This window comes from Rhamphochromis sp. 'chilingali' (assembly GCF_963969265.1).
Source record: "Rhamphochromis sp. 'chilingali' genome assembly, chromosome: 8".
NCBI classification, from domain to species: domain Eukaryota; kingdom Metazoa; phylum Chordata; class Actinopteri; order Cichliformes; family Cichlidae; genus Rhamphochromis; species Rhamphochromis sp. 'chilingali'.
In genome coordinates this window covers 33399566-33543744 of record NC_137935.1, presented here as the reverse complement: position 1 = coordinate 33543744, position 144179 = coordinate 33399566, and the positions used below count along the sequence as shown (strand labels likewise).

The following is a 144179-nucleotide window of genomic DNA, read 5'->3' as shown; positions in this document are numbered from 1 at the left end:
CACCGGGCAGAACATGTTCCCTCTAAGCCTGAAGGAAAAAAGAAGGAACACACACATGTAAAGGAAGCACTCAAAATGTGCGGCTATCCTAAATGGGCGTTCTTAAAGTCAGCAAAGAGGCACAGAAAAGAAGATCAGACACCAGCGAGGGAGGATAAGAAAGACAGATGCAACAACATTGTCATCCCCTATGTAGCCGGTGTATCAGAAAAACTCAGGAGAGTTTTCTCCAAGCACGACATCCCGGTGTATTTCAGACCCAGCAACACGCTCAGACAAAAACTGGTTCACCCGAAAGACAAAACTCCAAAACACAGACTTAACAATGTGGTGTATGCTGTACAGTGCAGCGAGGAATGCCCAGACCTCTACATTGGAGAGACCAAACAGCCACTTCACAAGCGCATGGCACAACACAGAAGAGCCACCTCCACAGGACAAGACTCAGCAGTCCATCTGCATCTTAAGGATAAAGGACACTCTTTCGAGGATGCGAATGTTCACATTTTGGACAGAGAGGACAGATGGTTTGAAAGAAGAGTGAAAGAAGCCATCTATGTCCACTGTGAGCGAACATCTTTGAACAGAGGCGGTGGTTTACGACACCAACTCTCTGCCATCTATAATCCAGTTTTGAGATCCCTTCCCAGACGCCTTAGCGCCCACTCACATCCTGGGCCATCTGATCTCAGGAATTCGCATGATAAGGTGGGGCCAGGTTTCACAATGAACACACCCGAAACTCTGGCTGATTGGGACCCACACCCAGTTTCACACCTTGGCTCAGGCGATTAGAGGATCATCAGGGGGTCCTTTGTCCCTCTGTGGGGGGATACTCCCACTAGGTTTATATCTGGGACTCTCCACCATTTGACCTTAGAACTGAAGAAGCTTCTCGGATGAGAGGTGAAACGTCTTCAAGTAACTTAAAGAAGTCCAGACGCTTTTCTTTGCAAGCTCCTTTGACTGTGTGTAGGTTTGTGTGTGTGCATGTGTGCTGGTGTATCTGGTAGGCCGGTTTACAGGCACCATCAGGCCTGGTGAGTGTACCCTGCCAGGTGGCTGACCACACCCAAGGACAATGATACACACCTGCAGCTGATCAGCCTCGTCGGGGGAGCTACTTAGCAGTGTGGCTGAGCTCTCCTCGATGCTGGATCGTTGCGTGAGACTTCCAGTCAGTTTCCCAGCTAGAAGTCAGTGAGCGTGAGTTTGTAGTGTGAGGTACTAACAGCTGCCTCTGTGTTTTCCCTGCAGGAGTGTGGAGACGAGAGGGCAGCGAGCATGGGTACACGGACACTTGGAAGTGGAGTTACGGAGCACGGACACTGGGAAGAAGACACGGCACGGGAGTCAGGGGGATTTATTGTTGTGGATTACTCTGTAAATAAACGCACTGCTTTCATCGTGAAAGTCCAGCATTTGAGTTTGCGATGGCAAAACATGACACCAAAGTCTGATTTAATAATGACAAACCAGCAGTAGAAGCATCATAACATCGAGAAAACTGGACAGTTAAACATTTTTTCTTTATAACATTAAAAACAATAATTGTTTGATGATCTGAAACATTTAAGTGTGACAAACATACAAAAAATGGAAATCAAAAAGGGGGCAAATGCTTTTTGACATTAGGAGGCTGAAGGGTAGCACTGTATTTATGAAGAATTACAAACAACAATTAGTTGATGCTTAAAGCTGGTTTATTTAATTAATATCCAATTTATTTCCAATTTGTGTCGAATTTATCTGTGTTAACATGTTGTTTTAGGTCTGATTCAAGGGCTAATGTGATGGTAAGGTGTCCGCGGCTCCATTTTGAAAAATAGTAATAACTTGACGCAGATTACTTGATGGATTTTAAGCAAAATTGTGCCCAAGTTCAAGACCATATTCATTGGTTGTTTTTGTTGTTGTTACTTTTTTGGGGGGGGGGGTTCACAAGAATTGCTACTTCCACGAGAATTTTGGCCACAATTAGACAATTCCCTATGAACAAGCATTTAGCAACCCCCCATCTAGGGAGTTTGTTCTTGATGTGATGACCTCTGGTTGATTTATAATGTAATTTCTACCTCTTTTGCAGACTATTACTAGATTCCTGCCCTTGAAATACTTCAGAGGCACTGCGGTTCCAGAACTCCCTCTATCCCTGCATAGTTTATGGTTCATGATGATGATGTCTTTTGAAAACATTATCTCAGTCACCTAAATTTTGTGAGCCATTCTTCATCAAAAAAGAGTTTGTCATTTGGCAGTTTTTGGGTTGGTTTTTTTTGTTTGTTTTTTGCCTTTCCAACATTAAATTAAAAGTTTGGGACTGTAGTGGCATGGGGCAGCCTGAAGGATCTGCTCTTTTGAGAAGTTAATCTCAATTAAGTCTTTACTGTTGACTGAACTGTTGATTATCAATGAAAGCAGAAGGACTGAGTTTGTGATATATGTGCAGTAAAATATATTTTTAGTGACATGGTTCTATTCTGGGAGCTCTCCAGTCATGCATGCATGGAGAGACTAAGGTGGCAGGAGCAGCATATAAACCACAGCACAGAACATATGACCAGAAAATTATGCTTAAGTTCCTGGAGGTGGGTTACAAAGTGGCTTGCAGGTTGCTGCACCTGTGGACTGACTAAACCGGCATTAATGCCTTTCCCAATGTAATAGTTGCCATTTGGATGAGTATCAGCTTGCACAGGCAATGAGGTTAGCTCACTGTCAATGATTGTGGCTGAGCCTGCCCGAACCAATGTTATGACTGATGGTCAGTAAAAGCTTCTTTTTAGTAGAGCAGATTTCTTTGCAGGAATGTTCCAAACTATTGAACAGTACAAAATAATCTGTTTTCCCACAATTTGTTTGAATGATTTGTTTGAATCTTTTTTTCCCCTCTGTGCACACAAACACATGCACTGCTACTACCATACCTATTCCCTCTGCTCTCCTGGTTATTAAAATTCATTTGACTCACAGCTGTCATAAAAGCATGTTGTCACACTATGGCTATGTAGCTGGTTATATAAAAATGACTTACATCCTTCATTCTGTTCATTGACGCCATAGTGGACCAGCTTTTATATAGTATGTAGTATATACCTTATTTTTTATTTATTAATTTCTGGGTTTGTTCGATTTTGTTTTTTTCCCTACATTAGATAACATCAAAATAGCATTGTGAAAAATAACAATGTTGCCATTTTTGTTATTTGCGTGTTGTAATCTTTATGAAAAAACTATAAAAACACATTTTAATCTTTCCAGTTTGTGATTGCGTAGAATTTTCAAATCAATATTATGGTTGCATCTACTGAAATTCTCTGTTAGGTTTAAATATCAGTGACCTTGACTATAAAGTCAGAGGTCAACTTTTCTGAAAATCAGAGGAGTTCCACATTTATAACATAGGTATGTCTACTAGGAGGCTGAAGGGTAGCACTGTATTTGTAAAGAATAACAAACAACAATTATTATTCAATTTATTTATTGATTGGTTTCCAATTTCAAATTTATCTACGTTAACATGGTGTTTTAGGTGTGATTGAAGGACTAATGTGATGGTAAGGTGTCCGCTGCTCCGATTTGAATATTGGTAAGAACTTGACACAGGTTTTAAGCAAAATGTGCCAAAGTTCAAGATCATATTCTTTTGTTGTTTTGGTTATTGTGGTTTTTAAGGCTTTTTAAAAAAATTTTTCACAAGAATTGCTAGTTCCGCTAGAGTTTTGGCCATCCCATCAATCAGACAAGCAAGCATTTAGCGACAGTGGGAAGGAAAAACTCCCTTTTAAAAGGAAAGAACCTTCAACAGAACCAGGCTCAGGAGGGGAAGCCATCTGCCGCGACTGGTTGGGGTGGGGGGAGTGAAAATAAAAACAAAAGCCAAAGTGATCATTATTGGAGCAGCTTAATTAGTTTTTGCAGTGTAATTTGCTGTTAATATCGTTTTCCAACCTCAGTTTGTGTTTTTGTCACTTTTGCCCGGGGTCAAAGAAGCAATGCTGGAGATTGCTTCTGTGTTCTCTTTTAGTGTCAATACACGGGAGCCTCTTAGAGAGGCCAGGGTTAAAAAAGGGATGCCGGAGAAGCTCCGAGGGTGTTATCCGCTGGTTTGCATCCAAGGCCAACATCTGTTTAATAAGGGTGACAAATAAATGTTGGCCATTTTCAGGTCCTCTTCCAACCTTCATTATCTGTTCGAGGTCATCAAGACGCTTGAGTTTAATACATCAAGTCTCCGGGGATTGATATTCTGTCTCGTATTTAAATTGTCTTTCGGTGTTAAATGTCCAGCGCTGTTGGTTGTAGCTGTCTTCAATGAAATAGTCATCAGTGTAGATACTAAAGTCAAGAACAGAATCTGGGAGCTGAACCTGAGTTTGCATGATGAATTTCAATAAATCATAATCACTATTTCCAGGGTAAAGTGGGACCCCTGTAGCAAGCTCCACAGCTACCAGCCCCAGAGACCACATATCAATTGCTTCATTATATGGAAGGCCAAGCACAACCTCAGGTGCATTACAACCAGCAGTACCCACACAATCACTAGGATTCACCTCAGACGCAGGACATGCGAGGCCAAAGTCAATAAGTTTAACTTTCACTCATAGCGGTTCACAACCATGATTTTTCCAGGTTTGAGTCAGCGTGCACTATTCCCAGAGAACCCAGGTGGGACAGAGCATTTGTGAGTTTACGTAATATTGGCCTGAATTCTCTTTTGGGGAGACCCTGGTTATTCTGGCCATGTATGTAGTCCCACGGGCATTGATCAAGGAGTCCAAAATTTAAGCAAACCCGCTCTCCGTCTTGGAAAAAGCCGTTCCATTTAACAATGTTGGGGGCATCTGGATCCAACCTTCGCACCTGCTCCAGGATGAAAATCTCCAGTTCTATTCCATTCTATAATCAGCAGACCTGTGAAAAGTACACATATGATTGTGGAATTTGAATAAAATATTTTGATATGTGAGTGAGATATTTAACTTTCTGTATTCAAAGTTTCATCAAGATCAGTCTTCTCATCTAGGATTAAATAAGGAACACACATACATAAAATCCTTGTAGTATGACGATTACTCTTAGAAAAATGGTCCAAAGGCATAACACTGCATGATGATATTTCAGTTTAAACATGGATAAAAAAAGACATTAATCTCATGCAGATTTGGGTCTTGAACTAGAGCAATGATGCTGGAGAAGACTAGCTGTTGGCCTGCTCATTAAGAATTATTGTGGAAATTAAAAATCATAGTGATTTAATGGTCATGAAAATGTGATTGGAATGTGACTGGAATTTATAAATCTATATATAATATTTTAATTTCACAGATCATGAAAACCAAATAAATTGATCAAACATGGAACATATTTTTGTAATTCCAATCTAATGAAAAGGTGTCAGAATATATTTTAATATAATGTTTCCTGTTTTGTATCCATGAGGGCATCATTTGATGGATTGACTGCAATGGCATTCATCTATTCTATGAGAAACATTTCCATGCCATTCCAATGATTTATCCCAATGTCACATCTCACATTCAGCTTGTCAGCCTCTAATTGAGTCTCTGTGATAAGAAGCGCAGAGTGCAGACAGAGGAGGAGCAATTGATCTCTCCTCTGTGGTCACAAGTGTAAATGTTTAGATGTATAGCCATGTTACTTCCCATGTTAACTTGCACATCCATTAGAAGGAGCCAGCAGGTCTATAGACTCCCTCTGACCTGTTGGGCTTTTATCAGTGGGAGACTCTGCACCTGGACTCACATGTTTGTGTGCGTAGGTGTGATGAGTATGGATCAGTTCACAAGTGAGGGGAAAATTGTGCATTTTCTCTATTACAGAGTGAAAACTTTGATTTGTTTTACAGAATTATGGGTGTATATCCAAGTGTGACTTCCTTTGTGATTGTTTTTATGTCACAGGTCAGAACTGGGAGACACTAGAAGGTCGATGGGATCGTGACATAACCACCACAACCGTCTCCCAACACACACATGCGTACACACACACACTCCTCTCTCCCATAAGGAATGCCATTTTTCAGTCTGATGCTGACTTTCCTGTTTGAATTAGAAGTGCAAACATCAGTCTACTGTGATAAATTGTGTTTATCCAGGGCCAAAGGATCAAGGCGACTGTAATATAGTGTAAATTGATGAAGAAACAAAGAGAGGCACAACAAATGAGAGTGGAAAAAAATCCCAATGAAGTCAACATTGTATTTTGGCTGCTACAGAGAAAGGACAAAGAAGCTGAATGTGAAGCAGAAACAAAGGGATGGATGGATTTTAGCTTGAGTCAAAGAAGAGCAAGGCATGGGGGCATTAAGAGTGTCTGGAGGCCACACTTACCTCTTTCAGTGAGAGGAATGTGTACACTCACAGAGAGAAAATTAAGGTGTGCATTTAAGGAGAAGCACGAACAAATCAATGAGCAGTTTAGCACCACTGGTCAAAGGGGTGCAGGATACTTTTGGGGTAAGACACCGGCTCTCGACTGTTTTCAAGTGTCACTTTTTGTACATGTGCATGTGGGGGTATGCACTATGTACTCTAGCTGCAGGGGGGAAATTAGGTGTGAACATACACCCACACACATGCTCAATCATCATCCCCCATCCTTCAACCACTAGAACACCCCACCTCAGCAGGTCTGCCTGCCCAACTGCCTGGAACCTATTTTATTGGGGAGAAAAGAGCATGTAGGGGGTGTTTAATGACTGAGTGGCAGGGTGTCCTTAAGCCACACGTGGGTGTACGTGAAAGATCACCATCCCCCTGAATGAGGATTTGTCTTTGTTTCAGGGAGAAGAGGTGAAGGATTCTGGTCTTTAAATAGTAAACCGCCTTCAAACAATCCATACAGTTCGCAGCATTTTACACAAAAAAAGAATGAATAAAAATATGAATAAAAAATAATATGAATATATATATATATAAAGAAATAACAAACCATCAAATCATCCTGTTACCTCTCAAAACCACCAGCCAATTTAAACTTAACGTTTCCTCTCAAACCATGAACCTTTCTTGCTATCTTATATTCAGACTGCACTTCTACTTTTTTTTTTTTTTTTAATAAAGCTGTTTTGTTAAAGAAGAAGAGAACTTTTAGTAACTCTGCCTACTTGGATTGAATTGTACTGTGAGCTTTGTTAAGGGGTCCACTGCAGCACTACAGGATTAGAGTCAAGCTAAATGCTTCCTTCACTAATGTAATAATTTCTCTTACTTCTGTTTTCAGTTTGAGCATTTATTACAATATAATTAGGCATAAATAACCTATTGCAATCATAGACAGTGAGACAAAAATGCTTTTGTCTTCCACCATGTCAAATCACTGGCGTACCTTTTTGGAGTGTAAACAAAGTGTATGCATTGGTGTTCTTGGCTATGCCATAAAAGCAGGTCTTTAATGGGGCGATCGTGGCTCAAGAGTTGGTAGTTCGCCTTGTAATCGGAAGGTTGCCGGTTCGAGCCCCGGCTTGGATAGTCTCTGTCGTTGTGTCCTTGGGCAAGACACTTCACCCGTTGCCTACTGGTGGTGGTCAGAGGGCCCGGTAGCGCCAGTGTCCGGCAGCCTCGCCTCTGTCAGTGCGCCCCAGGGTGGCTGTGGCTACAATGTAGCTTGCCATCACCAGTGTGTGAATGGGTGGATGACAGGTTGTGTAAAGCGCTTTGGGTCCTTAGGGACTAGAAAAGCGCTATACAAACACAGGCCATTTAATGTTCTTATAAAATTCCCTTCACATTACCACATTTATTGTTGTATTTTGAGTTGTAAGGTTATGATTTGATTTTGGACCTCTCAAGTCTTTATTAAACATTATCATGAACATAGATCACTCATTTTCTTAGCTATGACATTATGCTATCTATATTTATTTGTTGTTTTATACATATACATATACATATACACAATATATATAAAAAAATTTCCCCACACGCCCCTGTGGGCAGTCAATCCTTCAAGCTCGGGTCCTCTACCAGAGGCCTGGGAGCTTGAGGGTCCTGCGCAGTATCTTAGCTGTTCCTAGGACTGCGCTCTTCTGGACAGAGATCTCCGCTGTTGTTCCCAGGATCTGCTGGAGCCACTCGCCTAGCTTGGGAGTCACTAATGCTCTGATTACCACTGGGACTACCATCACCGTCACCATCCACATCTTCTCGAGCTCTTCTCTGAGCCCTTGGTATTTCTCGAGCTTCTTAACATCCTTCTTCCTGATGTTGCTGTCATTCGGAACCGCTACATCGATCACTACAGCCGTCTTCTCATGTTTGTCTACCACCACTATGTCCGGTTGGTTAGCCACCACCATTTTGTCCGTCTGTATCTGGAAGTCCCACAGGATCTTAGCTCGGTCATTCTCCACCACCCTTGGGGGCATCTCCCATTTTGACCCCGGGACTTCCAGGTTATACTCGGCACAGATGTTCCTGTACACTATGCCGGCCACTTGGTTATGGCGTTCCATGTATGCCTTGCCTGCTAGCATCTTGCACCCTGCTGTTATGTGCTGGATTGTCTCTGGGGCATCTTTACACAGCCTGCACCTGGGGTCTTACCTGGTGTGATAGACCCCAGCCTCAATGGATCTTGTGCTCAGAGCTTGTTCTTGTGCTGCCATGATTAGTGCCTCTGTGCTGTCTTTCAGTCCAGCTTTGTCCAGCCACTGGTAGGATTTCTGGATATCAGCCACCTTCTCTATCTGCCGGTGGTACATACCGTGCAGTGGCCTGTCCTTCCATGATGGTTCCTCGCCTTCCTCCACTTTCTTGGGTTTCTGCTGCCTGAGGTAATCACTGAGCACGCTGTCAGTTGGGGACATCTTCGTGATGTATTAGTGGATGTTCCTTGTCTCATCCTGGACTGTGGTGCTGACACTCACCAGTCCCCGGCCCCCTTCCTTCCGCTTAGCGTACAGCCTCAGGGTGCTGGACTTGGGGTGAAATCCTCCATGCATGGTAAGGAGCTTTCTTGTCTTGATGTCAGTGGCTTCTATCTCCTCCTTTGGCCAGCCTATTACCCCAGCAGGGTACCTGATCATGGGCAGGGCGTAGGTGTTGATAGCCGGATCTTGTTCTTACCGTTCAGCTGACTCCTCAGGACTAGCCTGACCCTCTGCAGGTACTTGGTGGTTGCAGCTTTACTAGCGGCCTCTTCATGGTTCCCATTCGCCTGCGGGATTCCCAGGTACTTGTAACTGTCCTCTATGTCTGCAATGTTGCCTGCTGGTAGTTTGATCCCCTCCGTTCTGACTACCTTCCCTCTCTTTGTTACCATCCGACTACACTTCTCCAGCCCGAACAACATTCCGATGTCATTGCTGTATATCCTGGTAGTGTGGATCAGTGAATCGATGTCTCGTTCACTCTTGGCATACAGCTTGATGTCATCCATGTACAGGAGGTGGCTGACAACTGCTCCATTCCGTAGTCGGTATCCGTAGCCAGTCTTGTCAATTATCTCACTGAGGGGGTTAAGGCCTATGCAGAACAGCAGTGGGGACAGAGCATCTCCTTGGTAGATCCCGCACTTGATGGTGACTTGTGCTATGGGCTTGAGGTTGGCCTCCAGTGTTGTCCGCCACATCCCCATTGAGTTCCTGATGAAGGCTCTCAGGGTCCTGTTGATCTTATATAGTTCTAGGCATTCCAGTATTCAGCTGTGGGGCATTGAGTCATAGGCCTTCTTGTAATCAATCCAGGCAGTGCACAGGTTGGTCAGTCTGGTCCTGCAGTCTCGGCTGACTGCTTGGTCTGCCAGTAGCTGGTGTTTTGCGCCTCTGGTATTCTTGCCCATCCCTTTCTGTGCCCCGCTCATGTGTTGACCCATGTGCCTGTTCATCTTAGCCGCTATGATGCCTGACAGGAGCTTCCACGTGGTGCTGAGGCAGGTTAATGGTCGGTAGTTGGAGGGGACCGGTCCCTTCTGGGGGTCCTTGAGGATCAGGACTGTCCGGCCTTCGGTTAGCCATTCCGGGTGTCTCTCGTCAACTAGCAGCTGGTTCATTTGTGCTGCCAGGCGCTCGTGGAGTGCAGTCAGCTTCTTCAGCCAGTAGCGGTGAACCATGTCAGGGCCTGGTGCTGTCCAACTCTTCATACTAGAGACCCTTTCTTGGATATCTGCCACTGTGATGGTTACTGGACCCTGTTCAGGGAGGTCGCTGTGGTCTGCCCTCAGATCCACTAGCCACTGAGCATTGCCGCTATGGGTTGCGTCCTTCTCCCATATGCTCTTCCAGTATTGCTCCGTCTCCAGCCTTGGTGGTGCTGTTCTCTTATTGTTCCCTTGCCACTGAGAGTACACCTTTGCTGGTTCTGTGGAGAACAGCTGGTTTATTCTCCTGCCTTCTATCTCACTGGTGTATCTCTTCAAGCGGCTGGCCAAGGCTGTGAGTCTTTGCTTGGCAGTTTCCAAGGCCTCAGGTATGGACAGTTTCCTGTACTTCTTAGGCACCTTCCTCATCGCGCCTTTCTGCATCTCCGATAGTTGGCTAACCTCCCTCTGTGCTACCTTGATCTTAGCCTCTAGCCTCCTTCTCCATGGAGGGTACTTCAACTTGTAGCCAAGCATCTCACTGATCACTGCTGCCGTATTGTAGATCAGCTTGTTAGTGTCGGTAATCGTGGCTGTAGGTATTGTCTGTAGTGCTGCATTAACATCATCTAGCAGACCTTCTGAGGGTACTTCACGTAATCTTGGTAACCGGCTACGGGGGGTCCAGGTTTCAAGCTTGGCAGCTGGATAGCGTAGTGGTTAGACTACACGCCTATTGTCCTTCAGACCAACTGAAGGACAAAATAGCAAAGATATCTTTTCTATTACTTCTTGGTCTTGACTGAATTGCAGTATTTTCAACTGCTCTAAAAAGCAGTTTAACTTACAGTGTTAACTTAGCATTTCAACATTTTCATATTTCTGTATATTGCATTATTTTCAAATGCCATTTTGTTCATGTTAAACTCTTATTCCTTTTTTCTTAGCTGTAGAAATGAAGCTTCCCTATTGAGAATAATTAATGTTTTAGTTTACAGCATCTAAGAGGCCAGATTTCAAAGTCAATATATTTCTTGAACGTCACATTCTTTTATTCATTGAAAAGCAGTTTTGTGGTTTTACAAACGGCTCAGTTTGAAAATGACATTTATTGGAATTAGGTCAGGAGAAGTCAGAGCACGGGGGTAAGAAGTGCAGCAGAGCGTCTCATTTCTTAGATCTGGCTTGTTTAACTCTGACATTTGAACAGAACATATTTCAGATCAGTGTTTTGTTTTTTTTTACGTGCAGCTGAAATTATAATATGGAGGAAATTAGTTGATAAATTGTAAAAGAGACACTTTCTTCCCTCTTTCTTTGTTTCTTTTTCCCCTCTCTAACACTCATACGTACTCCCACCCACACACAGATACACACACGCGTACACAGCCTGGCTGACCCTGGTGTTTAATCATCATCCATTAGTAATTAGGAGCTGTTTCCTGAGTGTGTATCCAGAGGCTTGCTGAATAAAGGCTTTAGAGGAAATAATAATAAATAATAATCAGACCGAGCCAATTAAGACTGATTACCTTCCCCATGATGTTGGGTGCTACACACAGCTCTGCTCTTACACACACACAGAGCCTGTTTATAGGGTTGTGCTGATATGTGAATATTTATGTACAGCCTTCAGTACCGTACACACACACACATATATGTCGGATATTCACATCTCGTGGGGAAATCTAATTGAAATAATGCTTTCGCTAGCCCCTTTCCCTAACCTTAACCATAAAAAATGAATCCCTAACACTTACCCTAAACCTAACTATAACCCAACTGCAACCCTGTCACTAAAACCACATTTTGAGTCTCAAAAATGCCTTAAAACTTGTGGGGACCACAATTTTGTTCACCATAAGTACAGTAAACTTCCAATTTTTGGTCCCCACAAAGATACGAATACACGCTCACACACACACACACAGCTGGGTTTTGTCCTAAAAAAGCCAATTCTGTGCTCCAGTAAATAGTGGCGCAGTAATTGGGAAAATGTTCCTCCTCACAGAGGCTCAGTCTGACTCCAAGAGATGAGGCCTCCGCCTCTCAGGATGACTCTAAGCCCCTTTAAGTCTCAGTCTTAGCTGAAGACAAAAGCTAGGTGGCTTGGGGAGGATTAGTAATACGGGTGGAGAGGGTCGACATCCCAAAACGTGATTAAGTGTTTGGTAAGTGACTGAGAAGGACTCCTGAGATTTAAAGGTACGCACCGAAGACGTGGGGGCCTTTCTAATGTTAAATAAGGCTGGGAGATGCAGAGCAAGAGGGAGGGGAGGGGGTGACAAGTAAGAAGGAAGACGCGGAAGTTGTCAATAAGGAATGCTACGCTTCTGATGACAAAGATGCGTCCGCTTTTGTTTCTCTGATAGCCTAAGGCTGGACCACAGGGAGGTATCAATACACAGATGCACCGAGGAACTATTTTTTAAATATATGAAATATATATAAGTTCTTGATGCTTATGAAAAAAATTACAGAGACACACTCTTTTTCATGTATTTACTCAATTTGAATCCACTTTCATACTTTTGTAGCAAACAGAATGCACAAATTTGTCCATAGTTTTCCCCTGAAAATTAAAGAATCATTCTGTTGTTGCCTCTGTCTCTTTCTTTCTGTTTCTATCAATGGATTTTTAATGGCGTGTAATCGTCATCTGTCAGTGGCCTGTGGGCCCTGTCCCCAACGGCTGGTTGGAATCCGACACCCACGGCAAGTCTCTAAGAAGTGCCATATGGCCACAGTTAACACTGATATATAGGACTGTAACACAGCCTCATGGGAAGTCAGTGACAGTTCTTGTGGAAACGGTGTAATGTGTCTGTTGTGTGTGTGAAAGCGAGTGAGCGCAAACACACAGTAACAGATTGGCTTTAAGAGATATCACTATCTCCGTTAGATTAGATGATTAGAAGAGTGGCTCTGATTTGTGGAGATGAAGCCCTTGTAGATTAGAACAAGGCCAGCGTGGATTTAAAATATTCTGATAAAGCATTTCAAATTACTCTGGAGTGTGATTGGACATAGCTGATGAGAGCAGACAGGAGCAGGAAAATCAAAGCATCATTGCTTAAAAGAAAAAAAGAATCCACAATAGGCATGGCATATTACAAATAGTTGTAATTATTCTCTGATACCAGGACTCAAAACGCTAATGATATCATACTCCCTTTTCCAATAATTATAGCACATTGATGAAACCTGAATTTAGTAAATTATTTAAAATGGCTACTGTCAAATATGTCTAATAAAAAAAACAACTTTTTTAGAACAGCCTAAATTTTTATGTTTTAAGATATGTTAACAATAAAATTCTACCTTCAGTAGTATGTAGTTTAAAAAACTAGATAGAGCCACATATCTAATTTGGCACAGATGTTTACACCACACAACCTTTCATTTATGCAGGCTTTAGATCAGCAGGGGTTATCCACTACCCCGTGACTGGTTTAGCATCGCGTTTCCTACCAATTGTGAACCAGGAATTATTCCCTAGACTATAGAAACACATCATGCTTTAGTTAACTTTCAGCTTTGTCCTGTAGACACAACATGAATGTCTTTGAAATATTCAGTGCATTTTGATAGTTTAGGCGTTAGCATGTTTGTCTGACACATCAAATTTGCAACTAGCATGATGCACAGATCCAATCTTGTGTGGGGCAGTCACAAGTTAGTGTAGAGGTTTGTGAGGAAAGGTGTTTGATGTAAAAATCTGTGTTAAACTAAGAAAAGTAGAAACTGATAGGAACATGGCAACTGATTAAATAACAGCATTCAAACTTCCAAAATTCTTCTCCCAATGTGAAAATCTTAGCAAAGTTAACAACAGAGGTCAAATGATGAGGAAATTCAGACAGCTATTGTATGGAAGCTTGTTCTCATCATTGACAAAAAAGAGCCATCCATAATTTGGCACTTCAAGTAAATAAGTCTAAATCCTGAGAAAATAACTAGAACCTTTGAGATGGCTCTGCCAGTTAGTAAGCTCTCTGAAGCTGTTCAACAGTTTGACATGAACACGTTGCATACCTTTTATACAGTTATCATTCGCTAGAATGCAGTCAAAGAACCTGAAGAACCTGCGAGAAGTTTGCTCACGTTTGCTATACATTGGCAACTCACTGTTGCTATCGCTACCCATTTTTGAGTGCACATGCGTATGTGCCATCTACCTCCAGGTAACAAGGAAATGCTGTCGTTTATGGGACTTCTGATTGGCTGAGCTAACATGAAATTTCAACTTGCTAATTTTGAAAACTTCTCTCTAGAAAATAACTCAAAATTTTGACTTATTTGCTGAAAATTTCTGCTTATTAACTCGAAATTTTGAGATACCTATCTTGAAATTTTGTCTGAAGCACATTCAGTTTGAGAAAGTATTCAGTCTTACTACTCTTGGGAAACCATAGACTGAAGCTACAGGCAAGTTAGCCAGCTTCTGATGCATCACACATTGCATTTAGTTTAAGGCTCTCAGTGCCAGTACTGTGATAGCTCACTGCCATGTGTATATGACACATGAACTGAAGCAGAGCTTTTCTTATTTTCTTATTTTCTTATTTCTTATATTTTTATTTGTCTCGTTTAGAATTATCCCACCCACTCTTACCTGAACAATACACCATAAAATACACTGCATGCATTGATTTAACAAAATAAAGTCATTTTATGTGACTCTAGGAAACAAAGCAAATAAAACTGTAACATTAACAAATAAAAATGAATCAAAAGTCTGGGATACATTACAACACTCCCAAGATAAGAGAGCAAGATAAAAAAAACAGTAGGGTTAATATTGATGTCTGTAATTTTAACAGTTACACAAATGAAAAAAAAAATTTTTTTTAGAGTGGGATGATACATTTTTCAGATGTGTAAGCAGCACACTGACATACTTCTGGACCAGGTTGTTATTTCAACAGCAAAATTAGCTTTTAACAGGAGCAATTTACTGCAACAGCTCTGATGAAAAAAAAAAAACTCTATTAAAAAAGCAGCACACACTGTGAGCCATTTCCTGTCTTACATGTTACAAGCACTATTCCTGCACTGATTATTTACTGAAAAACTGTGCTCGTACTGTATGTTCTGGCCTGAGTCATTTACTATTGGCTTCGTGTGATAAATATGACCTGTCTCTGCTACTCTGGGTTATGTGCCATTGAGGGATGGAGGCTGTGTTTTGTTACTGGGGAATGAGGCAGGAGAACTGGCCTAGTAAATGACTTTAACCCTGGGAGAGAGTTAGGTTATCATTAACAGAGGCGCAACACCGTCGCGCTGCTGTCAGAGCTCTAACCCGTGACATAGACGTGACAAGGACACGAGACGCTTCTCTACAGTTTTGACCTTGTGTTACTTTAGAGAGGTTGGCAGCTCAGCTGTTTGGCTGGCTGGTTTCCTTATTTTTGTGCTGCTTAGCTTTATGCACCAGGTACGTCCATGATTTTCAGGATGTCAAGGAGTGCAAGTCCGAGAAAACATGCTGAAACACATGCACACAAATTCACACACTTTCTCAAAGGCTCTTTGTCAGTTTGAGTTGACTTGGGTTGTATTCCACCCCTATTTTTAGATAGCTATCCTTTTCCAAAAAGAACGGATGTCAGATAAACAATGAACTGATTGTATAACATTCATCAAACTATACACTTTGTCTCATGCCATAAAAATCCTTTGGAAAATGGTTCCTTGTAGCTCAGATTGTAGCTACTATATTATTAATCCCTATAATTCCCTCCTGGGTCATCACATATATTATTTTTAAGCTGCTGTATTCATAGTGACATGAACAAGGTGTCCTTTGGTTCTGGTGCCTTGACACACCAGCTGCAGCAATGTTGCACTGCAGGAGACTGCAATTTGTATCCTGTCCTGAAAGCTCTATGTTTTGCACTTTACTTTTTCTTTTCTCCTTTTTTCACTCACTAGGTTTTGGTACCAAAAATATTTGGTTTGGTTAATGAAAAGTTGATGACAAGAAAAAATGTAATTAAGCCTGAACACTAATAAATGTCAAAATGTAAATCGTGCATTCAAAAGAAACATTGAATGTTCCTGACCAAGTATCCTTATGTTATGTATTGGGAGTAAAGCACATGTGATTATTGTCTTGACCCATGCATTAAGGCACTTACACCAAAGTTAGATACTTATAATACCTAACAAAAGTATTTGATGACCTGAGAACAAGCATGGGTTCAAATATGTCAGCTTTGGATTGGACATGCTGCATGGATAAACTGCACTAACTATATAAGATCTCCCAACTTTTGATGTTGTACAAGAGGTTCAGATCTGTCTAAGAGGGAGATGTCTCAACAGCTGTTGGTCAAACTGATGGACAATGTATTCAGATCCAGCTTTAAAGCAACTCTAATATTGTTAGAGGTTCTGATCTTTACTTATTCCTGATGTGGTAATGATAGTCTTGCTTTACTTTTGTCATATAGACTAATATGATCAAATTTAGTGCAGTTAGCTAACACTCTAAATTAAAATCAATATTATTTCCTGTAAACATTTGTATTTTAGCTTCAGAAAAGCAGCTTTAACAGGTCTAAACAGAGCTCGCTGTAGACTTTCATTTTCCACTAAGGCCAGCCTAGTTAAAAATAATACATTTCTTTCCACTGTTGCATTGTTAGAGAACCCCTGTCTTCATCAAAGAAGCACTAAAAAGCCTTCCTTTGTCTTTGTCTAGCCCACCTGTCTTTATTCCACACAAACCTCTGTCATCCCAGCTGTCTTCCTTTTCCTCCCATGCCCATGTCTCTGTCCTGTTGCCTAATCAGTTTGTCAGTCCATCACTTTCTAAATAGGCTAAGCCAGTGCAGCATTGTTGTTGATTTCATACATGTCATACGACACAATTGCGTTAATGGCTCCATGAATAGATTTCATGGAGAGTTGGTCGGATTTGTTTGGGAGGCAGTTTAGAGACACAAAGACGCTGTCATCTCTGTTTGGCCATCAGCTCCAAAGCTCTCATTAGCAGATGATAGATTTGACAGTCTTGCTGCAAATGAAGTGATGATTTCTTTATGATGAACACATTAGAGAATTGTCGAAGATGAGTTCACTTTCTTTCTTTCTTGCTTTTGTTTTACATGCTGGTGAATGGAATATTGAACTTGAAAATTTTTATGCTGGATTTGTGTTTAGTTTGCTTTATAGCGTACGTAATGTAGATGGTTTGGGTCAGCAGTCACACCAGCTGGGCTATTAGAAGGGGAAAATTTAAACTTTCTTTGGGGAACTGAGTCAGAGAAGAATGCAATTCAGTCCAGTCACCTTAACACTCGCCTTTGCTGCTCCTCACTTTTAACACTTTAAATCACTTTCCACCTGAAGGCTCAGATTGTTGTCCTTCGAGGTGTCCTTTGAAGTTTTATCAGTACAGGCTTATACAAAGTTATGAAACCAGCTTTTGTGCACACTGTTTTGATTGCTTATATTTGAAAGCATAAAATTTCCCCAGCTTGGGAGTAATGGGGTTATGACTGTCTGAGATGTCAGGCTCAGTGAAAAAGGCTCAAGTTCCTGCATGACACAGTGCAGTACTGGTTTGTAAACTGGTTCATGAGTCTAAGAAGCACCAAAAAGGTGAGCCAAAATTTCATGGCAAGCCTGTATTCATATCTTTGCAAAATGGCCTTTGTGCCATTTGTCTTGCCTGGCTAATGGATGTCATTTTTAATAATAACTTTATTGTTTTTTCAGGTGCTATATAAATAAACAGTTTAAAAATAACAAAATGATAATATGACATCAAAACAAGTTCACAAAAATCTGGGTTTAGACGTGAGTGCAGGAAATCACTGAGCCTTATCTCCTCGGCCAGGTTGAGCTTGATGGCAGAAGCACGGCCTCCTTTAGATTTAAGCTTTGACTCTGGAACAGCTAAGAGCTGTTTACTAGCACATGTGGGGTTAAGATTTCTGCTGTTTAGGCAGAGACCACACACAGCTGTTTTAAAAGTGGTGAGTAAAATATTAAAAATCAATTCTATAAGAAGATTTTGAAAGCTGAATTGCAAAATCTGGAACTATGTGCACAATGTCTGCACATTAGGGAGTGTTGCTACTCCCTTGGCATATACCTTGAGTTCACTGCTTTATCAGATACTTTAACATAATCTTGGTTGACATCTGGTTTGAATCCAGTACTCTTCTCTTCACAGAAGAAATGTTTGGTTTCCAAGTGCCTCTTTAGATTGCTTGACACCTTGGTTGTCTGATTGTTGGGGTTTTCTCTGTATTATTGTAGGGTTTTCCCCTTACATTATAAAGCCCCTCAGGGTTACTGTTGTTGTGATTTGGTGCTAAATATATAAAAAAGAATTGAATTGAGTATATAGCAGTAACAATATATCATAATTACAAAATGCAGCACTGGGAATAGCAGTACTCTGTGTGCAGGTATTATAAAATACCATATTTAATAAAGGTTATACAAAATACGTCCTTATTTAAGGTTAAGTTTGGGAGGATTTGTAGTGGTGATGTTCTGATACAGTTATTCACATGAGCATAAAAGTAATAAAATGTAAATTACATGTAAAGATTGAGAGCCCATTCTAAGTCTGGAATACATACACAAGGTGTCCCTAGGCATATCAGAGCAATCTTCAGTCTTCAGACAGTCTTCACTCATGGGGATAGTTACAAAGCATTCTTCGTTATGAATTAGCATACATGTTTTTTATTGAACATTTGAAGAACCAGCAAAAAACAGAAACTCTTGTAGAGGACATAAAGTCAGAGATAGAAGTGACAAGGAGCAGGTGCATCTAGTACAGGTAGAGCTGCTGCAAAAACCCACAGAGCTCAGCAGCCAGTGCAACAAATTCTGGATCCTTGGCTTTTAGTTAGCAGTTAGCAGCACGTGCTGTGTCCGATGTGAAAGGACCTTTATGCTGCGCACTGTGACTCACAGCAATGGTCCCGGGTCAGCCCTGACTTTGTGTTGAACTAATCCTAAAGTAATAATGGTATTTCTAACCACTGATATACCACAACGTTATCCTTTCAACAGCTACTGAAAGTTAGGGGACCGGGGACCTAGCTGCTATCGGATATTTATATAGAGATCCTACAGTTTCAAACTGTATTACCCTTCAAGGACCTGCAGTTCAAAAAAGCGCCCCTCCGACAGCCAAACAAATCTGTTCTCTGATTGGATAGTTACATTTGTGATTGACATGACATTGGCCAATCAGATGAAAGGCCAATCAGATGAAAGGAAGAAAAATAGGGTCAAAATTTGTACTTGTAACTTGAAACTTGAGTGCAGAGTTTCACACGTATTTTTACAAATCTTTTTTAAGCAGCACATGTGTGCGTAAATCTTTTTACACACATATAAATTCTTTTTAAACATACAAATCTTTTTTTACACACACACAAATTCTTTTTACACATACCGGTACAAATCCTGATTTACAAGTACAGTACAAAACTGATTTACATGTACAAAATATTTATGACCACAATTTGAGCCCATACAATAGTGTAACAAGTCCAAGTCCAAATTTGTCACATATTGTCTACATCCTTTGTTTTACCTCTGACCTCACTGTCTTCAGCAGTCTTGAGAGTCCTTTTTGAGCATGTAGTGCAAATGACTGGAATGCTATTAACTCACCATAATCTTAACCAGTACAGTTTGGTGTAACTTTTGAATGGTACTATTAAGCTACTGCGTATTCTGTCTATTTGATTTTTTTTTTTTTAATCTGAGTAAGGCTAGATGGACAGATGTGAAAATGTGAAAAGGCATGGCTGTTTCTGTAAAATGCAAAGGAGTGCAGCAATATAGGCATATGAAATAAACAGATGCAATAAACAATGCTCATAGTTAGTGTAATAACCATGTAATCTTTCTAATCTGACAAAGCCAGCATGCCAGGTAATTTAATAAGTTGCGCTGTAGCATAACACAGATCTAAGCAGAAAAGGCTCCTTCCTGCTAGCTTAAAAAATTCCTTTTGACAGAACAGTTTTGCCAATGATATTGTACATCTTTACTTGTAAATGTATCTACCACACAGCTTAAAGAGTAAACCGTTCTGCTGCTCTTTGAACATCTGAAAACAAAGAGAGGACTTAAAATTAAAACTAACACAAAAGCCCTGGATCTGAAGAAACTTCAGCACAAACTGCTGCGGCAAAACTTACCAAGTAGCATTAAGCGGCTAACATAACCACTGAGTAATAGCCTGTATATGTCAGAGACCACTGATTTTGACAGAACGAATCAAAACTCTGAGAAAGAAAATAGAGTGAGATTAGACAAGGCTTCTACATTTACACTTTATAAAAGGGAGTTTGAATATAAATCTGTCATCCCGTGGCTCAGAAAAGTCTTGCTTTCCCTTCTCCACCTGAAGGCACTTCTGCTGTTTTCAACCACCTAACAGAGCTAAGAACTACATTTTCATCAACCAGCCATCAAAAAGAAGCCAGCAATCACAGAATATATCCCCACTTTGTGTTATCAGAGCTAACTGACACAGACTAAGACACAAGCAGGGCCTCAGTGCGCTCCTACCTGGCTAGCTGCCACCGCAGCAGCCCTGTTAGCCGGGACGTTGCAGACAGGGAGCCTGGGCCTTTTGTGCATTCACTGCCCACCATGCCAACCAAAACTGAGTCATTGTGCTGCAGGGAGTTTCACAGTGGACTGTTTTTCTTGGATACTGTTACCGACGCTAGTGCAGAGAAACCTGTGTGCGCCGCAGCACTGGAATTGAAGCTGTTTTGTTCACAGATAAAGGAACAACCGCCGCCAGCAGGAAGAGGGCTGCTGAGTTATGTAACCTAATGCTATTGCTTCACCTCAGATTGCTCTTTCATTCATTCATTCAATTTCCTAAAATGATAAGCACTTCACAAATTATCAGGAGCAGAAAGTTATGAATCGTTTTCTTTTTAGTGTTAGTCAGCCCTGGGCCTGATATCAGGCAGTCACAGCGGAAGTGGAACACAGGAGTTCAAAAGAAAACACACACACACACAGAAAATAAAAGAACCTGCAGTGTATGATATTGTTTCTGTTTAAATAATATGATTAAGTACTCCAGGCTGGGGAATTTTCTATCAGTAGTGACACAGCTACTGAAGTGATTACAGCTATTATACAGACAATCCATGAAGACATTTACCTAGTTAGTTACAAAAGTAGCTTATGGCTCCGAGCCTGAGGTTATATGTGGAAGTTCTTTCTTTTCTCTTCTGTCTTTGCTTCTTTTGATCATAGAAAGTATTCGTGTCATATTTCTGCAATAAAACAAGCTTCCTTTATTATTTTATCATCAATATCTTACTTCAAAACAATTATAATACTTATGAATCATTGTCTCCTTTTTGATATGTCCCTTGTAGCTTAGAGGACTTCCCTATGTGTTTAACCTTACCAGACATGAAAACTAATGCTGGCTCTACTGCAGGTGACAGGGTGTAGGGTCCCTTTTAATTACTCTGTTGTCTCAAAGGCCAAATGCCGAAATAGCCTTTCACCTCTCAGTATAACTCTCATGGAATACGCTGAGATGGAGAGGACAGCGCTAAATTATTGCGACTGCATGTGTGTGAACACTAAGCTGCACAGTAATCAGGGATATAAAGACTGTGCTCTCAGTCTTCAGTGAAATATCTAGTGCTGCCAAGGCAAATACCCATTTTTATACCAAATACTAACACCTCTGCCATATTGTAAAAGACAGCTACACTTATATAGTACTTTTCTAGTCTCGCTGGCAACTCAAAGTGCTTTAGACTATAAATAACATTTCATCCATTCAGACAGCACTTCAATCTGTACATTCCAAGCACCCCACATGCCATCCATCCATCCATCCATCCATCCATCCATCCATCCATCCATCCATTCGCTTCCGCTTGTCCTTTTCAGGGTCGCGGGGGGCGCTGGAGCCTATCCCAGCTGTCATAGGGCGAGAGGCGGGGTACACCCTGGACAGGTCGCCAGTCTGTCGCAGGGCTAACACACAGGGACAGACAACCATTCGCACTCACATTCATTCGCACATTCACACCTAGTGACAATTTGGATTATCCAATTAACCTATCCCCACAAGCACAACTTATAATCACCAATGAACCTAACATGCACTGAACAGTGGAGGAAGCCAGAACACTTGGAGAAAAGCCATGCAGGTACAGGGAAAACATGCAAGCTCCACATTGGATTCAAACCAGGAACCTTTTTGTTTTGTTCTAATCAATCCACCACTAACACTAAGTTACATTAGAAATCCTTGGTGACTGGTACATTTTGCAGAAAGTCAAGCAGAGTCCATGACATACCCATAATCCCTTGACCACTAAACAATCTTAATGAGTAATTCCACTGTTTAACTCCTCAATGAGACAAACTAAACCAGATTAAAGCATACTGCTGCTGCCTGTCTCCAGGCAGAGCTTCTGCAAGTATTCACCTATATTTGACCTATAATGTACTTTATAGAAGAAAGCTAACTTTACAAAATACATCTATAGAGATCATCAAAGTATTTATCATTAACTGACAGTGTCCAGGAGTAATACCACACTATGAAAACATTTAACTTCATGTAAAACTGTAATAAAATGGCTGTAATATGAAGCCTTAAACCTCTGTTAGGTACTTTAATCTAATCTACTAAATCATATGTATGTAGTGTGGCTGTGCTATAAATAACACATATCTTTTTTTCTCATGTTCAAATATATTACTGTAATAACAAAAAATCAGAGCATCCAGTAAATCAAAGCCAGAAACGTTCAGAATCTACAGGAGACTTGAAGACATTAAAGAATAATAACTGTGTTTAACCTCCTAAGACCCGAACTCTTCCATATCATGCATTTTTAATTTCTCTTTGATATTTGGGCATGTTGGGAACTGACGAATGTAAAAACAAAGAATTGCGATTTTTTTTTTAACCTGATTTTTGTTCCTGACAAAAAAGAGATTCACATATGAGGACACTGGTCTTAAATTTCGATAGAACGGTTGCAGTATAATGTCCTCGTGAGTGGATATCAGGCCCTTGTAGAGCAAAATTGAGTATTTTGGTCTAGACAACCCAAAATGTGATGTCCACATATGTGGACGCCAGGTCCTAGGAGGTTAAATTAGCATTCGTGGTTTAACTTAACAAGTGAGTTCTCATATGTGGAGTGAAGCCCTGCACTGTAAAATGTGCCCATTTTCTAAAAAGCCTACTTGGCGTAAAAGCTCACAGATGATGTTGACTCAAGTCAGTGTGACTAAGGTCTAATTTCTAAAGTTGATCAGCTAATTGTTTTAGGTTTGACTGTGCCCAAACTGTGCCAAATAAGGAGGATGAATGAACTTATGATCATCAGGTGAACAGAAACATAACATTAAATGGGTGCTGCACCACACCAATTGGCTGTATAAATACATAAAAGGCTGTTTAGTTTAGCCTAGCAAACAAACTGAAAAGGTGACATTGTCATCTTTAAAGTATATTTAGATGATGATGCATAAGAATAACTGTAATAAATTACTTCTAGAAAACCGTAAAAATGTAACTTTTACTCTTAATATTCCTTTCCTCATCAGAGGTCCCATGCATGACAAACCAAAAGGCTTTATGTCACATGGACAGCCCATGACAAATGTTTTATAACCTATGACAAATGTAAAAATAATGAAAGGAAATTATGATTTATTTGGCAATTTCTGCACATGTAAAAATAATATCTTATATAAAAACATGCGAGAATGAGCACTATAACTACTTTTTTAATAATATAATTAGGGGTGTTCGGTTAATGGGGCCACAAATTAGCCACAAAGAGTAATTCATAGTCAGCAAACTCACTATATGGTTAATATAAAGTATTTTAAATGGGTGAATAGTTTCTATTTTTTATGCATTTTAATTAAAGTTCATTAGCAAATGAACCGCTAAATTAGTTTATTTAGTGTTTTCTTTCCTAATGGATGCCCTCTAGTCATTCCATACAGACTTTTTCCAACTCCATATGGTGAAAAATCACTAGCCATCACTGGAAATGACTTCACTAAGGTAAGTGATGAGAAAAGTAAGCACGCTTTTCTTCATAATAAACCCATTCAAGTATACGTTAAATAGAGAGATAGGGTAAACGAGTAGGGAAGAAAATGACAAATGAATTAAGTTGGCTCATGGTTTGAGTAGAGACTGAACAGGCACAGTATGTGTGTGTGTGTGTGTGTGTGTGTGTGTGTGTGTGTGTGTGTGTGTGTGTGTATACGCGCACGTGCGTGTGTGTGTACACGTGTGTGTGTGTGTGTGTGTGTGTGTGTGTGTGTGTGTGCATGTGCGTGTGGATGTGCATGCATGCTGTACTGGTCAAAGGTGGCATTAGATAAAATACTTGCCTCTCTGGTGACCCCACTCCCATCCGTCATGGTAGGTAAACAGCCCTCTGACACCCGCTGACACTCCACCAGGACCCCGATCGTCCCAATGTGCCAAGTCACGGGTGGGCTTCTGTGGATAGTTAAATGAAGGACACACACACAGATTCACACAAAACCTCTTATACGCTACGTTTGAATAACACAGGAATAACCAAAATTTTCTTTCTTTCTGGGTACGTTTCTTAACCAAAGAAAATAAGGTTCCCTGACTTCAACACATGCACAGAGGAAAAGATAACACACACATTTCCTCCTCACTGAGGGGTCAGTGTGGGGTGTGAGGTTGCTGGCAGTTTGTTGTCACATTCATGACAACAGTGATGGGGGTCTTCCGCCACCTGGTTTAGACTAGCACCTTATGCCAGATGTGTCTTTTCTGCAGCACATAATAAGTGAGTAGGAGTGCTGCAGAGCGGTGGCAACAGAGAGGCTGAGCTCTGCAGCCGCAGAGCGACCGCCTCGTGACATGCATGATTGAATGAGCGGCGCATCTGCTCTCCTTCCCGGCCTCTTGCAATAACAAAGCCTGATTTGAAAATCCTCCGCCTAGGGCTCTGGTTCATGCTTCATATGTAGCTATACGGGCCGGAGCCCTGTACTCTGTAACTGCTTCCAGTGCTTGTTGGAAATTTTAGCACGTCAGTGACGAATGTGGGGGAATTAAACTTTCTAGACACTACATTGAGAAAATAATCCTAGCTCCAGCTCTTTTTTTTTTTTTTGGTGTGTGTTTATGTAAAAGATTTGTGTAACAGGTCATTGTAGAAAAAATGCAAAACTCCTTTTTCGAGTCGGTTGACAAAACAAACTCACTTCAAGGTCCATTTGATATGATACTCTGGAGCTTTCGGTCACCCAACTGCGGAGTTTGCTTGGCTTTTACAGAATTGTAAGTGCTCAAAATTCTACTTTTTGGAAGACTTTTTTCACGCACTTTAAAGATTTCATGTCTGTGTGCTGTTGAAGATGATCTCAAATGATTAAAATGACCACAATAGCTACTAAATGTCCCTTGAGGTGCTGACATTTAATCAGTTGTTGTTTTTAAGGTAACAGATGAACTTTCAAACTCTGATTTCTTAGTGTACAGCAGTTCAAATCAATCCTGAAAAATCAGTTTCTTGGTACTTTAATGCAGTAATTATTACTAAGAGAAGATAAAGAGAAGAGAGTGGCAATCATTACCTTTCCACATCTCTACAAACATACTGTGAAAATAATTTTAATCACGTACTTTAAGATATTATATTCCAAGCAGCATCTTCTGAGTATTTCAGTAAGAAAAGAGTGTACAATAATTGGCTAGATCCTTGTTTTGTCTTTATTTTGCAACAGATTTCTGCATATTTAAAGCAGCATGTCATGCACAGATGCAGACCAAACAAAGGGAGCTCATGTTTCATGCATATCTTCAGCATTTGCATCTGCTGATTCACTGAGGCCACCGAGTCAAATCATGATGGCAAGAGGCAGAGCTTTATAAGCATCTATGTGCTTTGTTCCTTGTCTGAAATCCACCCTGTCCTTAAACCTGGTAGCCTTTCCACGTGTGTTGAATTGATACCAAGTGAGGACACTATTTTAAAATGCTCGTCTATGACCTGACAAACACACCAAACCCAACAAATTGAACAAACTTTAAAAAACATACACTTTATTTAAACCCACAGTGAGGAAATTCACTTGTTACAGCAGCACAAGGGACAGAAGGAAAAGACGAATTAAAGATATATTAGAAAAATACAAATAGAAAAGAGTAAATAAATACGAGAAATAGTGTATAAAAAAGCCAAAATCCTATAATATGTGCAAAGGGTTACTATATACACTAAAATACACCAGGATTTATTTATTTTTTGTATGTACATAAATTGCAGGGGGAGTGATGATAGCTGTGGATATATTTACAGTCTTTGGCACTGGAACCACACCGGAGGTCCACAGTGCAAGGACCTTCTCGAAACTGAGGTTTATACAGACAATCTGCAGAACCGAATAATTCCTCTAACTCTTGGTGAAAGTCCCTTTTTGTGTGAGTCCCCACTGAAGAGACTAGCTTCATAGAACAATTTTGGGATGTTTCTTGGCTCCTACTTAGATAGTAGATAGTCTCCACTAGTAGATAGTGGTTGTAACAGTTGTACAGTCATTCTTGAGTGAGCTCCCAGTGGTCATTTACCTTTAGGAAGTCTCTAGAACTCTTCAGCTCAAATGTGACTATTACCACTGCATTATTTTATATATAAAAACAAGTATCTGCATCTTTTTCCCTGAAAGTACTTTTCTTAAACTCCAAAACATGTAGGTTCAAGGTTAGGCGTACAGTTAGATTTGTACATTTTGGGACAATGACATAATTTGTGTACTTTTACTTCTGTACAAATACCCGGTGGATTTTAAATGAAACAATCAATATGTAATTAAAGTCCAGACTTTCCTGGCTTTAATTAAAGCAGTTTAATAAAAGTATTGTGAATTATTTTTAGATATAGTGCCCCAATTTCAGAAGCTCAAAAGTAATTCAGTGGTTGACTGACAAGCAGCTCCATAACCAGGTGAGACCTATTCCTTTAGTATCTCATAGGTTTAAGCAAATAAAAAGATCTGCAGTTGACTCCCAGTGTAGAACGTGATAGCTGTTCACTGGACCTCTAAATATGAGGTCAGAAGAAATGTTGATGCAAGTGCCATCATTGACTGCAAGGATTTTCATCCAAGTAATAAAACAATCCTCATATTCAGAATTATGTTAGTTTGCCCATTTACTTCTGACTCTCTGAAAATGGGGCATTATAAAAACAGATGTAATTCCTAAACAGTTAATCCAATAGTTTTGTTTAACCTCTAAAGTCTGCACTTCAATCACATATTGATTGTTTTATTTAAAGTCCACTGTGGTGGAGAGCAAAATCACAAAACACTGTGTCTTTGTCCAGGTACTTATTAACTTAACCCTAATCCTGAGAGGAGTTAGATCTCAGAGGGTTAAATCCATTTTTAATGTAGTGCTCAAGTAGAATTTAAAAGTCAAGCTGTCATGCTGCTTCATGTATTTGCTCAATTTGTCTGTACTCATTCCAGGGGACAGACAAATGGCTATGATGTCATGCTGCCTAATATTTGCAGAGTGGAAAGTGAAACACAAATGACCAACATACGTCTCCTCTAACAGTCAGCTGGATCCGCTTAACTCTGAAGGAAAATGGCTCCCCTACACTAGCCTCTACAGAAAAGATGTAATTTCGTGGATCTTCTTTGAAAATTAATGAGCAATATATTATGCTTTTAAAGCAACTTTCGGAACAGTTAAGATAACATAAAACTTTAATGATACCTCTGGGTAAACTGGGTCATTTCAGAAGAAAGAGAAGGTTATATTGTGTGAGAAAAGAGAACAAATAAATGCTTGCTACAACACTTTGGTTGGATTTAACAGTCATTAAGTGAAATTCTAAGATGAGTACATATTGTGTTTCCACAGAAGTGCTGATTCTGTTCTTACTATTGTCTGGTGGACTGCCTTGGGGTAAATGGTACGAGGCCAACTTTACTCCAGAAACAGGCTGTCATCAGCTGGGTCCTAAATGACTTAGCGCTCCCTACCACTGCTTTTACCCCAGCTCCAGTCCTTGACTTGTTATCAAGTCGTTAGTCATCGCTAATCTTCAGGAACTTCTGTCTAAACCTACCCCCGACTCCATCCACCCTCCAATAAACATTTTCTGGTGGCTACTTGCAGTTGGATCCAGCATCAACACAGCAATACTTTAACTTCTTTTAAGGTTGTTTTCGCTTTTGGTTGCCTGCTGCTGGCCATCAGAAAGAATTAAGGTTGAGCATTAATTTTCACAATTTTGGGACCCAGAAGCTACAGCTACCTTCTATACAATGCAGGATATGGGAGGGAAAAGTTATATGGTAGGGAAAAGTTTAGAGGTGAAATCGCATTTGAGTTAATTTACAAAGCTGTGACGACAATGTTTACAGAGCTCACCATTTGCACATTTCCATTTGCTATTTACATGTTTATGGGTTTAAATGTTTACAAAAGCCTCTTTTCCACTAGCACCTATTCGATTATGCTCAACACTGTTTTGGTCATTTTCCATTACAACTGAGTAGCGGCTCAATGTGGATGGGGTCTCTGGATTTTAGTTTGACTCCAGTCAAGTCAAGTAGGCACTGGTGGAAAAGAGGGTATGTGCACCTTTCAAAACAGCTATAGAAATGTGCTGACCTCTGTGGTTTTTAGTGGTGCTACAATGCAAATGTACCATATGTCTACTATGCACTATAGAGCCACTATGTAGATTAGCTAATTGTTAGCATAATAATAATGACTCATAATAGCAATAATAATATGCTAATGTTTATGCAGTACTATATTATCCAAGCATCTCAGCTGGCATATGCAAACAAACTCTTACACAAAGTTGGGTTTACAGCTAATGTGAACATGATCACAGGATAAATGCAAATGTTGGCATGTTAGTGGTGGGTAAAGCATCAGCAGACGATATCTGGTATAGATATTTTGATTAGCCTGAGAATAATCTCAATATATGCACCAAATTGCATTTAGTTGGTCACATCTGGTCAGAAATGCCAACTTCACAGTGACACAAGAGTCTCTATCAGAGAGTCATGCAAGTCCTTTAAAACACAGTGTCTGTGAACCGTGAAGATCTGAGTTGACAGGTAAATGTGGAGACACTTTACAGTAAGTGTGAGCCGAGTGGTAGTGCAACAGAAATATTCAGGGTATCAACAAATTCAGGAAGAATATGTTCAAATTTTCAAGGAAATCAAGTGAATCCTTCCATGATGCTACCAGAATTACTCAAAGCCAGTAAAGAAGACTTAGAATTAGCTGGAAAATGGATGAATCACTCAGTGTTTTGGCAAAGGTGAGAAGGGAGAGCTGCTCTCAGGTCAGTTTAATAACCTGATTCAACTGAAAGCACCCATCAATTAGTTCAGGCCTTGAAGATGCTAATGGGAGTCCATGTGTAGCACAAGGAGACAAGGAAACGGGCCAACAGGCTCACTCTCACCTACATACCACCCGACGAATATACTGCCCTTGCTGTCGTTATCTTCAAATGAAGAGTGGATGGGTGGTCTGGGAAAGGGAGGAGAGGGTGATAAAGCACTGAAGTCTTGTTGACAGGTAGTTGCTCGATGGGCCAGACTGTGTCTGACAGGCCTGCCAGAGAAGTAGTGTTGACGTGTCTTGTTCTTTGAAGAGACAGCTGGGTGTCTCTCTGTCCTGGTCATTGTTATAGGAAGCAAATGAGCATCTCTTCCGCTGCCACAGTGTGTTACAGGAAGCTCTTGACATGTTGTGATATATCACATTGTCTTCTTTTAGACTGATTCAGCAATACTGGGCTCAGAGTTGGGAAAATAGCATGTCATGTAATTTCCCAATTGTCAAAAGTGGACAGAACTGGGATAAATATCAAAGGAAAATGTTTCCATATGGAAGTCAAACTCTGATCTCCGACACCAGCTTTAAGCATATACTGTACGAGGTTTCATGTTGTAATAACTCGAGTTAGTGAAGTGAAAAGATTTATATTATAATTAGCGTAGGTGCAAAAAACCTCAAGTGCCTGTTTCTAAAATGCACTTCAATAAGATTATTTCTTCAAGAGTTGTGCCACTTTGCAGAAACACTGCTCTATCATTTAGCCTTTTCTGCAATGCTGCACACAATCTCACATTTTTATAAATGAGCCCGCTCGTTTTATTCGCCGTGTCTCAGCGCAGAGTGACCTTGAATTTACGGTTGGTTGGTTTCGGCAGCAAGCGATGATGGTTGGAGGAGCTCAATGGGCTGCGGTGCTGAAACCCAATAGGGGCTCCATATTAGGAGGCACTGAGTGAAACAGTCAACAGCAGTGTTTCAGGGAAGCAGTGGAGCTTTAACACCTACTGTAACGCCCTGTACTGCTTCCTGCTCTGGATTACATCTAGGCTTAGGACACGCACACATAGATGCTGAGACTGTCTCTGTGTTGGCCTCTCTTTACCCTGATTTTTTTCACCTTTCCCACCTACTCACATTCATGCAGGGGTTACCAAAACTGCGGGACTGCACCTACTCAAGCTCACATAAGCGCACGCACAAGCTATGACATCTAAGCTATTTCCCATCCCACTTAATACCTACTTGTTATAATCTGTTTGCAAGTGTTGTTAATGGACAACCAGCAAAACACCCAAAGTACTGAGCATTAGCAACATAAAACACACCATTCAGAACAGCCATGATAGGTTTTCACATACATGCATACACACACACTCACACGCATGGCACATGCACCCTGATGGAAAGCCCCTTCTGTAAGTGCTGGCCTCATTTTAGTAATTACCGTGTGGAAGGTGTAATGGAAGCCTAACCCCTTAAGCAACACACGAATGCAGACAAGCACACACATTCAAACACTTATCAGCATATAGAGCTACATATAAGTGTCTTCTCTACTTTCCCCCTGTTAATTCTCACTGTTACACACACTCACAGCATGAATTGTTCCTCTAGTCAGTCTGCCTATCAAAAATACACACATACACATACATACAAACATATGTGCCATCTGTCAAATGGCCAGTCGTATCTGTTATCAGCATGTCTTGGCCTGTCATACCTGCCTGTCGTCTGCAGCCTGTGTCCCAGAATGCTGACAAGATAAGCCTGTGCTTGTGTGTGCGTGCATGTGCGTGTGTGCTAGCGTCAGCGAACATTTCACGCATCCCACACTCACCCACTTTTAAGAGTTTCCCACGTTCTCAGGGTTAATCTTAGTCCCACTAGGCCCAACTGAAATGGCCAATTTACAGAGACAGCACATTTTTTTAACCCACATAGACATCCACACTACTCTAAGGACATGGATACAACAACACGCTTATGAATACAAGTGAAAGGACACACTGTATGATGTCACGCTGTAGAAACTGTTGTAGCAGAAATACACAGCGCTCACGAAACCATAACATCAGTTTAGCGCTGCGTTTAATGGCATAACTGAGCATAAAATAAAGCCTGGCAATTTAAACTGATACTTGTTATAAGGGTGAAGTTAGAGAAAACAAGTCATACACTGATACTGACTTGGAACATGGCCTTTCTCAAACACACAAGCTCTTAGGAGCTCAAGAGGCCACAACTCCAGAGCTTCACTCATTGAAAAAAGAAGATAAAAAGTGGAAGAGCTGTCTCTAGAGTTTTTTTTAAGTGTGACTTAAAACCGCGTAAGAGCAGATAACGTTCTGTTTTAGTTATGTGTCTTCTTCTCTATGTTGGCCACTCTTTTTCATCTTACTCTTGTTTGGCTAGTTAGGGTGGCTGTAGCTCAGGAGGTAGAGCTGGTCACCTACTGATCGGAAGGTTGGTGGTTCAATCCCTGGCTCCTCCAGTCTGCATGTTAAGTATCCTTGGGCAAGATACTAACCCCAACTTGCTCTCCAATGCATCCATCGGAGTATGAATGTGTGTGAATGTACTTAGAAAGCACTACGTAGAGATAAAGTGCTTGTGAGAATGGGTGTGATTGGGTGAATGAGGCATGTTGTATAGAGCGCTTTGAGTACTCCGGGAGAGTAGAAAAGCGCTATATAAGAATCAGTCCATTTACCATACAGTGGCCCTGAGAGGCCAAACGGACTGCAACTTAAGAAAACACCAGCAATAAGAAAAACGCTGCAAAAGCACAAAAAACACAACGGAAATAGGAAAAAAACAAAACAGAAAGAGGAAAAACAGAAATAGGAAAAAACTAATTTCCAAAAGCACAGGGGAAGTGTTTCTGGAGAGACAATAACCTGACAGACCAGTTGCAGGAACCAAAATATGCTGAAAATTGCACCGGGAGACATTTAAAAGAAGTGGAGGATCTATCGGTTTTGTAAGGAAAGAAAAGATGAAAGGTAAGTGTGTTATTAGCCTAAAAACTAAACTATTAGCCTAAAAATCCGTCATCAGTATTATATGAATCATGATAAAACACGCCTACCATGTTTTGGGTTCCTGCAACTGGTCCGTCGGGTTATTGTCTCCCCAGAAACATTTCTGTTGTGGTTTTTCCTATTTCTGTTTTCTTTTTTTCCTATTTCCATTGTGTTTTGTGTGCTTTTGCAGCGTTTTTCTTATTGCTGGTGTTTTCTTAAGTTGCAGTCCGTTTGGCCTCTCAGGGCCACCGTAAGTCCATATTAAGTGGTTACAGTTTGAAAAAAAATTGCAGCCGTTTGACTAGTGATGTCTTCAGATTGCTTACATTACCTCTGTAAGAGTTTCATTTGAGCTAATTCAATTGAATTAATTTTTATTTAAATAGAGCTAAATCATAACAAGGGTCGCCTCAAGGCACTTTATATTGTAAGGTAAAGACCCTACAATAATACAGAGAAAATCACAACAATCAAACGATCCCTATGAGCAAGCACTTGGAGACAGTGGGAAGGAAAAACTCCCTGTGAACAGGAAAAGCAGAAGAAGGCTCAGGGAGGGCCATCTGCTGTGACTGGTTTGAGAAACAGAACAAAGACACTGCAAAAGAGATCCAGAGATCAATAATAACTAATAAATTAATGCAGAGTGATGTATAAACACACACAGAGTGAAAAAGGTGAGTGAAGAAGAAACACTGTATTATGGGAAGCCCACAGCGGCCTGTTGCAGCATAACTAAGGGAGGATTCAGGGTTACCTGATCCGGCCCTAACTATAAGCTTTATCAAAGACGAAAGTTTTAAGCCTAATCTTAAAAGCAGAGAGGGTGTCTGTCTCCTGGGCCTGAAAGCTGAAGACTCCGCTTCCCATTCTACTTTTAAATATCCTGGGAACCACAAGTAAACCAGCAGACTGAGAGTAAAGTGCTCTATTAGGGTGATACGGTATTAGAGGGTCTTTACAGATAAGATGGGGCCTGATTATTCAAGGTCTTGTATGTGAGGAGAAGGATTTTTAATTTGATTCTAGATTTAACAGGGAGCCAATGATCCTAACAAGGCAAATTTTCAAAAACTAGGAATTACTATTGAGTTATGTCTCATACAATTTGGCATTAGTTTTCAGCTTCTACATTTGAATCTTTAACCTTTGAAAAGACGGTTGACGTTAACCAGTCTGAAACTCTACCCTTAACCTAAACCCTAAATCTAGCTCTAGATGGGTCATCAGTGACCTGGTGAATGTTAGAAGATCAATACTGAACAAGATGCAGCATTGTGCATATTTTATCCTTTAATAACAGCTACAAACTTGATGTGGTCCTTATATGTAACAAGCCTGTCTTTTTCACTCCCCAATAACCTGTTCTTGCACAACAGCGGTTTTCGCAAATGCACTCTGCAACCCTGATTTGTTTTTCTGTATAACTTTGTGATGCTAGAGATGAGAAAGTAAATATCAGATCCGACATTAAGTGGCATTTGACCTGTCAGCACCTTAAGTACAAAGTCCATGTGAATGGTCCAGAGCATTCACAGCAAGCCAGTGGCTATCCTATGTCCCACCTCCTACACATTATACCCAGGCAGAAATAAGAGTATTTCCATTGATGCTGACTATCTCATGCTGTTTCCTACATGCAAGGGCAGACTTTCCTCACACTGTCTGGAGGTGACATTTGAAAAACCCTTAGTTACATAACATGCTTTCAGCAAGCACAATCTCCCAAGAGCAGTTTGAGACACTCTACATCAACATCAACATCAACAACATCACAAACCACTAACCATGAATTTTTGGCTAGCAATAAGAACAAATAACTGAACAAGATCTTGGTTTCTCTAAATCTGGAACCTGCTTTAATTAGTTGGAGCGAGAGCTTCATTAAATAACATGTAATAACACTGCTGCACTTTCAAAGCTGACTACTTGCTTGCTTCTGATTATAAACTAAATCATCCTTTTCATCTCTTGAGACGATGTTAGCAGCCTGACAATATCACACCCTTGGACACTGTTACTGGTAGTAAAATATCATCCCTGCCTCTTCCAAATCCTTGACAGTGCCAGCAAATGCATGTAAACAGCTGTCCATTTGGATGATGGGTGTGGTGGTCAAAGCACGGTTTGTATTTACAACAGTGGTGTAAACATGAATTGCACATATGGGGCGGTCAGCTGCAAAAAGCTGACTTGCACATTCCTGCAATACATAGCCTCGATTTACTATTGTGCATCCCAATCATACGAGTGGTTAGCATCACTATGTTTTAAACAAACTATCTTTTATACAGAAACATTTAGACAAATAGTTGTTGCAATCAACGGCATGAAACACGCTGTCTTTTTATACACTTCAAGTAATGCCAATGAAAAAAAGACAAACCCAGGATTATTACATTGTATTACATTGGAGACACACACACATACGCAGGGAGACCAAACAGTGGACTGGAAGACACAGTGGTGCTTGGAGGTGGGTGGCACTCCTCAGCGACTCTCAGTAATAAAAGTCGAGCGTGATTTGAAAAGGCCCTATTGTGGCTTCATTCTGTTTTTCCACGAGGGTAGCATTCCTCCCAAATTGGACAAAAGAATTTTAATGGGGCGGCTAATGGACTGTGATTAGATAGGAGTAGAGGGAGAGAGAGAGAGAAGGACAGAGAAAGAGAGAAATAGGTGGGCCTTACTGGGAGCTGGCAGGGTGGGGGTCTAAATGCTGTGATGGGGGGGGGGGGCTTGAGTTTCATCAATCCAGAGAGAGGGGGTGATGGGGCAGCAGATTATCCCATTTACCTGCAACCTGTGAGGGGGAACTGGAGAGGAGGACAGAGAGTTTTTTTGCGGAGGTTAGGTTGCTACGGGACACAGGGGACTCCACTCCAAAGGTATATCTGTACATATAGTGGTGGGATGGATGGAAGCCTACCTGCTTTTAGTTGTAAGTGGATTCAGTGCTGTTGAAGTGGTTTAATGCAGGGCTTACTTACTGCTGCACCTTGTAGGGCTGTGCAGCAGTATATATACGAGCACAAAGATGCTACAAACAGTTTCATGTTTGGATAAACACCATGGTCACCTTTACGTGAAAGTTACCAGTAACATTTCCACTATCAACAGAGAACATGTCTGAACAGAGGCAACGGGACTGATGGATAGAAATGCACAAAATTACAACTTACAGAGGCAGGATATTTCATGTTTAATCACAGTGGCTTAAGAGGTGAGGAAATGGCAGGTTTGACTACAAAGAGTTGTTGCGGTTTTTATTTGGAGAATAACAACATAAGCAAGAACGGTTGGTGATCTGGTCTGATTCTCCTTTACGCTGGGAGCAAGAAAAACAGTCATACATGTACAGAATGAAATACACGGTGTAGTCTCATGAGTCAAGTGCCAAATACTGTGTGCCTACCTGGACACCTGGACTGGTCAGAACATACTGTACGAGTAGACATTACGGAGTAGAAGTTGCCAATTATTATTACACCCCCCCCCCCCCCTTTTTTTTTTTTTAGGAATAAATCTTTAAAGCTGAGGAAACACTTCATCTTTATAATAGGAGCCATGATGAGCTCTTCTAGAGTCCTACCATGAGAATTTGAATAGTGCGCCAATGTTCTTTACACTTTATTAACAGCTGTAGAAATAATGTACTACTACCACCACTGTTCTCTGTGTGCTGCTGCTAAATCTCATGGCCTTCTCTGTGTGTTTTCTTTTTCCACTATTCTGTTATAGATTTGCTGCAGTGCTTGGGATTATTATTATTATTATAGTCCTGTTGCATGACCCAGTTTGGACCAAGCTTTAGCTGTTGGACAGATGGCCTCTAGAATACTTTGATATACAGGGGAGTTTGTGGTCGACTCAGTGACCGGAAAGTCCCCGGGTCCTAAAGCTGTGAAACAAGCTCATATCATTACCCCTCTATCATCGCGCTTGCCAGCTCACGTGAGGTGTTTGTGCTGATATGCTGCATTTGTTTTTCTCCAAGCGTGGTGCTGTCCATCATGCCATGTTCTGTTTAGAGGAAAGAGGCTTTGTTCTGGCATTCGTTTCAACAAAATTATACTTGGTCAGTGTTTTTCCAATCTTACTGCCCTTACAATTAGAAGAAGACCTCAGACAAGCATTGAATTTGCTGGAATGTTCACTACTGAGAAGACTGGCCTTATAACCCTCCCCAGATTGATGGGCAGCAGCAGTTGCTTCTCTAAGATCATTGTTGATATCTTTCCTACTTGGCACACCTGAATGCTCCAAACCAAAGTGCCAAAACCTCTGCTTTTACTTCTGGGCCTTAGTTAATCAAGTGCATTTAATTAGCAGCACCTGGCTGCTACTTAATGTCTTAACTCCTAAGGTAGCAGTAAGTACTCCCAGACAGATTCCATAACAGTTAAAGTTGTTACAAATAAGTAACAATATCAGATTTAAAGATTTTCTGAGCAGAACTAGGGTCATTTTGATTTCTAGACTTATAGACTAGACTGATGAGGATAATGGAAGCATGTGCAGAGAGTATTCATTTTACAGTAGATCGGTTAGTCTGCCAGCAGAGACTCATGATCTGAAGAATGGAATGCTCCCCTGACAGACTAGCCATCAGAAGTGGGGTGATCTCTTCTATTTTCATATTCAGATCTAAAGATTCTTCTGTGTTCAACAGAAGAAATGGATGGCAACATGTAAAAAAGTGTATAAAAGTGTAACTATGCCATAGGATGAAGGATAACAACCAAGAATGTACCTTTTTATTCATGTTATAAATTTCATTTATTTAACTTTATAATTTAGTATTTGATCAAGTGGACTATTTTATAAATCAAAGTAAATTTAATGATGGGTACATATTTGCTGTTACTGTGGACAAATTTCTTTCTTCAGACTTGTCACAAACATTTTAGAGCTGAGACATTTGTCCCCCCTGTAATATCCCACCAGTATCACTATTCCATATTGAATTTTTGTCTGTCATTTATGGTGTTTTCTGAATTAAATTTCAACTGAAAGTGTGGCATTAGTTATGATTTTCACATACAATAATCTCTGACTTACATAATATTATAGCTACTAATTATTGGGTTAGCTGTCACCACTGTACATGCAGCTTTTCGAAGAATTATGACAATAAAATAAGCTTTAATTATACCAATCACAGCCACTATTCAGATCTCAAGAGAACTGCCTTTGTTTTAACCACAGTGAATAAACATTACATTTCCTGTAGAAATAGAGCAGCTGGTTGATGCATAAAATGTGTGTTTAGCTTTGTGGTTGTAAGAAAGGTGAGAGAGGTTGCTGGGTCAAGGCTGGTCAAAGAGGAGGTGGGTCATAACACTTTATCATCTCCCTGTCTAAGCTAAGACAAACAGGATGTCAGTGATTAACCAGCTACTGGTTACTTGTTATCATTTGACAGTAACTATGAAGATTGCTGAAAGTAAAGTGCTGTGATTGATAAAAAGGTGAAGCTGAACTCTGACAACAGGATTACACAGGCCTGAAAAACATACGCTACACTGCTAGCTTTTAAGTAAATCTAATTATTTCATGTAATTAAGGCACTTTGACCATTCAACTAGTCACACTCACGCCTTGCAAATTCATCAGATTTTATTGCCACACTTTCACAGTAAGTAATGTAATTGGCGTTAATAATAAATAATTAGAAATGTAACAAAATCATTTTACATCTTTGTGCTTGTATACTAGTGTGATTGGTTCTAACATAATTTCTATTCAGGCTTTACTTATATTGTACAAGTCTTCATACGAAATCCACATGAGATTCACAACATCTTGTGAGTGGTTATTTCTGGACAAATGAATAGGCAGTTATCTGAATGGAGATTGAACCACAACTGACATTGTTGGAAACAAAACCCGTCTTCTATGACTGAACAGGGTTTCAGGAAAGTACAGCTTCATCTATGGCTCAATCTACAACTGCACCCGAGAAAATGTCATGCTGATTCATGTTGGGGATAAAAATCATAAGTAAAATTACCAGCATCTTTACCACAGTAAACACATGCCTGTCACCTCACAATTGAAAATGTCATGAAGCTTAATTGTATACAACAATGTGATTAGCTTACATGTTTGGCAGTTATAAACAGAGGTGCCAAAAGTACACACATGTTGTACTTAAGTAAAAGTGCAGTAAAAGCTGAGTAAAAGTAAAAGTACTGACTCAACGTCTTTACTCATATAAGTGTAAAAGTACAGAAATTAAAAAGTAGCTCCTTGAAGGAAAATTCTACCATCTAATTCTATGCAATGCTAACTGAAACCTGTCCTATATTAATATCATAATAATAAAATAATAGTAGTATGTGAGAATACAAATCTAAATTCTAATTCTAATAAATGTACTCAGTTTGAATCTGCTGTGTAGGACACAAGCAGTGAAAGATCATTTAAAAAGTAAGACTTTTTGTTGCCTACATTATAGGTGGTGACTTTAGCTTCACACATAAACAGGATATGAATACAGTCAGGGATTACAGTGAGATATGCCATATAACCCCAAGATTGTAGTGTAGTGGTTCAGCATGGGAAAAAGAATCACAACTCACAATAATTTCTGTTGAGAGCTCCAGTAGGCTCTGATCAGCAGACCTGCAGTTTTTGTGGAGTTACAACACTGAATTTGAGCATTTTCATGAGCCATCTTGGCTGATTTCCATTTCCTACACTAAAAGTATAGTGTCATTATACTATACAGTATAAAACTGGTATAGAGATGGAACGAATGAATCTAAACATTGTCACCTTAAATACAAATTAGTCTGCAACACTTGATGTAACCTTACACTGACCATAAGGACCACAACCATCGACAAAATAAATAAATTGACAATAAATTTAACATAGTATGGCAAGCTAAGCTCTTTATCCCATACAAGCCCAGTATTTTCATGCCACTTTTGAATAACACAAAGTTACCATACTTAGTTTACGTTTCACAATATGATACTTACATAATACATAATTATACATAATAATCTCAGAACCACATCCTAATAATAAAAAATAATACACAAATAAAGAATTTATCAAAACAGATCCTTACAGGTGATGGCTCTTACCTTTAAATCTAACCTCGCTTCTTCCTCTCCTGGCCTGTCTTTCTTATCTTTCTCCAGTTATCTCTCACTCTTCTCTCCCTGTGAAGAACAAGTATACCTATAGCTAGTAACACACTGTGCTACAGACTGCACACAACCAGTTTGTGTGTTTGCTGTTGGTGAGTTGATAGAAACATTGAATTTGTAATTCCCTGACAGTTAAAAAAAGTTTAGACATTTAAAGTTTCAAAAGTTTAAAACTTATTTCATGATCACTGCTGTTCTGTAGCTAGCTAGTAAATGCTACAAAGTAGCAAGGCCACAGCTTCCAGACACCTGCAGTCGCTGCTGCCCACTTTAATGCCCGCTTATGAGCCTGTTTTGAAAATGTAAGCAGTAAAAAGTACAGGTATTTGTGTAAGCATGTAGGGAGTCAAAATGAAAAGTTTTCAGAAAAAAAATATTCAAGTAAAGTGCAGATACCTAAAAACTTTACTTAAGAACAGTAACGAAGTATTTGTACCTCATTATTTCCCACCTCTCTTCGTTTTAACCTCCTAGGACCTGGCGTCCACATATGTGGACATCACATTTTGGCTTATGTACACCAAAATATTCAATTTTGCTCTACAAGGGCCTGATATCCACTTACGAGGACATTATATTGCTACTGTTCTATCAAAATTTTAAAGAAATATCCTCATATTTCCTCATTTTACTTAGAAACAAAAATCAGGTTAAAAAAAAATCTGGTAATTCGTTGTTTTTACATTCATCAGGTCCCAATCAGCCCAAATATCAAAGAGAAATTAAAAATGCATGCCGTGGAAGAGTTCGGGTCTTAGGAGGTTAAGTAAAAACCTGCCCAAGGTCTAAATTTTTTTGTCTGGTTTTTGATTTCATTGGCATTAAATCATAGTTTTAGTTTATGTGATTTTGAATCTTAGTTCTCAAAGTGATTTCCGAATTTTGGTTTTTCTTTGTTATTCTAGCCTCCCCAGCGTTTGCTTGTGTTTCTTCTGTCTCTTTTGCATTACACGTATGTTATCATGCTTAGGGTAGGCTCCAGATACAGTTATCTGTTGTTTATTCTCTGCTTTAAATCTCTGTGCCCTGCATTCTACTTAGTCCACAGCTCTACCCTCTACACACCCACTGTGGCAAAAAGCCATGTCGATAAGATACCCAAGTACTTTTTGACCAAAGTGCAGAATAAACAAGTTGATGCAAACATTTGATAAATTCAAACATTTCTACAAAATGATTTGGGATTTTGAAACTGATTGTGAAACCTTTTAGGCTTAAAGTATGGAATTCCTGCTTTATCTTCCTAAAATGTTGCAATCAATGGGCACAGTATTGCAAAGTATTTTTTATTATGTATCTATCTAGGCTAACGGGCCTCCAGTAAGAAAATAAAAAAGATTTTCACCTGTCTTAAAACTTACATACATTTCAATTAATAATATATTAATTAATTAAGTTATTTATAATATAGTATGTGGAACCAGCCACTTCAGTTGACTAGTCAGAACTGTTCAGACGCTTGTTAATACAAATATCTAAGCAGTAAATCACATGGCATCAACTTTTACATAACTAAATACATTTAGGTATGTAGACGTGGCCTAGATGACCTGCTGACAACACTGCTGATCTGATAGGATTTTCCCACACAAGCATCTTTAGGGCTTACCAAAAATGGTCATAAAAAACAGGCAGTTCTCTGGATGAAAATGCCTTGTTGATGTCAGAGGTCAGAGGAGAAAAGCCAGACTGCTTTCAACTGATATGAAGGCAACAGTAAAACAAATAACTACCCATGACAACCAAGGTTTGTAGAAGAGCATCTCTGAATGTGCAGAACAATGGCCTACAGAAGCAGAAGATCACACTGGGTGCTGAGAACAGGAAACTGAGGCTATGATTCACACAGACTTTCCAAAATTGAACAACAGAAAATAGAAAAATGTTGCGTGGTCTGATGAGTTTTGATTTTTGCTACAAAATTGTAGGGTCCACGTGAAAACATGGATTCATACTGCCTCGTGTCAGTGGTTCAGGCTGCTTGTAATGGTGTAATGGTGTGGGGGATATTTGGTATGCTTTAGGCCCCTTAGTAGCCCTTAGTGAAATACCACAGCCTACCTGAGTGTTGTTGATGGCCATGTTCATCCTTTTATGACCTCAGTGTGCACATCTTCAGACGGATAATACATCATGTCAAATTCATCTCAAACTGGTTTCTTGAACATGACAGAGTTTGCTGTAGTCATGGCCTCCACAGTCACCAGATCTCAACCCAGTAAAGCACCTTTGGGATGTAGTGGAACGGGAGATTCATTCATAGAGGGTAGCTGACAAATCTTCAGCTACTACGTGACGCTGTCATGTCAATATGGATCAGAATATCGGAGGATTGTTTCCAGCAATGGCGAGTTTGATTCTTGTGAAGGAGTTGCTCACCTCACTCATCCAGTGACATCCCTCCCTAGCCAATCAGTGACGTGCAGTCTGTTGATGTCACGTTTTCATTTTGACTCAGCTCACTTGGAACCCTGGGCAAGTAGGTACCAAAAAGAGTACCTGGTACCAGGCACTACCACCTAATGGAAAACCCTAAAAAGTCGAGTTGAATTGAGCCAACCAGAATAGGTACTTGTGGAAAAGAGGCTATAATGACTTGGCCAGTGAGTGAGTATATATAGTTGTTGCTGTTGCTAAAGAACCTCTGACTTGATGTCTCTTGTTTTTATCTACAAAAAGGTTTTATTTGTGGTGTTTCTTCAGTGTACCCACTGAAAGTCTGAGGATTGAAAAAAAAACATAAAGTAATGATCAGTTTGAGATTGTTTTGGTTCTTTTATGTATCTTCAAAAGAATTCTCCTTTCATTTTCTCTTTTTTAAGCTATATATTGTGATGTGATTGTGAGGATTTTTTTTGTTTCAGACTCTGTTATTTACTCAATAACAAAGCTATCACTATTCTAAATATATGGATCTCTTTTTCCAATCCCACCAGACTGCAACGACTTGAAATCTCTGTTTTCTCAACTGCGTGCAGTGAACACCCAAACACACACTTCGCTCCTACCCTCATCCCTATGCAGATAAACCATTCTGACACACACAAACACACACACATTCACACACTGTCATTCTTTTTCAAATTGGATAGAGACACAGCCATGCGATATTTACATAAGTAATAACAGCGGCTGCTCCGGGGGCCAGAGGCTCCTATCTCACAGCACAGGATGGGTAATTGCTATTTTGGCATGGAGGTGCTACCTGTGTGTGCGCTTAAGCATGACTCTGTGTGTGTGTGTGTGTGTGTGTGTGTGTGTGTGTGTGTGTGTGTGTGTGTGTGTGGGTGTAAGGAAGCAGCATCTGAATAAGAATCAAAGTAAGAGTAGTGAATTTGTAAGGGATTTGTGTGTGTGTCTGTATTTGCATGCTCGGCTTCTGACAGAATAAAGCTCTTCCTCTTCCTCTTCTTCTCTCTTTTTTTCATTTGCAGCACATGTCTAGATGACTGTTTGTGTTAGTTTGGGTCCAGTGGGAAACAGCAGGCTGCCTCTGTAGCCCACAGCTACACAGCTTCTCCGCTTGATATTTAGTGTTGGGCTGGTGCATGTGTTATCAGCACATATTGTCCCATTCTGCAAGTGTGCTGCTGTGTGTTTTAGATGGTTGGTGTGCGTGGATCTCGCTGCTGCCCTCCCTCGCTTTACTTTGTGTGTGTGTGTGTCTGAATATGCTTTTTTCAAGCAAATATGTGGGCAGCTGTCAGTTGCTCTGGACGACTGCGCTTCTGTGTGTTTTGAATGAGTTTGTTTTTGTGTTAGGATGTGGTTGCGAGATGGGACTCTGAGCCGCATGTGTCTGTTTTGCCAAGTGTGTGTGTGTCTGTGCGTGCCTATGTGTGCTCCATCCTTACGAGAACCTTTTACATTTGCCCACTAGCAGGTTTATTTTGCAGGAAAACATGCACCCTTTTTTTCTCAGAGGAAATAATTCAGTGGTAGTGCAAGATTAGTTTTAGGCTCTATTTAGAGTCTAAAGTTGTGTCGGAGGATAAATGATACCAATAGAGGGTCTTCACTGGTATGGCAAGCCAAACTGTGTTGTGTGTGTAATCCTCAGTGCTCTCGACACTTCTCCCCTCCTCTGTGCAACTCAGTATGCTGCTGTCACTGTGCAGTGGCGGGACGCCATAGCAACCAGCCCACCTTTAGGTGATTACCATGCTCAGCCCAACCTCATCCACCTCCATCAACACCCATGGTGCAAATACATCCCACCCCCGGGAGGAGAAGGAAGAGAGGAGGAGGAGGTGGTTGGGCAGGAAAGGGAAAGAATTGCTGGTCTAAACAAAATATTTCACCTCTGCATTTGTACAAAATTAGCTTTTCAAGATATTTGTTTTTTGTCATTCTCACCAGCTGTGATAATAAGATCAAAAACGGACAATAATTAGGCTACTAACAATCCTTTGCAGCGAAAGCCTAATGCAAAGATCTGTGTATTATGTAAAATAATATATATGGTTGCTCAGCAGCACACCAGATTTATCCATTTTCTTCCACTGAGTTTGGGTGGGAGGTTAAACCAGTCATCATAGGGGGTATTTTTGGATTTTATAGTTAGTCCTTTGTTTTTACTTCATGTTTTTAATTGAGTTTGGTTTCCAGAGTGGGCTTGTGCATTTTAGTTGAGTTTTTATTTGCTTCAGTGTGGGTTTTAGTTTTCTTTACTATTATTGGATGGAGGGTGTATGCCAGTGAAACTTAGTCCAACTAATACAATAAAAAAGCCTAATTGGGCAAGTTGTGGTAAGAAATTTTACTAAATGAACAGGGACTAAGACTAAGGGTATTTGCTCTATAATTTGCATATTTTAGTTATTTTTCCAACTTCACAAACTCATTTCAGTGAGTTTTGTTGTTTTTAGGAAGTCTAGATTTAATTTTTATTTTAGTTAGTTGAGTGAGTTTATTTTAGTTTAGTTATAACATTGAGAGAGACAACCATTCACACTTACATTTATAATCATGCCTAACCTGTCTTTGGACTGTGGACTTTGGACTACCTGCACATGGGGAAAATATACACAGTTCTGCAAACTTTATCAGCAAAAAAAGCACAAAATGCTTAATGGTAATGCACAAATGACTTGTTGTGTTATTCATACACTGTTCTGTGATGCCAGGCTGAAATGGTTCAAGGCATAGAACCCTTGAACTAAAGTGATAAAAACAATAAGAAGTCAGTCATTAGTTAAAGTAGACACTGTACCTTTTAGTTAAAGATTAAAGTCGGCTTATTTTAAAGGCATTACCTGAAATGCAAAATTCTTCCAAGAATTACCCCACCTAGTACGATGTGATATGACTTGACTTAAGCTTTAATTTGCTGTGCTGCAATACAGACATGGCATGAAATTCAATATCTGTAAAATGCGCCAGCCCTTTTCTTTACTGTCAAACAAGACAGGATGATGTACTTATCTTACTGCAAAACCCAAGGAGGTTTGTGTTCTCTAGTGAAACACCTCACCTATTTTTCATACTGTTACTGGTTTGCTGTAACACAAAACACTGCCGGGTACACAAGCAGCTGCAATTAAAACATTCTGAAGAAGAAGACAGAAACTTTAAGAGTTCCTCAACACAGTAGCTAATGTCGTCTCACAACACACTGTGAGATAGACATAACCTTTAAAAAAAAGCAAAAAATACCCCACTAGGGTTACAGCACATATTTTTACAGAGCATTTGTATAGTTTTTTTTAATACATAATTGATTGTAAATATGATATTTGGTCAGATGTATTGTATTAGCTTGGTTAAGGTTTGGCATTACAAACTACTGAGTTGAGTTTAGAAAATGACATGGATTGGTTTAAAATACTCTAAAGGCCTTACATTACTGGTTTCCATGGTGATGCTTTGTCTGGATAAAATATGTTCCTCTGACACAAAATATGCTTCCTATTAAAATAATTTTAATAGATTTATGTTACTCATGTGACCATTTCTGTTCATGGAAATAAATAGATCAACAGATTGGCTTATTTGTGTCAGCAAATCACAAATATACATGTTAAAAGAAGTAAAAATAAAGGTTTCAATACAGAAACAATACAGTTGGCTTCCAATGTACCTCCAGTTCTGACTGATCTGGAGAAAACATCTCCATTAAAATACACACATACCTTGTGTTTTTGAATGCTTTTCTCTCTTTTTTCTCTCCATCCCCAGCTGCCCCTCCCTGAGCCTGGTTCAGCCCAGGTTTCTTCCTGTTGAACACGAGTTCTTCCTTCCCACTGTCGCTAATTGCTTGCATATAGGGGACTGTCTGATTGTTGGGGTTTTCCCTTTAATGTTGCATTGCTTTGAATTTATAAGTGTTGAAGTCGGCATGTATTTGGTTTTCATGAGAGACCATTGTTGTTTTTGTTGTGGACATTGTGTCCCATGTTGTATATGCTGCTCTTAATGTTGCATTTTAACATTTTGTTAGTCGGTACTTCTGCAATCTTGGCTCTTCTAGAGATTTTGATTTCAGCTGGACTTCCTGTTAAAATCATGTTTATAGATAGCATTTACTGTAACTGACGAGGCCAGACTACTGCTCACATGTCCGTCATCGTAAATACGTGATTTATTTTTTATGCCATCAGCGATGCCAATCCATGTAATGAATATGCAGATTTATGAATTCAGTCAATTAAATGCAGTGAAGTATGTGTCACCATTTAACATTAGTAAATCACTTATTCATTTGCTGCCTTGTTCTGCTGGTTTTGCAGCTTGCTCGTCTTGAGGCTGAGGTGGATTTGGCAGTAAAATGTGATTGTTTTATGGCTGGAAGCAGGAAGAAGGGGCTGTCCTTACGCCACATGATGATCTGAGGCTTTGCTTGGTTAGCAAAAATCACTGTGGCTGGGGAACCACTGGAAAATACAGTGTCAATTTTTTAAACCCCTTCTTTTGTAACATCAGTAACGCCAAGAGCACACCATAAAGGCTGTCAACTCACTTGTTATGAAGGCACCACAATTCTTCACATAGCACCTTCCATTTGTCCCAATTTGTCTGAGAGTAACAGCTGAAGGGCCAAATGTTCATTGTGTGCTCGTAAACTCCCACCGCCTTCTGTGCCGCCTCTTGATTCTCACTAAGTTGGGAGATGACGCGAGATGGAACGTGAACTCCATCACCAAATCACGCCACCAGCTCCGACGGTCAGCCAAGTGTCAGTTCATTTGTTACCGCGACGATGGTGTCTGCACATGTGCATCTGCGAATTGTTAACTATGCAATTAAAACAATGCATCAGACTGAGGGAGAGAAAGTCTGTGCATGGCTTTTATGGATGCAATGTGACTGACACATGTGCGCCTGAAAAGAAATCCATGTGAAGAGCTATACGTGTGCATTTGTACAGCTTATCTTCCACATGCATAAACTCACCAATCCACCTCCTTGTCTTTGAGGCTCCAAAGCAGCTGACACCATGCCATAAAATAGCTTAGAGACACCTTAAATCATCTCCCCTTCAGTGCTTATTCCCTTTTGCGGCTGCCAAATGTATTTCGCGTGTAATCTTTCACATACAAATTCGAAAGCTGCCTAGAATCGGAGGTGATTTGTAGCTTGTGTTGACGCTTTAAGCACTGAGCGATTGCACTGCCACAGACATCTAAATGTATCTAACGGCAGCGGTTTAATCTGGCAGCCAGTTGAGTATGCGCTGGATCGTTACCCAGCCCCCTAACAACCAAAAATGATGCCTCTACAACAAAAAAGTAGCATAAGTAGGTTTTCATGGGGTTACAAAGAATAATTTGTGACTTTGATATGACTTCGCAGGCTTAACGCCTCATAAAACAAGACACAGCAACTTGTAAATCACACATTTTAGTCACAGCTTCAGAATAAAGGTATCCATAAAAGATTCTGTAAATATTGATATCTATGACTAGCTAGTTTATTGTGATGGTGCTTTGTTTTCTCTATTATTATGTTGCTCTTTGTTGTTTGCTGTCTCCTCTGTTTGTTTTTTTTTGTTTGTTTGTTTTTTTTTTTCTCCATACAGGTGACCCAGGAGTTCTTTTTTTTTTTCTCTCTCTTCCCCCCCCTTCTCACCGTCTCTTCTCTCCTTTGGTTTTCTTTCTTTCTCTCCCCCTCTTTCTCTCATTCATTCCCCCTGTCCTATTTATTAAAAAAAAAAAAAAAAAAAAAAAAAAAAATGACAAAGGATGAACTGAAGCTCTGCCATCACGTAATGTCGCATACTGCTGTTTCTGATGTCATTTAGAAAAAAAAAAAAAAAAAAAAAAAGATTCTGTTATACTTTGTATGTATTTATATCAGACTTTCCAGAAAATGCCATGCGACTTCGATATGTCTTGATCAGAGAGGTTATATCAGAGCGTGGAGAAACGCTCTGTGTGAGCACATACCACCTGCTGTTCACTCTCAAACCAGTGGCATTTCCCACAACAACAACTCAGGACTGCAACATGAAGGGTGGTAAACAACAGGGTAGACACAATAACGGCCCAGCTCTGAAAACCCCCAGGTAAATCTGAAATGACACAAAGGATCTCTAACTGGTCGCTTGCTTTTCCACAACAGCAGAGAGAGCTCGCGCCTGCTGGGCTCGACTGCCAAACCTGCCGTGATGCTTATTGATTGACACACTGCCGTCGGGGGGTAGAGAGCTGGGTGGCAGGGGCGTGAATAGGTCAGAGAACAGCCGGTCAACATTTCGTGGAGCACACGGATGGATGCTGCACGGTGAAGTGCTTGTGGAGGGAGTTAACATGGCAAGGCAGAAGTGTGGCTTTCTCTGTGAACTGTTTACCCAGTTGTGACACTAGCAGGACTTTACCAGTATGGACTACACATGTAAAACCTTAACCCTTTAACACCTAGTGTATCATAAACATACAGGTTTTTATGTAATATAGAAGGTTTTGAGTCTTCTACATTTACAATACATTTTTAAGCAATAAGTAAACAACAAATTGTTTGGTGCAATTGTGATACTAACTAATACGACTATATTCAAATTAATAGATATATTTTTTGTAAATTTGTCAGAAGGTTGAATTGACACACATGCTAATGCTACAACTGTTAGCATATCCTGCTGCCTACAGTAGTAAAGCAGTATTTTTCAAAGGCGAGGGTCTGCTGTTAACTGAGAGACTGTTTTCAGGTCGAGATTACAGGTGTCATTAGAAACATAAAATTTCATCAGTCTATTAATATTTATAGCCATATTGGGATCACGTATAATGAAAGTTTTTTTTACATGCAGAGTTACCTGGTGTAACTTTGCACAGCAAAAAGTAACTTTAATTTCTTGTAATGAGGGAGACAAATTTGAAGCTAATTCTAGCTAAACTTGACCACCGTGTCAGGGTTGTGTTTACTTTACATGTTCTCTTGTAAAAGTAAGGCAGAATGCAAAATTTTTTAAATATTATATAAAAGTAAAACACTTATAAACCAGTACAAAAATGTGAGAAAAGCTTGGCAGACAGCTAGTATCCCACTTGGTGCAGGTTACTTTTTAAGCCCCTCCTTTAAAATTTATATGAGCTGTTAAAATCATCAAAAATATTTTGCCATTTAGAACAGGTCTGCAAGTTGCTTCAGGTAACAGCATCTTCAAATGTAAGTAAAACAACTAGGAAGATGACTGTTTGAGCATCTGTTTGGAAGATAAACATGGGCATGAAGTGGGGCATACAATATGTTTTAAGAGCTTTGCTTGATGGGGATAACGAGTGTCCATTGAAAAGAAATACTGGATGATAAAAACGGTTAATGTAAGGAATGTCTTAATGTGGAGCCCAGTAAATCATAGTGACATGAGCTTAGAATTAATGGAGTTTTCAGAGTAATTGCCTTAGGACATGTGGATGATCACAGGCAAAGATGTGTTGAACTGAACCCAAAACAAATGTGCTTAGAGAGTATAGAGCTTGTAAGAGTGTATCCATGTGTTTGTGTGAGCAATGTTTCCAGTCCAGTGGATTTTATCTCATCTTTGACATTCTGGTTCAGAGCTTCTCTCCCGCTGCTTCTTTGATCTCCTCTCCCCTTTTTCTCTTCTTGTCTTCTCCGACTCCCACTCGCTCTGACCTCCGGGGACTGTCTTCCTGACTGTGGTCTCGAGGAACACGGCATGAAGCTGGGGATCCGAAGGCGGTGGGCTGCGCCTTTAGCCTGAGGGGGGGTCGCAGGCCAGCAGGAGGGACTTTAGATGGAACAATGAACCAAACTGTAGTGGGGAGAGTGGGAGAAGAGGACAAAAGGAAGGGGAAGGGGGGCCAATAAATATGTGGTAAACCTCCTGTAAAGGTGGAAGATTGGGCAAGTTTGTTGGCTCAGTGTGTGATGGGTTTGTTTGGAGACTTTCTGAAGGTTAGCTTTGGTAATTTTTATTTAACATTTTCCTGCTATAATGAACTCAAGACTAAAACATAATGTCTCTGCCATCATGCGCTGTGTTATGAAATATATGCTTCCCTAATCTGAAATTAAAGCTGAAGGTACAAGCTTCTGGACATAAAATGCTGAAGGGAGACGTTGACTTGGACTTCCAAAGTGGACTTGGTGAGAAACATCCAAACAGCAGGCAGGGAAATGAAGATTCAGTAATCTACAGCACAGTTCAGTTCACTTTTGTCTCTGGTTTTCAAGGCTTCAAAGCTGACTTCAGCATCCTCTGATATCATTTTACATTTCATAAAAACAGAAATGTCAAATGGACTGCAGTTATACAGTGATTTTACTTTTTTTTCTACCAGTCAAAACACTACAAGGCGCATTTATCCATTCACACACGCAAATACACATGTGATGCTTTGTGAGCAATACAGAGGTTTGATATCTTGCACTAAGGCAGGTAAAGCTTTAAGGCTGAAAATGAGGCTAAAAGCAAAGTGACAAAAGCTGCAGTTCCCGGAGTGGCCACTTGAGGCTGCTTCCAAACAGGAGTAAACAGTATATATGGTATAGTACAGGGGTCAGCAGCCTTTCACATCCCAAGAGCCATTTGGACCCGGTTTCCACGCAAACAACACACTGGGAGCCGCAAATACATTTTGACATGTAAAATGAAGATAACACTGTATATATTGTTTGTTTGTTTTTTACCTTTATGCTTTGTGTGAACAACTAAAGTGTGTTGCTTATGAAATCCATGAAGTGCTACAGAGAAAATTACATTTTATTTATGTAATTAACACATTTTGAACTCTTAAAGAAATATAGCAAAAGGAAAGACGCTGAACTAAAATGATCCATGTAGCAAACAAAAACTGTTGTGAGCCGCCACCCTTATATCGCCTTTGGGCTTTTGGAGCCTTGACCTGACTTTTAAAAAATAATTGGGAAAAAAAAAAGCATTATGCTGCTGAAAAATGAAAAATAGATATTTGCAAAATTCTGCCTAAATATGTATTTTACCTGGTTAATGTGTGTGGCGGGGCGTGGTCTGCAGCGTCGCTGCAGGGGAGGGGACGCACCTGAGCGGCACCCGCAATCATGCCTCACCGCCTTAACGTCTGTGCCATCTATGCTGTTGTGTTGGTGTGCGTCGGGCTGTGAGCTGAAAAGCTACAGCCGGCTGTATACGTACAGCAACCGTGTGTGAAAAGTGGTCAATAAAGACATGCTGAAAAGCCTGCTCATGCAAACATCGTCAGGTCTGCCGTGATATGTTTACAATGGAACTTCTGCTCCTGAACCTCTGCGCACAGTGTCTGCAAATCGGGGCATCTTTACGCAGGTCGTCTGTGAGGCGTGAGCGGTGTTTGTTTTTAACATAGTTCACGGTGGAGAATCGCTGCTGACATAATGTGGATCCGAAGGTCCATAATTGGCCTACCTGGGGTTGAAAGTCTCGATAAATTCACGGCGTTTCAGCGGGTACACCGGCTTCCGCGAGTGGGACGCTTATTTTGAGCGATGAAAAAATAAAAGAATATAATTGTATTTTTATATTTCAATATCACAATCATCTTCCAATTTAAACTACAAGTTAAAAAACAACTAACATAAATAAAACACACTTCAGCGGAATACTTCCCGAGCCACACTGTAACGACTAAAAAACCGCATGCGGCTCCGGAGCCACATGCGGTTGCCGACCCCTGGTATAGTATATACCACAGGCTCAGCTTGTGGAATTAAACAGCATTAAAAAGCAGGTTTACAACCTACTACAAAGACCTGGTTTGGATTAAAAACAAACAAACAAACAAAAAAACAACAACAACAAATTCCTCCATCTGGATGCTGTTGAGACTTAAAGGTAGGAGTGTGGCTGCTTGGACTTTTTGCTTCTTAATTCAGATAAAACTGAGGTTATTGTACTCGGCCCTGAAAAGCTTAGAAATATGGTATCTAACCAGATTCTTACCCTGGATGGCATTACCTTGGCCTCCAGTAACGCTGTGAGGAACCTTGGAGTCATTTTTGACCAGGACATGTCCTTCAACGCACATATTAAACAAATATGTAAGACTGCGTTCTTCCATTTGCGCAATATCTCTAAAATTAGAAATATCCTGTCTCAGAGTGACGCTGAAAAACTAGTTCATGTTTTTATTACTTCCAGGCTGGACTACTGCAATTCATTATTATCAGGGTGGTAAATGGTAAATGGCCTGCATTTGTATAGCGCTTTTCTAGTCCCTAAGGACCCCAAAGCGCTTCACACTACATTCAGTCATTCACCCATTCACACACTGGTGATGGCAAGCTACATTGTAGCCACAGCTGCCCTGGGGCGCACTGACAGAGGCGAGGCTGCCGGACACTGGCGCCACCGGGCCCTCTGACCACCACCAGGATGTCCAAAAAACTCACTGAAAAGCCTTCAGCTAATCCAAAATGCTGCAGCAAGAGTACTGACAGGGACTAGAAAGAGAGAGCATATTTCTCCTGTTTTGGCTTCCCTTCATTGGCTTCCTGTTAAATCCAGAATTGAATTCAAAATCCTGCTCCTCACATACAAGGTCTTAAATAATCAGGCCCCATCTTATCTCAATGACCTTGTAGTACCATATCACCCTATTAGAGCACTTCGCTCTCGCACTGCAGGCTTACTTGTTGTTCCTAGAGTATTTAAAAGTAGAATGGGAGGCAGCGCCTTCAGTTTTCAGGCCCCTCTTCTGTGGAACCAGCTTCCAGTTTGGTTTCGGGAAACAGACACTATCTCTACTTTTAAGATTAGGCTTAAAACTTTCCTTTTTGCTAAAGCATATAGTTAGGGCTGGACCAGGTGGCCCTGAATCCTCCCTTAGTTATGCTGCAATAGACGTAGGCTGCCGGGGGATTCCCATGATGCATTGAGTTTTTCCCTTTCCAGTCACCTTTCTCACTCACTATGTGTTAATAGACCTCTCTGCATTGAATCATATCTGTTATTAACCTCTGTCTCTCTTCCACAGCATGTCTTTTATCCTGTCTTCCTTCTCTCACCCCAACCGGTTGCAGCAGATGGCCGCCCCTCCCTGAGCCTGGTTCTGCCGGAGGTTTCTTCCTGTTAAAAGGGAGTTTTTCCTTCCCACTGTCACCAAAGTGCTTGCTCATAAGGGGTCATATGATTGTGGGGTTTTTCTCTGTATCTATGAAGCGCCTTGAGGCGACTTTTGTTGTGATTTGGCGCTATATAAATAAAATTGAATTGAATTGAATTGAATTGAATTGAATTGAATTGAATTGAATTGAATTGAATTGGACTGACAAGTGTTCTGACAGCTGTAGCTGATAGCGGTCTGCTAGGCCTCATCTCTGCTGGAATCACTGAATTGGACCTCTGAGCTGTATTTGTACTTCAGTTTTGTTCAGTGAGGTTCCAGTGTTTTATACGTCTGTTACACATCACTCATTAACACATATTTGCGTCTATTGCATTGTAGTGCAGTTTATGGATGGATGAATGTTGCTTGCTAACCAACGTTGCTAGCATTAGCTAACAGCTCAGCACTTTACCCATTAAACCAAATATGACCACTTCTGACTTCCTAAAAAGTCACACTAGTGGTGTCCATAACGCTGACTTTGAGGGTTCAAAACACAACTCATTTTACCTCCAGTCTTTCTAGTACTCACTACCCTTACACAGAGTTTGTAGGACTGTTAAAACTCTCTGTGGCCCATATGGTGGTCCTCGAGGTGACGATAGACATATCGTGTATAATGGAGAGACACACACACACAGGGATCTGACAAAACTGCGGTATGTGTCACATCAGGATGAGGTATAGATAGAGATGAGATATGATATAGCCACTATTGGAAGATAGCTTCATTGTCCTCGAGCTGTATAAGTCCTGTGGACTAAATCATGAAATATTGTCTGTCAGGATGGTTTTTAGTTACTGCATGAGGTATGATGTTCACTTAATTTAATTACTGTTGTGTGCTATGAATTCTGTACACCTTAACTTAAAAATCAAAACTTACACAATGTTAAAGCTGGACTTTGTAGCATATCAGTGTGTTTGTGTGTGTGTGCAAACTCAAGCAAAAGATTTGGAGTCGGTGTGCATGATTGGCACACAATGCAGATGTGTGGGCAGCAGATGCCATCTGGAGAAAGCGGAGTTTGCTGGTGGAGGGAAGAAAGAGGGGTGGTGGTGGTAGTGTGTGTGTGGGGGGGGGGAGTTACCCCCCCCCCCCCCCCCCCCCTTCACCACCACCACCACCCACCCTCCCTCAACTCCAGAAAAGAAAACCACCAGTCTGACAGGAGCATAAAGGAAACGATGGGAGTGTAATCAATCAAAAACACAGCCGCTCAAATAAAGGGAGACAAGAGACACCACCCGCCCACTAGCAGCCTGTCCCGACCACCACTGCTGCCCCTCGTCATTGCTTCAAACCTTTGCCACCGTTGGTCTACGAAGATCAAAAGCACCACTCCAGTCACCGGTCAGGCTCCACATCTGACTGACGAACAAGAGGTATAATGTATATTTTGGGTTGTTTGACCAATTTCAGTGGACACCAGATGCTTTGTCTGCATCATTACACTGGACAAACTAGGAAGACCATAAAGCCACAATGAGACAGAGTGTCCAGGGCCGACGAGAACAACATAAACCCACACACTCATCTCTCCATCTTTTTCTTAAATCAGCCTCATTTTTTGCAATCCAAGATCAAGACTCAAGAGCTGCCCTTTCAGAGCATGTGAGACACAAAAACACTCTATATGTCTTTCTTTTTTTTTTATTGGCATCTATGAGGGGGAAAACAAAGCCACAGTATGTCTGTTGAATCACTCAAGACAAAGGCAAGTCTATTTGCCATGAGATCGCCACTGTGAGGGAACTCCTGGATGTTTCCTTGTATGGGCACATATAAACATATCATAGCCACGGTTTGGAAGCTTCAGTTTGGTGTGACAGCTACAAAAGCAGATAAGAGCTGGTGCGCTTGGCAATATATCCACACAGACACATTCATATATGTATGAAACGAGAAAAAACTAACAACCAGAAAAAAAGGCATTCACACACCTGCTGAGAGTGAGGAAAGTTTCTAATGGCTCTCGCCCTTGCTGGCTCGCCTTTGCAACCTGGGCTGTGAATGAAGCAGTCTAAATCCAAAATGCATGCAGGTGCATTTTGGATTTTTAAAACAGCAGTTTGCACACAGCGCTGGAATACTTTTCTGATCTTCGTGAAAAATTCTGTTTTGACTTTCCAACCCCCAGAAAGAACAGGCAGCCATACAGCTGATAGGGATACAATGACAAGCCCAAGGACAATGAAGGCAGAGGGCATGCTGAATCACTGCCTTCGTAATCTGTGAAAAGGCCACATTTCACTCCAAAGGAGACACAACATTCAAAGGGTGCCGGTCGTGGTTTGCGGAAGCCTGGCTGCAGTCACCGGCCGCAGTGTGTGGTGATGCAGAAAGCCCTAATCTGCCCACACAGTGACAGTCTTCTCTGCAGATCGTTGAGAGGCCGCCTGTCAGCCACAGCAATGGGCGCATCTCACGGGAGCAGTAGAAAGACCTGTGTAGGAGGACAAAGATGAGTGAGAGCACCCTGGGCAAAATCTTAAACGTGGACACAGCTGGCTTTTCTCAGATGTGAACAATGCCGCCTTTGTTTCAAGAAAAACTGCAGGGGTAACAACCATTTGCTTTTTGCTTTTTTGCAGCAGCAGCAGGAGCTCAACAGACAACCAGGTCTGCCTCTCTCACGCTGCACTGTGCCTATAGGTTTCATCGTAAATACCCATAAAGCCGTGATAATATCAGAATAACAGCAAGTGACAATAATCCAATACAAGCTCGCCACCCATCCTGAAACGTGCATTGTCAATTTTACAAAGTGCAATTCTGTGTAATGTTAGGGGAGGTCATGCTCACACTTGCTCTTTAATCCAATTTTTCCCCCTTTCATTCTTTTGGAGAACAGGCGTCGAGTTGTCCGCTAGGTGGCGACCTTGGTCCGGTGCGGCTCGCTCACCTCGGACTCACCTGGAGCCGAACTATCAGCACAGTGAGAGTGCTGCGAGCGCGAAGGACTGAGACTGACGCAGTGCATTTCACTCCCATACTGGAGAGTTCAGGAGCGCTTTCTACAGTTAGTTAAGGTGTTGCTTTTTCTAAACCCCAAACACACACACACACCAGGCAGATTGTATCTTGTAGCTCACAGTCAGTGTGAGTTGGACAAATGTGCGCTATGATTCCCAGTCTCATGCGTCTGAACTGTAGTGACCACTGTTTGGTGTGTGCAGAGGTGTGTGCCTATTTGTGTGAGTGTGTGTGTGTTGGGGGGTAGTTAATGATTATTTCCCCCCGTCTCTTCTCTTCCCACCCCCAGTTCTTCTCGTTTCCTATATGGATTGACGGAGTCCGCGTCAGAGCGCACGGAGTGGACCCGCCTCCTGGCTGTGGAGCGCTCAGTGCGTTTCTCTTCCCCCTCTGTCCGCTTCAGACCCATATTCCACTGGGAGAGAGAGAGGAGAGAGCGAGGGAGTGAGTGAGAGTGTGTGTGTGAGAGAGTGAGAGAGAGAGACAGCAGGACCTGGGAGAAGAGCACCGAAAGAAAAAGAGGAGAGGGGAAAAAACGCAGCACCGACACAAATGGCACTCATGGCAGGGATTTTGTTCACGGCCACTTTTCTTATTTCTGGGATTTCTACATCTCTTTCTTCGTCACGGATATATCCCCCAAATGAAGGTAAGGTCGCTGGGAGGAAAATTAACTGCGGCGGGACTTCATCCCCGCTCCCCCGCGTCTGTGCGGCTTTTGCGCCGCGGAGGCTCACTTTGCCGAGCCCCAGTAGTTGCGAGTGCGTGGAGCCGCGACGAGTTGGGTCACCTTTACGCACTCAGCGGCTTCTGCGGAGCTTTTATGCGAGCGAAACTGGAGTGAGAAGTGCCTGACCGAGCGCGCATCCGTTGTTTTGGGTCGGACTTGGATCGTGCCAGCTGCGGAAAGCCTGGGAGTACTGATACTTTTGCCCCCTCTCCCCTCCAGCAATACGTGCTGTTTTCTGTAGGACAGTGAAGGAGACATCTGCTCCCCCCCCCCCCCCAAAAAAAAATAAAAAAAATAAATACAATTTAAAAAAGCACTTCGCACAAACATGTGTCGAAAAAGAGAAACCAAATGAATATACGAGTCAGTTTGGAGACTCGCAAACCACACATCCGACTGACAAAGCAGCTCTTAATCCATCATTTTCAGAAGCATCCGCAGCGATGTCTCCTGCTGTCACTTCGTCATTTAGGGGAAAAAATCCGAATAAATTCTAAAAGTTTAGCTTTCCTGCCTGGCGCATTACATTGACGCCGACACAACAAAATATTTGTCGTCGATTCATTCAAGATTTTTTGCCGATGATGTGTCAGATACACGTTTACTTAAAAAGGATCAAGTGTTAAAATGAGAACTATTTAAATGAAGTGTGGTGTATCTCATTCAAAACATGCGCTCGGAGGTCTTCGGGGCTGCAGTCGCCTGCTCGAGTCCCGGAGCGCCGCGTGTTAGGTCCGCTACAGATGAGGCTCAAACCCACTTTCTACTGTAAACACTAATAAAATCAATACTTTATTTTATTAAAGACGAGCCCATTAGTTGCACGTCTGTTCTCTGACGGACTCTTTGGTGTGCGTCTGTTCTGCTCGGCACAGCAAAGCTGTCCGACACAACAAGTCCACAGTTAGAAACCCCGAGCGCCGTTTAGTTGGGACTCAAAAGATTCAAATTTAAAATGAGTCTTCATTGTGCACGATGATGTATTTCATGTGCTTACGTGCTCGGTTTTTTATTTAATTATTTATTTATTTACAACACATGCAGCTGATTAAGCTTTTTTCCTTTCAGTGGGAATTTAAAAGAAAATTTAAAGGACCGCAAATATAAAATAAATTTGATCCCTTTTTAAATTATAAATATATTCGTGAATTTTTCTTGTGCGTGATGTTTTACTTTTTTGGAGAAAGTATTGTGTTCGGTTTTCTGTCTGTCACTGTGTTTTTTCCCCTTTTATAAAATGCTTTTTCTTTTTTTTAAATTTTTATTTTAAGTTTACGCACGAGGATTCAGTCAAACGCGTAAAGCCGACGGTGAGCAACCGATAAAATCACGATGTGAAAGGCTCCGGGGGAAACGCGTTTGTCGTTGATAGAAGATCCCTTTGCTTAACGAAAATCAATCAAACCACATCTCTTAGGCACAGCAAGGAATTACGCAGAACAAAGCCTTCACATGTACATCTTTGTAACACTTGCTGGCCCACAGTTTTTACTCCTGAACCATCATCATGAGAAGATTTCCTCAACTACATAAATCGCTTTAAAGCTTTGTGTGTGTGTGTGTGTTTGCTTTAATCATTTAAAAAAAAGGAAGCCATTTCTCCTCCTCAGAGTGTAAGGCCTAATTGGATTATATGCCAGTGCTGATGTTGTGTGGACGGTCTGAGACTGCATGCTCACTTCTCTCATTCTTGTTTTCCAGTCACGTTATTGGACTCCAGAGCTGTACAGGGGGAGCTGGGATGGGTCTCCAACCCGACAGAAGGAGGGGTAAGTGCTGCAAAGAAGTGTCCCCTTGTTAGGACGCATGGTCCCCTATTGGGAAAAAATAGAGAGATGATATCCATTGTTGGCAGGAGCTGTAGAGTGATCCGCCAAATAGATACACAGCCCCCTTTGATAAGATTCTGTCCTGGAGAGCATTTTATGGGAATATCTTTGTTGTTGTATTGCGTGTGTGTTGGTGTGTGTGTGTGTTTGTGTGCATCTGGGCTCAGGATTAGATCATTTCACAAAAAAATGAATAAATTCATTTTTTATCTTATATAGAGGCCACCTGTAACCCACCTCGAGACCCACATCGGGTTCAGGAAGCTGCTTTGAGAACCATGGGGTGTGTAAGCACCCCAGTAACCTCACAAGCCCTGTTCCTCTTTCTCTTCTGCTCCCCTCCTCTCCAACCACTCTGTAATGGTCAGATGCGGGGACCGATACTCCAGCGGGCGTCGGGTTTCCTGAATAGACCGTGGATTGAATCGGCCTTTGTGGAGAAACTTTATATCCCTTTCCACCATTGAGTCGAAGCGAAAGCGAGAGGGAGAGGGAGAGGAACTTGGCAGCTGAGAGAGGGTCCTCTGGAATGGATGAATGAGGGGGGGGAAGTGCAGTGGGGTTCAGCTCTTGCCTGCAGTATGACCAGCTACAAAGCAACGGGGAATAGGATCGACAGAATGTGTGATCTCTGGTGGTTCTAATTGGGCTACAGTGGATCTGGTACGAGAAAGAACAGGGGCCGCAGAGCGCCCCACGATGGCCACAAGTGTTAGATTTTAGTTAAACGTAAGGCACATGCAATGCCTTAACCTAGCCTAAACGTGAATGTATAGAAACAGGTAAATATGTATTCAGATGCATGCTGGGAACTAACCCTCACCCTAACTAGCCTTTTATAAATAAAAAAGTAGGTTTTGATGTTTTAGATAAAATATTCATTTTTTGTCCTCTGATTGTCCAAACCTGGGGGGAAAAAACAAATTTCAAAGGCCAATAAATAAATAAATAAATTTTAAAATCACAAATCGTCAAAGCTTAGAGGTCAGGGTCACTCAAACGACAGAAGGTTAGTGATCGTCAGTCAGAAGTCACTTCTTCCAGTTGTCCTGCTTGCACAAATGTGATGAAAACCACAATTAAGCCTTTTAATGTTTTATGAAAATGAATACAAATTAGCAACCGCCATGTCAGCTAATGAATATGAACCCAGGGGAGCAGGATCTCATCTTGTGCATCTGTTGCGAGCTCTGTTGTCGGCCTCTCTAAATGAACTTGATCGGTGCTGCGCTCCGGTCCTCCCCTCAGCCATTTTATCACAAGCAAGTGATTGACAGGGTCCCGGCAGCCGCGCAAAGCCTGCATTCACCCTCTCATTATGACCAATTGGCCTTATTCTCCCTCTTTCTTGCTATCGGCGGGGGGAAAGGTGCAGCGTTATCTCAGCGGTGCTTGATTTCCACAACAAAAGCGGGGCTGAAGCCAGAGAGCAGGAGGGAAATGATAGACATTTTTCTAAATCCTACAGCCACAGCTATGTTTAGCATTATCGTACCACTCTGCTTTGGGGAAATAAGGCTTAAATCCAGATTGTTTATGATAAGGCGTCAAGTAAAATCTGGCAGCCTGACTCACATGTTTCAATTTTTTTTTCTTTTTTGTGCAGTTTTCTAAATGGCTGAAACGACAACGGCCAAAAGCTTGTCTGCTCTTGTTTACAGCCCAGCTCAGTCAAAGGCTCTATTTAAAACACACGGTAAAAAAAAAAATCAGAGGCAGCGGGCTGCTCCGAGGCTCTCGAGAAATACTTGCGTTTCCTCAATGGTGCCGTGTAGAGAGAGAAACTTTATTACGAGTTGAACAAACATTCTCCCTGGGTAAAAAATAAGTCAGACCACACCGGGTAATCTGTGCACCCCCCGCGCAAGCTCATACTGACATCAGTGCCAATCATGTATGCAGATGTAGAGCAGGCGCACATTAGATCATTAGCAATCTTCTAATGCCTAGGTGTGTGTTTGTGTGTGTGAGACGAAGATTTTGTGTACAGCTCACCAAGTAATTGAACTGTAGGCATTGCTGAGCCAGAGACCTAATCACATATTTCCTTCATAGTGGAGGAGAAGCAATAAATATTAATATCTTTGCACAACTCTATTAGGTGTCATTCATAAAATATGCATTAATTTAAGCCATCGATGAACTGCTCTGCTTGGCTAAACCAACAAAATGCTCTTTTGCGCTGTATTGCTTGGCGCAAACTGGCACCGTGTAATATGTACTTGGTGCTTAATTGGTTACATATTACACATTGGCAGTTAGGAGAGCTTTTATGTCTGGCATTTTCTAGATGTTCTTAATGTTGAACAAATTTTCTTTACAGGTTCCTTTTAGCTGCTGTTTGGAAAATACCATTTTCACAAGCAGATTTAAAGTTTAAACTCTCGTCATCCACCCAGTCATTAGGGAACCACTTAGGGTTAGGTTGCTGAACAACCACAGTTTAAACTGGAAGATCTAGCTTTTCCAATTAGCTCTTCTATGCATTTGGCCCTCTGTTGAACACTTTTAATTTGGGAAAGCTACATACAGGAAAATTCCATATAAAGGGGTAGATTTGAAACTAACTCTAAACCAGTCACTGGTGACCTGGTGGAGATGAATAAAGTTTAAGAATTTCCCTCTGGGATTAATAAAGTCTCTCTGATTCTGATTTTAACATTTTATTATTTGTTTCCTTTCCCCAGTGGGAGGAAGTGAGTATTATGGATGAAAAGAACATCCCCATTCGGACGTACCAGGTGTGCAATGTCATGGAACCCAATCAAAACAACTGGCTCCGCACTGACTGGATCCCCAGAGGAGGTGCCCAGCGAGTCTACATTGAGATTAAGTTCACTCTCCGAGACTGCAATAGTCTCCCGGGTGTCATGGGAACCTGCAAGGAAACCTTCAACCTTTACTACTACGAGTCCAACAACGACAAAGAGCGCTACATCCGAGAGAACCAGTTCGGCAAGATCGATACCATCGCCGCAGATGAGAGCTTCACTCAGGTGGACATTGGCGATCGTATCATGAAGTTGAACACAGAAGTCCGGGATGTGGGAGCCCTGAACCGCAAGGGTTTCTATTTGGCTTTCCAGGATGTTGGGGCGTGCATTGCACTTGTTTCTGTCAGGGTCTTCTATAAGAAATGTCCTTTAGCCGTGCGTAATTTGGCCCAGTTTCCAGATACTATCACTGGAGCTGATACTTCTTCACTTGTGGAAGTTCGTGGTTCATGCGTGGATAACTCAGAGGAGAAGGAGGTGCCCAAGATGTACTGCGGGGCAGACGGCGAGTGGTTGGTGCCCATTGGGAACTGTCTGTGCAACCCTGGATACGAGGAGCGCAATTCAGAATGTCAAGGTAAGGAATTGATATTTGTCTATGGCATTTTTTTGGCTCCTTTCTCGATTTATAGACCACCGTCCCCCCTCTCCTCCAGTCCGTCCCACCCTTACAATATCCTGTCTCTGTCTTTTTGTCTTTATCTCGTGTGTTTTGTTCTCTTTGTTCTTCCCTCTCCGTTGGATGTTTTTATCTCCTTGCTCCCTAGCTCTCTACAGCCTTCTCTCCAGTGTTTAGTTGGGTGATAGAAGCGGAGATGACTGTAAATGGAGTAATTAGTGGGCCCACTGGGAGGTGTTGTGCAGTGGGATGCATCCCAGGAGAATTGGTGACACGGAGAGAGGAGACTAGTGCTCCAACTGGTTTGCACTAACGCTGTGTCTTTCACCCCCCCTAACTGTTCTTTCTCTTATTCCCAATAGAGCCTCAAGCTGTGGAAAAGAGATAGACAGCTTTAGAGGAAGAGAAGGAGAGAGAGAAAAGGGTTTATAATTCCAAGCAGGTATGAGAGGAGTAAAAATACACAGCTGGGAGATGGGGCTGAAATAGTTCTATTTGGTAGGAGAGGAATAGCCCTTTGTGGACAATTATTCTACTCTTGGCTTGCCGTGATCCTATACCAGGCAGTTTGATGAGGTTTTAAGGTCAGCACAGAGTGCTTCCCCCTTCAGACTTTTTAAAATCACAATCATGATAGAGCTTGAAGCCTGTTGGTGAATTTAAAATGATCCTAGGAATGCCAATCAAAAACCCACCAATGGATCATTTCAAATTTCTGTCAGTTTCCAAGCTCTTCATAAATGGCATTTTTGATTGCCTCTGACCCACTTTAACTCCCTTGTTTCATTGCACCCAGTGGTCTGTGGCTTATGGTATACAGTACTGTGACGTTAATAACATCTAGTAGGATTCAGCAGCTGTTTTGTTGATCAGTCTTTTGCCAAGCTGGGGGCACAGTTGTAAGCTGGCCAGATGAGCGGATGCCAGTTCTGCCAGGAAAGTTTATTGGTAAACCCCGGTCGTCACCACCCACCAACATCACACAGAAAGCAGTGGGCCGCAGCAGTGAGGGGTCAGAGGCTGGGCACGGGTGATTAACAGGGGGGCGGACTACTACACCTCTCCTAATTTACGAGGCAGCCTTTATCTCGGAGGACTAATTGCATGACAAACAGGTCTGGTGATTTAGGGCTACCACTGGCTGCTCGGGGGTGGGGGAAAGGCAAAGGGGTTCAAGTAGTCACAGATGGAGGTTTGTGTGTATAGTTCAGAGTTTATTTGTTGAGCGCACTGTACGATCAGTAAGAATTCTCCTGGAGTGTTGCCACCTCCTCGGGGTTCAGATGGCTCCAGCCAGGTTTCTATATCCAGAGTCAGTTTTAGAGAAGCAGAGAGAGAGAAATCTGCAATCAGTTTACCACAACAACCTCTTATGACTCAGTATGAGAACCCTGATCTCATATTGTATACCATAACTTCCATTTTGTTGCATCATTGGAAATGACTTCTTATCTCTTCCCTTTAATTCTCGTTGAGATAAATAGCTGTTATAGTCATCATAGAAGGCAATAAAGGACTTGGAAGCTTTGATTTTATGTGACTAATGCAGTATTGTAGTGTTTGCCAGCTTGGCACCAGCACTGTTGCTCAAGCCAATATATCCATTTAGTCCCCATATCACTGCATCTGCTTGAGTTTGTTTAAGTTTACAGTGCCAGTACGCCCACTCTATTCACTTTTACCTACAGTTCTACTCTCTTTCTAAATTTCACTTTCAGCTGGATAACATGTGTTGGCTTTATTTTGATTGTGGGTCAGGGACTTGTGGGTTAAAAGGTGCTGGTCCTCAAGTGCACAGATGAGCTGGTTAATATTTCCCCATGTGACAGGCTCTGGGGGGGAGGGCCTCCGCTTTTCTATGCCCGTGTTGACAAACAGACTTATGCAGAGGTTTGGGGTTTCTTTGTGGTGAGGGTGAAATTAAAGGAAACATGAGTTAAGGTGTGATTTTTTTTTTTCAGTATTGTTTTGCTGTTTTGAAAATGTGTATGAGAGTGTCAGCCTATGAGGTGGTTTGATAAAGTTCAAACTGTTTTTGTTTAAAAGGTTTTCTTTGGTGCAGTTGTGTGAGTGGTGTGTGTGTGTGCTTGTCCTGTGTACGTGCAGGGTTACAAGGGCACCCTGGCCCCTGGTTCCCAGCCCAGGATGAATGGGCTCCCCTCCATCATTGTTTGGGGCAGCAGCGGAGCCGTCTGAGACTGGTGATGTTTGAGGGGGAGAAGGATTTAGAGGGGGAGCTGACAGGGGATGTAGGACTTGTATTCTCTACCCCTGGCAGAGGTCAGGGGTCATCCCCTTCCGCATCCATCTTACTGCAGTGTATGACAGGGTTGGGGATCCAGGATTGATTAAGATGTCAGGGTTTTGACAGCTGTGGTAGGGGGAGTGTGTATGGGTGTCTGTGCCTTAGGTGGACCTAGGGTGACTAGGGTGTATAGCCAGGGCCAAGGCAAGAGGGACAACCGGGGCACTGTGGGCCAAGGGGCCCCCTGATCTAAGGAGAGGGGACTGTCTGTTTGTGTTTGGGATCTCGTTCCCTGTTAACCACCTCGCCCACTCTGTGGGGAGGGCGCGGGGGTCAGCTTGTTGTCTCACTCCTCATCTGGTGAGGGAGTCCCTGCTGTTGGAACTGCGGGAGTGTCTCTGAGGTAATGCAAAGAAGAGATTGGTGGGCACTTTGGCCCATCATGTGTATCATCATGGAGAAATGATAATTGCCCGCTTTTTTCTTGATTAGAAGATTGATCGAAATAACGTTTTTGGCAGTTGTTTTTTCATGAATCAGATTTTAAGTTGTTTCCCTCGAAGCTGCTTCTGTTGTCATGTGTGTTTGTTGGGGATGAGTAGCTTGTTTAAGGTGTGAAGTTGACAGATGCTTCTGACACTGCAGAATGCTTGCACATAGTTGAGCTGTGAAGCTTTCACTCATAACTGCCTCTCATCACAACACAAACAAGTTTCTACTTCTTTGTGAGCTTTCTCTAGAGCCTTATCCTAATCCTAACTATCAAAACTAAATGTTCAACCTTTAGTCTAATTCTGTTGTAAACCCAGTTTTAACGTGATTCCGATTCATCAGCTGTGTGGTCTGTCCCACAGATCAGACAGAAGGCCCTGCCTTGCATGTTTTAAACTGTCAAAGTGTATGAGAGGACATTATATGAACTGAGGCTTACTCTGACCATAATCACTACTTTCCAAAGACCCTAACCCCTTATTTTTTTGTATTTAGGTTTAAATACAAACATGTAATATCAATTGGATCAAATTGAATAATCAAAACTTGTACCATGTTTAATATGAGCATCCACTAATGTAACAGCATATAAAAGACAGAAAATAAGCAAATGCATGGTAAAATCCACTTTAAATTCCATCTGTGCATTTGCGTCCTCTTTAAATCCTGCTTGTGCACGTGTGTGTGTTCAGGACCCGATTGTGATGTCGGTGTGCGATCGGAGCATTTTTGCTTCAGCAGTCTTTGCTGAGCTGGAAACTCTCATTGGTATTGGATTAAGAGGTTTTACGGATGAAGTTTCTCTCCTGTGCTCCGTTCATTATATGTGTGTGTGTGTGTGTGTGTGTGTGTGTGTGTGTGTGTGTGTGTGTGTGTGTGTGTGTGTGTGTGCGTGTGTGTGTGTGTGTGTGTGTGTATCTAGGTCTCCCATTCTATCCCTCCCTCTGTTGACAGTGTTAAATATGCGCTTGGGAGCATCATTCTAAATTCACCACGTAATTCTATTTAGCCCGCCGGTCCCGGGTGACTTTAAATCCACAAACTCAGTCCCTTGTTCTCTCCCCCCACCACCACTCCTCCAACCCCTGTTTTGCTCCCTTTCTTCCTTCTCTTCTACATATACACAAATTAAGCATTTGCATCTTCCTTTTGGTTGTCTTTTTTTTTTCTTTCTGTTCCATGTCTTCTGTCTCTTCAGATTTCCTGTTGCTTCAGCGGCTATTCACAGGCGTTCCTCCTCTTTTCATATGTCTCTTTCTCCTTTCATAGCCCTCCATTTTTACTGCCGAGTTTCTGTAAGCAATTTTCACCCATTCACGCTGTCTTTTTTTTCCTCCTTTTCTCTTCTTCTTTTAACCCCCCTTTTCTTCTCTCTGCTCCGGCCGTCGAGGTGGTTAGTGTTTGTCAGCCTGTCTCTGGTGGCAGCAGCAGGAAGTGGGCTGAATAATGAGATTACCTTCGCTGTGGGGAGGGAGGCGGCACACCAAACATCATCACCCGTCACTCTCCCAGCGAACACACATGCGCGAGTGACACCCGAGAGCGTGCGCACAAACCCCAGTCATCTACATCTTGGGATAAACATTTGACACACGTATGCTCGTGCAAACAAACTCTATATATCCAGGCAAATGCATGGAAATAGACGAAGCAGTGAGACGCATGCACGCGCGCACTCACAATCTTTAGTTTTAATTTCGTGCGCACACAGACCCGCACTCCGAGCAGAGTGCAGCAGAATGGAGGTGAATGTACTCATCACTCTCGCTGCCACCAGAGAGGCTCATTTTGTGCCGCTGAATAGAGACGAGGAACGGAGGCTATTACCAACGGAGAGCAGCAAAGAACAACAGATGCAGAAAGAGAGGACAAAATGTCTCACGAGGAATCCTTCAACTCCTCCTCCCTTCTTCCTCGTTCCTGCTAAAATAATTGCTTAAGGGATTTTTAAATATTCTGCTGTTGTTTTCTTCTGATTAAAAAAAAAGAAGCAGTCCTCTCAGCTCACACAAATCTTCCCTCTACTTGAATGGTAAAGAAGGGGAGGAGGGAGGTGGGGCGGGGATGCTGGTGGTAATACAGCCATCATTAGTCGAGGTGCTGAAATGCTTTTCCTGCTCAGGCGGCCGTCCTGCCTCTGTGTTTGTTCCCTTCATGGCTCGACACTCATCACCCTTCTCTGTTTCTTCTCGTCGTGCCCTGTTTAAGGCGGGAAGCCACCGGTGATCAAGCATGACCCGGGTTGATAGCTGCAGTACTCCCACAGTGCCAGCTACACCTCAGGGTGTATGACTATGCTGCTACAAGTATCCATGTTTATCCATGTTTTTCCTTCTTTCTTTTTTTTCTTTTTCTATGCAACTTAAGCTCCTCTGTCACAATTTACAGTTGGGCCTCATTTCTGTTTCTAACACCAGCTGGAAGAGAGATCTAGTAACTATATTTAAAATGAGCTAAAGGATTCAATAAATCACCAGGACTGTTTTCTGAAAAAATTATTTAAAGGCGCACTAAATGTTGTTGTCATTGGAATCAGATTGATATAAGTGTTTTGAATAGATTTAAATCGAGCGCAGCACTAGGTCAAGCAATTCAAACTCCATTCAGTTTTTATTTATACAGTACCAAATCAAAACAACACTTACCTCAAGGGCTTTATACTGTAAGTAAAGACCCTACAATTATACAGAGAAAACCCCAACAATCAGTTGAGTCCCTTAGGGCAAGCACTTGGTGACAGTGGGAAGGAAAAACTCCCTTCCCACTGTCACCAAGAAATCTCCCGGAAAGTGGTGGACTTCTGCTGCGACAGGACAAAGACACACTGTGGAAGAGAGCCAGAGATTAATAATAATTAATGATCAAATGCAGAGTGGTGTATATTACACTAAGGTGAAAAAAGTTGAGAGAAGAAGAAACACTCAGTGCATTATGGGAAGCCCTCAGAAGTCTATTACTAAGGGAGGATTCAGGGTCACCTGATCCAGCCCCAACTATAAGCTTTATGAAAAGGAAAGTAGCTACCAGGGGGGCAGATCAGCTGATCTCAGTGCTAACCCACATCAGCTGACTGCTCAATACATTCTACACATATCTTCGGCCAGACTCTCTATGAGCCCACTCTTTATCCTGCTTTAGCCTCCTGCTGCACATCTGCAAGCAGATTCACAATCCACTTCCTCCTGTCATGCTGCTTCAATCTGTGTCATATCTGTTATCGTCAGGGCTTGCTCTGTTCTGTGCTTTTTGTCTTGCTGCCGCTCTCCCATGACAGAGCACTCCTGCCAAAGACAAGTTACTGCAGACGGAAATCTTTCTTTGATTACAGTGGGTCTGACTGAAAAAGCAACAAGTGTCAAATCGGCTCCATTCGATGCTTTGTTTAGGTTTTTCATTAGGTAGTTTAGCCACACTGGAAAAAATGACAGGTGTTGTTTTAGCTAAATTAATTAGGGAAATTTGGGGACTTCTGTTTTTGGTTGGACACTGTGGTACACAGTGGGAACGAATGATCCACAGAGTACAGAATATACCGTTGCTTCCCTATTAAGGCCACAAATCTCTAACACTGTACAGCAACTGTTGATGAACTTGGACCTGCTTTAAACTTTTGAATAATCCGTTTTTTGTAATGATCTGCTTTTTCAACCTATAATGGAGCATTTAAGCCTTCAGCTCATTTTAATTTCATTGAAATACACTCGATATTGTGAAGACACACTACTTTTCTTAAGTACACTATGTTTGTAACAGTGCAGCTTACATGGTTGTCAGCTGGCATTAACAACATATGGGCCATGAGGATGATAACATTTCTCCTCTCCTCTCCTCTCCTCTCCTCTCCTCTCCTCTCCTCTCCTCTCCTCTCCTCTCCTCTCCTCTCCTCTCCTCTCCTCTTTGAAAAGCATCCTCTCTTTGAAGCCCGCGATGGGAAGAGGGAGCGATTAAAGCAGTCAGCAAGCAAATTAGCATGTCAAAAGGCCCTGAATCAATACCCCAGCTCTCTACCAACACAACCCTGCAGTCCTTTCACCCCCACCCCTCCACCCCCATGCATCTCTGCCATTCCCCCATTCCTCAGGCTGTTCCCCTTCTTCTCCCTCCTTTTTTCCTGCACACTCTCCCTCTTGCTCCTTTGCCCTTTTCTTTCTCCTTCGCTCACTTTTCAGATTTTCCTTACCCCCCCCCCCCCCCTAAAAAAAGCCCTGTTTTCTCCCCGAGCTGGCAGGCAGACGGAGAGAAGAGGTGGCGTTTGTGGAGGGAGATGGATGGATGTATAGGCAGAGAAAGGCCGACGGAGAGGGAGAAGTGGACAGCCATCAAGTGGGCATGGGTGAACTGTTTTGGAGATGGAGAGAGAGAGAGTGGTTATGAAAGAGAACGAGGGCCTCTGCCACCTTCTTTGTGCTGAAAGAGAGGCAGAGCGGACCTCACTCGCCAAGAACAGCAGAGGAGATCCGAGATGAGGAGACAGGGAGGGAGAAAAGGAGGCAAAAAACACGGGAGGGAGTGAAGTGGAAAGAGATTTAGTTCCAGTCTGGCAACCTTGCCTTTCTTTTTTTTTTTGCACTTCATCTGTCGGTTCACCATCGCACGGAAATCCCTTCGATCTGGGGCAGTGTGTTAGTGATCACCAGCGCAGACGGACGCGGAGTAAATGTGTGTGTGTCTGAACCGTTATCTGGCCCGTGTTTATTCAGTGCATCTGTCTCAGCAGGCGTATCACATGCTGTATCAGAAACTTCTATTAACATCCCGAATCGCAGTGCGCGATCTCTGCCTGCAGACAAAGCAGCTCAGCAGCCCCTCAGATGAACGGCCGGCTCTCCTTCAGTATCTGACAATGGGAGGCTGATTGCAAACACCTTGAAATGTTTTATCTCTCCCTCTCTCTTTCTCCTGCTGATTTCCAACTTAAGATCCCCCCCCCACCCCCCCTTCCCACCACACACACAATCCAGCACCATCCAATAGTATCTAGGTGGTCTTTTTCTTCTCTTTCGTCATCATCCTTTTTTTTCCTCAGAGGGCAAAGAGTTCAGTGGCCAAATCAAAGGCAGCTCCGTAGCAATCAGTTAGGGGTTATGACAAAAAGCCTTGCAATAAAGGGCGGCTGTGTAATCTGATGGGCCCTGAGACTGGATGCAGTGCCCATTCTAATGAGCCGAGATCCCCCTTTTCTAATCACAGCATAGGAGGAAGTGGCACAGTGCTTCATTCTCCCTGGAAAAACACACACACACACACTTAGAATGTGTGATTAGAATAAAAGACTACATGCAGATTGTTGCAAGGAAAACAGATTAAAGATGTGAAGTGGGAGGAAGTATTCTGGGCATCCAAAGCCTCCTTCATCTTAGACAATGGAAGATGAGTTTGGAGAGCCTAAACTGACATTACGCTCGCCTGCGTGTGAATCGGTGCTTCAGCGGAGGAGTCGGTGCATTAGGTTATGGCTTGTTTTTTGGTAATGAGAAAGCTTAAACAGAGAAGCTGGTTACAACTTACAGGTTGCATTTACAACACAGGCTTAAGTGCAGAAATTAAGACATGTAGGGCCAACAATAAATAGTAAAGTTTATTTTTTTTAAACTTAAAACATATGTTTGACTGCTTAAATTGACACTTCTAACAGAATTCAGCTCTAGCATGTTGATTTCCTGCCTGTTGGAACCATGAAGTAAATGTAAAACTGCTCTGACGAGTACCGCCTCTGTTCTAATAATGGTTGAAGCTCATATGTAGTGCCATATTTAGAGCTATCCACATTGCCACACCAATGGACCGTAGCTACATCTGTACTGTAGATGATGAACAAGGAGAGTATTCTCTTTGCCTTTACACTGCAGTCAGTCCCTGCAAGGTCTGCGGCTGAAAAATGAAGAAATACACAAGTGTCAAATGCTTGTAATGACACTCAAGGCTGGCTAAAAATGCAAGTCATTGTTGGAAGCTTCCCATGTTAGAATTCCCATCTTTACACTGCAAATGAACGTGTTTTCAACTCAGTACAAAAAACAAGAAGTCTTAAAGTTATGCCAGATTAATGGTGACGTAAGTAGCTGTGGCTGTGAGCTCTCTGCTAGACCTCACGTTCACTAGCTTGAATAACTGAACAGAATTGTTTTGCTGTTGGTGCTTTTTGGTGCATGTGTTGTAATAGTTATTATATGGGATACGGGATGATAACCAAAAACCATGTGGTTATTTGTGTAAACAGGCTGTCAGTGAAGTCAGATTTTTTTTTTTTTGTTAATGTGAGAAAATTTGGAATTTATATGTTTCAGTTAGCCAGTATCTGTGTCTGTCTGCCATCTTGTTGGGGTTTTCTCTGCATTTCTCTGTAGGTCTTTACCTTACAATATAGACCAAATATAGACCATTGACCAAATACAAAACTTTCAGATTGTTAGTCCACAAACCAGTCGGTCATGTCTACGTCTGTTATTTTTGTACAGTTGATGATTCCGGTGAAAAAACAGCCTACAACTACATTAGCCCATGTGCTGTATCCTCAAGGTCTGCAAAGCTCACTGTCTGTTAGCTGTAGCTTTATATTTCTATTCAATGTGTGACACCAGTTTCTCCAAGAAAAGCAAAGCTTTCTTTCTTACCTTTGTTAACACGTTTTTTGCCGTCTACAGTTTTGATTTCACCCCAGAATTTTGAGAACAGGTGGCTGACACATTGCTGAGATGGGTATGCACACAAATATGGCAACGTACATGTGTATCAAACACACCGTGGGCTTGCCTCTGAGGTGTAACCTCTGTGCAGGAGAGCTGAAATGTAATTTGGGGATGTGGAGCTCTTGCTGCGCCGGTGGACCCAAAGTTGCTGATCTCCAGCCAGAGGCTGAGGTATGTCCGTGGCAGGGCACATCTCTGGGATTAGAAACCTTGATCCTTCCTGATATCTAGTGAGTTTTCAAATACTGCTAGAAGGGGAAAGAAAAAAAAAGTAACGTGTTCCCTTGAAGACTTGTATCGCTGGAAGAAAAAAAGAGGAAGGGAGAGAAAGCGAGGCAGACAGATAGGATCAAGCTTAAGAGAAAAGACAGCGATTGAAATCAAACAAGGGCACCAAAAAGTGACTTTGTTTGACAGAAGGAATGTGTGTGTGTGTGTGTGTGTGTGTGTGTGTGTGTGTGTGTGTGTGTGTGTGTGTGTGTGTGTGTGTGTGTGTGTGTGTGTGTGTGTGTGTGAGACAATAAAAGAAAAAGCAAGATGAATTGATTCCTAGTGGCCTGATAAATGGCTGGAGATGTGAAAGGTGAAGTGGGGAGGGGGTATGGGTGGTGATCCCTCTTTGAACAAGCGTAGTGTAGTCATGTCATGACCTCTGGCAGCTGCGGTAGATATTACAGTCAATATCAGCTGTGTGTATTGTAGACTTGATTCACCTGATCTTGCACCGTTTTCATTGGGCCTACAGGGAGCATGAGTGAACTGACCCTTTAAAGAGTGCATTGAGTTGGAAAGACACCAGAGCTAACCTCCTCAATAAAAGCAGCTTCTGCTGTGTTTTTTTTTTTAAAAAGGAAAAAAATTTCAAACCAAAGCTATATGTCCTGATATGTTGTGTTTACATTAGTATTGGGTTTTAGTGTGCTGAAATCATAGACTGTATATAGTAACAGACAGACCAAGCCACCAGGGCATTTCTTCATTTTTGGATTCTGCTTTTTGAAACCTCAGCTTAAGCATTTCGGCTGCCACCATGTTGGGATTTTCTTTTAGAGCATTCTTCCATTGGCATCTATGGGCATTGGTTCAGCCTCAAGTGGCCACATTAGGAATTGCAGGTTTTGGCTTTACTCTTCTTGGCTTTACTTTTCAGGCCTGGAGGTTGGAGCTTGATTATTGACGGCATTAAGCGGGAGAATAAAGGAAGTTATGAGCGCTTTTCTTTGCTTTCACAATCAGCAAAGCTGATAAGTGCAGAACGTCAACTTAAGAGGTGATAAATCGCAACGATAAGAAGAGATAAGGAAAGGCAGAGAGAGCTGTAGATATGCTTGTGTTGGAAGAATGTAAAGAGTTAGAGGAATGTGAAAAACACGACACAGAAACTCGACCGCGGTGGTGCCCACACACTTACTTCAAAGCACGCTGTGCATTTTACCTCATATCCCTTTGTTTGCCCCCTCCAATATCATCCTTGTGCATGTGTGTCTGCTGTCACATCAAAGCTAAAGGCTAAAACACATTAGCAGAGTAACCTTGTCAGAGCAGCAGCCATTAACCCGAGGCTCCTGTTACAAACCCTGCACGCCCTTCACCCCACACACACCCTCTCCACTCTGCCCACAAGGCTAGGTTTAACTATTCTGGGGGTTAGGCAAGGTAGCGTATGCATCCAGCTGTTGGACACACATATACGCTGCCAGCTTAGGAGTGTACACACATCATGTCAAGGCATGCAGCATGAGCAGGAGTCAACACAGTTTCAAACTGGGGGGAGGCTCAGGATGGGAGGTGTCATTTCTATGATGGCAGTGACCTCGTTTCTGTTTCAAGAGGAGAGAGAGACAGAGAGAGGGGGAAAGTGGTCTGATGAGGCCTGAGTAACACCAGGTGAGGTCAAAGGGCAGGGCAGGGACAGTCGCGGTGGAGACCAGCAGGCCGTCACTGGGCTGACATGAGCTGTTGAAGAGCCAGTGACCCGGGACAGTTTTTATGTAACCTGTGTGTGTGTGTGTGTATGTGTGCACTCACACACACACACATCCAGAGCATCAAAAACGTGTCCCCCAGTGCAGAGACACAATGGCAGCGCAGCATTCCCAGGGCTACACACACACCTCATGTGCACACACATGCACAATAGAAGGTGTTTTGAGGCCCCAGACAGCCTGTCGTCTGGGAGCTACAAGTAGATTACCTAAACAAACAACCTAAAAATACCTCCCTTTTTCACCCATAAGTCGACCCTTTGCAACCTCTGCACCGAGCTGCTTCTGAGAAACCGTCAAGGTTGATGTTAAACTCGCCCCCGAGACCGCAGACAACGAAGCAATTTAAGTTTTTGCATGTGCGAGCTTAAGCGCTGACAGATGTGCGCGCACTTTCATTTGACAAACTGTACGTCCCGTGTGCGTGTGGTGGAGCGTGTTTGATTTACGACGGGGTCGTGGTGGAGTCATCTAAACTTACATGTAAGCTCGGTGTAAATATTTTACGTGGTGAATTTGTCACTGTGGAGTCGTTTTTAATGATCCAAGTGTAAGTCGGAGCCCTTTTTCTTCCGCTGTAACTAAAGATTAAATAAACCATGTGTTCCGTTTGAAAAGACAACTGAAATTAATGTTGAAAATCCACAGCTACAGGCAGTGGTTTAGCCATTCTGCTTTCATGTTTATCTGGATATCAGAATACATGTGATGGAGGTTAAGGTTTATTTTTGCTTTGAGCTATCTGCAGAAATGTAGCAATTACATCATATTTGAACAATTTTCCAGCTGCAATGTTTCCACCTGAGGTCACACACCTGTGGCAACCAGGCCAGAGAGGGCGGATTTATGGGCTTTTTTGGAAAAAAAACTTTAATTAATTTAATTTACGCTTTGTTTAATCTGGACATAAGATGTTTGAGTTTCCCAGCAAAAATGGACATGAGAGTGAACAGTGGTTCCAGAACAACACCCACAAGAAGACATATTAGTCTTACACACATACATAAAACAAACAGTGCTCATCCAAATCCACATCACCTTAAATTTATTTATTGAGACCAGCTGCTTAGAGTTAGTTTCTTTTGCAGCTGGTTCCACGCAGAGTTTGCAGATAGAAGGAACATTTAGAGATTATTATGTTAGTTAAAAACTACTCATATCTAGATCTTGAAGCACCTTTTAATAATTATTGAGGCTCTTCTTTCTGCAACAGAACAACAGAAATAGAAAAAAACACACGAAAGTTGACCCAACACAACAAAAGTGTTTTTAGGGTGACAAACCAACCAGAATGTAAGAAGCTAACAGGAAAAGGTTAATAGCAAACATGTAACTACAGTATTAGATGAATGATGCAATTAAAAAACACATTACCTTACATCTCCCTCACAGCGCCGGTGAATCCTCCAGCAGTTCGTCACATGTTTTGGTCTCTGTCGCTTCTGTCACAGCTGGTCTGTCACATTAATGTGTCCCCAGAAACACTTCTGTTTTTTTCTTTTTCTTTTGTTTATTATTTATTTTGTGCTTTTGCAACCTTTTTTCTATATGTTGGTGTTTTCTTATGTGTCATGGGCCACACTACTACCAAGAAGTTGTCATAGTTTTGTATTTTGTAATTAGTTTTTGGTTGTTTCATTTTGACTTTTTGCTTTTAATTTAGGCTAGTTTCAGTGAGTTACCAGAGTATTTTGGGGTTGTTGTTTTTTTTGGTTTATTGTTTGAAAATGTTTAGTTTTAGTTTAGTTTTTATTAGTTTCAGTCTTAGCTTTAGTCTTTATTAATTAATAATGTATGGGAGGGCATGTGTCAGAGGCAAGATTTAGGAAAATGATTCCAGGTATTAGAATAAAAACACTGAACCTTTTGAAAATAGCAGATTCACAGTCTTATAGTAATCCAAAGTCTCAATAAACACCACCATAAAGGCCTCAGCAGGCGGCTTTTAATATTGACTTATTTTTTTGGCAAAGTAGCAAACACTAGAAATCAGGATATTTTGTCTATGCTTTCATTTTATTTTAATAATTTTTTTTTAATTCACAAAATTGTTTCAGTTAGTTTTCCTGTTTTGGTGAAAGTCAAATTTTTCTTATTATTTTAAATAACCAGCTAACTAACAAAAATGATTTTTTCACATCTAGTTTTAGTTTTTAGTTTAGCTTTTGTTAATCGTGCTTCCCAGCCTCAGTGGTAATCAGCAGCAAGCAGTCAGTGCTACCCTGCAAGAGAAATAGCAACATCATCATACACATGCATTAATCACAAAGGCACATTTTTTGTTTGTTACTTGCATTAATCTTACCAAGTTCGCTTCGTAGTGTGTGATGTATATATTCAGCTGACGCATAGCTAGATTGTCCTTTGTTTAGCTGTCGTGATATTTTCTCCCATTTTGCGCAGAAAGCTCGTGATGTTGATGTATTTCCCAGTTTCAGAACGTATGTGTGACGTATTATGCACTGTGCAAGAAAAAATGGATATGCGAGTGAACAAGCTGTGCATTGAGCATGTGTCACCTTGAGTCTGTGCAGTGATTTGTTGTGTATTTGTACTGCAATGTCACAAGTGGTTTACACTTGTTTACAGAATTGGCTACGAGGCCCCATTGAGACCGCTTCCCTATCACTTCCTCTTCACCTATTCTTAGTGTGTGTTCTCCTCACACATACTCCCCTTTCCTGCCTCATTCTCCTTGACTCACCGCGAGCAGAATAGTTAAACTCCCCCAATTGTTTAGCAGCGTGTGCGCCCCTGCGAGTGTCCCCTCACACAACAACATTAGCATACCACCCCACCTCCCACACCTATCTACCTATTATTTATTTTTTTTGTCATAACTGAATTGAAATGCGGCTCTTTTCATTGTAAACAATGTCAGGAAAGTATGCTAAACACACACACATGCAGACACACACATATCCAACATGAGACACTAACCCCCCCCAGAGAACCTGAGGAAATTGGACCAAGACAATGCCATGATTGTGTTTGTTTACCTCCCCTGGTCCCTGCTGTGCTGCCTGTGCTTAACCTCCTTACACAAAGCCTGTTCAGCTGATATGTGCATCTTTGTGTGTATTTGCATGCATGCATGGCTCTGCAAAGTGAATCTGCATAGTCCAGAGGACGTTTGAAGGGCTTTTGTGTTCATACCTGAGGGTCTGCAGGTGCACAGAAGTTTGCATGCCTCTGTTTGTGTATGTTTCACTTGTCTTGTTTGCCTTGAATTATAGCCCATTACCCACCTGCTTTGTGAATCTCAGGTCACAAAAGGTCCTTAGTCAGTTGGCACGATGCCCGGCTTTGGGTGGTGCCACCCTTGCCGACCTGGCATGGGCGCAAATGTGGAATCTGAGTGGCTCCCACCTAACGCAGCCAAGTCAAATAGTGTTTCACCAGACAAAGATGGATCTGTTTGCCTGCACCTCTTCCTCATCTTTCCATCCTGTTGCTGTAGCTCTTCTCCATTCGTTTCAAAGTCCTAACAATTTCTGCTCTCTACCCTCCTCTCTTGAAGTCTTTTTTTTTTTTTTTGAAGTGCCTCATTCTTTTCCTTACATTTACTTTCAGGACTCTCATTCTTTAAGCAATTGTATTGTATGTTGTGAAGTTGGCTGGGTGGAATACTTTAGATTTCTGCGATATGACCATTGTACTAATATTCCTTCTTAAGGTGAACTTAGAGGAATTAGGGAGGAAGTTGGGGCCTACGTGTCAATAAGAACGCCGAGACCTTGGTCTACAGGAAGTCCTCAGAACAATATTGCAATTTCTTTTTACAATATGGCACCACACTGTGCTCTTAGCAAAAACGGCTTCATAATGAAGCAGGAAACTGTTCGTTAGTCTCTTGTATTATTTGAGCAGCAACCCCTTGGGATGAAAAATGAAGACAACATGTCACCACTTGAGCTTGGCTTCAAAAGTACCTCTGTTCACAACTGGTTTAGTTTCTTCGTTCATATCCACTATACATCGGGTTAACTGATGGATACCTCATTCAGTTAAATGCTACGAAAACCCTTCCTGTCTGACATATGCACACAGTGAGCTGCTGTTGGTTGCTAGGCCTAACCTGTGTGGTACAGTGTGGTACACGACCATCCAAGTGGTTTGTGCTTCAGTTCTAATAAACTTAATCGTATTTTATTAGTCTGTTATTTAGCACTGATTAGCAGACAAAAGCTAGCAGGAATTGGTAACTGAGCACTCCATGTGCTCCAAATTTCATCGCTTTTGGCTCCAAAAAAACCAAACTCACCAAGGCTTCACTGGTTTTGCGGAGTCCAAAACCAATAGGTGGCGTCACTGTGGCTGCGTCCATATTTCATATCCAGTCTGCGGTATAGTCTATATTTGGGTGAACAGTGCTGTCAAAGGTCTTTTACAGTGTCTGCAAAAATTCAGTACTGACTTGTGGAAACGCTGCAGGTTAGAACATTTCAGATCTGATGTTGAATTTGGATGAAAGGCCAAGGCATCAGCACGAGGGAACAGTTTGTTTTACGGGCGTAACCTCGGTTCTCGGAGCCTTCTTTTGTTATAATTCTCCTTTTTTACAACACGCTTTGCTCATCTGGTTCATTGGCCGGTGCTCCTATATGTCAGGTACAGACATTTTAATTAGGGCAGCGTCTTGGGTGGTTCTCGGGTGATGGATTGGTGTGGCTGAAAATACAGTTATAAATCATCTGGCCTTCGACAGACAAACCGCTGGCAACCCTCGCGCTTGCTGGCACCGGCCGCCGGTAGCGAAGCATCGGTGATTGTCAGCAAGGTTGGCTTGGGTCTTATTAACGTTGTTAGCCTCGATGGCTTTTGTTTGAAGCCTTCATTAACACCAGTGAGGATGTCGGCCCAGATGTCGCTCCCAGACTTTTTCACTTTTGCATCTTAAAGGATGCTACAGCTAATATAGGACCTTTTCCCCTGCCAGGTCAAGGTCAAGATGTGTGTCGAGTGTATGTCATCAATCATGGTGATCAGTTTCGGTGGCCGTGTGTCCCTCATCCATCACGCTGATGTGTTTCGCTGGCCGTGTGGCTCTGCGTCGCTGTCAGGGCTGGAGGTAATTAATAACCAGAGTGACAGAATTAATGAGTTAACCTGCTCCACTCTCCTGCTGTCCCAGTGACAGACGCTAACGGTCAGCAGCTAGTTAGCCCCGATAATATGCCACTGGCTCAGGTGTGTCGATATGGAGGCTATTTTGTTTTATACATTCATGTTCGTGTGGGGAATATACGTTCAGCTTGTGAGTGTATATTCCATAGCTAGGGGATAAAGAGAAACATTATTGGAATCGTAATCTTTTTTAGCAGGAGTCTCACCTGAGCAACTTGCCTTCCACAGAGAGGGTAAAAAAAGAGATTGAAAACACACAAAGGCAGGGGGATAAGGCAGAAAGGCAGTTTGAATAGAGATCGTTGGCTCCTCAAGGTGCAGGAGAAGGCGAGACTCTCCTTGCCCTCAGGTCCTGAAAGCCGATCGCTTGGTTTTTTGAAAGAGCGGCTTTGTGAGGATGCCTCCGACCGCTCCTCTGAAGAGCGCTCACTGTCTGTTATGACTAAAAAAGAGTGACCGAGTTTTCATCACCTATAGAAGATAAAGCACGGCTTTGAAAGCGGGGGGAAAGGCAGCAGTTTGAACTTAATTCTCCCTTTTTTTGATTACAAGAGAGGCAATTGTTCTGCCTGGGCAGGCCTGGTTATTGTGCGCCGTGCGCTGGGTGTTACATTCCCGGGGTTTTCGGATGCTTATTGTAGTGCAAGTTCGCTCTCATGCTTTCATTCCCTAGTGTATTGGTTACTTTGTTGTGTAGGCTGCAGAATAGCTTGCCTATCAGGCTTAGCATGCGGGTCACTCAAGGTGGGCTGCAGTAGGTGGGTGTGTGGGTAGATGTGGATTTATTTGGCGGCATCTATCGCTGTTCAAAGCCTGGTGTGTGGGTTGCTGCCACTCGGAGGAAAACTTAGCTGTGTTTTTTTGTAGTTGGCTCGCCTGTGGGTAGCTATCATTGTATCGTTAGCTTTTTCTGTGCTCCTATTTTTTACAGATGGACGCATCGATGGTCCCATTTCCCCCCCTCTCCATTAAACTAAATCAGCCAGCAGAGTCCCCGACTGCACAGACAAAACTACTCATTAACTCTTGCAACTCACTCCAGTCTCCTTTTCTCCAAACGGGCTTTAGCTCAGAGACAACAGGGATGGGGCAGGGGAAGGAGTGACAAAGAGGGAAAAAGACTAAAGCTAGAGAGGAGGATTGAATGAGTGAAAGAGCTGCTGGGGTAGAAAAGGGGAAGAATGTGATGTCCCCGGTCTATGAGGGATTCCATTTTTGCCTTTCTAGAATAGAACAGTAAGTCACCAGTCTCTTTGTCTGTCTTTGATCTCTCAGCTCAGGGATTTGGCACCTGACAAACCCCTCTCTGTCTCTGAAAGGAGGCTTGCTGAGAGAAAGCCTCTGAGAGCGGGAGACAGAAAGAGTAAAAAAAATTAAGGAAAAAAAGAGTTAGAGAGCATCGGGAGCGAAAAAAGAGACGTATAAAAAAGATGGTGTGGGGGGAAAAAATTGGGTTAGACTTTTGAGGGCTGCATGAGAGGATATGACGAGGGCGTCTCAGCTCAGATCCCATTAAAACTCAATACACATGTGTTCCTGTGCGCCTCTATTTGCGTCTGTATAGGTTTGCCACGGCTGGTCCGGACAGTGATAAATCCAGCAAGTCTTAAGGGAGATTCCTCTCTGAAGCCACGGTCTCTTGGACCACCCACTATTGTGGTCTCTTTCCTCTCACACACACACACGAAGGCTCCTAATAGGAAGCAAATTTCCCCCAGCTTTACTTGGATATCAACCTCTCTTTTCTTCCAGTTATTCCCTTTGCAGGGCAGTCGCTGCTATAAACAAGCCCTGATATGTTGACATCACATTTTCAAACACAAGTTCTGAAATCCTGAGTTTCAAACCACAGATGAAGATGCCAGAGCCTGTCTATGGCAAAACGGGGGGATTTGGAGTTCTGCAAAGAATTCTGGGACAGCCTGTGAGGGTCAGCTTGGGACAGCTTAATAATTGACGGGCAAAAAAAACCAAAAAACCTCATCAACCGTGCACAGTTTGAGGTAGGCTGCTCTTAGACTGTCTTTAGACTTTTAAGAGGCTCAGACCCAAAGGCTGTGAAGCATGGGACTCAATTAACTCTCCCACCAGCTTTTAGGATTCGGGGGTTGGGTGGGGGGCACCTTCTCAAACAGCTGCTTGACCCCGCTCTCAGCTCCGGACACTTTCCTGGTCAGCGCACATGTACAAACCCTGACTTTGTGTTTTGTCGACTGAAGCGGTCACAACCTCTCGAACAAAACCCACAAACCCTAGTGTCCTCCTGTTTCTAATGATGACACCGGGCGCTGAAAGATTCCTTTAGAGACAGGGAGATAAGACAAAGTACCCCCTTACTACTCTCCTCACTTTTTTTTTTTTGCTACTGTGAAGAAAAAGAAATGGAGGCTTCACGCACCCCTGCGGGCTACAGTCAATGAGGCCCTTAGCTTAGTGCTAGCGAGCAAAGCGACAGGGATTTAGAGCTGATTGAGGGAATGGGACTGGGCAAAGAATGGCTCAGCAGGTAGCAGCTAGCTTTGGCTCTGTTAACGCCACGCTATGCTAATCCAGCAGCTAGGGAGGAGAGTCTGCAGGCTAAATAGCCTGACTTTATTGCGCCTCCAAGACAGGGATTTCCCAGTATTTTAGAGGGTTTGTGGATTTCCTCTGCTGTTTGTGTGTGCGAGTGTGTCAGCCGGGTGGCGGAATTTGTGTTTTTGTTGGAAGACCCGGCTTCCCTCTTGGTGCGGTGAACGTGGACAGGCTCTGATTTGATTTCTGGTGTGGGTAACTCATGCAAAAGTTTGTTTATTCGACTATATGCAGGTTTCCTTGATGTATTTATGACTGTGGTGTTGAAATCCATATGCCTTTCAAAACGTACTTTGAGATCCGGGTTGTGCGTGAGCTTTTGAAGAAAAGGGGAGATTGCTTTACCCCTGCAGACTGTGAGTGTGTAATTATCTGACTTATATTGGGTATGAGTTTACCCATCTGTCTTCATTGGAGTTCTTTTTTTTAACACCATAACAATATAGACAGACACTCAAGTATTTCATTCTAACAAAACCCAAACCACAGCCCTCTGGCCTCCATACCATTTGTTGACCCACTGCCAAGCACACGGCTGCCTCACTGACTGACAGGTTATTCGGTCCAATCGGTGTTGCGACTGTCTGCGCCGCACCTTTCGGAGAATTGTTCTATTGTCCTCGTCTTTCTGGTTCAGCGCTCAGGGGCTGAAACGTAACCCTGCTAGGTTTCTCCGACCATTACAGAAATGGATAGAGGAAGGAGAAACTCCTTGAAAGACGAGCCCTCCAATCAAACTGTCACTCAAAGGAAAGGCGAGCAATGTCGCCAAAAGTAGGAAAAGTGTCACTTAGGTTACCATTTCAGGCTGTGAGGTGTGTGTGTGTGTGTGTGTGTTAGGCCCGGGCTCACAGCCTTGTGAGAGTGACAGAGCTCCCGGTGTGCCAAGTGTGGTGGCATTTGTTTGTTAAATGGTCTGAAATGCCATCGGCTCTGGTTTCATTGCAGCTCCACATCTTGCCAACAGAGCATAGCCTAAATTTGTGAGAGAGACAAGAGGTAGTTATTTGATCTTCTCCTTTTTTTTGGTCAGAGGAAATAGCACCCTTTCCTCCAGTTCTGTTGTTTCTGGTAATGGAACGCAGGCTGGTGAGAAAGGTGAAAAGAGAGAAAGCGCTGAAGTAGAAAAACGAAGACAAAGAGAGAGAGGAAGGGGGGGGGGGACTGGTGAAAGGAACAGGGGCCTCTCTGCAACATGTTGTTCTCTGTTGCTAATTGGGGGGAATTGGTCAAGCCCACACTGCTCTCTTCTTCTCTTCAGGGATAAAATACAGGTAAATTTCAAGTTCAGTGAGTAGGTAATAATCCTTATTACTGAAACTAGTGTTGAGGGACACGCTGGCGAGTCTACTGATTTAGCCTTTGGGAACAAGAGGCGATTTCTATGGGCTTTAAATGTATCCAAGTGATATCTAATAGTCCATTCGTCGTTTATGAATATATAGGTAAATCTGACATAATTTTTAAAAAGCTACACAGAGAGATGTTGCTGATGCTTTTAAGATTGCATTTCAGCAAATTCAATTCCTTTTTGGCACACACACTAAAAAAAAGATTCTTCATCCTCAATAAATGTGATGCAATAATTTTGAGTAAATTCCAACTAATATCTAAAATCAAATAATTAATCACTAAGGAAGATGTGCTTGGTGTAGACAAATCAAGGCCATTTCATTTGACTAGATTCCATTAGATGTTAGTTAAAATTTTACACTGTACTTATGTAACAAAATTACATGGAAAAGTGGCACGTAATTAAATTAGTTAAAGTCAGCATTTCATTATTCATCCAAAGCCTTTTCAAGTGTGATCAAAAACTACAAAGTAGCTACACAACCAGAAACCTTCCAGTTCTAAAAATCGTGACCACTGCCTTCAGATTCTCCACATTTGTTTCCAGTTTGCAGAGAGTACAAACCCCAGGCGACTGCATATATTAACTGTGGGTGTTTCTGCTGTGTTCACCCTCTTTGGTTTGGACTAAAATATCTCAGTAACTATTGGATGTCTTGCCATAGCATTTGCTGCAGTGTAATTGGTCCATTGCAGTCCATACAGTGGGTAAAGATTTTGTGGACTGTTGTAATAACTTTGGTGTTTCGCTGACTTTTAATCTTAATCTATATAATCAGATCTAAATTTTTGTTCCATACTTTGATTTGTGAGCAAAAACTCTTCAATGACATTCCAATGAGTTTTAGCTACAAATGCTGTGTCGAAGGACAGAAGCATACAGCTAAAACCACCACTAATTTATTAGTGGGCTGCTTGGGAACTACAGCCTCCCAGCTTCTTCCAGAACTTTCCCCTCTAGTACAAAAGCATTTGAGTCATAAACATGTATTTCATATTGTCCAGATTTGCAACCCTAACCCGACTTCCTCTCTGTGTTTTTGCTATCTTTCAGCTTGTAAGATTGGTTACTACCGTGCTCTGGCCACCGATGGCGCCTGTTCCAAGTGTCCTCTTCACAGTTACTCTGTCAGAGAAGGCTCCACCTCCTGTGCCTGCGACAAGGGATACTTCCGCTCCGAAACGGACCCGGCATCCATGCCCTGCACCCGTAAGTACACCCACATGTAGCATAACGATACACAGCACCCAGTTATGTTACCAGTAGGCCGTGACAGGCTGTGGTTTGCAGTGATTTTCTAAACAGCCAAAGATAGCTGTAACCAAACACTGTTTTGGAAAGGAACCCCGACACACACACTGAGATAGACCGCCTCCACCGAAACACGGGCATTGATTCTAAAACATGCATTGCCAGGCCCTCACACCCACACACACATGTACACGTACACGTATACACACACTGACAGATAATCATGCAAATTGTGCAAACATAAAAAAGGCGCATGTTGGTTTAATAGGCGTCTTTTGATCTCAGGTGGTACTTAGTCATCGGTCACAGTGACATAGAACTAATGAGGGTAAAAACCGCTGCATCCCAGATTCAGTCTTCCAGACGGTGAACAGGAATGAAACTGTTTGGGGGAGGTGATGAAAAAGGAAAACAAGGGCAAGACATATGTAAAATAAAGCAATGGGGACCAGGGGGATAAAGGGAAGAAAGCTAGAAGACAGCAATGAATCAAGCTAGAGGAAGGTGTTCAGTGGTAAATTCATCTGTGTGTGTCTTCACTTTCCTCCTTCCGGTTGTATGAGTGAACTGCTAGTGAATCTGGTCCTTCCAAGCCTACCCCACTAACTCACCACGTCTGTGATAACAAATATTGCCAACAATCCTGCTGCCTAATGATACCTCTTGCCTTTTTTTAGACCTCGTTCCCACTCTGAGTCACAGAACTGGGAGTTCATAGTGGCAGAAATGCACACAAACACGAAGAGAACAGGAAAAGCCACATAACACCCGAATCCCTGCACTCCCATCTTACGGGAAAATAATAAGATTGATACATTCGTTTGAGAGCCGTTTGTGTTATGAATGAGTAATTTTAGTGTCATGAAGTAATTTTAACAACGAAAACATCTGTTAAGGTGCTTAGCTCATAGTTGGCTCGCCTTTCTGTCAAGTTCCTGAGGAGTCATCACTCAGCAAATCAGCTCACTGAATCAGAGTGGATGAAGTACCCCCCCAGCCCTAATTATTTCCCTCTAGCATAGTATCTATACAGGATCCAAAGCAATACACCACTGTGAGCAATTTGTAAAATTGGAAATGTTCGACTTTGCTACAAAGTACTAGAGAGTTTACACGTATTTTCCAACTGTCATTAAACATGAAAGTAGGAAAGTATTTACTCAGAGCAGCGAGTACAAAAGCTTTTATGCAGTGGCTGGATGTGTCACATAAAGTGGCAATAGAAAGGAGTGAAATGGGTATTTTATTTGAAGGACAGACAACAATGTAGAGCTTTAACAAAAAACTCCATTAAAGGGGACCTATTATGCATTTCCTCTTTTTCTGAAGTACACGTACTGTTATAATGGTGGATGCTCATTAAACATGACCGAGGTTTCAAATAATCGGCTCGCCGTGTAAACACATAAATCCCTTGAGCCAAACCTCAGGCTTCAGACTGCTCCAAAAGGGTCAGTTTCTACTCTGGGCTCTGTATGACGTCACATGAGCAGATATCCCTAATATGGCTGTCAGCACAGAAGCTCCGCCCACCTGCCATGCTAATTTTTGATTCTGAGAAGCAGCCAATCAGAAGAAAGACATCTTAATACACACATTAAGGATAGGTGTCCAAATTCTGACTTGTAGTGCAAACATATGGAGTTACAAGCATTTGCAAGTGCACCAATGCCCCCAGTATAAGAGAAATGACGGTTATTTTGAACTGTGAATGATAGAAGGCTGTTCTAGTAAAGTCTAAATATCTACTGGACATGTAAAATCTGTGCAAATATTTCATGTGGTAAAAATATTTTTCAGACTCATCTACTGTTAGTGACGTCATACCCCCCCCCCCCCCCCCTTCTTTTTCTTGGGCAAAAACATCAGTACCAGCTCGTTGTCGCATGTCGACTTAATTTTTTTTCGTAGTGAGGATAAATTACTTGCAAAAAACATAACACCTACAGTGTGTATATACGTTACATGAGAAATTGGCATTAAAAAAAATCGGAATTTTGTTTCATTTTTTTTTGGCAATGAGCTTGATGCATAAAGGCCTGAGGCAAAATAAATAAATGTTTTAAATCTTGTGCTGTAGGCTGTTTGAGAGCTTGATATTCTAGCAGGAATTCTGCTTGGATGCTTTTCATGCTGCATAAGGACATGTAATGTTTTCAGCAAACAATCTCCACCTGGGCGTTCAGCTTCCTGTAATAGAAATTAAAGTTGAAAACAAGAAGAAGAAAAATAAGTGCAGTGCTGCTGATTATGAATCACTGAAAAAAACAAGATAGTTCAAAAACAAAGAATCTGTGCTGCAAAACATATTTTTGAAAAAAAACAAAAAACAGGATTCCCTGCTGTTTATTCTTTAATACACTTACACCTGATTTGAATTGTTTTTCAATTGCAGTGCAAATATTGATAAATCCCCAAGTATTCATAAATGAAAGTAACAGACTGCTAATCCACCCTCCTGCCTCACTGTTCAGCAACATCTCATATAAACTGGATTACTAGCCGTCTTTTAATGGACGAGCAGGGAGGTCATCCCCATTGTCTCGTTAGTCAGTACGGCATTTCACAACGGCGGCTGCAAGTAACAGCTGTCGAAGCTCATTACTCGACTGATTTTATAGGACCCTGCTTTGTCATTCCAGCTACATTCCTAACTTGGCGGTTAGGAACTGAACATTAGCCCGACTCTCTCAGCGACCTTTGCCCTGCCTCGTCAGCCGGTCAACATTTGATCTTTGAACTCTCACCCTGTCTGTCGACTGCTGTTTTCCTTCCCCGTACATTTCTTTTTTTTGTTTTTTGCACATCTCATCCACATGTTAGAGCTCTGTAATTACAGCTGTCACTCTTACATCCCTACTCATCCACATTTTGTTTTCACTCTCTCCCTCTCTCTGTTTCTCTAAAAACCCACTCAGAGTCACGAACAGAGCAGATGAAGAAAAAAAGCCTCTTAAATTCATTTCCCAGTTTGCTTTGCTGAAGGTCAGGCTGGGAACGAGCCAGCATCTCTGGTAATTGGGGAGCATGTCTTTGTGTGTGTGTGCGCGTGTGTGCGCGTGTATGGGTTATTGAAAACACTTTTCCTCTCTCTTAGTTTGCAGTCTAGCAAAGTAACATTATGATTAAAACTGGATGTTGTAGTTTCATCATTTGCACGACTCCAGCTGTATTCTAGCTCTCAGTGCCCACACCTTTTTCATTGGGATGTTCTTTTGGCCAGCCATTAATGCACACTGCATGTGAATGGAAACGTTGGTTACTAGTCAGATAGTCATCTTAGGAGATTTTATGTACTATAACAATTTTTTTTGAGAATTCTGGGGTTTCATTTTTCTTTCTTTTTTTTGTTCCATCAACCTTGAGCTCTAGTCTTTTTCATAGTTGGGATACAGGTTTTAGCTGTGGTTACTTTTGTTTTCATTTTTAGGAAAGATTTTTATGTTCTCAGCAGGGGTGCAACCAAGGTTTTGCCAGAGGGGGGGCACTGGCCACTACTATGGCCACCCTAATTGCCAGAATTTTCTGGCAATTATTTCATGCTTCAGGCTTTACAGCCGTAAACAAGAATAATTATTTAAGGACTTTATATTACATAATAATATATAGAGATCTGTAGCACTCATGCCTTCATAAGTAAATGACAAAAGAGATCAAAGTGACCAAAAAATTGGTTATTTGGACCTCAGTTTCTGTACCACCCCAGTCTATGTAATAGTGTCTAATAGTCTCAGCCTGGCCACCTCTATAGAAATGATCTTGCTCTGCAGCTGGAGCACTGAGATCCATACACGCATACACTTCTTTTTTTTTTTTAATAAAGTAATCAGGTAGAAGATATCACCGAACACAATTTAGTGTACAATATTAAAACTAGGTAAAATACCCATGTGAGTGGGTATAAATACACCCACACACAAAGCAGTAATGAGGACCAGCGACAGACACCCGTGGGAGCTGCTTGCTCTGCTTGTGTTCAGGTTATAAGGAGGGGTTGTTCTCCATTTTGGGGTTTCTGTTGGCCCTTGATGTGTTTTTCAGATTTTTCCCCAGTTTTCTTAGCGGTGGTTTTGTGGAGGAAGGAGGTACGGAGTAAGGAATGAACGCAGACTGTGGAGGACTCAAGGGGGGCATTGAATGAATCCCAGCCGGATGGTAATAGCAGGGTCGTAGCTCTGGCCAATTTAGCCCGGCTCTTTAACTTGGTCCTGCGCTGCACTAGGCTAACAATTACTGATAGAAAGAGACAGACAGACAGAGATAGGGGTGGAGAGGGTGGGAGCTTGCTGTGGGGAAAGATGGAGAATGGGAGTGGAGTAAAAATGAGAAACACAGATTAAGGTGGGGAGGGGGGGGGAGTATGGAAGTGAAAGAGCAGCAGGAAATAAAGAAGTAATGCTCTGAGCAAATTGCTAGGCCATAAACGAACAGAAAGGGAGGGAAAAGAAATCACCAACTTTCTTTAGGAGAAACTTTCCAAGTGTCCCCCTGGATACCTCCCATAAGGAGCGTGAATTTTGAGGCCATGTTGAGCTAACGTTGTATGAAGGTTGTGCGAGCATGAGCTCCCGTCTCCCCCTGCCATTCTTTCTCCCAGGATTAATTACCGGGTGTCAGTCACAGCCGACGGCTCTCCCACGCTCCCTTGTTCCCAATGGTGCCTTCTGGGAGAGCGACAGGTACAGGCAAATGTAGTTTGCGTGTGTGTGTGTGTGTGTGTTTGCAAGGAAGAATACTGATATGGTATTTAAGATTTAGATTTTATTTTTATTTGTTTATAAAAGCAAAGCTACATAGTGCAGTTGTTAGGTTTGTATTAGCAGAACAAAAAATTCTTTATGGGATGATTATACACATTCTCCTGTCAATGGACATCCTGCCCCCTAAAGACCTTTACACACCAAAAAATTGCTACTTTTCAAAAAATTGAAATTCCAAACTTTTTGGATGCAAGCTTGTTTTATAACGTACACACCAAGAACTGAATTTTTTCGAAACATTTGTCCTACGAAAATGCACTACGAAAAAAATTGAATTGACGTCAAGCAATGATGAGCTGGTACTGATGTTTCTACAAAAGAAAAGGAAAAAAACGATTCTCGCAAGCAGCAGCAGGGAGAATTTTATTGTTTGATCCAGGAGTTGAAACTGTATCCCGACTGCTTTTGTACACATATTGGGAAGTCAGTGGGACAGTTTGAGCTCTTGCTGGCAGAGTTGGGACCACATCTGAGGAGACCGAGTAATCATTTCAGAGAGTCGATTGAACCGGAACAGTGTCTAATTGTGTTTCTGAGGTAAACCGGATTATTTTAATATTTGGATATTCAATGCTGTGAGTGCGCTTGTTCCTAAATGCAGTGGTCTGATTGGTCAGATCTGTTTGTTTCATTCAAAAATCTGAAAAATCCAGCTTGGATAGAAAAAGATGAATGCCACAAATTTGTTTAAAAAAGCAAAGCAAATACAAATGAGTTTGGATAATAATATGATCTATATTTCTCAGTTTGTACATTTTTACCAGGGAGCTGATTTTGGGGTTTGAATCATGTTTGATGGATTAGTTCTGTCTAACACCCTTTCATCAGCACAGTATATGTAATTGTTCAATACATACACAAGGGAAAATTTTTCCTTGTGAGTTGTTTTTTTTTAGCTGTCTCTTATATGAAAAGCTAAAGAAAACTCAGCTAACATAAGGATGTCTAGTTTTATAGATTTGAGGTAATGGAACTGCGTCTGTGTTTCCATAACATTTCAATTATTAATTTAACAGCGTAGCACTGCTGTGCAAATGATCAGCCACCTTTGTCCTGTTACGTTTATGACACCTGAAGTCCAGATAAGAGCCCAGTATCTCAGATAGTGTGTCAAGAATTGGTGTAAAGGTAGTAGGTGTGAGTTAAACCTAGCTCACTGACAAAGCCGCTATTGTGATAACGCTTTGAGTGGGCACCTTAAATTAGAAATCCCATCTGTAACTTGTTCCCATTGTCTGGGCAGCAGATGTGGGGAATAAGGTGAAAGAGCAAATGAGGAAAAGTGGGCGAGGAGATGAAAAGGCAGGGGCAAAGGATGGTGGATGAGTCCTTTATCATGATTTTTAATGGGAATGTATTAATAGATTTTCATGGAGGGCTACACTTGGTAAGGGGAGGCTGAGCGGTGGTGCTATTAGCGCAGTCCATTCTGCATTCTTTCATCTCAACGCTCATGTACTGGGCAGTTAAACCGATACCTCTCCTTACCAGCCACGCTCATTATTTGCTCTCCCTCCTTGTATCCAACCCTCCAGACCTGCTCCTTACATACTAATCAGGTTTTTTTTCTTTTGCTTTCTGGGTGAACAGACGGTGTTTGTCTTCTCCATCTCCTTCCTCTCAGCCTCTGCCTCCCCTCAGCATTTGCGAATTTACCGCTATCTGCCAGAATAACGCTGTGTCCATACACGCACAGCCAAGCGCCTTCCTAGCGCACAGTTACTCGTCTCCATTAATACGCTGACACTCAGAGCGCGCTTCTTCCTCCTCGGGCGACCATGCGTGCACAGCCCCACACGCGGTCCTCCCTCTGCTGCTCTTGGTGTCTCTGTGAAATCATTCATTGCCATTCTCCTTCTCCAAAAATAACACTGATAATTAATTTCCGTTGTGAAATGATTCGTCTGCGGACTGACTAGCTTTCATATTTCACCCTGCATCGATCCCCCCAGCCAGCTCGCGTGCGCTTCATTAGTCAGAGGGAGAGAGAGAGTGGAGAGCAGTGAGACAGGGAAAACAGAGACATGGGGAGAGAGAAAGTGAGAGTTAAGTCAATTACCGCCGCTTATGTTTGAAAACAACGCAAAAAAACACACTAATTACAACGGAGCTGACATGTAAATTGGGATTGATGTGCCAGGAAGTTTGTCACATAGCTGCAGAGCTGCTTCCATATAAAACTACAGCATGTGGCTTTTTATATCAAAGCAGGGACTAAATAACAGGCTCCAAAGCAAACTTTGTTTAAAGTTATTCACTGACTGCCATAAAGTCCCACTGTTAGCAGTGGGCTCAGGCATCCCACCACTTTCCAGCTGATTCGACAGGAATCTGAAAGAAAGTCTGTTGGCCTATTGGATTTCTGTTAGCATTCTGAATTAACTGAGGTGAAACTGGATCCTCCCATTCTGTAATGGACAGGACATTAAAAGGTAACTCAAGAAGCCTCAGCTCCCAATAAACGGAGAACCCAGTCAATTACAAATTCACAACTTATGCATAGAGAGGATTAATTGCCACAGGTATTCATGAGGATTATGACAACTGTCCAGATCAGCAGTTAATTTCAGACCTTGATGTTTTTTTGCGGTTTGGTGAATATGATGACAGCCTGTTCCTTTAACGTGTTATTTTTACTGAAGTAAAACCTTGCAAGTTAAGGTTCACCTATTGTGCATTGTGTGTATCTTAAATCTGTAGGCTTAGTCTGCCTTATTAACTCAAGTTAATTCATCATGTTTTACCAGTTGACATAATTATTACATAACATAATTAAGTTGTTCCAAGAATTCTTTTTTTGTGTGTCGTGAACATTAGTAGATGGATACTGAACACAGTATTGCCAACTTAGCGACTTTGTCGCTATATTTAGCAAGTTTTCAGACCCCCTTAACAACTTTTTTCTAAAAAGTGACTAGCAACAAATCTGGCTACTTTTTTCTGGTGTTATTGGAGACTTATGACGACTTTTTGACGTGAAAGCACATAGGAGATATTCACCCCTACTAACTACTACCCTACTAGCTAACTCTGCCAGAGGGCCTATTTCATGTCACTTTTGCCGGTCCCAAGTCCAGATAAAGAAGGAGGGTTGGAATTGTGACATAAAAAAAACCCAATAATTGCTAAAAGAAATTTAATTTCTAGTTCTAAATATATTCTAAATGCTTTTAGGATGATTTTTTTTTACTCACTATGTCTCTTTCACAATGTTATTTCTCTCTCCTACAGGGTCTGTTACAATTACACAGGCATGACCAATTATGCAAACTGGGCGATGACGTCATTTAGTGACTTCTAGCAACTTTTAGGACAGCCAATAGCGATTTTACTTACTGAGAAGTTGGCAACACTGGCTGAACAGGCCTGTTAATATGTGTAAAAACAAAAAATGGTACGGGAACACTAGCTGAATGTGCTACGTTTAGCTCATTTAACAGTCTTTGAAAAGAGTCAGTAGTGGGGGTGGGGGTTGGGTTTGAAATTGTGTCCATCTTGCAATAAATTGGCAGAAACCCCGCTGCTTTAAACCATACGCTAACCACTGCCGCTTTAGATAGCTTATTAGCATAAGCAACATGAGCACACAGCTAATTAGCTTATAATTACTTAACACATTACTGAAGCTGCTTCTTAAACCTACAGATTGCTGTTTAAATCATTACAAAAATATGTTCTAAACAAAAGCTGGCTAAACTCAAGCTCAATTAAACTGCATATTCCACCACAAAGCACCGCTAACACATGAGTAGCTAACAGCTTAGCAGTTACTGTAAAAGTAACTGACAGAATAAAGGACAGTAAAAGACAGAATCGTGAAAGTGTGGCTGCTTGTATTATGGATTTCTTCTCAATTTCAGTAACCACAAGTCAATGTTATTGCATCTGTGTGCTTTTTTAGCATTTGGCATGCTGCTTTTTACAACGCCAGCTCTCCTCCCTCCCTCTGCAGGCCCTCCGTCGGCACCTGTGCATCTCATCTCCAATGTGAACGAAACCTCCGTAAACCTGGAGTGGAGCCCACCCCGGAGCTCTGGGGGTCGCCAGGACTTGACATACAACGTAGTGTGTAAGCGCTGCGGTTCTGACGGCCGGCGCTGTCAACCCTGCGGAAATGGAATCCACTTCAGCCCACAGCAGCTGAGCCTGAAGGGAACCAGGGTGTCCATCAACGAGCTACAGGCCCACACCAACTACACCTTTGAGGTGTGGGCGGTGAATGGAGTCTCACCTCAGAGCCCAGGGCCTGAGCAGGCCACATCAGTGACCGTCACCACCAACCAGGCCGGTAAGGCGATGGGAGCTGATTCAGCCGATCCTAACATGGTTTCCTGTGACCCCATAATCATCAAACATCTGTTTAATCACTTATTAACATATATTCCAAACCCTCCTTACGCTTGCTTACTTTAGTGAGTTCAGGGGGGTCTTCTGGTTTTGCAGGAGATCACAAAACATAAACTCTCACACTGTGTGAGAGTTTATGTTACCAGAGTGTGCTGGCTCATGTATGATACAGAGCACGGGTTCATTTGACTGAATGCTTGAAAGTACTTTTTGGGGGGCATGTCAAAAACATGTTTATTAAAGTTGTGAATAATTGGGGGGTAGGTTGGGTGATTACTGAGGAGGATGATGATGGATTTTCAGCAGAGGGAAATGATTTTATGCAATATTTCACTGGAGTTTTGCATAATTAGGCATAAGAAGCCAGGGCTGACGATGGGGGCACCGTGCTATATTTAGCACCCAAACTAATGAATTAGATGAGTGGTATTGATCTGGGGAGGATTCATTACAAATTCTGCTGGATTACATGTGCCTGGGTGCCTGTGTGTGTAATTATTGTCATAGAATACAACCACAGGCTCCCCTTCTGAGCAGGAGAAGAGCCCTCCAGCTTCCATGCTGTATTCAAAGCCTCCCGTTATTTAGTCATTTAGCCATTTTGTGACCAGTTGTTGTGTAAATGGATTTTATGACCCGGGTCTTTTCTCTTCATCCCTCCCGTCTATCCTCCGCTTATAGACAATCATTACCTTGGTCTGCTTTACTGCTCTGCTCTTGGGTGGCAAGCTAAGTGCCTTTTTGTGTCTTCTTTTATCGCTAATTTCCATCCCTGGGAAAAGCGAATATCTTCAATAGGGCTTGGACTGGCAATTTAAGGACACAGTGGCTTGATTTATCAGCCGGGGTCAGGAAGATAGAGATGAATGGATGTACTGCCTGTGGGAGAGCTGCGAGTACTGCCAGAAAGGCCTATGTGGGAGCTGTAATGCAGCACACCCTGGAGTCCGGGCTGAAGGCTCATAATAGCATGTCAGCGTAACCATGCTGATGCACAGTTGCACAAAAAAATGCAGATTTTTTTTTTCTTACAGAGATTCAGTCCCAAACACACACACACACACACACACACACACACACACACACACACACACACACACACACACACACACACACACACACACACACACACACAGAGCCCCCTAAGGTTGCTGGAGGCTAATGTGCTGACTTGAAGTTGTAAGATACAGATGATGCTGCCTTTGGCTCGTCACTGGTGCATGTTTCACAAATGTTCGCCAGGATTAGTTATATGAAGCTGCAGCTGGAAGCTCTATTATAGTGTGTGTGTGTGTGTGTGTGTGCGTGTACTTGCACATGTGCAGCACTGACTGCATGCATGGTGAGAAGTAAAAAAATGTTTTGCAGAGATGCTTGCATGAATGCAGATGATCTACATTTGCTTCTTAAACAATGTCCTCTGTGTGTATCCGTGTGTGTGTCTCTTATAATTTGTGTGTGTGTGTGTTAAAAGAGAATAGCTCCAGACTGATTGGATTTCTTCCTGCTAATGCTCGGTAGGGGCTTTAGAAGCTCTGGTTTCAGCCGCTGGTAATCCAGCCAGTCATCTGTGGCTGTCCCTCTCTCTGTATCGCCTCCCCTCATCCAGACACCGAGGATTACACATTTATTATGATAGATTTATTAGGATTTATAAGTGCTGTGCAAAAGACACCCCCGCCACCTCCCCGCCCCATTAAAGTTCAAATTTCGGCTAGGGAGGAAGAAGTGAGTTAGGCAGGTTGGAAAGGATCTGGATTTTTTTTTTTTTCGGCACGAGAGGAAAGTGTAGGAAGGTGCAGTGGAGAAAAATGAATGCCGTCAGATAAAAATGAGCAGTGCCGCTTAATGTGCGTGTGTGTGTCTGTGGCCAGGCATGTATTTATGCGCGTACAAGAAGGTCAGATTCCATGTGTCGCCACGAACAATTCCACTGTCGTAAATCAGGCGGGGTGTAACCCTTTCACCCGGGCTACAGGAGGAAAGCGAGGGGAAACGGGGATGGGGAGGGTGAGATGTCCAAGCTTTGAACTGACCCCTGGCTGTAAATGGATGTTTTCTTCCCCTTTTATAAGATCGAGCGCTCTATATGTCGATGTGTGTTTGTGTGTGAGAGAGGGAGGGGGCCATTTATGTCCTGATACAAAATACTTCAGGTGGCTAAAAGTGAATTCATGCATAAGGATTGTGTGTGTGCGTGTGTGTGGGCACTTCCATCAGTGCGTGTGTGTGTTTCCATCGTTCTGGCAACAAATGGGCCGGCATACATGTGGAAATGTGTTCTCGGGAGGTGGAGGCTGACTCTAGATAGGTGGAGGGGGCGAGGAGGGAATCTTGTAAGCAGGAGCCATTTTCTCCCAACACCCTGAAAAATGGCTCCCTCCTCGACTCTTTCTCCTTGGCGGCGAAGGCAAAGAAAAAAAAAGAAAAGAAAAAAAGAGTGACTCAAATCTGGCAACCAGGCTCCAATCTGGCAACCACATGTGCAGCCCCTGTCTGTTTTAATGTCAAACTGTAATCGGCCGCGTATTCGCGCAAATCCTCCACCGCAGATGCTCCTCGCTGCACAAATACTCCGTGATGAGCACGCCCGCTCAACGAGCTGGAAAAGGAGAAAGAAGAAAATAAAAAATAAAAATCTTTTCTACCGGGAAAGTTATTTTTCAAACCAAACCCTGAACTCTGTGTGCCTCTGCCAGGTTTTTACCGATTATAATTTATGCATGTGCGCAGTGATTGAGTTTTTTTTTTTTTTTTGCTGTCTGAGCTGTGTGAGATAATGGGGCTAGGTGTGTGTTTTTCTATGTGAATTTCTATCTTTCTGTTTGTATAATGAGTTCCTTTGTGTTGCTGGGATGTGTATGTCTGTGTGTGTGTGTCTGTGTGTGTTGCAAAGCATTTTTTTTGAGAGAGCACAATTCTGAAATAAGATCTGAATATTCATTGCGTCTAACACTTATTATTCCACCGGCGTGTTTAGCCCACGCGTTCAGAGGGGGGCGGTAAGAAATTACAGATCTGTCCCACATATTTAAATTCATCTACAGAGGTGCCAGCAAGTCTAGCACGCTGTGCCTCAGGTGAATGTTTCAATTTTAGGATCTCAAGTTTAGCTGTGCACAATTTGTCTGTATGCATTTGTGCACAGTTTTGTTTTGTTTTTTATTTTTACCACGTTTTTTGTTTTTGTAGTTTTTTTAAAGAGACCTTAATGGATCTCTTCTTCTGTGTGTGAGCCGAGCTGCCTGGTCGTGTCCATTAGAAGGGATCACTCAGAAAATCTGTCATCTTTATCCTCACATTAGTCGAGAGGAAAATAAAAACGCAACAGGAGCAGCAGAACACGATTAAATCGCCATATCTGTCATCTTCGGAGGGGAAGATGGATGTGTGGATTACCTCCAGGGAATGAAGGCCCGTGACCTCCTCGGGGGTTTTCCTTTTGGAGTTGGAGCATCCTCAGTCGGCCCCAGGAGGGCCTTCAAATTGGCTCTTGCTGCCGGCTAAGATTGATCGGAGGGCTACAAATGGCCGCCGTGTAATTGTTTAAGGGAGACGCAACACATTAGGCCAACAGGATGACACAACCTTGGGTTAATCTATTTACTAAGAGATGTCTGCAATCCCATCCCTCTGCATCACAGTCGACCCCCACCAGTCGCAAGCCCTCTGCCTCCCCCTCCCCTCTCCCATCTCCCCCTGTCGCTTCTTCACCCCAATGAAACTCAGTCCCTTGGTTGGTGCTTGAATTCCAGGCCTGTTTGAACTCAATCCCCCAGCTAAAAGCAGGGTTTTGTTAGCATTAGCTTGTGGGCTAGGCTCCCTGGAGCCTCCGCTCAAAGTGATGAGAATGTATATAATGTCATAGATAATCCAATCATAATCGGTGGACTGTGAACCCCTCATTAATCATCCCCACTGTAATTTTTTAAAAGGCAGATGGTCTGGAACGAGTAAGGTTACAGTAATCAGCGAGGGGCAGAGGTCAAAGATCTGCTCCGTTTGGAGTCGTAAGAGCAGATGCCATAAAAAAACTGTGTTACCTGGGCGTTAGTGGGAATGTTTGTCTATGTGGTGCTTTGTTCTGACTCTGTGGGCGAGGTTGTTGGGAGTATTATTTAACCCTCTGTGGTCTCGGTGCCCTGAGTCCTAACCCTAACGCTGTGTTATTAGAATATGTGACGTTTGGTTTTTGCAATCAGGGGCCAAAACCAAAAGCAAGCATTTTAACTGACACAAGTATCACAAGTATTTGCATTTTTCCCTCTACTTTACAGGAACTTTGCTGATGATAAATCCATCATGGTTTTATTTTGGTCTTTTTGTCTGTGTTTATCTGTGGAGCTTTATTCTATCATCTCGTGACTGCACTGCTATATCTCCCAAAACTCAGTCCTTACACGAGTTGTTCCTCTGTTTACAACTCTTATCTCTCCTACACCTATGGATTTTCTCTTCGTAAAGTCGTGAGCGTGTATGACCCAATTTACGTGTTGTCACACTCCCCGGAGATAGAGGTTTGATTTGTGCAGCGGCGACGCACTTGGAGGGAGGGGCGAGCATAAGCCATTATCTGTGCTTTAACCTTCATGTGTTAAAGGCGTCTGAACACAGATAGCACGGCTGCTTGAAATATGGCCTCATTATCAGCTGCTGCAGAAAAGGCTCGAGATAAGATCGCTCTCTGGAGCTTTAATGAAAACCAATTGATTTGCTCTCTTAAAGACAAAAAAATGCAAAGGTGTCGAGCCCATTTGATTTTATTCATATACTTTGCGGTTGAGAAAAGTGCCTGAGACGCTCGTGTCACGGGAGAGCTTGTATCGGTTTTATAGACGCCAACGTTTAGTTCACGCTCCTTCTGTCAAATCAACTGTGTGGCCGCACGGTTTCGCAAGACCCCTGATTCTGAATGAGAGCCAAGCTAAAGAGAAGTGGAAGCGATTGCCTCGTGGCTTGTTTGACTTTCTCAGCATGAGCAGGAGAACGCGTGGGACAGAACAGACTCAATGTCTCCAAGGGTGAAAACAACAGCTAAACATATTTTTTCTCTTCTGTTTCCTCTTTCTTTGATCGTCTCACCAGCTCCCTCTCCAGTGACTTCCATCCAGGCCAAGGATATCACAAGACACACCATTTCCCTGGCCTGGCAGCCACCGGAAAAAGCCAACGGGGTCATTCTGGAGTATGAGGTCAAGTACTACGAGAAGGTGAGGGACGGTGCGAGAGATTTTGTTTCTGCTGAACCGTCAAAGCAAAAGCAGCCTCTGAATAAGTTGTATTGTGTTCTTTCTTTTTTTTTTCCTGTCCCGCTGTAGGACCAGAATGAAAGAAGCTACCGCATCATAAAAACCTCATCAAGGAGCACCGACATCAAGGGCCTCACCCCCCTCACCTCCTATGTTTTCCATGTGCGGGCTCGCACAGCGGCCGGCTACGGAGAATTCAGCGGCCCGTTTGAGTTCATGACCAACTCGGGTGAGTTAAGTCACACTGCCTGTTCATCTTCGTCTTCTTCTCCCTGCAGAGCCAAGAGAGGCCTGATTCCAGCTCCGCCACGGCAGTGTCTGAAAAATTCCTACAATGATAGCATCTCTTACAAGTTTGTCTCTTTCATTGGAGAGTCATTAATCAAAATTGCTGTTGTCTATAAAAGATAAATGATATTGTCCTCCGGCACCTGACTGGCAACTTGAATATCTTCCATTATTCACGTCTGAGTATCAGCCTCAGTAGACGTGCCAGCTGATGTTTAAACTGTATGAAGCTTTGAAGAATGGCACCATTTGTGGCGTTTTCAGTCAGAAGCTGCTGCTAGATAATTCTCACTGCTCGCCAGAACTCTTTAATTGAATCAGTTTCAAGCCAAAATAAATGTATTCATTTCTCTACCAGAGTCTAAGGCACACAAACCCTGTGATAACCGGAGCAACAGCGCCTGTGTAGGTGGACTCTGATCACAATTTCAGATTAGCCTCTCAAACCTCACTAACCCACTAGTGGGTTACTTACTACAGTGATATAGAGTGCAGCCAAAACTTGTTCAGACCCTGAGAAGTTTATTTGAAATTCTAGTGGAGATCCCACAGTTTCCAAAGATTTCCATTTGATACTGAGTAGCAAAAAAATAAAAACTTGGGAAAATCTGTTACAAAATAAATCAAATGCTATAAGACAGAGTGGAATAACATGACCTTATAAAACTCCTTTGAGGGGAAATGAATGAGGAAAACTGTGCAAGATGTAAATGAAAGTCTGTTTTTTCAGGAAGAATTTTACTACTGACTAATGCCCGACTTGTGCTTCAACTTGAAATCTGCATAACCGGGAACCCCTCTTAACCCTGAGGCCACAACCTTCTACGTAACCTGACGTGCACCTCCAGAGAAATGTAACTACACGCAACCCGCCTGCAACGACTCTCATTGGCGTGGAAGGTTTTGGTGCAGGGTTAAGAGGGGTCTCTGATTAAAGTTACGACACAGATTTCTCTCTGAAGCAAAGATTTGGCATCAGACTGCATTTGTGGTGGTGAAAGGGGCACGAGTTGGGCACGTCTATAACAATACATATCGTACATACTTTGTGACGATAAATAACTGAGTAGTAATCTCTCCAGTCTGACAGCACGGTACATACACCAGCCGTCCACCTGCTAGAGCTTCTGTTTATGGTGGACTTGGCCTCTAAGATGATGGTCTGTGTGCCAACGGGTGACACACAAAACAGTTGTTATGCGCCCGAGTAGCTTGTAAGTAGTGGTAAACAGCACCATCACTCCAATAATAATATGTGGCCTATTAAATCTAATCTCAGCTTTCTGTGTTTTCTTAGCATTCAGCTTTTGGTCCAGTGAATATATTTCCACATAATGTTTCCCGTTACTGATGACACAGAGGGCTAGAGAGATCCACTAGAAGCCCAGGTGTCCCTTTTGTAATGCAGATAGAGACAGCAGCGCATGATAATGACACGGTCAAGCTCACATCCTAATGGGCTGTCATTGTCTCCCAATGAAGCATGCGAAACAGTGGACTTTATGATCAGAATAGTAAAATGGAGGGAGAGCGAGCAAACACTGCGTGGGGACAGGAGGAGGCGGAGGGATGAGGGGTATCGAGTTACTTTGCTCTTTTTTTGTTGTTTCTCGTCAACCTTTTTTCTCTCCTCTCTCTGATAGTCCCAGCTCCCATTATCGGCGACGGGGCCAACTCCACAGTGTTGCTGGTGTCAGTGGTGGGCAGCGTGGTTCTGCTCATCATCCTCATCAGTGCTTTCGTCATCAGCCGACGGTGAGCTTCGCTATCCACCCCCGCCCTTCCATCGAACTCTGTCCCTTCTGCTTTCTGTCTATCTCTCTTTCTCGGCACACAGATGAGGGATGTCTTACTTAGTGCCGTCAGGAAATGGAAGTCACTCAAAAGAGCACACACATACACACACTAACACTCCCAGACAGCTAGTGCAACTCGCTCACGTCGGATGAGTGATGACTCGCCACACCGGAGATGTGATTGACAGCTCCGACAGCTGAAGGGATGCAATCAGCGACCCTTCGCTCCCTGTCCTCTGCATCCAGCCCGCTCCCTTCGCATAGTCCCACCCGCCTCCACTCCACCCCGTCCCTCTCCCACTATCTCTCAGCTAGTGGCTGTAATCCTGCCGCTAGTTATTTTCTCCTGCTGCACCTTGCTGACCGCCGCGACGAGAATGAGAGAGCGACGGGAGGGTGGACAATGAGATAAGCGGGAAAAAGTAGGAGATAGAATAGAGCGAGGACGAGGCTGAGAGGCATCAGGTGGATTTGCAGTGACCCAATCTCAGGGTGTTAACCAGCGAGCAGGACAAAGCACCATCACACAGATGGGATTACATGCAGATGGGGCTGCCTCACCTCAGGGTGTAAAACCACACACACTCTCTGCATGTGTTTGTGTTTGTGTGCGCTTCCATATGTGTTAGGGGTGCGAGTGCGTACATCCTGTGGAAAAAAAATAAAGTTTTGTGTGCGTGTGGTGTGGCAGTGGGGGGAGGGGGGTGTCAATGGCTTGTGTGTTGATTCTTGAATTGACCAAATCACTGTTTGCATGTGTGTATTGGTGCCATGAATGATAGGGAGTGAAGGGGGCTGTTGATTGTGTGTGTGTGTGTGTGTGTGTGTGTGTGTGTGTGTGTGTGTGTGTGTGTGTGTGTGTGTGTGTGTGTGTGTGTGTGTGTGCTCTCTTTTCCATGTGATTGCCTCTCTCTGCAGCCAAGCAGGTGGTTGTCTCAGGCTTTTTTATATGCATGTGACGGCCACTGTCATTGTGCTGCCGCGTTCATCCTGTGATTGTGGGGAGGGACTGTAATCACGTAGCCGTTTACCATCATTACACAGCCGTAGAAGAGGACAATGTCTCGCACATCTGGTCATTTCCACCACTGACCTTAACACGTCAATAATAAGCACAGGTGTCAGGCAGCCTGAGGGATTCGCAGGGATTTAAGTGCATCTTCTCTAGAATTGATTTATAGCTTTTATATTCGTTCAGCTTCTCTGCTCCATGTTGTTGTTATACGCTCAGTGCCCTTCAGGAAGCTTCAATGTTGGAAGATTTCTCACTTGACTTTGATGCAAAAAATATATCGAAGTAAAACTGTTATCAACAAACATCTAAACTAAAGGCACTTATAGTATTTATTTGGATTATTACTATTATTGTTGCACTGATATGTATTTTATGAAGTAATCATTTAGTTTTTGCATAATACTAATAAGACTGTATTATTATTACACAGTCTTAAAGGGTATCGGTACATATTTGTGCTATATTTACGTCTACAATTGTGGATTATCATCTTTAAGCATGGTCAAAATCTCAGGTAACAGGGTCAGAAAATGGAAAAAGTAGTCCACGTGTGCAATATGAACATAAAGATTAGGGTTTGGTTTCCAGCATTGTTTTTGTCACCTCACGAGGATTTCTTTAGTAACTAGTCACCTGAAACCCTTCCTTTAATGGGGACACAGGTTCATGTTGGCCCCATAGATTTATTCTGAGAGCTATAGATGAATTTCCCTGAAATATGGAGGAAGAGCTAAGAAGTAACGTCTTTTGTTTGAGGAAGTCTGGTAGCCAATCAAAAACACACACATGCCCCTTTTTCCAGCCAACTGGGGGCAAAATATCAAATCAAATCAAATCAAATCACTTTTATTGTCACATCACATGTGCAGGCACACTGGCACAGCACATGCGAGTGAAATTCTTGTGTGCGAGCCCCACAAGCAACAGAGATGTGCAAACACAACAACACAAACGAGCAAAATACAAGAATGGCCAACCTGAAACTAATAAATATATGTACAATATATAATAGTGTATGCATTTCTGGATGTGTATACTAAATATTTTCCTACGTGTGTGTGTGTGTGTGTGTGTGTGTGTGTGTGTGTGTGTGTGTGTGTGTGTGTGTGTATACACATTTTTACAAATTAAATAGTAAAAAAAAAATAATAATAATAATAATAATAATAAAATATATAAAATATACAGAGTTGAATATGTGCAAAACAAGTGGCATTTATATACAGTATGGAGTGCATAATGTTGAAGTTCCAGTAGTGAAGCTGAGGTGTCTATGACGTGTTCAGCAGTCTGATGGCCTGATGGAAAAAGCTGTCTCTCAGTCTGCTGGTACGGGACCGGATGCTGCAGAACCTCCTTCCTGATGGAAGCAGTCTGAACAGTTTATGGCTGGGGTGACTGGAGTCCTTGATGATCCTCCCCGCTTTCCTCAGGCAGCGCTTCCTGTAGATGTCTTGGAGGGAGGGAAGCTCACCTCCAATTATCCGTTCAGAGCACCGCACTACTCGCTGGAGAGCTTTGCGGTTGTAAGCGGTGCTCTTGCCATACCAGGTGGTGATGCATCCAGTGAGGATGCTCTCAATGGCACAGTGATAGAAGGTCCTGAGGATGCGGGGGCTCATGCCGAATCTTTTCAGTCTCCTGAGAAAGAAGAGGCGCTGCTGCGCCTTCTTCACTGTTTTGTTTGTGTGTACTGACCACGTAAGATCCTCAGCCAGATGTACACCAAGGAACCGGAAGCTGCTCACTCTCTCCACAGCAGCGCCGTTGATGGTGATGGGGGTGTGTACTTCTCTGCACCTCCGGAAGTCCACTATCAACTCCTTTGTCTTTGCGACGTTGAGGGTGAGATGGTTGTCTTGACACCAGTGGGTCAGGGCGCTGACCTCCTCCCTGTAAGCTGTCTCATCACCGTTGGTGATAAGACCCACCACTGTAGTGTCGTCCGCAAACTTCACAATGATGTTGGAGTTGTTAGTGGCTGTGCAGTCGTAGGTGTAGAGTGAGTACAGGAGAGGGCTCAGTACACACCCCTGTGGAGCACCAGTGTTCAGTGTGATGGGGGATGAGGTGATGCTGCCCAGTCTGACCACCTGGCATCTGTCAGACAGGAAGCTAAGGATCCAGCTGCAGAGGGAGCTGCTCAGTCCTAGATCCTGCAGTTTCCTGTCCAGCTTCGAGGGAACGATGGTATTGAATGCTGAGCTGTAATCTACAAACAGCATTCTCACATACGTGTCTCTCTTCTCCAGGTGTGACAGGGCAGTGTGTAGTGTCAGGGCTATGGCATCATCAGTGGACCTGTTGTGGCGGTATGCAAACTGTAGAGGGTCCAGTGAGTCGGGTAGTGCAGAGCAGATGAAGTCCCTGACCAGCTTCTCGAAGCATTTGCTTACGATGGGGGTCAGGGCTACAGGTCGCCAGTCGTTCAATGAGGAGATGGTGGAGGATTTGGGTACAGGGATGACGGTGGCCATTTTGAAGCAGGCTGGGACTACAGACAGAGAGAGGGAAAGGTTGAAGATGTGTGTGAACACTCCAGCCAGCTGAGCCGCGCATGACTTGAGGACGCGGCCGGGAATCCCGTCTGGACCAGTAGCTTTGCGTGCGTTCACCTTCCTGAAGCACCTCCGCACATCCTCCTCAGACACAGTGTGCGCACTGACGTCATCCGCGGTGCGCACACTGTCCGGTCTCATGGTGTTCGCTGCGTCGAATCTAGCGTAGAATACGTTTAGATCCTCACACAGAGAGGCCGTGGTCTGCGGTGTGCTGGTTTTCCCTCTAAAGTCTGTGATCGTGTTTAGTCCCTGCCACATACTCCGAGGGTTGTCAAACTGTTGCTCCACCCTGTCCCTGTACTCACGTTTGGCTGCTTTGATCGTCTTCCGGAGTTGGTAATGTGCGTGTTTGTAGTCCGATGTGTTCGATGTATTTACTTTACAGACATAAATGTGCCACACATAAGCAAGAAAATGAGCTTGCAAAAGGTTTTAACTATTTTTAAAGGTTTTATCATAACATGATATTTTAAATCATCTTTCCTGAGAGCTTGAAAAAAGAAGGCAAGTGGACTTGGGGCAAAAGACACATGAACTGGATGATTGAGAACCCACAGACAATTAAAATCCTTGTGATGAGCATTGTTTAATTATATTAAAAAAGGAATATCCATATCTCATCTTATATGTATAAGATATAATTGTGTTCTAACTTCCTGAGATTTGAAGCTTGATTCCCTGCCATGAGTGATCATTCTGCTTTTCTTTGCCCCCTAGAAGGAGTAAATACAGCAAAGCCAAGCAGGACTCTGATGAAGAGAAGCACTTACATCAAGGTAACTCATAGTTAACACTCCGCCTACAGACCTTATAATTGTAAAACATTATTGCTGTCAGGTATGCTCGTGTGCACAAATGAAGCCCATAAAATGGGAGGAAAAACAAACTGTTTTGAAGTTAATGTACTTGCAACCCAACATGCTCCAAACACCTCATTATCAAGTCATCAGCATTGTTATTTGTGTGCCACAAAAATTTCAAGTTAATGAGCTCCATCTTCATCGGAGTCAGCCATAGTGACATGAAAAGCGCTGGAGTCAGTGTGTGAAGCGAGGTATGGAGAGAAGAAAGGAGGAGGAGGAGGAGGAGAGGATCCATAGAGGAAGGCAGCGTAGCCTGCAGCACGATGGAAATAAAGAACAGATGGAGAGTAGTAGTCGGAATAAATTAACCTTCACTTTTTTTTTAAACTTCCTTCTCTCTTTGCTTCCTTTTTTTTCAAACTTCGTTCCCCAGGAGTGAGAATATATGTTGACCCCTTTACCTATGAGGACCCCAACCAGGCCGTCCGTGAGTTTGCCAAAGAGATCGATGCCTCCTGTATCAAGATTGAGAAAGTGATTGGCATTGGTGAGGAGATTTTTTTTTCCTACATTACATGCATGAATACCTATTGGAAAAAGATCACATTTTGTATTTGTTTCATACAAACACACCTTTCTCTGTGATATGTGGACTTTTTGTGGCCTCTTTGAGATTAAAATCCATTGTTTTCCCAGACTTTAACATGTGGCTTCTGGCTCTAGAGAGGTCAACAAGTTAAAAAAAAAAAATCAACAGTGGCTAAATACGTTGTCCATGCTATTCCTTGGGCCAGAGAAAAGTCATCCAATGACAAAATAATAAAGAGAAAGAATCAATATCCATTTCCCCCTCTCTCTGCTCCAGTGGGTGGAGGGAGGAGGGGGAGTAAAGGATTAGAGACCCTGATCAATGTTTAAAGTGGAACCTTTCTAACCTACAGACACACACACACACAAACAGACGTGTAGGGGCACACTCTTTTTGATTTGATTTATAGTCTGTGGATCAGAGCGCTCGTGTATCAGCGCTTCACATTTTCATCTGTTTTTTTTTTTTTTGCTGTTCTTGCTGTTGATTCAGGGGAATTTGGAGAGGTCTGCAGTGGACGCCTGAAGATGCCCGGCAAGAGGGAGATCTGCGTGGCCATAAAGACTCTGAAGGCTGGCTATACAGACAAGCAGAGGAGGGACTTCCTGTCCGAGGCCAGCATCATGGGCCAGTTCGACCACCCCAACATCATTCACCTGGAGGGCGTGGTCACCAAATGTATGTCAAGGATTCATTTTTACAGAATGTGTTTCAAATGAGGGGAGGAAAGTGTTTTGCGCAGGTGAAATTGCTTCTGGAAATTGCAATAATGCTTAGCTCACACACATACAATTACTATTATATTCTAAAAGGGCAGTCATTTCTGCTGTCTCCCTCGAAAAATGTAGCAATAAATCATCACAAAGTGCAGTTCTGGGTGACTTTGGAGAAAGGTGAGCGTAGGGACAAGCCTGTTTTTACTCACACGCCTGCGCACTAGTGTATATCTTAATGCTTCTGTGCGGACATTTTACAAAGATTTCACAATATTCTCAGATAAATGCGTATTTTTGAGCATCGTCCGCACGTCCCATCCTGGCTTATCCCCAGGTGGGTTTCTGTCCAGATGGAAGGGGTCCAGCATTGCCGTGGAGGGGGAGGTGGTTGTAGAGGTAGCTGGGCAGTTGGGAGAGGGGTGGGTGTGGGAGTCTAATGGGCCCAGGAACAGGCCCTGTAGCACGGCACCAGACTCATTAATCATGGTGTCAGCTGTAAATGTGTTTGGGGTTAGGGAGTGATACCCTATCCCTTCTCTATCTGCTGCTGCATGGCCACAAAACACTGGCCAAATCTCCCTCCTCCTGCCCTCAGTGCTCTCTCCGTTTCTCCCCCTCTTTTACACCTTCCCCTGATGTTATTTGTTCGGCTATAGGTATGTGTGTGTGGGTGTGTGCTGTGTGTGTGGGTGTCTTGTCAGCACATGCCAACATCCGGTACCTTTCGATTGCATGGCTGTGCGCCTGAGTGTTACCATGTAGCCTCGGCTACATGTGCCTTAATGTGTCGTGATACTGCTCATCTCTATCTGTGCTAGATAAAACTGCCATTCTCACTGTAGAACACACACACACACACACACACACACACACACACACACACACACACACACACACACACACACATATATATGTATAGATATACCCACACACAAACATGCAGCCCAGCCGGAGCTGAAAGTGAACAGCAGCACAGGCAGAATTGCTTATCACCTATCACACCTCACATGGCGGGGAATGACCTCTCAGACCTCGCAGCGGCGGCGTGAGAACGACAGAGAAAAAAGGCGGACAGATGGAGAAAGGAAGAGAAACCAGAGATGAGCTGCTGCCAGGGAAGGTGCAAATAGAGATGCCGGACAGTTAGGAGCTGATGGATGAGAGGAAAGACAGGGCGACGCAGAGAGAGGGAAAGCAGAGGGTGCTCGAGCTACTCAACCGGAGGCTGAAAACAAAAAGATGGGGGGGAGGAAGGAGCGACGCAGCGGTGACAAGAGAGCTGGAGTGAAAGGACGGCGAACCAAACGCAAGAAGGGCGTCCGAAAACTCCCACTCCACCTCCTTCCACTCTTACTTTTGAGAGCTTGACACGAGGTTTGGGCAAATTAGTCCTTCACACTTGAGTGTGTCAGTGGAATCTATTAAAAATCCATTATTTGAATTGCGCCCCACTCTCCATTACAATCAAGTTAAAAGGAATTCTCAATCTGGCCTCAGTTTGCTGGCATGTCCAACAGAGCCAATTAAGGCTTATTAATTATGGAGGAACTCCAAATAGGGACTAAAATACATAAATGTGCAAAAATCTCTCGCTGAAGACTTGCTGGCTGTGGTCCACCATCTTGAAGGCTATATTTAATGTTTCTATCACGTTGGTGTGTAATTAAAAATCGAGCATCCATTAAAGCTTGAAATCAGACGTGATGTTCTTAATGGGTGATTTAAATGAAGTAAGAGCGTGCTGGTTTTTTTTTTTAAAAAGGTCCGCTTTTAAAACCCAGATCTTTGTTTGCTGCTAACGCCAGGGCCTCCGGAGGACATTTGCCCAACGTTCCCCCAATATTGTCCCCCTGACGCGTTTTTTTTCCCCCTCTGCCATCTCCCTGTTTTGTTGGCAGGTGATAATCGGCCCACTGGTGGGTTCCTCGCCCAGAGTTCATTGCCAAAGGCGGCAGGGCGTATTCAGTAAACAAGTAATTAGCATGCAAATGGACTGGAAGGAAGAGGGCGGGGCTGGGAAGGCGAGAGTTTAAGGTCGCAGGTCAGACTCTCCTCAGACTTGATTGCGGAGCTGTCAATCACCGGCGGCCCTGAGGCAGAGGCACGCAACAAAGGGAACAAAGATGGCTGACAAAGACGGCCCCCTCTGCTCTCATACAACTTTCGCCGAACTTCCTCTTTTTAGGGCATCGCCGGAGTGCCCCGTAATTAATGGAGTGCCAATCACGCAGCGGGTAAGGCAGTGACTGACGGCCTCTTGGCACGGCCAGAGACCCGCAGCAGAGCAGAGGAACTTCACCTTCTCAGCGGGCTTCTGCAGCTCTCGACATTCTGCTGGAGCACTCGAGAGGCTTCATACAAGCTCCCCTTAAGGCGGAGGCTTTAAGTCAGCAGTTTTCTATAAGGCTGTAAGCTTTTAAGTCCACCTTAACTGTGCCACTCGAAATGGAGCACAAAGAGCGACGCTGTTCTAGGAGGCGAATGTGTGGCAGCACTTTTCAGCATGTGTTGTTGCCGTGGCTGGTTAGGCACCAGCTTGCTGCAGTTTTGGGACAAAAACAAGCGGGTCGCCCTTCCTTTCCCTTTTTTATCTCTCTTCTCCTCTTATATGCCCCTCCCTCCCTCCGTCCTAAGAGACAAAGACAGACAGACAGAGACCCACCAGGGAATGTCCACCCTCCCCGCCGCCTGCCCCGGCTCAGATAAAGACGCAGACGCTCCCCCAAGAGAGACAGAGAGGGATGGGGTGAAAAAAGGCCAGAGAGGATTGGCAGGGTTCACGGAGGATAAAAACGAGGAGAGGGAATGAGCGAGGGAGGAGTGGGGGGAAAAAGAGAGCAACAGAGATGAGCTAGCAGGAGAGTGACAGATGCGTCGAAAGTTGGCAGAGGAGAAAGAGGGCAAAGGGACAGTGAGTGACAGAAATAGCGAGTTAGGGGGATTCTGGGTGGGTGACTGTGATGAGACTTTGGATAATACGCCCAGAGTCAGATCATATTTGCATAAACACAAGATGGTGTGTGTGTGTGTGTGTGTGTGTGTGTGTGTGTGTGTGTGTGTGTGTGTGTGTGTGTGTGTGTGTGTGTGTGTGGTGTTTTGTTTCAGTGGAGATGCCTTTGCATGTTAAGGGAAAAACGGGGGACGTCAGGGCAACGGTAACACACAGCTAATTAAATCACTATGGGACAGAGATGGATGGCCTCACACACACAGACACACATGCATTTTCCCTGGAGAGCCCCCTCCTGCTGCGTTGAGCTGTGATGTGCGTCGTTTACCTCTATAATCATCTGCCTTTCCTTCTCTCACTCTTATTCCCACTCTCTCTCTCTCTTTCTAGGTAAACCGGTGATGATTATCACAGAGTACATGGAAAATGGATCCCTGGATGCATTCCTGAGGGTAAGTCATGCGTTTCTGTCTCCACACACACGTGTTCATGCGTGTTTGTGCATCAACGCTGATCCCATGTTATCCACCAAATTTACAAGTGTCGGTTCACAAACATTCGCACTTTGTCCTTCCCATTTATCGTCTCGCTTTTCTCCTGACAATGAGGTTGAAACAGGTGAAACTTTGTGTTTCTCAGGTTCACAGCACTACAGGTCCACTATACATCTTAACCAGTTGCACAGTGCTAGTTAAAGGGAGATGTGGAATGGAGTGGACTTTTTATAGGTCTTTTCTAATCTTACGGATCTTTACGCTATAAAGTTAAACCTTAAGACTATTACTTATTACTATACCCAATGAGCTATTAGGAGTGACCCTTCACAAGTGTCCCTGTATTTACTTAGCAGACATTTTTGTCACAGTGTGGACATTTAACAGTAATAAGGATGAGCGTTTCTCTTTTTTCCCCCGCAGAAGAACGACGGTCGGTTCACTGTCATCCAGCTGGTCGGCATTCTGCGTGGCATCGCTTCCGGCATGAAGTACCTGTCAGACATGAGCTACGTCCACCGTGACCTGGCCGCTCGCAACATCCTGGTTAACAGCAACCTGGTGTGCAAGGTGTCCGACTTCGGCATGTCCCGAGTCCTGGAGGACGACCCCGAGGCCGCATACACTACCAGGGTGAGTGCAAGCATGTTTGTGTGTTGGCGAGCATCTGTCTGACTGAGTCAGCGGGCTGTCTGTACCCTCACTTGTCGGCTTTCATTAATCAGCCCAGCTTTCAATTACAGGGAGGAAAGATCCCCATCCGCTGGACGGCCCCGGAGGCCATCGCTTATAGGAAGTTCACCTCGGCCAGTGACGTGTGGAGCTACGGCATCGTCATGTGGGAGGTGATGTCATACGGCGAGCGGCCATACTGGGACATGAGCAACCAAGATGTAAGTCAGAAGCAACGTAATCATATGCAGATAGTCATGAATAATGCACAGGGTGAATTACTGTGAGATATTAAGGCTGGGTAATGTCAAACAACTTTATAAGAATGCTTCATCATTTTAACGTAGTTATACAATTACCTGCAGCTGTGATGAAACACCAGCAGAGCGTTCCTCTTCCTTATTGCAGTGAGCTCACATGTGTGGTTCCACTAATTATGAAAAAGGGAAAAAAAAAGATAATGTATTGTGTAGGTGTGTAAAGTACAGTAATTAAGAAAAAAGTTATAAAAATGACAAAGTAATCAAACTGCCTGAAGTTTTTATAACACTTCTGCTCAGTCATAAAGTCTTACAGCCACATTTATCTGCTATCCAGGTGATCAAGGCCATTGATGAGGGCTATCGACTGCCCCCGCCCATGGACTGCCCCGTGGCACTCCACCAACTCATGCTAGACTGCTGGCAGAGAGAGAGGGCCGACCGGCCAAAGTTTGGGCAAATAGTCAACATGTTGGACAAACTGATCCGCAACCCCAACACCCTGAAGAGGACCGGGGGAGAGACCACCGTCAGGTGAGAGGAAGGAGAATGACGCAAGGGGCTGAAAAGAGGAAGAGTTTTCAGTTCCGTTTGTGCTTTGGAAAATGAACGATGACAGGAAATATCATAAGGTGATGGTTGAGTTAGTGTTGAGTGTGTTTTCAGAGGATATTTTAATCTTAGCAATGAGCAGTCCCAATATTGGTCACACAGTCTCGGGCTTAAACAGTATCAGTCCATATGCATAAAAGCAGGAGAGTGAAAATAAAATAAAAAGCAACATCTTAAAACAGTTTTCTCTGTCAGACTTCTAAGATTGCTCTGATTGCGTAATAGGAATTAATTATTAATAATCAGCTTGCTGCCTTGTGGCTGTTAAGGGAAGATCGCTCTGGAATCCACTGAATGAGCTAATTAACATTATCAGGAAATTTGACAATTATATAGGTTTATTACACTTAATTTAAAATAAATTGGCAATTGTGTTACAGGAATTTCCCATTTAGTTTAATTAAACAGCCTGGAAATGTGCTAGTCACACATTCACTGCCACATTTGCAAAGTACAGCAAATTGTATAAAAGTAATACAAATACTGTTTGGATACTTCAATGGGTTATTTTCTGTTTGGGCTCTATGATGGTTCTCGAGGACCGGCCAGCTGCAGGAAAATGAGAGCCGTATGTTGAGAGTGGGCCTGAGACAAGTTAAGATGCTCTGTGTGAGAGCAGAGTCTGAGAGTGAGGTGACTGCCTGCTGTAACACGTGCGTTCACCTGTCAACCTCGATATCACGTTGACATTCATAATTAATGCATCTGTATTTTATACTCTTCATCATCTGCTTCTCGTCTACATACAGTTCTGTATGAGAGCATCAAAATTTCCATAACACATAATATTTGAGAAGCCACACCAACGTACTGACACGCGCACACACACAGCGTCCCACTCTGTCACCGCTATTTACATTCACCATTAAACATTATCTGCCAGCACCGTGTGGCTCGTTACAACGCAAACAACCTCCATAATGGCTTTCTCTGCAAACTAGCTTTAATGGTGCTTTACACACAGGAATCTAGGCGCTCTAACAGGGATAGGAATTACAACGTTACACCGAGTTAAAAACAAACACGACCCTACGTCTCCAACACCATTACTCTTGAGCAGCCAAACGTGTTAAGGATGACCTTTGTGTGTTTACAGACTCGACGCAGGCCGACGGGAGTCTGTTTGAGTTTAACGAGTGTGCGAGCGCACACGAGCGGGTTGCGCGATCGCACACAGATGCGCACTCCTAATAGGATACAGCGAGAGCAAGCGTGGAGTCTGTGTAGAGTAATTAGCAGAGCTGAATCCTATAACTGCAGCTCTACGGTTACAAAAAGGAAAGAAGAGTATGTGTGTGTGTGGGAAGGTATCCCTGCGCATAATCTTTTCCACCTACTTAGAAGTGACGACTTAATAAAGAGCCTGACATCCAGTTCTCACAGCTCTACTCGACATCCTTTTTAAAAAGGAGAGAACGATAAAGAGGCCGAGAGCGCAAGACTTACCCAAGCGGGACAAGTGTGACTCAGACTCACCGGCCTCGTGTAAATGTTTCACAGCTGCTGCCACAGAAAGGGAGAAAGGCAGGGAAAAAAGAGGGAGGACAAATATGCTGATGAATATCTGAATGTGAAGAGGGACTCCAAGCACACTGTAAAATTCACCGAAGTGTGCCCAGGTTGTGTGTTTTCCGTGAAATAAGGATTAACTAACTGTATCGGTGACACCAGAGGAGGAGCTGTGTTTGACTTGGCTCAGTTTTTGGGTGCAGCCTGCAAAATACAGACACAAAAAAAATACAAAATTGCTAAGCTGACACATTTGGTGTTTCAATCAGGGAGGACAAGCTAGGGAGAAGTGTAGCTCGGTGCTTTTTACAGCTTGTAATTGTCACACATTTTTGACACTACAGCACAGAAGCATAGTTAAGAATTATGGAATAATTCCCGCAATGTGGCCATTGCTGCAGTTGAGGTGAATCGGAGGTAATCAAAGATGGAGATGATTATGCTTCAAGTAAAAAGCAACAACAACTGGCTTTCATCATCTACATGCAAACAGCTGCATACAGTGCAGTAGCTTTAAACACAACGAGGAGTTTGATTTCGTGAAATAACCTCGTCACTTTTCTCCACCTATTACAGGCCCACTACCACCCTGCTTGAGCCAGGGAGTCCCGAGGTGTCCGCGGCTGTGGGCACAGTGGAGGACTGGCTGCAGGCCATCGGCATGGAGAGATACTGCGATAACTTCACGGCCGCCGGCTACACAACTCCAGAGGCCGTGGTCCACATGACGCAAGAGTAAGCACTTTGCCCACAATCATACTTTTACCATGCTGCAAGTGATTTTGAAGGATGAGGAGAATGAAACAGAAAACTAAAGGAAATGCCAAGCATCACAGTGAAATAGGAAGGTTTTTGTAAAAGTAGGCAATTTTATGATTTTTCTTTAACTTGTTACGCTATTATTGAGTTTGTAATAGCTCACACAAACCATTACAAACAGTTTACAAAGAGGGTGCTGCACCACCTCCTTGTGATTGTTTTGGTTACTAGTGGGTCGACAGGTCGCTCTTAGTTTCCATGGCAGACGGTGACTTGTTTGCAAACACCCACTTATCTACCACAGAGCAGAAGAAAAACCTGCAAAAGTGTGGCACAAACCGGAAACAGAGTAAGTGAAAGTTGTTTCAAAAGATGAAACATCTACTTTTAAGATGAATGGTCTCCCCTTTCAGTTTGCCATCCAGTTTGCAAGTAGTTGGTGAGAGTTTGCAGGCAAGTCAGTGATTTCCACGCAAACTACCCGTGCCTGCAGGAATATCCTCACAACCAAAACAACTGTGAAGAGGTTTTAGGGCAGCATTACAAAGCTGTTTGGGAACACAGTTGCCAACTGGCTGGGGCAAGTGGTGTCACTGGGATCCTATTTAGACATTACTAGAGATCTTAGGAGACATGATTAGCAACAACTGTGTTTATCTATTATTTTATGACAAAACGGTGAAATCACATTTTCTCATTAAACCTTTTCAAAGAGAGACAGATTAAAACACCTTCATAAATATAAAGCTAAGCTGAGCATAAGACATGAAAACAGCCAACCTGCTGTTTCCAAATGTAACAGCTTAGAAACATGTTGTGTTCATACGCAAACACTCGGTTTTACGTCAGGCAAAAATAAGCTAATTTCCTGAAATAATCCTGGCAAACTGTGCTTTTAGAATTTACACTAAAATAAGCTAAGCTAGTTTTCAAAAATAATTCAAGGAATTAAGCTACTATGTTACCTCTGCTTCAGTTATATATGAACTAAAATAAACTAAATGAATCTAATCCAGTCACCTCAAATAATTTGAGCACACTGCTAGCGACTTAACTTTGCTTCAGATGTTAAGGATAAGCTAAGCTATGCTAGTTAGCGCAAGTAATTGGAGCATGTTTTTGGCTGTTTCCCTCTGCTTAAGTTTTTAGTCAAGTTAAGCGGTTCCCCCGGTGTCTCTGCTTCATTTTTAGCACACAGTTTCTGTTATCCCCTTATTAAGGTATTCTGTGACACATTTAGAAAGGAAAACATGAGTTAAATTTGTCACTTCTTTATTATATCCACATTTTTCTTCTGCTAAGATTACACGATTAGAGTTGCCGTGTTGGCAAGTGAAATTCCTTATACAGCAGTTAAACTGTCAGACCAGTTTCCACTGGTAGGCTGTAAAATTCATCATGTGGATCAGACCTCCGTGTGCATGTTATTGTTGTCCTCGGTCCTAAAAGGCCTCTTCTCCCAATCCTTTTCAGGGACATGGCACGCATAGGCATCTCCTCCGCAGCGCACCAGAACAAGATCCTGACCAGTGTCCAGGGAATGCTATCCCAAATGAAACAGATGCAAGGCAGAATGGTTCCCGTCTGAGAAGATTAAAACAAAGAAAAAAGGAAGCAAAACGACTTTGTTTCTTATGAAAAAAAAACAAATAACAAAAAAAGATTAAATGTTAAAAAAAGAGACAAATCAACTATGAAGAAATAGTTTACCTCATCCATGCACTTTAAATTGGATCTAAAAGAAAAGAAGACATTGATGAAGAAGGGAAAAAGTGTTGCAAATGGCACCTTTTTTTCAAAAATCATACCTTTACCTTGCCCTTTTAGTTGTTTTTGGAGAATGGGACACTTCTATCTGCAGCATTTATGGATAGATGGAGGGGACGGCTGGAAAAGTGCTTCCGAGAGGCCAATCTGGAGTGCCTTTAATGGTCTGGAATGAAAAGCGGGGGAGGGGGATCGTACCTTTTCTTCCTCCTTTTGCAGAGAGTGTTATTTCTGGAACTTTCTCTCTGGAATAATCCACAGAGCATTTTTTTTTTTTTTTGATTTTCTGTGTTTATTGTACATGAATTGTTTCTGTGGGACTCAGAGGCTGCCCCGGCCACCATTGTTCTCTCTCTCAGCTGGAACTGTTTGATATCTTCCAGAAAAAATGGACAATCCTAGCCGTCAGATATAAACAGTGAATCTCTGACAGGCTGGGGGTTGGATTCTTCGGGGGGGAGGGGGGGGGGGGGGGGTCAAGATGGCTGTGCAGGGAGGGCTTATTTTAAGGAGCTATTTGTGTTGCGTTTTTTTGTTTTTTGCTCTGTTCTGGCCTGTTTTTTTTTCTCCCAGATCGCTGTATTATGTTGCCCTCAGGACATTTCTGAGAATGTCTTTGATCTTCCAGAGGAGCCTTTCCACTCCCCTGTCTTCCCAAAAAAACAAAAACAAAAACAAAAAAAACACAGTCAAAAAAAATAAATAAAATCCCACCCTGCTACACCTTCGATAAACACGCAGTTCGGATTCTCCCATCCATCTCCCCACGTGGATCGAAGTCCCATCCCCATCACTACTGCAGGACCAACCAACTCTTCCACACCACTTTTGACGGACGCCCGTTTGGACCACATGAGTTGGTTTTATAAGCGGAATGTGAGATGAAGAAATTTGCCAAGACGTTATCGGACACGGGGGGCAACAGGGATGCAGAAAGAGTCATCAGCGTCAGGAAATATTCAAAGAAAGAAAAAGAAAACGATGGAGGATCAAGGTGAGAGTTGACAGTCTTTTGTTTTCATTTTGTTACCAAAACTTAGCAAAGAAACAACTCTATTAAAGAAAAGAAAATACAGACATTGGATTAAAGCTCCCTTTATTATCGAAGTGTGCTTCTAATATAACCACAGAGTGTCATTAGATCCCCCTATCACTGGCCCCTCAGCTCTAGAAGCCGTGTTAATTAACAAGCAGGTTGCTCCACCTCAGGCAGCAAGAGCGGATCAATAGCCACTGGTCTGTGATCAGTCTGCGGGCCTGATGCCTCTGGCATATTAATGAGAAAAATTTATCAGCGGCTGACTCCCATTGAGCCTGACAGAGCCCAGCAGAGCTCCAAGGCACTTTCCAAGAACGAAGAGAGGCGCTCTGGGGTGTTAACTTTCTTCTGAGCCAACACACCAGCACGTTGTCACGGTACCAGAGGGTCCTAACGCAGGGTCTTAATTAATTTTGGCATATCAGATGCTACGTACTGCTCTCTTGTTGGTTAACCCGTGGCCAGATTTATTTGACTTTTTTTTTTTTTAAATAATTTGAGCATCATAATTTATGTGCATAAATTAGCACTTGCCCACAAGGTAATAAAGTGAAGGTTAAGCTTACACAGTTCAAGGCTTAGTTTCATTTATTCAACACTGATTTATTGGACACAGCTACCACTTTGATACTGGTAAAGCAGTATGGATGTGAAACAGCTGACTGTCCTCATTGACAAGAGAGAAACTAGATACCAAAAGTAATTGTTCATATTTTACGTGAGTACAGTGCCAGTTAAACCCCCAGATGCAAACCCCCGTCTGGTTCTGTGATGGAAGGTTGTTAACACAGTGGAAAGTAAGATGAACCAGATCTAGAAAATGAATGTTTACATGTAGGCGAGTGGAGTAAAAAGTCCCTACTTTCTGAAAAAAGCCAAACTATCTAACACTGTGTGCAGTATTATGGAAATCCTAAACTTCTCAGTGGCTTTTAAGTATACATTCAACTCAATTCAGTTCTATTTATGTATCACCTCAAGACACTTTCTATTGAGGCAAAGACCCTACAATAATTCCAATAAAGAGACATGTAATAAATATCTTTAAAGAGAATGTTTCAGTTGTCAGATTGGCTCAATTAGGAGTGTTTTCATACTTGAGGCAAATCGATCAGTTGTAACATGCAAAAGATCCTCGGTTTGAGATTGTGAGGAGACACGGATCCCTGGGAGGGTTGAGTCAGGAAGGGAATCTGGTGTAAACATTTGATTTATCTGCTGTGGTGACTCCTTGCAAACAAGTGAGCAGCAGAACCCTCACCAGCATTCTCTCAAAAACTCTGTTATTAAAAGTCGAGTGTTGGAACGTTTGGTTACTTCTCGCTGCGTTTTAATTAATTAATTTTTGTCTATGCAGGATTAGCCAAAGCTCAAGCCGGTGTAGTCGCATTGCTTGTTTTGTCTTAGCAACACACCAGAAGAGTGTTTCTGGTTTTGTTACTGTATATGTGTGACTATATACATGTTTTGTTACACAGGCAGTTGTTTCTAATTATTAGTGTTTCTTATTATATCAGTGTCTATCATTTATTAAAGATCTTCTTGAACGTGTGGTCAATCACTTCTTGCCTGTGAAATGTTGACAACTTTACAAAGGAATTAAATCGTTGTGTTTTTGACGTGCGCCAATAAGTCGAGGGCATGTTTCATATATTGTGCGCACAGAGCAACATGTGGCACGCAGAAGTTAGTACACTTCTTGCCTGGAAATCCATATTTCGCCCCCTCAGGCCGGCAGTTCGCAGACTCTGGACGCTCTGGCTTTGGCGCTCGGTTTTTGTTTAGCAGATGAGTCGAATGTTCCATGGAGCTGGAGCCGGAGAGCAGGGTTGTTGGTCAGAACTGGATGCCAAGCAGAAATTGTTTATGTTCTAAACCACCGTGACTGATGCAGCCTCTCATTCCTCCTCCTCTTTTTTTTTTCCTCTTTTCTTCCCAGCTGCTGCCGTCCATCACAAACAGGATCCCATCCTCGCTCGCTCCCTCACCACAACTGGATTTCTTCCCCGCTATTCCTTCTTTGTCTTCCTCCTCCTGGCTACCCTTCCACTCCTCACCGACACAGAGATGACAAATGTATACCCCCTCGAGCGTCTGAGACGTCCGCTGTCCCTCAAAACACGTCAACTTGACAAACTCGTCGCCGTCCATCAATCCGGCCCCGCGCTGGAATTACTCTGAATGAATTTAACAGCATCAAAAAGAGAACAAAGGAAGAATGTAAAATAACGGAGGAGCCCCTCTCCAGCTGATGACGATGATGATGATTATTTTTTTCCTGAAAGTTTGGTTTTATTTTGTGTGTTGTTTTTTGCTTTTTTTAATTATTGTTTCATTCTGTTTGCATGTAAAGTAACAAGAGTTTTATTTGAGCGAATGCGATGACGAGTGTGCACGTGGGTGTGTGCGTCTCTGTGAGTGGCAACGTCTTTGAAGTACTATCAGTAAATGTGTCTGTTTTCATGCCACTGTGCAGGAGGAGGAGATAACAGAGTTGTATAGTTTTTGATATTAAAAAAAAACACAAAAAAGACTTTTTTCTTTCTTTTCTTTTTTTTTTTTGCTTTTTTGTGTCGTCTAAAAAGAAAAAAAAAGGAAAAACATTGTAAGGTGTGTCGGTCATGTTGTGCAAACTTTACTCAGCAACAGCATTTGTTAAAACAACTTTCATGGAATCCGACCCATTCCTGCTCCGGCAGCGACGACGGCTTGTGAATGGACACATGGAGACTACAGAGCTGCACGTGACTAACGGTCTCCCCGTGCGTACAATCGCATCAATCTGGACCTCAGACTACTGCGAGCCCGTGACAAGTCGAGGAGGAAACGTTGGCGCCGTCTTCTCCACGTGGATGTGGGGTGGGAGGGGAGAACAGATTCTAAATGACACACCTTTAAAGAAGCAAGTGGCGTGAGGAATATGGTGTCTAAGGAGGGAGAACTGTTTATGCTTTTTTTTGTTTTTTAATTTTGTTGTTGCTTTTTTTTTTTTTTTTTAATATTCAGACCACAACATACAGTTACAGGTTTAACGATGGATATTTTGCTCATTTATCTCTTTAAACTATACTTATGTGAATGTTTTGAACTCGTAAGTGATGCTTCATGTAATATGAAAGAAACACCTCCATCCTTAATACAGCTCTACTGTTTCCTTTTTTTTTCTTTTTTTTTTTTTAGCAGTGTGTTTTCGGATGTTGGGGGGTTATCTGTGGACAAAAGGACCTGTTTGGAAATATGCAAGACATGCTGGGAAAGAGAATGAAACTAGAATGTACTGTAAAATACTTTTTTCCTTTACTTAAATGTCAGATGATTTAAAAAGAAAAAAACCAACAAAAAAAATCAACAACAAAAAGCAAGAGTTAATGTTTGTCATTGTATGCCTTCCGATGCCATATGATCTAGCCATGTAGATCTAACATTCTCTCAATCTTTTTTTGTACTTGTTTTTTTTGGGCCGGGGGGGGCATGGTCATGATTTTTTCAGTTTTTTTTCTTTTGCTTTGTTTTTGTTTTGGTCAATGAACTCTAGGTACATGTAACTTATGTCATTTATTTATGTCCTTTTATATCTAGTTTGTAAAATAATAGCCTAAAGTGAAGAAAAATAATGGGGTGCCAAAGTGCATTCTTATTAAAGTAGAAAGTACATGATGATCGTTGTGCCTCTCATTTATGCGTGCACGTACGTGGCGTTCCCTTCATCTGTTGTTGGAGCTATTATGCCCGTAAAGGAGAGCTGATAACCTAGCTATCACACATGGAGCACCGTGTTACATGATTGGGTGTAATTGATGGCTTATGTAACTAAAGGAACGGGCCAAGGTAGCACATCAGGCAGATTCGTAGCTGTGGCCCGTCTGTTGGCAGTTTGTTCGCTCTTCAGCACACGCTCAGCAGATATCATGACTCTGGACAACTCCTCTCGGGCCAAGAGGCAGCAGCAGGGGCTGCTCACTTGGCATACAGTATGTCTATTAATGTGTGTGTGTATGTGTGTTTAATCAGAACAACATCTGCTTCCTGCACTCATTTCCAGCAGCGATAAACCACTGATTGTCCTCAGTCTTTGATAAGGGCCGAGGGGTTGAGAGTGGTGGTGGGTACAGTTTCAGAAACAGCTTGTGTGAACGTTGAGCCAAGTGGCATTTTACACGTTCCTTGAGCCATCACCAGCGCAAGGCAAGCGTACATTAAAGCCTGAAGTCTGCAGTGGGAGATGGTTATCGGCCTCAAAGGGGGAAAGTATGCCTCCTTTGGAGATTATTGGCAAGCTTAAAGGGGGAACACGAAAGACGATTAGTCAGAAGACTTGGGTTGATAAATTTTCCCTGAAGCTCAGAATTCTTTTTTTCCTTTTTGATTTTGCATGTGTAAAGCATGCATTTAAACACTGGGAATATTTTGTGCATGTCAAGAGAAAGTCAGGTTTATCTATGTCGTGGGAATTGACAGTAGATTCTTTTCTGGGAAACGGAGACCTGTACAAAATTCTAGGCCAGTGGATCCATGGAGATGTCAAACTATTTCACTGAAAGTCATTTTAAGATATCCACAAGGGAACCTGAATATCTGTAGCAAATTTCATGGCAAGTTGTAAAACAGTTGTCAGGCTTCTGTGCTTGAAGTCAGAAGTATATGCCTGAGATGACCATATTAGGATATTCCTTCATGTGACGTCAATGAGTAGAGAAGACAAAAACAAGCTTTCAGAGCAGTTAGAAACCTGAGATTTTACCCCAAAAAGATTCCTTTTATGTATCTTCCATTTTAACCGTATATGTCAGAAAACAAGGAAAGGCATAAAAGGTTTACTTTAAGATTCGCCATCAGGGGAGCGTGAATGTGTACTACATCTAACATTGTTGGCATATTTCAGTCAAAGTGGTAAATCAGCATAACTAAAATCAAGAAGGTGTGAAGCTTAAAAAAAAACAAAAACCCAAAAGGCAGGAAATAAATCAAAGAAAAGTTCTTGATGCAGCCCTAATTGAAAGAAAAAAGGAGAACAGAGCAGAAGAAACCGAGACACTGGGAGTGCAGAAATACTTGGCCGACTGCTGGACTTGGCTAACCAAAGTCAGTTAAAAGTTCAGGTAATGGCCATTATTCAGCTGGACTGCTGCCTTCCTCTTAACAAAATCAGTGCAATCCAACACCTCTGTCAGTAAAGATTCTCTTTTAGGGCCAGTTTCTCAGGGAGATACTGAAAAAGAGGTCTCTCAGGTACTTCAGCATGTGGCCCTTTTTATGGGTAGAAATAAAACACAGATGTTGGGGGAAAGAGACAATCCGATATTTGGGTCACTGTTGACTTTATCTACCAAATAATGAGAAGCTTTCCATCTCTAACAAATCTCTAAAGATTACTTGTAATGTGGGATACACAGGCCTAGTTGGTTGGAATTTTCATGTTTTACTCCCAGTGTCAGTGCTGAAAACAATGTTTCTTTTAGTGAATAAGAACATGAATTAACAATCTTTCACCAGGGACACCTATGCAACTATTATTCCCATGAAACATTGTTTCAGGGGTAACATCCAGGGGCATGGCATCAGAAGGCTCCCTGGTTAACAGACTTGGTACGGTGGTGCAGTGGTGGTGTAAGGTTCTGTATGGATTGCAACCTTTCTGTGACTGTTACCGTGGGTTTCCTCTGGGTAGTCCAGTTTCCTCCCACAGTTCAAAACAAGCATGCAAGTGGTGATTCTAAGTTGGCCGTGGGTAGTTGAAGTGTGCAAAGCACTGGGTATGGCTTGCAGTCTAAATCTCTTCGTGCGGTAAGACTAAAAAAGCCAATTCATTTCCATTGCAATATGTAAACTGTTATATCCAGACCTTCCAATTCCACCTGTTGCTGGGTGCGTTGGTATAATATTTAATAATATATAATTGGGATGGCTGTGGATCATGTGGTAAAGCTGGTCATCTGCCAATCAATCCCTGACTCCTCCAGCCTGCACACTCAAGTATCCTTGGAGCAAGTTGCCCCTGAGGCTTGCATCAGATGCTTTATGATCGTGTGTGTGACTGAGTAAATGAGAATTGACATACAAAGCAAGAATTACAGTACAAAGTGCCTTGAGTGCTCAGTTGAACAGAGTAGTACCAATCCATTTACCATTTAATAAAATTAATTTATCGCTATTGTGCTAATTATAAATACAGAACATAAACTTCTAATTCACATGCCTACTATTCTCTAACCTACAGACAAATTACCAAGTATTAACCTCCTTAGCTGAAATATAAGGCCAGTGCCGAGGTGCCTATGACAGCAGTTCCTCTAACGACCACTTGAGGCTGGCTTCAAAAACAAATCCCTATAAGGCTCCCATGTTGGGCGATCGTGGCTCAAGAGTTGGGCGTTCGTCTTGTAATCGGAAGGTTGCCGGTTCGAGCCCCGGCTCCGACAGTCTCGGCTGTTGTGTCCTTGGGCAAGACACTTCACCCGTTGCCTACTGGTGGTGGTCAGAGGGCCCGGTGGCGCCAGTGTCCGGCAGCCTCGCCTCTGTCAGTGCGCCCCAGGGCGGCTGTGGCTACAATGTAGCTTGCCATTACCAGTGCGTGAATGTGTGTGTGAATGGGTGGATGATTGTGTATAGTGTAAAGCGCTTTGGGGTCCTTAGGACCAAGTAAAGCGCTATACAAATACAGACCATTTACCATTTACCATGTTAAAATTGCCAGCATTAGAAAGCATGTTAACAGGCTGCTGCATAAAATGGTTTTGGTTTTTGTGGATAGATTCTTCCTCATAATAACACAGAGGAGGGTGATTTAAAAATACTGGTGTCTGCGTTTATTGACAGGCAGCTATAAGGTCTCTCCTCCATTATTTTGATTCACAAAACTAGATCTTTTCACTTTGCACTATTGGTGCCTTGAACATTTCTAATAGATTATCTAGTACAGCTTGATGTTTGGTGCAGACCATGGTGAAATTCTTCTATTTGATTTGCCCATTAGCGCTAATTATTTAATATCGTTAGCTTCATAGCATAATTGCCTAAGTCATTTGACTAAGTCAATGACTTAGGCACTTATGCTATGAAGTTAACGATATATGAGTTGAATGAATGCTGCTTACTAACTAAGATACTTTGTGTTAGCTGATAACTTAGCATAAGGTAACTTCTAGCTCTAACTAACATGGCAAGACCTAAAACTTTAAGTCTAATAATGTGACTTTCAAGGTTAGGGTAGGCCCTAGTCAGCCTGTGCAAGCAGGTTACCCTGGTCTCCAGTAATTTGCACAGAAGACGTAGACTTGCGTGGAAACATTTGCCAACACTTTGCCAAAGGGGTATGAAACTGTGAAAAAAAAGTAACACAAACCAGAACACGGGATGAATTGCCTTTAAATTTGAAGTTATCCCTTTCCAAATGTGTTGGTTGCAGCGGTAATGCAACCAGCTCTTAGTATGAAGACAAACAGTCTCTGTTTCCAGTTTGCACTGTGAGTAAATGGTGAGTGTTTATAGAGAAGTTGACTTTTTCATGCTAACTACAGGCAACCACAGTAATCTGTTAACACCCAAAACAAGCACAAAGAGGTTTCTGATGCAACAAGATAGTATGTCACGCTGGAAACAAATGTTGCCTATCCCTGCTGTAACCCCTTTATTTTATTTATCCCGAACACGACAGGAAGGTTAAGGTGAACCTAAATTAAAGTTTATGGGAGATATTGTTTTTTTTTTTTAATCTCTTCCTTCTTTCAACCTCTAGCTGAATCTGGTGCCTGAGATGAGAAGTTGTCATTACATCTCCTAATGTTTATGTAGCTACTGTGGCTCTCTAGAACTCGCTAAATTTGTAACCAATTTTTAGGTAAATGTTTTGGGTTTTTTTTTACCCAACCATGCCCATTCCTTCCCCGGCAAAGGGCCTCTGGCTACATCTCAATCAAGCCTCTCTTCAGTAACCCCTCTCACATGCAGACCTGACAAAGGAGTCTAAAATGATGACCAAGTCAAGACACAACAAGCCTACCACTTCAGCCCTTCTTTTAAATACACCCACACAATGCTACAAGCCTGAGTGCTTTTGTCATCCAATCTAATTAAGAAAGCCTTAGGTGAAGTGGCAGCCCTCAAACAGGCTTAACCCCCACTGTCACTGCAACCCCTTTTCATCGGTCACTTTGCTTCATAATTCAATTTTCTGATCTAAAAGATGAAACCCCTCCAGGCTCGTCCTCTAAGCCGCTCACAACGGGGCACAACACACTGACAATATTACTCTGTCTTTTGTGTTGTCATTCTAAAGTGCATCCTTAGGTCTGAACAATATTATAATCCTTAATCCAAACACTTCAGTGTTAATCCCCAGTTGCGTCTGACTCAAGAGTTTTCTTTTTCGTTTTCGATCGTTTTTGTTTTTGTGAAGGGCGAATGAAGAGGCAAACAGAGTGTTTTTTTTTATGGAGAAAGAAAAAACCCCAAAACGAAACAGAAAAGCTGGGTGAAGAAAACAACAAGAACTGAAAGCTTCAGTTGGGAAAATAGCCAGGCAGAGCCCCTCAAACGTCTGAGCATATTGATTGAGAGGCTTCCGGCACAGAGTTGACCTTGTGTCTGGTCCGCGAGATATTACGTCTCCGGGCTTTCGATGGACAACACACATGTAGCATTAGATGTGAAGGGCCAAAAAATGTCTGTGCTGGAACAGAACATGAGAAAATTCTGGCAGCAGGACAGAGTGTGTCTTAATTTAGCTACATTTGAAATCACTCTGTTCACAGTCAAATGTTGTGTGTGTGTGTGTGTGTATCCATCAAGTGCGGCTTTGGTTCGGAGAGACAGAAACTATCGCAGACAAACACCCGAGAACATGAAAAAGCACTTACGGGAGAAGCACCGTCTTTTCGTTGCAACCGCGCCTAAAGGCAGCTTTTTTTCCTTTTCCTCCTGCAGAGCCTCCTGTGAGTAATGGAAATGAATGAGAGACGACTAAGAATCACAGAACAAAAACAAACACAAGAAAACAGAGCTTTGAGTTGGTATAACAAAAGAAACAGAGAGAAAAAGAAGATAAAGGGAAAAGTGAGCGAAGATTGATCGGTGACAACTTCGGCACAAAGCTAAGAAGACTGAGTCGAGAACTTTACAAGTAATTGGCAGCAGATCTCAGAACACTGATTCAAGGATGCTTGAAAACAATAAAAATAAATATCTAACAGATGTTAAATGTTCATTGAAGCTTTTTCAAGGCAAATACAAGAGAAACTTCTGGTTTCTGTTGTGAGAGCAACTTAAAGAAACAAAAGGGCGGAACAAAAATGCATCGCTGAACTTATATGTCCAGAATTTTACATATTTAGCTGTACTGATATCTATTTGGGTTCTTCTGGTGGCTTTGTCAGAGTGATGGATCGATGGTGGACCAGTCCTCCACTGCAGTTCAAAGTGAAATATCACACAGAGGTTCAACACTTACCTTTAGTGCCAACTGAAGACACACAATTGTACATCTACGAGATGTATCTATGAGATGTATTGGCGAAAAATGTGATGCCGGTGTTAACTGTTTCCATATGATGTCCAGTGACTTTAGTGATCCCCTGACAATTCCAGTGAAATCAAAAGCTTGAACTTTTGAGCTCAGAGTGAAATGTTTTCCCAATTATGGGAATGGATTTCCATGAACTGATCCACAGACTTTCCTTCTGGCATCAATAATCTTTTTCTTTTCTTTTCTTTAACTGAAATATTATCACGACTGTTGAATGGATTGCGGAAAATTGTAGCACAGAAATCAAAAATCCCTGGAAATGATTTTTTAAAATAAGCTTTGAAGACTTCCTGACCTTTCGTCTAGATCTAGTTCCAGCATCAAGTCTAAATTTACCTAGTATTTTGGTCTATGACCAAAAAGCTCAAAATAGAGCTGCGTTTGGGCACAGACACTCTAGAATTGAAATCTTTTACCTCCTAACATCCACCAGATTGCCTTTGGTGTTGGAGTGTAGCTGTTGGGGTAAGATTTATAAAGTTTTCTCCTATTTGGAACACACAAAGGGGAAAGCATTTAGTAGAGGAACTACACTGCCAAAATAAATGTATTTATGAGAAAAAGATGTACTCTAATAGTTTCTAAAAGTTTGGTTATTTAGTATGATGCTAAAACAAAACTGCTAATCACAGAATCACAGAGCAAGATGAACTTGTCTTGATCTTGGTACCGTCGCTCTTTGCACTGCCAGTGACTAAACTAGCAGTTTATCCCTGCAGGACACAGAGGGATGGAAAGGAGATTTTGGGAAAAGGTGAATGAAGACTTTCGGAGGCTTCCACAGTTTATGAACTCACTATTTATCACCTCATAAAGCATGGCTGTTTTCAGAAATGTCATGGCCATGAACATCTGTCTGAGAGTGAAGACGTCAACACTGGAAGACACATTTGTATCAAAGCCAAACTATTTGCAAGTTGAAAAGGTGACCAGTCAACGACTGCACCTTCTTTTCTGGGGAAAAAAAAGCTACAAGGCTACAGACGGTGAAGCAATAACATGAAGAGCCATTAAGTATGGAGTCTTTTCATCTCTCCCCACCTGCTTATTGTGGAACCCGTTTCTCTCCAGGAGCATAATCCTCACTGATTGTTGGTCCTCTGGGAGAACGAGAAGCTTTATCAGCCCCACCAGACTAATCTCACCTCCAGGCCAAAGGGTGCTGGAGGGTGGCTTGTTCCCAAATGAAGCCAAAGGGAGGTCACCTACTTGACCACTGAGTGGCTTCTTATCCATGGCTGCTGGCCACACGGATAGACTGACCCCACCTGATAGGCTAACCTTTGACCTCCCTGAACGCACACATGCACAACACAACCAAATATACAAACATGCTAATCTTAAAAGCAAAATACTTTCTCTTAGCACCAAGTCTCTTGTGTGAGGCCTTCTCAACATGCAAGCTGGATGACAGATAATCAAGTTAGCCCTTGCACTCTTCTTCATCCTCCCCCTCTGGGTCTGGATGGAAGCCTGATGAAGGTCCAGCAGGCTATCAGCTCAAGCAGAAACCTGATTATCACGGTGAAAGCAATGTTCAAAATCCCCTTGATAACTGTCTGATAGACTGAGATGGACAGACAGCTATGTATATACAGAAAGACAGAGGGGGAAAATTGGAAAGGAGGAGTGAAAAGAGAACTGTTGATGAAAGGAGAACTTGGGAGACAGCCGAGTGATTCAATTCAAACTCCCAACAATTGCCCCTCAAACTAGTTTTTTAACCTCATTTTATTTAAAAAGTTGGGGAGAAAAAAGGTAAGAAGAGCGAGAAAGCGATAGAGTGAAGGGGAAAAGGTAACATGTGACACAGCAGCCATCCATCATCTGCTGTTTTGATCCTCGTGCTGAGAAAAGGGAGTCTAGATTAAAAGAGACAGAGAGCTCAGTAATGCTGCTGAGAGTCGGGCTGTGGGATTTTCTCTGTTCAGCACAGCTTTGGCCTTTGGTCTGTTGACAGCAATAAGATTCCTATCACTGCTCACATGTGGGCTACAACACATGCAACCCAACACACACACACACACACACACACACACACACACACACACACACACACACACACACACACACACACACACACACACACACACACACACACACACACAAACATATGGACACATGATCTGTACAATTTTAATCCTTAGTTTTCAGCAGGTTGGGGAATGGAATTAAAATAGCGCTCGTGCCAGGGAATAGTGATACAACATTCTATGATAAGATCATGAGAAATATAGTATGCAACAGCTTAGCTCATTTGTGTGTAAGCATTTCTTTCATGTCTGGCTGCTTTTTGTTAAATTGGGATATGCACGGTTGTGATATAAAAGATAAAGTGGTTTAATATTTCACATTAAAAATGTACTACAACTTCTACAGCCATGCTAAATACAAACATGGGAATGGTTTGGCTTATAATATACACAACGTTCCTGCTGAAGCATTTTCAAAACAAAGAAAAAATACTTATGGGACATGGAAAAATATACAAAAGAGCATTGCCCAGTAATGTCATGTACATTGGTAGTCTCTATCAGTAGATAGCATTGATAGCTAAAATATAATCAATAAAATCTCACTCTCAGCATCACCTTTGGGTAGTATGTGTGTCATCTATCTATCCTCAGTATTATGAAAGCAGTGTTGGATCACATTAATAGAGAACAAAACAAAAGGCAGCCAACATCCAAAAAAGAGGTTTTAATGTCCTTGAAGAAACCTGGAGAACTATCTCTCCAGGTTTATTGGAGACTTTATTAAGGACTATGGTCACGAGCTGTGGGTAGTGACCAAAAGAACAAGATTGTGGATACAAGCGGGCTTCTTCTGAAGGGTGGCTGGCCTCTCCCTTAGAGATAGGGTGAGAAGTTCGGTCATCCAGGAGGGGCTCAGAGTAGAACAACTGCTCCTCCACTTCAAAAGGAGGCAGTTGAGGTGATTCGGGCATCTGACGAAGATGCCTCCTGGGCGAGGTTTTCCGGGCATGTCCTACCGGGAGGAGGCCCCGGGGCAGACCCAGGACATGCTGGAGAGAGATTATATCTCTTGGCTGGCCAGGGAACGCCTTGGTGTTCCCCCGGATAAGCTGGAGGAGGTGGCTGGGGAGAGGGAGGTCTGGGCTTCTCAGCTTAGGCTGCTGCCCCTGCGACCCAGCCCTGGATAAGCAGAAGAAGATGGCTGGATGGCTGGATGGATAATGGAAGACAACAATGGTACTTAGCAATGGGCTGTTTGTCGTATCTCTCCTATGACAACCTGAATCCTCACAACAAAAAAGCACTGCCTGTCCACACACTGAACAAACGTGCTACAAACTGTGAAAAAATGCACAGCTAAAATGAAAATGCGGCGGTGTAACTAACAATTTTCTCACTGATGATTAGGAGCAACAGTTCATTACGGATTCTCCTTCATTATATAACCCCCTTATCCTCTGCAGCCTGCTAACAGCCCACTTGGGGAGTTCTAATAACAGATGCGATGTTTGATCCTTAGCAGGGAGCACAACTCAGGCTTTCACTCTGCCTCTCTAAGCACCTCTTTGAATTGCCTTTGTGTACAAACTGCTATATCCAAAGAAAAGCTTACCTTTCTACATTAGGTTAAGCCTTCCCACATATTAATTAGGGGCAATGACAAATCAATTAAATTGATGTTTTTTGGCTCCCTGTTTGAAATAAGACTTAGGTGCAGCTATTGTGCCTCAAGCAAAAAGTTTTACCTGAGGGATTGCGATGTCTTGATTGAATCATTACCAACAAATCTCTTAATAGAACACTCACAGTGTGGGTACTTATGTTTCTGCTGTTTGGATTCTTGATGGATTCCCCAATCACAGAACAAGAAGGTCAGCTCAACAACAGGCTCTCAGTAGGCTGTGGGTACAGTATGTTTTTGTATGAAAAATATCCTGATGCATGCTGGAATGGGCTCCAGTCCCTCTGTGATCCCGAATGAGAAATTATTGAAAACTAATGACTCACAGAAGTTTTTTTCCTTAAGATCAGGCATCACCAAAAGCAGCTGAGCTAAGCTCTGACAGAGTGATATAATCTGATTTGAGGCAGGAGGAGTGTGCTCAGCTGGGCAGTGAAAATGGAGTGCTTAATAAAGTCGTATAATAAGCATCGCCGGTAGTGTGCCGACATATTTATTTACAATTCTTTCACCCACCCTCACTCAGCTTGTGTCCTTACATCCCGTTGAAGACATCATTCAATCTGTGATCTCCAACCCCTGCTGTCCTGGCTCCTGCACCCCCCTCAGAGTGAGGGATTCTGGGACCGGTCTGGGTTCTTCACCCATGCGCGACCCCATCGACTGAGCTGCTCTACACCACCTAAATGATTGATTCTAGGCTTTGATAACTAGACTCCTGAGTCCAAAAACAACTAAGGCTGACTGGCCAGTCGGTTGCAGCATGTGTGTGTGTGCATGTATAATAAGCCCAGGAGACCCAGTAAAAATAAATGTGCAGCAATGAGCCAGAGTGTGTTTCTATATGTTTGTGAGAAAATGTGCTTATGGGGATAAAAGTTTAAGATAGCAACCCTTGTTAGGTAATTACGGTGTGTACATTGGAGGAGTGTGTGTTTGTATAATTTTTAGTGAGCGTGCGCTTGTATAAAATGTATCAAAACAGCTATATTTCACAAAAGTATCTGCAGATTTCTTTATTATTTGTCTCTTTGTTGTGGGAGCTTTTTTTTTTGCCTGTAAATCTGATGAGTTGACTTTAGTTCAGGGGGACCACACAGCATGTACTGATGGAGACAGGGCTGTGTCATAATAAGATTACAGCCAGGCTAATTAAATGAAGTGGCTCATGCTTTGGTTCACCGGTTAGCCTGCTAGCGCTTTTTGAACCCATGACACTGATCGTACTAATAAAAGGCCAACAGTAAACGTGCCCAAAGAAGAGGGGCTTTGCATGGAAGTTTAAGGGCAGAAATCATTACAAGTGACAGCAATATGAAGCACAAAGCCACTGCTCCATGAAAGGTTCAGTTTTGGTTATCAGGATGTAACCTTTATTTTCAGCTCAGCTCTGTTACTGTATCTATTAATAACTATAATTGCTGTATCTATACCATCATTACTGCAGGTCAGCGGAGCTATCAAGGGAACTTGTGGCTAGACTATTACCATGGAAACCAAACCCTTATTAATTGGCAATTAAACTAGGTCAAGAAACTTGTCTTAACAAATCACAGAGGTTCACTTTAAATGTCCTCCTCGTCCACGAGCATGTGTGATATTACTAAAAGAACAGTGAACAGCTAACCAGTGAAGCATGAAGGCGAGGTTTGCATATTAGCGGGTACACGGGCAAGAGCAGGAAGTAGATACATGATTAATGTGGACTTGTTAATCTTTTCTTACTTGTGTCATATTAAACGTGGCCAAAGATTCAAATAATGAGGTCAGCATATGTGGACCGCTAATCCCTGTGAGACAAAACCTCAGGCAGCAGGCTTTAAACACTTACATATTTTTCTACTCGTGGATTTACAGTGATGTCAGTGAGAGGGGACATCCCTTATAGTATAGCTGTCTCAGGCACACAGCTCTGACTGTGAGCAAAGAAACCCCCACCTACTATTCAAATATTTTCCCTGACAGGGGCAGAGTCCGGAGAAAGCTGGCTTAAAGGGAGAAGTGAGCAGAAACGGCTTGTTTCAGCTCGAGGATTAACTGGGGAGCATGCACTAAAGCTCAGAGAAAAACAAATAAGGACTGCTTTGATTTGTGAATCATGCTAAGCAACTCTAGTGGAGCCCAGCACTAAATATATAGAGCATGAAATGAACATAATAGAACCTCTTTTACGTTTTTCAGGAGTTTTCTTTTCTCCAGTCAGAATTCATAGTTAATTATAAGTGTAGAGTGGATTTCATTTTTCTTCTTTGAGATGTTTTTAAAACTTAAATACTGGGAACTTAATAGGATGAAACTTAAAAATAGTCAAAATTAGAGGAACTGTTGTCTCTCACATAAACATCACACACACTGCAGTGTTGAGGTCATTACTCAGAAAACAGCGTCACACATTACTTAGTAGTGCAGTATGTTACTTAATTATGCACCAGAGTAAGTAATTTGTTACTCTACTCCATAAAATCCATCTATTCTCTTGTGCTTATAGAATGAGAGGTGGGGTACAACCTGGACATGTCAGCAGACAGAGAACATGCAAACTCCACACAGAAAGGCCCCAGCCAAACGGTGGATTTGAACTCAGGAGCATCTTGCTGTGAGGGAACAGTGCTGACCACCATGTTGCCCTGGCCTGAAACCCACTGTCACAAAATTATAGGTTAGCAATATAAATCTGAGTCTACTTGATGTAATGTAACAGAAAACCAACAACACAAGCCGAAACCAGCCCAAAGACGCTTCAAAGCAAAGTGATTCTCTACCAGAAATATGAACAGGTAAAAAGTGACGCTGCAACCTGATGATTGTTCAGGCTCTGGCTGCTGGCCTGGGGTCTGCATGCACTCTGCTTTAACATCACTCTGGGTTCTTAGTGTTATCATGCTGTCTGTGCACATGTTTGCTAACACAAGTTGTGTTAGCAGCATAAAGTAATTGTAATTTTTATGTCATGGGTCACCCTCCCCTGACCCTCATTCTGACCGTGACATTTTAGGGTGAAGATCCACAAGGGAGCAATCATAAGGAGGTTTTCGGTACAGCACTCACTTTGTGACCAATTTCATTTAGCAACAGCTGGCAACCTCCAGCAACTACTTGCTGACTGTAACAGGTGCTGCTAATTTTCAGGTTCTTAGGTGTTTCTGCTGCAGGCCACAAAGAGTCCTGAATATTTTCATAATTTATGCTGGCTACATGATTGTGAGATTGTTAATTCTATCAACAGACTCCTATAATCATCACTCCTCAACTTTCTCTCTCTTTCTCATCTAAATGAAGTTTCTGCTGGACTAATTCAAGCCTTGAAACAGAGGAGATTAAATATCCATTGCAGACAATTGTGAACAGTGCAGGTAAAAGAAGCAGAAAGTGTGATCACTGTGTGAATTCAGTTTGCTTAAAAACAGATTTATGTTTTTTTCTTGATGCAGTTTATGTTTGAGGGGTACAAAAGATGCACTTCTGCATCGTAACCACAGACTGTATGTAAAAGATCAATGCAGCCACCCTGACATCACCCATAGGTTTGTGGATTACAGCATTGGAACCTTAAGTTTAGCACCCACAATTACATGTGATATTAAATGGAATTATCATGTTTGACTAGTAAAAAGCCAGGTTTTAAGACATTGCTGAAAAATCTGAAGGGTTTCTTTTGAGTTTTGAGTCAGTGCTGCAACATAACTGAGCACGGCACATTAAAAATGCATACTTTATACATATATTTATGTATACGTATATATATATATATATATATATATATATATATATATATATATATATTAGGGGTGCAACGATATTCGTATCGATATTGAACCGTTCGATACAGTGCTTTCGGTTCGGTACGCATATGTATCGAACAATACAACATTTGTAATTTATTTTATCAATTTTCCTTCTGACGATGCTGTCTGTGTTGAGCGCTCAGTGAATCTGCGTTCGACTACTCCGCCTAGGCTGCACTGTCGAGCGCAGATCCACTGAGTGCTCCACACAGACAGCATAGTCAGAAGGAAGAGCGCAGGGCAAGCTAGCGAGACAGAAGTTAAGCTCTACTTGCAACATGGACCTCCCCCACCCTCATTCAGATCAACCTCTCACATGTTTAAGCTTGCTGCAGGAGATTTCACTTGTCATGTTTGCATAGTAAGCTAACGATTAATAAGACGATGTCAGAGGAATTGGTGCGCAAATTATCATCACTCACAGATCAGTGCTGTCGCTCTCTATACACAGTTCGCACGATTGCAAAGTGAAAGCAAAAAAACAAGCGCAAATTCAAACGCGATTTCAATATGTCACATATTGACAGTGGCTCACCGATGCCAATGACATAATTACCCAGCTACATTTCTGAAAGAATGCAAAAGCATTGACATATATTTTTCCTTCCTACAATAGCCCGACGGGCAGGGTAGCCCGACTGAAAAAATCGCTAGCCCCAGGACGTCAGGCTAGCGATATTGCGAGCCCTGTATCTGATTGAGGAATCACTCATCTTTGGAAAAGAGAGTTTATTACAGAGAAATGTCTCTTTCCAAAATAAAAGCTATACTATCCGCTTCTTCTGGGCTATATTCTCAGCAGCATAAGGAGAATCATGTGCTAACAGCTGTCTAAATGACTCGGCTAAAGTTAGTAGCATGCTTGTTGTTTTTGTCTTTGCACTAGGATGATGTCGGCGTAAATGTGCAGTCATATTCGTTGTGTTCCCACTAGTGCTTTCAGGTTAATCTCGTTGAAATGACCTTAACACCACAACACGGCAAATCTCCGTTAACGAGCTACCGCCGATCGCCCCTTGCATGGGGCTAGACGGCCAACACGTTAACGAGCTAACTGCGCTAACACACTAGTTCCCACCCATGTAATTGAGCATTGCGTGGCACATCCAACATACTGTTTTACTTTAGTCCATGACTCGCTTACCTTCAGGGTCATACGTCACATGAAAACCAAAATAATTCCAAACGCCAGATCTGAATGAGGGTGGGGGAGGTCCATGTTGCAAGTAGAGCTTAACTTCTGTCTCGCTAGCTTGCCCTGCGCTCTTCCTTCTGACTATGCTGTCTGTGTGGAGCACTCAGTGGATCTGCGCTTGACAGTGCAGCCTAGGCGGAGTAGTCGAACGCAGATTCACTGAGCGCTCCACACAGACAGCATCGTCAGAAGGAAAGTTGATAAAATAAATTACAAATGTTGTATTGTTCGATACATATGCGTACCGAACCGAAAGCACTGTATCGAACGGTTCAATATCGATACGAATATCGTTGCACCCCTAATATATATATATATATATATATATATATATATATATTTATTTATCTGTACAGTGAACTTGAGATGACCACCAACACTGACATACACATTCACAGTGTGTATCAGTGTCAATATTTACCAATAAACTTAAACAATGAGTTTTAATCAAAGAATCATGTTGTCATAAAACCTTGAGGCAGAGATATTTGTAAGGAGAAAGGATTTCTGCATGTTTTGAGGAAGTGCTGAAGACTGAAGTGACACAACTTCAACTTTATGAATGACACTGATTGATTTTATTATTTTGATATGATGTTGCATTTATTAATGATGGCTGCTGCTCCTGTCTCTTCCATCAGGTGAAGAATGCTACTCATGCTCGTCCGGCAGGTCCTGCTACTCCTGTTGCATCTCCAGCCGATCCTGCTCCTCCTTCAGTTCCTGTTGCTCCTGCAGGGACAGGAAAAACGCGTGGGAGCAGCGCCCTTTCGCACATTAGCGAGAGGGCGCTGCTCCCACATAAAATCTGGGCGCACAAGATTACCTACTCTGAGCCCTTCCTGCACGCGCGCAAGAGTGCGCAACGCCCACGCCACCACGCAATCCAGTCCACTTCTCAAACACGCACCAGATTACACCACTCGGAGCTCGTCCTGCAAGATGGCGTCACAACCAGCCACCACTCAATCTGGGCCACCTCTCACAAACCCACTGAGGAACGATCCATAACCTGGTCCGGAAGTGGGGGGGAGGAGGTTCAACGTTCCAGCGTTGAACCTCACACTCCTGCACGTGCACAAGAGAGTGTCACACTGGACAACCTCTTGCACTCGCAACAAGATTACACCCCTCCAAGCCCCTCCTACACGCGCACGAGAGAGGGCCACACCCAGCCCACCACTCAATCCGGGCCACCTCTCGCACGCGCACCAGATTATGTCACTCCGAGCTGCTCCTGCATGCGCACAGGATCACACCACACCCACGCCACAAAAACACTCTGGTCCCCTCCACACTGAGTTTAGAAAAGTTTAACATTAAAAACGCGTGGGAGCAGCGCCCTCTCGCTAATGTGCGAAAGGGCGCTGCTCCCACATAAAATCTGGGCGCACAAGATTACCCACTCTGAGCCCTTCCTGCACGCGCACAAGAGTGCGCAACGCCCACGCCACCACGCAATCCAGTCCACTTCTCAAACACGCACCAGATTACACCACTCGGAGCTCGTCCTGCAAGATGGCGTCACAACCAGCCACCACTCAATCTGGGCCACCTCTCACAAACCCACTGAGGAACGATCCATAACCTGGTCCGGAAGTGGGGGGGAGGAGGTTCAACGTTCCAGCGTTGAACCTCACACTCCTGCACGTGCACAAGAGAGTGTCACACTGGACAACCTCTTGCACTCGCAACAAGATTACACCCCTCCAAGCCCCTCCTACACGCGCACGAGAGAGGGCCACACCCAGCCCACCACTCAATCCGGGCCACCTCTCGCACGCGCACCAGATTATGTCACTCCGAGCTGCTCCTGCATGCGCACAGGATCACACCACACCCACGCCACAAAAACACTCTGGTCCCCTCCACACTGAGTTTAGAAAAGTTTAACATTAAAAACGCGTGGGAGCAGCGCCCTCTCGCTAATGTGCGAAAGGGCGCTGCTCCCACATAAAATCTGGTCGCACAAGATTACCCACTCTGAGCCCTTCCTGCACGCGCACAAGAGTGCGCAACGCCCACGCCACCACGCAATCCAGTCCACTTCTCAAACACGCACCAGATTACACCACTCGGAGCTCGTCCTGCAAGATGGCGTCACAACCAGCCACCACTCAATCTGGGCCACCTCTCACAAACCCACTGAGGAACGATCCATAACCTGGTCCGGAAGTGGGGGGGAGGAGGTTCAACGTTCCAGCGTTGAACCTCACACTCCTGCACGTGCACAAGAGAGTGTCACACTGGACAACCTCTTGCACTCGCAACAAGATTACACCCCTCCAAGCCCCTCCTACACGCGCACGAGAGAGGGCCACACCCAGCCCACCACTCAATCCGGGCCACCTCTCGCACGCGCACCAGATTATGTCACTCCGAGCTGCTCCTGCATGCGCACAGGATCACACCACACCCACGCCACAAAAACACTCTGGTCCCCTCCACACTGAGTTTAGAAAAGTTTAACATTAAAAACGCGTGGGAGCAGCGCCCTCTCGCTAATGTGCGAAAGGGCGCTGCTCCCACATAAAATCTGGGCGCACAAGATTACCCACTCTGAGCCCTTCCTGCACGCGCACAAGAGTGCGCAACGCCCACGCCACCACGCAATCCAGTCCACCTCTCAAACACGCACCAGATTACACCACTCCGAGCTCCTCCTGCACGTGCGCGAGAGAGGGCCACACCCAGCCACCACTCAATCCGGGCCACCTCTCACACGTGCACTTAGGAAAGGTCCATAACCTGGTCCGGGAGGAGGGATTCAGGAGGTTCAACGTTCTACAGATGAACCTCACACTCTGAGCTACTCCTGCACACCTCTTGCACATGCACAAGATTACACCACTCGGAGCTTGTCCTGCAAGATGGCACCACAACCAGCCACCACTCAATCTGGGCCACCTCTCACAAACCCACTGAGGAACGATCCATAACCTGGAAGTGGGGGGGAGGAGGTTCAACGTTCCAGCGTTGAACCTCACACTCCTGCACGTGCACAAGAGAGTGTCACACTGGACAACCTCTTGCACTCGCAACAAGATTACACCCCAACCAAGCCCCTCCTACACGCGCACGAGAGAGGGCCACACCCAGCCCACCACTCAATCCGGGCCACCTCTCGCACGCGCACCAGATTATGTCACTCCGAGCTGCTCCTGCACGCGCACAGGATCACACCACACCCATGCCACAAAAACACTCCTGTCCTCTCCACACTGAGTTTAGAAAAGTTTAACATAAACTTGGACACTGCATGTCCCCTTAATAATTCCACTTTAGCAAATGTCACTTGTCGAGCGGTCCTTACCTTAAAAAATAATCTTTTTTTCTTTCCTCTCCTCTCTTTTTCTCCTCTGTAATCCAAAGTGCATGTACCAGCTCTGCCAGCATTCTTCAAAATGTGTTTTTTCAATAAATGCAACGACAACATTCATTTGAACAAAACGCATTCTAAATGCATCTGACGCATTTGCTAAGCTCCACCCTCGGCTACTGTTGAGCAGCAATAATTACCTGGTATATTTCTCGATGTAGCACAGTGTCTTGTTAATTTATTAGGTTGAGTCGTTTAAAAGAACATGTCACAAACTTGTATTGATTCACAAATACACTACCTAATCATATGTGATAAGTTGGGACTAAATTTAAGTTGTGTAATTGACTGTGTGCACGTTAGCATATGCTACTTCCGGTGCGGAAACTCCTGTGGGGAGCTTTGTTTCCGGTGTCCTATTCGCGCCTGGTTTATGGTCCAAAACAAGTTAAGCAAATGAATGAATCAAGCGGCGATTTACATTTCTATAGATGTCTTGGGCATTTACCCAATATATCTGTAAATGATGTTCATCGACTTGTTGATATTTTTTCCCCGCACCTCAGGGCAAAAGAGAAAAGGGATTCAAATGTTATATTTCTCAGCTGTCCCTCGTTTATTGTGGGTGTTATGTTCTAAAAATAACCAGCGATAGGTGAAATCAAGTTGCCAATTTTATTTTTTGACGGTGCAAAACGTTTCGTGGACATCGTGGACATACAGTACTGCACTTCAGAGTCACACTGCTAGCGATCGATGCAGCGATTCTGTACTGTACAGGAGAGACGTCACGGAGGAGATCGTCTGCAGCGATCAGGACGCAGGACACAATGTGATGTAAAAAAAAATAAGCATGCAAACTTGCACTAAAAATCTGCGAAACAGCAGGTGAAAGGTGAACCGCGTTATTAGCGAGGGACCGCTGTAATTTTTAAGGTAAGTCACAACATACTCTTCGTAAATACTAATCTATAGAAACCTTTACCAGCAATTAAATTTTTTGAGTCATTTCACCCTTGGATGCACAACCTACCAGTACCTACTCTCTTCCACGAATGGGGTCAAAAATGACCCCAAATAGAAACAATGCATTTTGCTATAAACTCGGTTGTTATTCTTCAAAATCTTTAAAACAAAGAGTTGTAATATTTTCATATTTGAGGTATTCCTCATAAAACATGATTGTGACATGAGGCCCTTTGCATTTTTATTTATTTTTTTCATTAATTTTAAGAAATTGCAGTTTTTGTATCACTTGTATCACTTTTGTATGCTTGCTCTGCATATACTGCAGAAGCTGGGCCTTCCCTCTGAAAGGCACAAGTTGTTCATCCACTGTAACACAATCACTGAGGATGAATTTCTGCCTGCAGTTGACCAGGAACAGGTCCCATATGTAGCGGAAAGCTGCCATGTGGTTTGTTTTCAGTCCATAGGCTCTGGTCCTCTTGTCATCAAAGTGCAAGAAACTGCAAAAATCTTTAAATCTTTGAATTGACATAGTGGCCTTGAACAATGGGTTATGCAGAGGACTCCCAAAAAACACACTGACTGGTACATCCCAGTTCTTCTCACTTTCTGCAAGAATGGTCAATCAAATGAAGGCCAGGAGCTTTTGTTTGATTACATTTTTCCACTCTTTTCCCCTGTCTGTGGCTACTCTTCGTGCCTCCATGTTTGTGCATGTCAGCACCTCTCCTATTATATTATCAGACATGAACATCTTCCATGCATCTATTGGAGAGACAGTACTAGACCCAGGTGCAAGCCCTGGCCGACTAATTCAGAATATTGTGGCTAGAGCAGTAAGATGGGCTCATTCTGTTAGACTAAATATTTATTTCCTCTGCAGAGGACTCATCAGAGGACTCCTCTGTGTCTGACTGGCCTTGTTCAGTGGGGGGGGGGAGATGTCAGATTCTGAGTCAGTGCCTCCGATGGGCTCTTCATCCCATCCGTCCTGGATCATTTGTAGGGCAAGGTCCACAGCTGGCCTCATAGCAGCCATGTTACTTTAAATATTAAAAAAAAAAAAAAATCAGAAAGGACAATGTTTGAAATGCACAGGAAACTTTAAACAGGGCTGCACATAAATGGTCCGCAGGTGCACATTTGCTGCCAAAATAAAAAACATACCAGATAAGAAGTTGGGACGCTCGTTTGTGTAAATTAGATGTTCTGGAGGAGGACAGACATTTGTTCAGAACTCTTAAAGATGTCGAAAAAGCAAGCTCCGTAAGCAATTACTTTGGTGTTCCTCCACCGCAAAAGAAGTGTGTATTCTCTGAATTTCCGGGAATACTTTTATTTTGACAGCGAATGCGCACCTGCGGACCACTTATGTGCAGCCCTGACTATAAATCATATATGTTACAGTGTAAAAATTAATTCCTGATCCATCAGAAGTGTAAGTGGGACAGTCAGAGTTGCTAAGAATGAAAGTTCCATAGAAGATTCCATAGGAACTGCTTGGGGTAATTTTTGACCCCACTTGTGGAAGAGTGGGGTAGTGATACAAAAACTGCAAAAAATAAATAAAAATGCAAATGGCCTCATGTTACAAACATATTTTATGAGGAATACCTGGAATATGAATATATTACAACTTTGCATTTTAAAGATTTTGAAGAAAAACAACCCATGGGGTCATTTTTGACCCCATGTGTGCATCTAAGGGTTAAAAAAAATAAAATAGGGTGTTTAAGTAACTGGACTATATGAAATATATGGGGTCATTTTAGGAGAGAGAAAAAAAAATATTACCATATGATTTATTTTTTCACAATCGATTTATTAATGAGCCAACTTTTTATATATACTAGCTACTTTCCTTTTTTTCCTCAAAAAAATCTTACATTTACATGATAACTTGTCACTAAAACTGCCAAATAAATGTAAAGTACAATCATTTTCCTTCTGTAATGTGGTGGAGTATAAAGTTGCATGAACTAGGAGGGAGGATAGGGTGAAGGAGAGATGGTTTCCTTCAAGCCAAACCATCCCAGCCATCCAAAAAAAATCAAATAGGCGGCCTGACAGACAATCCTCCAATTTCTTTAGCTCACAGCATGCTACCGGAGGAAGGCAAGGCTAAAATGGAAACTCAGTAACTGACCTTTAATGTAATACGGCGCCGATGGCTCACCAAAGAAAGGCTCTGGAGTAACGGCCATTGTGCGACTGTGTATGCGTGTGTAAGAAAGTGTGTATGTGTGTGATGAGTTATGACCGGCTCTCATGGCGGCATTTGGAAAGTTGAGAGGCAAAGCCAGGTGGATTAAGAGAACTTGCCCCTGTGAGCACGCTGAAAGCGGGTGTGTGTGGGTGTGCGTGTAAGAGAACTGAAATGTATAACAGAGGCATAAAAATGCCGCCTTAAACAAAAGAAAACAAAATAAAGAAGGCAAACCACGGGCACTACATTAAATGAAACAAAATAAAATGTGACTCAAATAAAATGTGCACTGAAAACCTAACCAGACAACACAAACAGTGGTTGTGTCGGCTCTGAGTTGGTTGGAAACTCTAAAGTCAAGGATATGTACTTCCCCTGCCTCTTCACCTGTAGGCCATGACCTTTCTGACCTCTAAAACAGGTGTGTCAGTGGGTCCTCACAGAGGCAATTTCTTAGAAACACAGCTTCAGGCTCAAAAACAACAACAAGTGACGGATGGCACTGAAGTGGAAAAAAGTCAGAAGAGGAGCGATTGACCTGAGAACGTTAAAAAAAAACACACAGAGGAGGATTACATTCTGATTAAATATATATTTGAAATACATTTATTTGATTTAAATCAGTGACATTTATTTCCTGTTGGCTGAAACATTAACATCATGGTTTTTAAGCCAGATGTCACAAACTATGAGTGATTCTGACTGAGGACGGGCGTACAAGCTACGAACATGTCAAAAACAACACAGTCTAAAACAGATGTAGGATACATAAAACCTTAGATAGGCTTTTTGATTTTATTCAAATCATAAACTTAATGTATTATTGAAGAAAACTAAGATATTTAGTCTATATTAGTGTTATTTTTTTGTAAACATCTGTACAATCATATTACTTTTAGGCAACCAGATATGTAGCCCATCTTGGCATTCTCTATTTGCTTTAATTTTTAGAAGCCAGACCCATGTTTTTCTTTATTCTTTTATTTTTGCTGCTATTTAACAGCCTACTAGCCAATTTGCTATATGCAAGAAAGCTAGCCAATTTGGTCGCTAACAGGAATATAGCTCAAAACATTATTGTTCAGAATATGTATTTGTGTCTGCCTGCTATAGGGAATTCTTCAGCAAAAAAACAGTATTGGAAATGTCTAATAAATCATAAATCGAGTGTGTTTATGTTTTCATGTACGTCTAGAAAATAGCAACTACTGGCACTGAGCAACTATAATGCTATTGCTCTAGTTGTTAAGTGCCAGGAGACTACTGAAACAAGTCACAGTTAAAAAAAGATGTACATGCTCTTTAAATTCTAAAGGTGTTATATATTATAACATAAAAACAATTGGGTCCATCTCAGGTATTAAAATTTGATAAATGCAGCCTCAAATAAAGTACAAAACGTGACATATTAAACTGTTTAATTGTTAAATAAGTGTTATATAGTTACATAAATAATGGCACAATGTTATTTTTCATGTGTTTTCAGGTTTCATCTCTGTTTGTACTTAAATAGTATTTAGCCCTAACAAGGACTAGAAGACTGACTCTGAGGTAAGGACTGATTTTCATTATGTCCTGATATATAATATCTTAAAAAATTATTTTTTAATGTACTTATATCTGTCTGCTAAACTAAACATCACAGTGAACATTTCTTCACTAAATAACAATATTCAAACTGTCAAAGCTGATAAGATGGCCTTTAATTTTGATTTTGTAGCTCTCTGTTCCTTAAAAGAGAAAAAGAGTAGCTGTTTTATGCAGTTACTGGGCCCTAAATCATAACGTTGATTCTGAAAGATTTGCAACCTGTCCTGACCACTGAGCTGGATAGCAGTAGCAGTAACAGTAGTAAAACCCTAGGAAAAATATCAAATGGGAGAAGCAACTGTAAAAATCACATAAACGATGACAGAGTAACATACAAAACACTGATGCCATAGGAATAAATACTGAATGAAAACAGGCCCGGTAGCAGAATTAGACATGTAATCTATAGTCAAAATCTAATGTAATACAAATGCTCAGTAGAACATTTAATGCCGGCAAACACTATGGAGAAACTGAACTCAGCCCTCTCACTGATGGATGAGAAAAAAGGTAGAGGCAGATGCTTCTTTCACCTTGACTGCAACAACTTTCATGGAGAATGCATAATTTCTATCTATCTGGACAGGATGAAGGATGAGACTCCAGGGCCCATCAAAAATAACAGAGTTTGACAAGTATGAAAAAAATTAATATTTCTAGAAATGATATCATGTGAATGATAACAGTAATTAGCACCTAAATTACACCTTTTTATCCTGTGCTGTAATCCAGAGATCATACTGTTATTGCATTCCATTACATCAGTTTCTCCCCTTTCAGACGAGACGCATTCTCTGAAAGAAAGAAAGAGAAGCTCCAATCACTGCTTGTCGTCCCCGTCTCCTTTCAGGCAATGAATAGCATTTACTTATTCATCTGTTTATCCGTTTCGAGCGACGCATCAATGCATTCATCAAAGCTACCCTAATCCCGTGTTTTGCTCACATGTGTTTTTGTAAGCGCGAGTGATGTCGGATTGGTAAACATTATTATCCCGGGACGAGGTGTAAAATGACAGCGAGACACAGAAAAAGAGAGAGGCAGATGAGGGAGCTGCTTAGGGGAGATATCATTTGTGTCAGTGGAAGTGAACACCTATCGATTTACATCCAGAGCTCCTCCGCGCCACAATGAGAACTCATGTATAATTCATGCGGGACCTGTGAGAGAGCCATAAATACAGTCGCTCCGCTCGTCAGCATGGCACCCTCTCAGCACTTATGGTCACCCAAACCCCGGCTAGTTAGCAGAGCAAGTCAGGGAGAGTTAGGGATGAAGACGAGAATATGATGATATAATGTTTTTGCTGCTGAGCTGGTTGCACAGTCACACGCTTCCATTGTAACAAACCCATGGATTGGAGGGTGGTGGGGGGGGGGGGGGGGGGGGGGGGGGGGGTGTAGTCCTTCATGATTTTTGAGAAAGGCCGACATCTTTTGTTTGGAGTTGTACCCCAGAGTCATAGGGGCCTTCTTCAGCCCCTCCGCTTTGACGACCTGCACGATTTACATCCCTCACTCTGTCGTAAAAACAGTTGCTCGCCTTTCATTCCCTCCACCCTGCCTTTACAATCTGGAGGGGAAAGGGTGGCTGAGTTATGGGTTTTGTTTGGGACAGAAGAAAAATAAAAATGCTATACGGCCCTGCTGTGTCAAAGATGTCAAGGAAGATTGTCTGCTTCACATGTGTGGAGAATTTAAAAGGGGGAGGGGGACGTGTCGTGCACGTAACTCTTTGCGCATGCTTGGTGCGGGTGCTGTTGCGTCAAATTGTCATTACATCCCATTAGATAGACGAATAAATCAACTGAATGGAACACATGCAACAGAGTTGTGATAATATTTGATCACCAGGTTTGCATGAGATGCAAATGCAAAATACAAAGCTGGAAAAAGGGCACTAGCACTCTCCTTTTCAATACAGTACACACTTTGTTTGCCTGTGCCGCAGTGGAACCAGTGCTGGCTAATCACCT

The 144179-nt window shown here is 42.5% G+C and overlaps 1 protein-coding gene across 2 annotated transcripts; it reads left to right on the top strand.

Moving 5' to 3' along the window:
* Window positions 1–56518: 56518 nt before the first annotated feature.
* epha4l (eph receptor A4, like) lies at window positions 56519–118966 on the top strand. Of its 2 annotated transcripts, none has more exons than XM_080888928.1 (18): window positions 56519–56757; window positions 58540–58607; window positions 61355–62018; window positions 83580–83735; window positions 92490–92825; window positions 97970–98094; window positions 98203–98362; window positions 100065–100176; window positions 104514–104569; window positions 105030–105143; window positions 105678–105863; window positions 109242–109303; window positions 109769–109978; window positions 110089–110238; window positions 110615–110811; window positions 112975–113133; window positions 114631–115918; window positions 117903–118966. In XM_080888928.1, the coding sequence occupies exons 1-17, from the start codon at window positions 56661–56663 to the stop codon at window positions 114743–114745; spliced, it is 2967 nt and encodes a 988-aa protein (XP_080745054.1). In that variant the 5' UTR covers window positions 56519–56660; the 3' UTR covers window positions 114746–115918; window positions 117903–118966. The 2 variants fall into 2 exon arrangements, with proteins under 2 accessions (XP_080745054.1, XP_080745053.1); XM_080888927.1 differs by having other exon boundaries at window positions 104511–104569.
* Window positions 118967–144179: the final 25213 nt, after the last annotated feature.

Bases quoted from the DNA above. Each gene is read 5' to 3' on its own strand.
- epha4l (XM_080888927.1), top strand. From the start codon at position 56,661: ATGGCACTCATGGCAGGGATTTTGTTCACGGCCACTTTTCTTATTTCT. The intron at 109,304-109,768 runs GTAAGTCATGCG...TTTCCCCCGCAG, and splicing joins CCCTGGATGCATTCCTGAGG to AAGAACGACGGTCGGTTCAC. The intron at 113,134-114,630 runs GTAAGCACTTTG...AATCCTTTTCAG, and splicing joins GTGGTCCACATGACGCAAGA to GGACATGGCACGCATAGGCA.